The 131,334-nt window shown below is 43.0% G+C and overlaps 12 protein-coding genes across 19 annotated transcripts; 7 read left to right on the top strand and 5 right to left on the bottom strand.

The window, feature by feature from the left end:
• The first annotated feature begins 14,280 nt into the window (after positions 1-14,280).
• On the top strand, positions 14,281-28,370 carry LOC102519376 (cytochrome P450 4F3). 8 transcript variants are annotated; one of them, XM_014567658.2, is made up of 13 exons: positions 14,281-14,389; positions 14,733-14,931; positions 16,862-17,006; positions 19,836-19,889; positions 19,983-20,110; positions 21,727-21,848; positions 22,593-22,863; positions 23,929-23,995; positions 24,178-24,307; positions 27,126-27,259; positions 27,356-27,420; positions 27,608-27,690; positions 28,108-28,370. In XM_014567658.2, exons 2-13 carry the CDS (start codon positions 14,734-14,736, stop codon positions 28,283-28,285), a joined length of 1,575 nt encoding a protein of 524 aa, XP_014423144.1. In that variant the 5' UTR covers positions 14,281-14,389; position 14,733; the 3' UTR covers positions 28,286-28,370. The 8 variants fall into 8 exon arrangements, with proteins under 8 accessions (XP_014423144.1, XP_032321274.1, XP_014423143.1 ...); XM_032465383.1 differs by lacking the exon at positions 14,281-14,389 and adding an exon at positions 14,397-14,497; XM_014567657.2 differs by lacking the exons at positions 14,281-14,389; positions 16,862-17,006 and adding exons at positions 14,398-14,501; positions 18,627-18,771.
• An 11,399-nt stretch (positions 28,371-39,769) lies between these two features.
• Positions 39,770-41,080, top strand: LOC102520745 (olfactory receptor 24). Its single transcript, XM_006194604.2, has 2 exons — positions 39,770-39,775; positions 40,133-41,080. The coding sequence occupies exons 1-2, from the start codon at positions 39,770-39,772 to the stop codon at positions 41,078-41,080; spliced, it is 954 nt and encodes a 317-aa protein (XP_006194666.2).
• Positions 41,081-50,579: 9,499 nt separating this feature from the next.
• Positions 50,580-58,681, bottom strand: LOC116659023 (olfactory receptor 10H4-like). The gene is made up of 2 exons (XM_032465381.1): positions 57,770-58,681; positions 50,580-50,582 (listed from the first exon to the last, which is right to left on the bottom strand). Exons 1-2 carry the CDS (start codon positions 58,679-58,681, stop codon positions 50,580-50,582), a joined length of 915 nt encoding a protein of 304 aa, XP_032321272.1.
• LOC102520500 (olfactory receptor 10H1) lies at positions 54,337-55,317 on the top strand. The gene has a single exon (XM_006194603.2). It carries the CDS (start codon positions 54,370-54,372, stop codon positions 55,315-55,317), a length of 948 nt encoding a protein of 315 aa, XP_006194665.2. The 5' UTR covers positions 54,337-54,369.
• Positions 58,682-68,003: 9,322 nt separating the features above from the next.
• LOC116659135 (olfactory receptor 10H3-like) lies at positions 68,004-77,128 on the bottom strand. Its single transcript, XM_032466352.1, has 2 exons — positions 77,092-77,128; positions 68,004-69,294 (listed from the first exon to the last, which is right to left on the bottom strand). Exons 1-2 carry the CDS (start codon positions 77,126-77,128, stop codon positions 68,333-68,335), a joined length of 999 nt encoding a protein of 332 aa, XP_032322243.1. The 3' UTR covers positions 68,004-68,332.
• Positions 77,129-81,903: 4,775 nt separating this feature from the next.
• On the top strand, positions 81,904-82,900 carry LOC116659120 (olfactory receptor 10H1-like). Its single transcript, XM_032466332.1, has one exon. The coding sequence runs from the start codon at positions 81,923-81,925 to the stop codon at positions 82,898-82,900; it is 978 nt and encodes a 325-aa protein (XP_032322223.1). The 5' UTR covers positions 81,904-81,922.
• Positions 82,901-87,852: 4,952 nt separating this feature from the next.
• On the bottom strand, positions 87,853-88,910 carry LOC102519138 (olfactory receptor 10H1). The gene has a single exon (XM_006194597.2). The coding sequence runs from the start codon at positions 88,908-88,910 to the stop codon at positions 87,963-87,965; it is 948 nt and encodes a 315-aa protein (XP_006194659.2). The 3' UTR covers positions 87,853-87,962.
• Positions 88,911-92,761: 3,851 nt separating this feature from the next.
• On the bottom strand, positions 92,762-110,783 carry LOC102506339 (olfactory receptor 24). Its single transcript, XM_032466351.1, has 3 exons — positions 110,655-110,783; positions 96,823-97,741; positions 92,762-92,826 (listed from the first exon to the last, which is right to left on the bottom strand). The coding sequence occupies exons 1-3, from the start codon at positions 110,781-110,783 to the stop codon at positions 92,762-92,764; spliced, it is 1,113 nt and encodes a 370-aa protein (XP_032322242.1).
• Positions 110,784-110,922: 139 nt separating this feature from the next.
• Positions 110,923-111,924, top strand: LOC116659134 (olfactory receptor 10H3-like; the record flags this gene model as incomplete). The annotated part of the gene is made up of 1 exon (XM_032466350.1): positions 110,923-111,924. A coding segment is annotated over one exon (1,002 nt), but the record flags the coding sequence as incomplete, so codon positions are not given.
• Positions 111,925-119,110: 7,186 nt separating this feature from the next.
• Positions 119,111-120,112, top strand: LOC116659133 (olfactory receptor 10H3-like; the record flags this gene model as incomplete). Its single annotated transcript, XM_032466349.1, has 1 exon — positions 119,111-120,112. A coding segment is annotated over one exon (1,002 nt), but the record flags the coding sequence as incomplete, so codon positions are not given.
• Positions 120,113-124,429: 4,317 nt separating this feature from the next.
• On the top strand, positions 124,430-127,486 carry LOC116659132 (olfactory receptor 10H3-like). The gene is made up of 2 exons (XM_032466348.1): positions 124,430-124,441; positions 126,476-127,486. Exons 1-2 carry the CDS (start codon positions 124,430-124,432, stop codon positions 127,484-127,486), a joined length of 1,023 nt encoding a protein of 340 aa, XP_032322239.1.
• Positions 127,487-129,899: 2,413 nt separating this feature from the next.
• On the bottom strand, positions 129,900-130,896 carry LOC116659119 (olfactory receptor 10H1-like). The gene has a single exon (XM_032466331.1). It carries the CDS (start codon positions 130,875-130,877, stop codon positions 129,900-129,902), a length of 978 nt encoding a protein of 325 aa, XP_032322222.1. The 5' UTR covers positions 130,878-130,896.
• Positions 130,897-131,334: the final 438 nt, after the last annotated feature.

Here is a 131,334-nt window from a genome sequence, read left to right as displayed (position 1 = left end):
ATTACTCATAATACCTAATTAAAGGTAAATGTTATGTAAATAGTAGCTGGTGTGCAGAAAATCCAAGTTTTGCTTTTTGAAGTTTCCCTCCTTGTATATTCTTAATCCACAGTTGGTTGAATCTGTGGATGCAGAACCCACAGACATGGAGGGCTGCCTGTGTTTGTCTTTCTCTAGCTTGTTGCACTTAGCATAATGTCCTCAAGGTCCATCCACGTTGTCACAAATGAGCGGGTTTTCTTTCTTTCTCATGGCTGAATAACAGTCCATTGTACATGTTTACCACATCTTCATCCACTGAAGGACACTTAGGTTGTTTCCATATCTTGGCTGTTATGAATAATGTTTCAGTGAACATGGGAGGGCAGATATCTCTATGAGATCCTGGTTTCAGTTTTCCTGGATTATATGGTTATATGTTGTTTTATTTTTAATTTTTTGAGAGATCTCCATACTGTTTTCTGAAGGTGTCTGTGTCTTTTGAAATTTCTGTCATTAATGTATGAGAGTTCTATTTGATCCACATACTAACTGGCAGTGTCAGTTTTCCCCCAGCCATTCTTACAGGTGTGCAATGATATATGACTGTGATTTTAGTTTGCATTTCCTAATGACTACGATGTTGAACATTTTTTCTTGTGCCTTTTTGCCATTCATATATTTTCTTTGGTAAAGTACCTGTTCAAATCTTTCCCCCATTAATTTTCTTTGGATTATTTACCTTCTGATTGTTGGATTTTAAGAGTTCTTTATATATTTTGCATACAAGTCCTTTGTGATTTGCAAGTCTTTTTTCCTAGTGTGTGGCAGATCTTTACCTTATCTTAAATTTCTTTCACAGAGCAAAATTTTAAAATTTTTATAAAGTGTAATTTATCAAGTTTTCACAATCATGTTTATGGTGTTGTATATAAGAATTCTTTGTCTAACCTAAGGCCACAAAGATTCTCTTTCTTTTTTCTTCTTAAAGTTTTACATTTTTGCATCATTTAGTTCTATGATCCATATTAAGTAAAATTTTGTATATGGTGAGGTATGGGTTTGGCTTTTTGTTGTTGTTGTTGCATATAGATATCCAATTTTTCCAGTACCATTTATTGAAAAGACTATCCTTGTGCATTGACCTGCCCTGCATGTTTTGTTTTGTTTTTTAATACAGAATCTCTTCTGTTCCATTGATTTCTGTGTCTAGTCTTTGGCCAATACCACACTATTATGATTCCTATTGTTTTATAGCATGTCTTGAAAGGGGTATTGTAAATCCTTCAGCTACATTTTCCCCTTTCAGAAAAATTTTGACTATTCTAAGTCCTTTGCATTTTCATGTAAATTTTATAATCAGCTTATCTACTTCTACAAAAAGTCCTCCTCTGATTGTGATTTCTTAGAATTTGTAGATCAGTTTGAGGAGACTTAACATCTTAACAATATTGAGTCTTTTGGGGGGGATGGAGTAATTAGGTTTATTTTATTTTTATTTTTATTAATTTATTTTTAAAATGGAGGTACTTGGGATTGAGCCCAGAATCTCATGCATGCTAAGCATGTGCTCTATCACTGAGCTATACCCTCCCCTCCTTGAGTCTTCCACTCCATGAACATTGTATACCTCTACATTAATTTGGGTCTTCTTGGATTTCTTTCATTGGTGTCCTGAAGTTTCCATCATAGAAATCATGCATGTATTTTGTTAAGCCTATACCTGAGTATTTCACTTTTTGTGGTGTATGCTACTTGAAAAATGATATTTGAAAACATCTTCCAATTGTTTGTTGCTAGTGTACAGCAGGGTTGGCAGACTTTTTCTGCAAAGACCTATATAGTAAATATTTTAGGCCTTGCATACCATGTTCAGGATCTCTTCCTCCTCTTCTTCCCACTCCTTTATAATCCTTTAAAAATATAAAACAATTCTTTGCTTATGTATCTTACAAAGACAGGCAAGAGGCCATATCTAGTACATAGCCCAAATAGTTCGCTGACCCCTGGAATATAGAAATAAAATTAATCTTTTTATATTGACCATGTATCCTGAAGCCTATTGGGTCACTCCCACTGGAATACAAATAATGCTGTATTACTTCAATTAAAAAAAACCTACCCTTGTCCCCACTTTCCCCCCAGTTAATGCATCATTTCTTTCCCCCACCATGAAGAAAGTCCCTTCAAGAGTTATCTATACTTGGAGTGTCAAATGTCTCCTCTCCCACTACACACAGGCTTTGACTTTCCACTAAGGGATGTGATGGTGAATGAATGAGAGACAGGGAGGAGAAGAGGCGTGGGTCCAGTGGTTCCTGTGTTTAATTCTCAAGACATAATTCAGGTCTAGTCCAGTCACTAGATGCTGTAGGGTGCTCTTTCCTCTCCTGAGTATGTGTTGGAGGCTCCCTCTGCTGGAAGATTCTGAGACAACAAGCTCTAAGTCATCTGGTCTCCATTAGTTCAATGTTTGTGTGTGTATGTGGCTGTGTGACTCCATATGCGATTGTGTGTAAGTGTGCAACAGTGTGCACACATGCATAATAGTGTGTGTATGTGAGTGTATGCATGTAATTGTGTGCACGGGGAAATGCATGTGTGTATGTGTGCACGTGCATGTGTGTGTTTGCATGCACATGTGTGTGTATGTAATTGCAAGCACACATGGGTGTATGTAAGTGTGTTTGTGTGACTGTGTGCACACAGTGTATATGCGTATGTGATTGTGTATGCAGTTGTGTGCATGTGTGGATATATGTGTGTGGATGTGTGTAGGGGTGTGAGTGTCTGTTTTTTGAAGTCACTGAACCACTGTAACTGTCTGTACCAGGCTGTGTTCCTCACAACAATTGCTGTGGGAGGCCCCCTGCCCCTGTCCCCAGACCTCAGCATTGCAGTGCAGGAGGACATTCTGGAGAAATAACACTCTTGGATAAAGTCCTGACTAAGGACTGGTGAGTGCATGTTCTCTGCTGTCTCCCAGAGGGACTGAGCCCATGGTGCCCACAGTGTAAGCTTTCTTGCTAAAGCACACTTTACCTGTTGCCTTCCCTTCCCCATCTCACTGCCCCACTGCCCTACTGGAATTTCCTGGAATCACTTCTCCAGCAAACAGCTTGCAGTTGAATTCTTGCCTTCAAATAAATTATTTGCACTTGAATTCTTGCATTACAGTCTACTTCCAGAGAACCCAAACTAAGACACTCACATAGGCTTGCTACTCCAATCCCCAAGAGCCTGTTATTTTCCCCTTTTTACTGAGGAGAAATGTGAAGCTCAGCGAGGGCAAGCCTCTTGTCCAAGGTCACACAGCTGAAGAGTGGCAAAGCCCAGCTTTGACCATGAACCATCTGATCCCAAGTCTGGTGCTTGCTCTTTTCCTGGGAGCCTCTTTCCTGCTAAGAGCAGAGAGAATGAACGGGGAATGTTCTTAGCCTACCAGATCACTGATGTGTGTGCCAGCGGGACCTATGGCTCATGGCTGGTGCTCATGTCCTCATTCCGTCATAAAATAAGAGAAATAATGACAATTACTTATGCTTGGTGATGAGCCAGGGAGGGTTGTAAGCACTTAACTCATGTCAATTCATTTGATTTTCACAATCACTTTGTCCTTATCCTCAATTTTCAGACAAGAAAATTGAGGCACAGGGAGGTAGAGAGATCTGCCCAAATTCACACAACTGGTCCTGATTTGAACCCCGGCACCTGGAGTCCTTGTTCTTAACCACAATGCCCTCTGGCTTCTCACAGGTGTCTAGGCATGACACTAAGCATGCACTAAGCATTTTTCCTTTTAAAAATATAATTTATAATTATATAGATTAGTAATTATAATTAAAAATGCTTTGCAGGCTTCATATAAGAAAAGGAAACGGTTAAATGGATACATTTAACAGAAAAATTCCTTCTACTCTGCCCTCCCATTCCAGGTGTTGGTTGTAATTTTTCAGATATTTCTGTTCCTACATAAATGTTGACACTCACACAACTGGTTTGCTGAGGTATCCAGTCCCTTTGGGGAATGCAACAACAGTGGGGTCCTGGCAAGGACTTCTGGCTAAATAAGGGTGGATTTAACTAGGGGACATTTACAAATTACAGGCAGTGTAAAATAAGGAATGTTGTCTGCCATCTGGTTCTACAAGGATTAAGTCATTCGCCACTACAGTTGCTAATTCAGTACAAAGAACAGAATGAGGCACACTGTATATTGGGAAAACAGGCAGAACAAGACTTCAGATAGCTATATTTCAGAAAAAAATTTTATGAACCCAAATTCTAAGATTATTAACTGAAAAATCTGCTCCTTATGACTAGCAGTAATCTTCCACCAGATGTATCTTGAATCGTAAGTACCCTTTAGCCGAAATCACATATATTCTGACCCCATACTGGATCTATTCCTTTAGTTCTAACCTTTGTGCTCTGGTGCCTGAGCTTAGTCATGCTGGCTCTACATCTTTGTAAAAGAATGTTGCCTATAGCCTGAAATAGATAAGATAACCCATTCTCAAGGCTCTGCCTCCCAAGATTGACCTTTAAATCCAAAACAATTTTCATTCATATAGCAATAAAAAGTTGAAGAACAGAGAATAACATTTGTGTTGTTGGAGGTTTACAGAAACATCATGACCAGACCTGAGTGGACAGCTGAAAGAACAAAGGATTATCACTTCTCCTCCAGGGTCTGGCCAGCATCAAGAAATCTACAACAAGTAGCCACCTTCCTCTTTTAGTATAAATGATGCCTGAATTCTAACTTGGGTAAGATGGTTCTTTGGGACACTAGTCTGCCATCTTCTCAGTCTGCTGGCTTTCCAAATAAAGTCACTATTCCTTGCCCCAACACCTCACCTCTTGATTTATTGGCCTGTAGAAGGGGAAGCAGTACAAGCTTGGACTCAGTAACACTGTTGCAGCACAATGTCTCAACGTGGGTCAGTGATAGCTTCACATGTCTCTACGGACAGGCAATATGGCTCCTCTGTACCTCGGCAACCCCTTTGCCCACTGACTAAGCAGACACCTGAAGGGGGAGCAAAATTCTTTCTTTCCCCCTGCAGACTCCTTCCTCTCCTTTTGCGTGATGGTCTTGGAGCCTCCCTCCATTGGTTTTTGGATGAGAAACACCCTTTCCTCTTTCACAGGGATGTTCTCTGTTGACCTCTCTGTCCTGAGTTCCCCAGTTCTGGCTGGTGGTCAGGCTACTTTTTATAACTGGCATCACCCAATAAATCCCATCCGGGGCAAGTTGATGCCAACTATTGTGGGTTTTCTAGGCTTTCCTGAAGTTTTCTTTGTGCCTTATTTTTTACCAAACCAGCTAATTTGTTCACCTGGTACCTCTGTTAAAGCAGTCAGATAGCTAGATATGAGCAGGGAAAGGGGGACATGGGCCAAATGACAGGAATTGGGCAAATAAAGGAGAGGGGCACGGCGCCAAATGCAGGAAACCATACATCATGTAAACAACAGGGGTCCCTGGGCCGAGAAAGAAAAGCAGGAACCTCTGGGCTGATAAGCATTCACACATTTTGGGGTGACAAGTGGCCTGGAGGCCTACAAACAAAGGTGGGAAAAGACAGGAGTCTCCAGTGTCCTAATATAATGTTTTGCTCATTATGCCCTCATTATAATAAAATTAGCCTTGCAGATTAAAGTACCCATCATGCGCTGATGCCATGACACTTCTGATCCAGACAGTAAGGACAAAAATCCCTCCTCTCCTCAGGAAGGTGGAGCTGGGATGAAAGTCAGGGAGTACAACCCCCAACTCTTCCCTTTACGATTAATATTCTGCCCATTCATTTTTACAACCTATGTAACCAGCTTACCAAAGGAACTCAGGGCAGCTGCTCACCTGAGACTGCCCGCTAACCCATAGAGAGTGTACTATCCACCCCTTAATAAATCCTCACTTTGCTTTCTTAATCTCCGCATCTCATCTCTGAATTCTTTCTGCAATGAGAAACCTAATCACTAGCAACATCTCTGCCAAGAATTTGGCAGCCCCAGTTTACAGAACTGGCCTGGCTCAATGTGCCTTCAGGGGCTGGTCAGATTTCCTGATCTTTATTACAGTAAGTGAAATGCAGCAACCACTTTCTACCTGAGTGTCTGGCCAGATTGTATCATCAGTGTTGGTCTTCAGCACGGCTAGTTCCTGCTTCCCTCACTAGTTCCTGCTTTCCTCACTGACAGACTTCAAGTAAAATTGCCTCACTTTCTCTGTTTTTCTCAGCACCTTTGAGGAAGGAAGCAAGAATGACAACACATTTTTAGTCCATATGATTGCCCCACCTTGTGCTGGGTCTTTAGGCTTGGGGGGGTGGGGGTCATCTTTTTATTTTTTAATTGAAGTATATTATAGTTGATTTACAATGTGTTAATTTCTGGTGTACAGCATAGTGATTCATATATATATGAATATATATATATTCATTTATATATATATATAAATCCTTTTCATATGCTTTTTCTTTATAGGCCATTACTAGGTATTGAATATAGTTCCCTGTTCTGTAACATAGGACTTTGTTTTTTAATCCAGGGGTGATCTTTATTGACTACCTACTTCTCCATATCATTCAGGTTTCTGCTCAAAGGTTGTAACAGAGAAGAAAAAACCTGACTCCATATTGGATCTATTCCTTTAATTGTAACCTTTGTGCTCTGTTTTCTGTGCTTAGTCATGCCAGCTCTGCACCTTTGTAAAAGAATGCTGCCTATAGCCCGACATAGACAGGATATCCCATTCTTAAGGCTCTGCCTCCCAGAGTTGACTTTTAAAGGTATAACACTTCCCCATTCATACAGAGTTAAAAAATTGTGGAAGAGAATAACACTTGTGTTGTTGGAGGTTTACAGGAACGTTGTGACCTGACCTGTGTGGACAGCTGCAAGAACAAAGGATTCTGGCACTGAGAACCTTGCAACAACCAGCAACTCACCCTCCCTTTTTAGTACAAAAGAAGCCTGAATTCTAACTCGGGTTAGGACACTAGTCCACCATCTTCCTGGTCTGCTGGCTTTCCAAGTAAAGTTGCTATTCCTTGCCCCAACACCTCGTCTCTCTGTTTTTTGGCCTGTCTTGAGGCGAGCAGTACAAGCTTGGACTCAGTAACAAGGTCACCTCCTCAGGGAGACCCTCCCTGTTTGTCCTGTCCAGAACAGCCCCCTCAGTCACTTTCTAGTTTGTCTTACTCTGTGAATTTCCTTAATTACTGCCACCATTTGACTTGAGTTTCTTCCATCAGACATGAGCACCATGATCCAGACACCTTAACTGTCTTGCTTATCCCGTGTCCTGGGTTCTAGCAGTGTGCCTCATACAGAGTAGGTGGTCAAGTACAGTTTGTTATTGAGAAATGAACTACCTCAGAGGTATCAACCCACCTCTCCACTTACAAAGGTGGACATGTGGCTCAGAGAGGGCAATTGACTTTCCCAAGGTCACACAGCCAGTGAGTGGCAGAGCTGGGATTTGAACTCAGTTCTGTTGAATCCAGAACTTGATCCTTCCCAAGAGCTGAGGAGAGGAAAGGTGAAACTCCAACCATCAAGCAGACAGCATGCTTGTTTTAGAGAGACCCCAGGCCAATTCCTGGGAGATGTATCTTTATGGAGAGACAAATAAGAACTGCTCATCTGTTTTGTGTGCCAGCTATGTGCCCCTCACTGTGCTAAATCTTTCTTTTTAAAATTGTGTTTTAGTGATCGAAGTTGTAGCAGCTCAGTGCATGTGAAAAATGCATTAGAGACTCCAACTGTACTTTCTTCAATTCTGCTGTGATGCGTGGACTCTTCTGGGATTTTTTTCAATGCATAATACAGACATGCACATACACATATTCACCAGTTTTGTCTATAGATGGAACTCTTTACTCAGATATCATTCTGAAATGTATTTTCCCCTACTCTCTGCCTGTGTCTGCTAGACCGCTTGTAACTCTCCATGAGGTTTTATGGGGCCCATTTTACAGATGTGAAGACTGAACCTCAGAGAGGTGACGGGCCATGTCTGAGGCTGGTGACTCACAGAGTGACCGCCACGGCTGGTCTGGCACAGGCTTGCCAGCTGCCTGGCTCTGGGTGGGGGAGAAAGGACCCTGGAGAAGGAGGAGACTCTGTGTTTCCATGAGTGGCTCCCCTCCCTCCAACACTGGCAGGTGGACATTGCATGAGCCAGGCTTGTGTGACTTGGCAAGTGAGACATTCCTTGTTTGATGAGATACCATTGGAGATGCTTCAGCTTCCACAGGCTGTGAACAGATGTCTCCTGAGACTTCCTGCTTCTCACACTGGATCCCTTTCTTCTTCTACCACCTGATCCAGGAATCAGGGGAACCAGGCTGATGGACCCTGCCCTTGTGATGACTGCAGAGACCTGCTGGGGTTTGAATATTTGGTCATGGCTAGTGAAACCTTGACACCTGCTTATAGTTTCCATACGGGGCCAGAATTTGCTGCCCACATCGGCCTTCCCAAGGATCAATTGCATTATCTCGCATGTTAGCCCAAGTGTCAAAGGAAAAGAACCCCACTCACTTTTTTTGTGCGGCCTGAGAGTTCCACGCAGTTCCTGTTCTTGGAGACTCTCCTTCTTCATTCAGGTCTCTGTCTGCTCCTGCCTAAGGTAGGATCCCTCCACAGCACATCACTTAGCACTGTCTGACACGTGGTTGATCATTCATTCGATCTTTGCCCATCTCCACACAAGATGTGAGCCCCTTGACAGCAGGGACGATGTCTGCAGTGCTCACTGCTGCATCCTCAGTGCCTAAAATAGTGTCCAGCATGTAAGATGATCAGTAATCATATGTTGTAGGAAGAATTCTGGGAGGTATAGATTTTTGTCCTTATTTTATAACCTGAAAAAAAAAAAACCACTCAGAACCAGAGGGGTGAAGGCACTGTGCTCCTTGCATCCCTTGCAGAATCCAGACTCAAGAGTCTTAAAGCCACACTTCCTAAAACTTGAAGGAGTGTACACAGTTTCCCTGCGGATCTATTTAGCTGCAATTCTAAGTCAGTATTTCTGGGTGGCGGGGTGTGAGATTCTGCATTTCCTGCACACTCTCAAGTGATAGAGATGGTGGGATGGTGGAAGTTCGAGGGCCAGAATTTTAGCAGCTGAGCCTTAGAACTCGCTGCTGGAAACAGTTCTCTCTTCCCCAATATTTAATGAGCAGCTAGTGTGTGCCAGGCTTTGGTGTCACCTGTACTTTCATATTTACCTAATTTGCTAGAGGGCTGGAGAAAGTTGCTTCACTTCTCTGAATCTCCGCTCCTCTTCTGTAAAAAACGGGCCCTTGAATTTGATTTTCCGGGGCTGTTGGATGATGACACGAGGAGCAGCAACAGCAGTAACAGTGACTTGCATTTACTGAGACCTTCCTCTGTGCTATGTGTTTTACAACAAGCATTGTCTCTTTTAATGATTCCCACCATCATGGGAGGTGATGCTAATGAAATGACTGTTTATAGGTATGGAAGGAGCAGAGCCTAGTGGTTCATGGTACTCAGTGTGAAGCCTGGGACACAGCCTGGCTCCATCAACTGTGTGACTTTGGGTGGGTCACTCACATAGTTCTCAGTCTCAGTTTCCTCTTCCGGAAAATGGGGAAAAATGGTTAATGTACTTAAAGGACTTAAAACAGCTTAGTGGTTTATGTTGGCAAATGCTGATGTGGTGGCTGCCGCTCCTGCTCTAGGCTGCCTGCCTAATCCCGGCCCACAGTAGGTCTGCAGGGAGCTGAACCCCTCTGGGCACGGGGGGCTCTTTCTCCTGAGTGTGCCAGGTCTCCGCCTGGTTTATCGTATTCTGACCTTGCCCCACTGAACCTGATGTGGGTGGACCTGCCAGGAGGCAAAGTCTACTCCTGCGGAGGGGGAGGAGATTTCGAGGGGAGGATTCATGCCACCCCACTGAGGGCTTTAGGATCCTCCACCTGAATCCCCCAATCAGTGTTGTGGGGAGGAAGGTTTGGGTTCTCCCTAGTGTCCTACCAGTGTCAGGAGGGCTGTCTTTCCCCGACTCTCCTGCTCAGTAGTTCTGCCAGGAGCCCATCCTTCAAGTTCTCTGTCACCTGAGACCACTCCCCAGGGAAGTTCTGGACAGAATCAAGAGAGGGCCAGGAGAGGGGCTCTAGACCCACTGGGTGGTGCATTCTGCATGTAGGAGGATGGTCCATGTGGTGACACAAAGGCCTCCAGATATCTGCCCACTGGCATCACCATATTGCTAAGATTCCACCATTATAAATGTCCCTGGATTAATAGGACATTGTCCCCTATGAGTGGGGGAGAAGGAGCATGGCAGAGGGAAAGGCTTCAGCTTGGTGGCATGGCAGACCTGGGTGCCTTATGATACAGGAAAATTGGGGCGCTAGAGGATGGCCATGTCCCAGGTGTCAGGCACGTCCCTGGGACACACCGTGCCAAGTGAGGGTCCTTGGCTCTGCACAGGAAAGAATTCAAGAGCAAGCCATAGTTGAGTGAAGGTAGATTTATTCAGAAAAATACATTCTCCATAGACAGAGCGTGGGCCATTTCAGACGGGAAGAGAGAGAGACCAAGCCCTAGAAGACATCCCGTAGGCAGAATGCAGACCACCTTGAGAGGGAGAGGTGGCCCCAGAGCTCGCGGTGTCATTCAGGAAGGTGAGATCGGCCACAAGGAGTGAGGTTGTTAGCTTTTATGGGCTCATATGCTAACAAGTGGGGGGATTATTCCAACTTTGGGGAAGGGGCCAGCATTCCCAGGAAATGGGCCATCACCCACTTTTTGACATTTATGGTCAGCATTGAAACTATCATGGCGCCTGTGAGAGTGTCATTCAGCGTGCTCTTGTATTACAATGAGTGCACAACGAAGCGCAAGGCCTACTGGGAGTTGACTCTTCTGCCATCTTGGTGCTAGTGGCTGTGTCATTCTTTTAATGGTTGTGCCCTGCCCCCTTTCCTCCTGTCTCACGTCCAGCTCTTGCCCTCTTTGAGCCTCCATTTGCTCTTCTGTTATGTGGGTGTCTTCCCTCCTGCCATCACTTGGTTCTTTCTGCTTGATCCCAGGGCCCAGAGCACTGAGGGGAGGGTGCTGTGTTATCTTGCTGGCAGAACAAGTAGCATACAGTCGGTTTACTTTATGTAGAGCACCTGACACACAGAAAGAGTATTTTATGTACAGTACCTGGCATACAGTAGACATGCTTCATGTACAGGGGCCAGCACATAGTAGACACTCTGTGTAGTATGCCTGGCACTTAGTAGGCATGCTTTATTTAGAACACCTGGGATACAGTAGACAGGATTTGTGTAGGGTACCCAGTGTGTAATAGGTACAATTTCATATACAGTCCCTGTCACATAGTAGGCATGCTTTATGTAAAGTACTTTGCACAGAGTAGGTTCATTTTATGTAGAGCACCTGACACATAGTAGGTGTGATTTAGGTAGAGCACCTGGCACTTAGTGGGCATGCCTTCTGGAGAGTACCCAGTACACAGTAGGCATGCTTTATGTAGAATACCAGGCATGCAGTAGGATTTATACAGAGTACTTGGCACATAGTAGGTGCACTTTATGTAGAGTTCCTGACACAATGAGGGATGCGTTTTGAGGTACCTAGCATACAATAGGCACTCTTTACATACAGTTCTCTACACAGAGTAGATTTACTTCATTGGAGTATGGGCACACAGTCGGATGAGTACAAGTTGCCAGCCTCTTTCCTTCTCTCCACCTTTTTTAGGGGCTCCTGATCCTCCCCATTTCCTGTGGAGCCCTCCTTTGTCCCCCTCTAAGGCTGTCATCCAATATCCCATTTCCCAGGGAAGACTGAGCCCAGAGAGGTTTGGCACAGCCCACAGTCAGAGTGAGGGTGGAGCAGAACTGCACTCAGGATCTCCCAGCTCTGTCCTCCCCTGTCTGGACCCTGTTCTCTCATGGCCCCTCACAGACTTACCCATTACCCTTCCAGGTGCCCTGTTCTGCCTGGGCCCTTTATCCCCTGAATCTGATGTGAGTAATCCCCAGCCAGCTGGTTTCTCTGTTCCTGCTTCTGGCAGTCATGTCTCAACCCAGGCCCTGGGCTGCTTGGAGGCAGGACTTGGACTCCTACCAGGCTGTGTGCCCCAGAGGTCAGAGTCTTCATGTCTCTGAACTTCCTGATTCTGTGTCAAGAAATGGTGCACGACGCCAAGGCACAAAGACATCAGATTGACAAAAATTAAGGATGTGGAGAAAATATTAAAATTATCAAGAGAAAAGCAACAAATAACATACAAGGGAACTCCCATAAGGTTATCAGCTGATTTTCCAGCAGAAACTCTATAGGTTAGAAGGGAGTGGCACAGTATATTTAAAGTGATGAAAGGGAAAAACTTACAATGAAGAATACTCTATCCCGCAAGGTTCTTGGTCATATTTGATGCAGAAATCAAATCTTCACAGATGAACAGAAGCTAGAAGAATTCAGCACCACCAAACCAACTTTACAACAAATGTTAAAGGAACTTCTCTAGTCATCAAACCAAAAGAAAAGAGGATAAAAAGAAGAAAGAAAAAAAAGACCTACGAAAGATTGCTTTGGCATTTCAGGGTCTTTTACGGTTCCATATAAATTTTGGAATTTTTTGTTCTAGTTCTGTGAAAACTGTCTTGAGTATTTGGACAGAAGTTGCATTGGATCTGTAGATTGCTTTGGGTAGTATGGCCATTTTGATAATGTTGATTCTTCCAATCCAAGAGCACAAGAATCCTGCATTTCTTTGTATCATCTTCAATTTCCTTCATCAGTGTTTTACAGGTTTCAGAGTATATATATGTAGCCCCCTTGGCTAAGTTTATTTCTAGGCATTTTGTTGTTTTTGGTGCAATGGAAATGTTTATGCCAATTATAAAATTCTGGGTTTTGAAGTGAAAAAAAAGTGAATGAAAGGCTGCAAAAGGCAAAATATCTTTCTTTTTTATGGGTGAATTGTATTCCATTGTGTATATATGCTACATCTTCTTTATCCATTCATTTATTGATGTGCACTTAGGATGCTTCCATATCTTGGCAATTATAAATAATGTTGCTGTTAACAGTGGGGTGTATGTATCTTTTTGAATTAATGTTTTTGTTTTTCTTGGATACATGCCCAGGAGTGAAATTGCTGGACCATATGGTGGTTCTCCTTTTAGGTTTTTGAAAAATTTCCATATTGTTTTCCATAGTGGCTTTACCAATTTACATTCCCACAAACAGTGTACAAAGGTTCCCTTTTCTCCATATCCTTGTCAACATTTGTTATATGGGTTCTTTTTGATGATGGCCATGTTGACAGGTGTGAGATGGTGTCTCATTGTGATTTTGATTTGCATTTCCTTGATATTAGTGATGTTGAGCAACTTTTTATGTTCCTGTCGGCCATCTGCATTTCCTCTTTTGGAAAAATGTCTGTTCAGTTCTTTTGCCTATATTTTAAAGGGGTTGATTGGTTGGTTGTTTGCTTTTTAATTGAAGTACAGGCGATTTAAAATGTTGTGTTAGTTTCTGGCGTACAACATGGATGGACTTGGAGGGCATTATGCTAAGTGAAATAAGTCAGACAGAGAAAGACAAATACTGTAAGATACCACTTACATGTGGAACCTAAATAAATACAACAAACTAGTGAATATAACAGAAAAGAAACAGACTCACAAACGTAGAGAAGGAACTAGTGGTTACCAATGCGGAGAGGGAAAGGGGCAGGGCAAGATGGAGGTGGAGGATTAAGAGGCACAAACTATCAGGTGTAAAATAAGCTACAAGGATGTATATACAACATGGGGAATGTAGCCAATATTTAATAATAATTATAAATGGAGTATATAATAACTTTTAAAATTTTGTGAATCACTATATTGTATACCTATAAAGTATCATGTTGTATATCAACTATACTTCAATTAAATTATGATATTGTAAAATAAATACATTAAAAACAAAGAAATGGTGCATGACACCTTCCTGGACCGCGTGTGGAGAGGAGCCCCAGAGATGTTTGCCCTGCTCACCTGGCACCTGAACATTCACACATTTACCTGCCGCACCTTGGCCTTGGAAGGGCAGGGCCAGGTCTAAACTTAGTGACCCAGAGTCACATTAGCTCCAACTTGCCCCTGGCTGAGCCCTGAGGATCCACCTTCCACACTGCATGACCCTGGGCTGGTTCACAGGCCTCTCTCAGTAACACTACCCCCATCCCCGCCCCACCCATGGATTTGGGCAGCTGCCAGGTGGGGAGGAGGTAAGGAGGCTGTGGGGATTGGCTGGCTTAGTCTGGCCCCTGGCAGCTTCCCCTAGATCAGGGGCCAGGGGCAAGGACATCCCAGGAGGAGGGGAGAGGAAGTTGTGCAGGAAGAGCTGCTCCTGACAGAAGGTACCAGGCTGGGGGACAAGGGGCTGGGGGTCCTGGCCTGAGGTGGGGATTCTGCCCCAGGCAGGGTGGCTCCAGGGAATGAGCTGGCCTGGGAGATGAGAGATACCAGTGGGTAACTAACACTCTCTGTCTCTGTCTCTGTCTCTCTCCCTCGTCCTCTGGATTTCCCTGGGCCTCCCTCTGCTCTCTGAGTCCCTGTCTGCCCATCTCTGAGCTCTTCTTGTCCCATCCCCAGCACTCACCATCCCTGCCCCTCACTCCCTCCTTCCTCCCCTGCTATCTGTCTCTGCCTCACCCTCCCCACCCGCCCCTGTCCTCACCCCCAATCCTGTCCACCCCACAGAATGCTGCAGATGAGCCTGTCCTGGCTGGGTCTCGGGCCGGTGGCAGCCTCCCCATGGCTGCTGCTGCTGCTGGCCGCTGTCTCCTGGCTTCTGGCTCGAGTCCTGGCCTGGACCTATGCCTGCTATGACAATGCTCGCCGCCTCCGGTGTTTCCCACAGCCTCCGAAACGGAACTGGTTCTTGGGTCACCTGGGCCTGGTGAGTGTGGGCAGCAGAGCAGGTCTGGGGATCAGGGAGAGGTCAGGAATGGGGCTCAGGGGTTGGGCTGGGATCTAGGAGACCAGAGAAGCAAGGGAGGCCAAGGGGAGCCCCCTCTTTCGTCACTCCTTCATTCCTTTCTCACCTCCTGTCTTTCCACCTCTAGCTGCTTTGAGGTCCATTTCCTGCCTCTCTTCCACGCAGCAGTGCACCTCTGAGGCTGGGCTGCACAGAGGCCGGTCCCCTGGCCTTCCCAGTCTCCGTGCTGACCCTGGGGCCTCTTTGAGGGCTCTGTCCAGGGTCTGCTCTGCATGTGGCCCATTTCCTTGTGTCTTCTCCTTCTGGGCTACAGCTTCTCCAGAGGAATCAGCTATTACCTCTCCATACCCACTTACAGGGTCACAGCTTCTCATCCCCTCCCCTTCCCAGGGCATCTTCCTCTTATCTCCCCCAAAGATGTCCTAATGGGTCCGTTGCCCAATCTGGATAAAGTTGGCCACTCATTTCCCCTTTCAGAAGCCTTCTTAGACCCCCTCCCCCACCCACCCCCAGCCACATACCATAGATCTTGACCTTTGACTTGGCCCTGCTCATGGTTAATTAATTGTCCAATTACTTATTACCCATCATTCTAATTTGATGGAAGCTCTGGGGTAGAGATACTACAGTGCCCAGTCCAGGGCTGGTGTACAGGAGACACTCAAAATAAATGTTTGATGACCGAGGTGATGAACTTGCCATCACCGCTCAGGAAAGGTCACAGGGATGGGCATTCAGCTCCATCCATCTTTGAGACCAGCTGAGAGATGAGCACAGCTTTCCTATTCTGCCTGAGATGAGAATTGCAACTTGGGGGAGGACTCACTGCAATTTTAATGTTTATTATGGCAAAGTTCAGAATGGGGGTGTTCTGAAGCATGTTGAGAGGATTTTCTGAGATTCCAGGTCTTGAAATGGCCTCAGTCAGCCCTGGGGGCTGCGGGAAAGTCACACAGTTACTGCAGTTCTGCCTTCCCCTTCAAGGGCTTGGCCATGGGGGCTGGTCTTGGTCACTTTTCCTTCCTCCAGCCCCTCTTGCTGTGTGACCTCGGCTGAGTCACTTTCCCTCTCTGGACCAGTCTCATCAAGTGCTTTGAATCCTCACCTCAGGGGCCTTGGGGAGAGGGGAGCAAGTCACAGAGGTGAAAAGTGACTTATGTTCACCTGCTGAGAGCACCTGGGGGTATTTGGCAAGCTTGGACAGGGCATCCTGAGGGACTGGAGAGAATGCTTCCCCAAGAGGTAACCTGCCCTCCTTCCCCTATGGGGGGACCTGGCCTCAGTTCCCTCATCTGTAAATAGCACAGTTAAGGGGCATGTCCACAGGACGCAGAGAAATAGACAGGGTGCCCTGTGCAGAGAGCATGGCCAGCCGAGGGGGTTGGTAGGTCAGAGCTGCTCTCCTGATTGATGGGCAGAGTTCCCGTCTGTCCCTGGGAGTCTGTCAGGGCTGGAAGGTCCCAGGACTGGAGACCCTTTACTATGCAAGGAACTGGAGGCCATGTGGGCTAGCCAGAAAATTAAAGAATGTGGGACCAGAACCCAGGGACAATTCCTGAGGCCACCCCGCTACGCACAACCCTCCCCATAGAGATCTCCTCCTGTGGCCGCCCCTGGGGCTGTAACCACTCCCAGGATGAGAAAATTCTGTATTCTTGAGCCAAGTTAAGCCTTCCTCTGGGCAGAGTGCATGTCTTCTCCCAGCACCCTGGGATACACCCTTGGGAGTCGGAGAGGCCTCCAGGACCCTTCCTTTTCCAGAGGGAAGGAGCAGGAGGAAGCAGAGATTCCTTCCATCTGTGCAGAATCTGACACACCATTCACCACAGTGGCTGTGGGGGTACCTGCTGTGGCTTCTTCTGGGAAGTGATGGCCCTTGACTTGCTTCCAGGTACAACCCACAGAGGAAGGCTTGAGGGTCTTAACCCAGCTGGTGGTCAACAACCCCCAGGGATATATGATCTGGATGGGCCCCATCATCCCCCTGGTCATTTTCTGCCACCCTGACTTGGTTCGGAGTATCACCAATGCCTCAGGTACCCATGCACAGCTTGTGGTGGTGGGTGCAGGGGCACATCTGAGAGCTTCCAGCCCCTCTCTGCCAAATTCTGTGTGGCCCTACAGGGCCTCAGCCCCTCCTCCCTTTTTCTCTCAGCCACCTTCCTCTTTCCTTCACCAACCCCCTCCCACTACCTCCTCCCTCCTCCCACCCTGGTGTCCTGGGTGAAGGATGCCCCCAGTCTTGAGGAAACACATCTGGACAGAGAAGTCCCTGACCTAATGTGTGGTCAGGAATTGAGCAGAGGGAGACGGGCTGTGGCAACCCAGAGGAGAAGCAAGTTTCTCTGCTAGGGTGTGCTGGAAGGCTTCCTGGAGGAGGAGTTGCTGGAACTAGATTTGGAACGATGAACAGAATTTTTTTTAAAGAAGACAGTATAGTGATGCAGTAGGTATTGACAGACTCTCAGGTCCCCTACCTGCCTGCCTGCCCCAGTCCCATTTGTCCCCAGACGCACAGTAATGAAGGCTTGTGGCTGCTGGAGGATCTGGGCTGTTATTTCCATGACATCCACCTGTGGTGGGTTGGTTTCTTTTACTCTGTCCCATGGTTCAACCGGTTCTAGTTCAGTGCTTTCCTTCTGCAGACCCCAGGAATCTCCCTGAGGACGCTGCACCCAACCCTGACTCCCTTCCCTTGCCCTCTGCCCTTCCCAACTCTAGACAGACCAGGCAACAGGGAAATAGTCAGCATCTGACAGAAACCTTGGCTCTGAAGCCAAAATGCTGGGTGTCTCTGGGAAGGTCCCTAGCTCTCTCTGGCTGCTGAAATCTCTTTCAGCTAGTAGTGGTAGAAATCTAACCCTGTGTAGTCTAAGCAAAGAAAGGGAATAAATTGACTGCAAAATCCAAGAAGGGTTGTCTTCAGGCACAGCTGGATCCAGGTCTCAAACAATGTCATCAGAAATCTGTCTTTACCTTTTTGTTCTGTGTTCATCTGTGATGGCTTCACTCTCATCCTGGTGATGATGAATCCCCAAAGCTCAACCTTCATGGAAAAGTGACCTCATTCTAACAGTTCCAGGAAAAGCTGCAGGATTTCCTTTAATGTTTCCTCGCTTGGGTCATAGAACTGATTCCTGAGTCGCTGAGACTCTGGGTGCCCAGTCTTGGCAGGCATAAGTTCCTCAGAGCTAGTATTCTGGGGCTCAGAGTAGTTCGATGGTTAAGAACTTGGGCCCTGGATTCAGACAGAGCAGGGATCATGTCTCAGGCGTGGATGAGGAGGGCTGGGGCTGCCCGGGTGGGGAGCAAGGCAGCCGAGGACAACTACCTGTAGCCTGTGCCACCACCCATGCGGGCAAGTGACTTCGTCACTCAGAGCCTCAGTGTCCTTATCTGGAATAGGGGATGGAAGAGAGGTCAGGCGAACATGGTGTTTGGGATCTAAACAGGGAAAGACCTTTTCTATCCCTGTAACCGAAGGACCCCAGTGGTTTTGTATGGAGGGTGTGTGGAGGGAGCCCAGGAGGAGGCTGAGGACAGAAGATCAGCTGCCGGAGGGGACTCTGGGGCTCAGGTCTGGATCACTGTCCTGCAAGTCCTGCCCTCTGGCAGCCTTGAAGAGTATGAACTGAGTCCTTTCTGTTCCTCTCCAGATTCAGAGCTCGGAGGAAGGTCTCCTGTACATACAGGGCCTGGCCAGCACCTATGGGGATGTGTGCTGCTGGTGGGTGGGGCCCTGGCACGCGGTCATCCGCATCTTCCACCCCACCTGCGTCAAGCCTGTGCTCTTTGCTCCAGGTAGACACCCCCAGCCACAGCTTGCCCGCTGCCTGGTCCCTGTGCTGCCTGCAGCTGGGCGGGAGACCAGGGCGCAGACAGAGGGGCTGTGGTGGAGATGCCACCGCCTCTCTCTCACCTGGACTCCCACCTGCCCGACCTCTGGCCGTGTCCGTGTGACGTCTGCTGTGTGGCCATGTCTGGTCACGTCTACGTTTCTACCTGGATTCTGGTTACAGCGGGCATGTTGTACCTGATTACACCTGGGCTCAAACAGAGATGGTCTCAGTCACTTCTGGGGTTCAGCTGTGGCCAAGGACATTTGAGGCATGTCGGGGTCTGTCCGGTTCTTGTCTGAGATGCCACCAGAGATTGTCTAGTTCTGCCTCTTGTCATTTTTGGGCCACGTTTGGGGTTTGTCTGAGGTCTGGGACTCAGGGTCTCTTTGACAAATGCCTGAGACTTTATGTGAGTCTTGTCTGATGCAGTTCTTAGGCTGTCTTGGTTACGCCTGGCTCATGTCTGTGACATCAGTGGACTGTATTTAAGTCCTGTCTGGGTCCTGGCTGAGGTTTTTCTGGGTAATGTCACACTGTCTTCAGGTCCATGCCAGAGTGTGTTGTGTCATGTGAGGTTGTGTCATGCACGTTGGGACCTTGTCAGCATGTGCTGACCCTTGGAGTCTTGTTTGATGTCTCAGAGGTGTCAGAGAGCTGGGGCAGAGGTGGTGTCCTGGGTCCCATAAAGGTGTTGGTAGAGTGCTGGGCTATGCTTGGGTGATTAGAACATGTTGGGCCATGTAGGAGCCATGTCAAGGCACGCTGGGGCAGGTTGTGTCGTGTTGGGGGTGTCTAAGCACACAGGGTTGTGTCTATGGCTCCACATTTGCTCTGCTCTGTGTTGCAGCCTGGCCTGTCCCCTGTCCCTCGCCGCCTCCTCCCGGCTTCCTATGCTCATGTCCACATTCCTGCTATGCTGGGCTTGGAGTGGGAATGCAGACTCCTGGCTGGGAGCCTCTACCCTCTTCCTTCAAAGTCCCTCTCCTCCCCCTCTCCATGGTCCCTGATGGTCCTCATTCATGTCAGCCGCTGTTGCACCGAAGAACTCATTCTTCTACGAGTTTCTGAAGCCCTGGCTGGGTGAGTAACTGTGAGTGATGGGGGTTGAGGACAACCTCAGGGGCCCAGGGGTAGGGGCTGCCCTTGCTCACTCCCCGTGGCTGTCCATGCTAGGGGATGGGCTCCTGCTGAGTGCCGGTGACAAGTGGAGCAGACACCGTCGCATGCTGACACCTGCCTTCCACTTCAACATTCTGAAGTCCTATGTGAAGATTTTCAATGACAGCGCGAAGGTCATGCACGTGAGTCTCTTGAACACAGTCCTGGCTGGAGCCTCGGGGGTGACAAGGACTGAGACATCAATGCAGGAATTCTGGCCCTTCTTGGTGGCTTTAAGGCCATGTAGCTTCCCTTCTGAGCCTCAGTTTTCTTGGCTGTAAATGGATAATATGATCCCCGCCTTGCAGGATGGTTAAGATGATGTAATGGAGTCATGACCCTGGCACACAGGTGCTCGGTGTTAGTTTCTATGTTTCCGTCCCAGAAGCCTTCCAGTCTTGAGACACGGATCATGAGGATGATGGATATTGTGTATCAGTTATTCCGGAGTAACAGATCATTTCAAAACAACAACGGTTTAGTATTGACAAGAAGTCTGTGAGTCAGGTGGCTGGTTCTTCTGGATGTGGGTGGGGTCACTCACGTATCTGTTATCAGCTGTGGGTCTGATAGGAAGCTTTGCTGATCTGGGGTGAGTCCTCTCACATGTTTGGGGCTTGGCTGGCTGCAGGCTGATCTGGGATGGCCTCACCTGGGGCAACTGGACCTCCTTTCATGTGATTGTCTCCCTTTAGAAGGCATCTCAGTCTTGCTCACATGGCAGAGGCACGTTTCCAAGAGGCTGAGACGAAGCTGCAATGCCCTTTGAGGTCTAGCTTTGGGATAATGACCCCTTTATTTTCACCACAGTCTACTGGCCAAAGCAAGTCCAAGGCCAGCTTGGAAACAAAGGATAGTGAAATAGACTCCACTTCCTATATGAAGTTGCTGAAAAATCACATTGCAAAGGGTTTGGATATATACATAGGAAAGTGAAGAATTGGAGGTAAGGATTTTGTGAAGTGCCTGGGACTTTTCCATAGTTGCAAACTGACAAGAGAGCTTGTTACTCCATTGTTAATTCTACTGGAAACATGAGTCTCCTGGGTCAAAGACAAATGACAGTTTATTACTCTTGGCATAGCAAAGGGCACATGCTTTGTGTTGGTTTGCATTCTTTTTCAAAGTCACTAAGTTCCATGAGGATGACACAGGCAGGCTTTGATAGGTGCCTGCTCATGTAGTATACTGTATTACGGGATGGGGCAGGGGGCCTACCAGGTTTAGGGACTCTATGTATTTTATAGTGATTGGGGGCAAGCCTGATATTTGTCCAGGGGGAGACATAACCTTACTCCTCAAGGTTGTTTGCTGCAAACACAGCTCTGAGAAGCGGTTCAGGTGAAGAGCATCAGGGCCTCGCAATGGTTGGGCATACCCAGCAAGAAAGGGCAGTGCACTCAGGCCCCATGGAGGACTACCTCTCTCAGCATAGGGGACCTTTTCCTAATCAATTTATAACAATGATGGTGCTGAAAGCTAACATTTGTTGCATACTTACTTTGTGCAATAAGTTGACCAAGGGTACACAGTGTAGGAGGCAGAGCCAGAATTAAACCCAGATCTCCTGACTCCCAGGCATGGAGACTTGATGTCCTGATGACAGCAGCCTTGACTCCCACTCAAGCCTGGACTTCCCTGGGGATAGGTGCCTGGGGCCAGGAGGCAGGGTCTCGGGTGTCCATCTTAGTGGTTGGGGTTGGTGAGAGGCTCAAGGGAGGTAGTTCCCAGCCCGAGCTCTGTCCTGTTCTCTGTCCAGGCCAAGTGGCAGTGCCTGATCACAGAGGGCCACACCCGTCTGAACATGTTTGAACACATCAGTCTCATGACCCTGGACAGTCTGCAGAAATGCGTCTTCAGCTTCGACAGCAATTGCCAAGAGTGAGTCTTGACCCAGGGCCCGGGAACATGAGCCATTCACCCAAGGGAGTAGGTGGGGTAGGGAGGACTGACCAGGATGATCAGAAAGACCTTCCTGGAGGACGTGGGTCAGAGCTGGACATAGAAAGACAAGGAGAGGAAAGAGAGCGATATTTTCAGGTAGGTAGAAATGTTTGATAAGGGCCAGGAGGCTAGGGTGAGCAAGGTGTGTGGAACAGTGAGGAGACACCTTGGATGTGGGGTTTGAGGAGTGCCAGACAAAGAGGACATGAACTTTATCCTGAGGTTTTCAGGGAGCCATGGATGGTGTTGTGCAGATGAACATTGTGGTCAAATGTGAGCTCTGACTCAAGAGAAGACCAACTGTCATGTAGACACTGGATGGTATTGACAATGGATGTAAGGAGACTAGGAGAGGGGCTAGGCCCATTGGCCAGTTGGGAGAGGATAAGGTCTGAGCTGTGCTGACACTTCTGGGAAGGAGGGGGCGCAGATAGTGGGTAAGAGAGTGAGGAGAGAAGCGTGGTAACTAAGCTGTGCTCTGAGTGCCTGGGGCATGCAGGCAGCTCACAGAGATGGGATGTAGGGAGAGGAGAGTCTGGAGAGTCACAAACCCTGGCTCCTCTCCACTCTATCTGTGCACCATCTGTTCTTGGAGACTCGGTGTCCTGATGGAGGTAACTCCCGGCTTCCGGGCTTCAGGTGTTTTAAGTTGTTGCCTCCCTTCGTGCTCTCATCCTGCAGGAAACCCATTGGATATATTGCTGCCATCCTGGAGCTCAGTGCTCTTGTGGCAAAACGGCACCAGCAGCTGTTCCAGTACAAGGACTTCGTGTACTACCTCACCCCCGATGGGCAGCGCTTCCGCAGGGCCTGCCGCCAGGTACACGACTTCACAGATGCAGTCATCCGGGAGCGACGCCGCACCCTCCCTGATGAAGGCGCTGATGACTTCCTCAAGGCGAAGGCTAAAACCAAGACTTTGGACTTCATTGATGTGCTCCTGCTGACCAAGGTAGGCTGCTCTGGTTTCTGATTTCAAGAAGTAGAATGGACCTTGGTTTGTTCAGAGTGCTTGGACTTGATGCCTAGGGTACTGGGGAGCCACGGAAGGTACTTGAGGAAGAGAGGCATGGGTTAGGGATAAGGTTTAGAGATGACTTTGTGGAATGCAGCCTGCAGGGAATTACTATGGCTGAAGCTGCAAAGGGCCTGAGATTTTGCTCTACTTCCAAGTTATTAAGTTAATCTACCACGGAGGTAGATTCTGTGTGTAGACATAGAACCCTGGCTCAGAGCAGCCAATTTATTACTCACAGCAGTAACAGTAGCCAGAGTAGAATGGTGGCTCCCATTCCCCATTCCCAGACTCCTCTGAGGGCTCCATGGTGCTTTCACCTGTACCTGCAGCCATGTTTGCACCACAGGAGAAGTACCTCCAAATTTGAATTTTGGAACTTATGTAGGACAGCCGATATATCTGCCCCTTCTTTCCTGTGGAGGGGAAGGAGAAGGACAGAAGAGATAGATGAGATGGGGAAAAAGAGAGAGAGAGAGACAGACAGACAGAGAGACAGAGAGACAGAGAGACAGAGAGAGAGAGAGAGTCATGGTTCTAGGGCTTAAACAAATCCTCTTCAGTGAGAAGGCAATGTTTATAGGTTCTGCAGGTTTATAACGCATTCCTTATCTCCCGGACAGATAGGGAATCTCTGGATTTACTATCTCAGCATGTGGCATTGGGGCAATGTTCAATCTATAGCCTTTAAGGCAAGTTACTATTCAATCATCGTGTAATCCAGGTGGCAAGTAACTTTTTTCCTCAGAAATCCCTCATCCTGTAGAAATATGAACATATTTATGGATCATTGATTTTGTTCACTAGGGACAATTCAGGAGGCAAGAAGGCCAAGGAAGAGGCCTGGGGGTGGGGCCTCTAGTGATAGTGAGCAAGGGACGTCTAGGAGTTCAGGGTGGACTTGGGTTTCTGGGTGGATGTTGGTGCTTCAGAGAATGGCTCAGCTGAGATGCAGGGACCCTCAGAGCTAGTGTGATTCTGGGGATTTTGCTTTCTCTCCAGGATGAAGATGGGACGGGGTTGTCAGACGAAGATATCCGAGCTGAAGCTGACACCTTCATGTTTGCGGGTGAGGGTCCCAGTGTGGGACTACAGAAGGGGCAGGGGTCTCTCCATCCCAGGGGTTTGGTGGGTGGACCCTGGACCACCCCATCCCTCCCCATACTCCCCATAGGCCTTAATGTAAGGGTGCTGTCCATCCTCTGGTGCTGAATTAGTCCAGAGACCCAAGCCTGCCTGGCTACTCCTCAGGCCATGACACCACAGCCAGCGGCCTCTCCTGGGTCCTCTACAACCTTGCAAAGCACCCTGAATACCAGGAGCGCTGCCGGCAGGAGGTGGAAGAACTCCTGAAGGATCGTGAGCCTAAAGAGATTGAATGGTGAGTGGAAGTCCTCATGGCCTTTTTCTGAGCCACTCTCATGGGCTCCGCTCCCCGACTGGGGAAGAGGGAAAGCCTTTTTGCTGATTCTGTCATTATTGCTTAGTGGGAATAGGAGCAGAGCCCAGAGGCAGGGTCTGGTACCCAGCATGCATAGCAGGGGAAAGTTTGCAGGGTTTGGGACAGAAAGACTTGAACTTCTGAGAGAATTAGTTACAATGTGTGAAGGCAGATGATGCCATGTAGCCCATGTTCAGAAAAGCAACTTTACTCCACTGCCTTACTTTGCTTTCTGAAATCACACGTTTTTAAACATCTTCACTCCCTAAGTGTTTTCTCAGCTTCTGCCCCCTAATTCCTCATGTTATTTAGTCCAGGATTCACAGGGAACAGCTGGGGTTTAAAGGCATTCAACTCGAGCCCAGGAACACCTGCAGCTTCATCCATCCAGTCCCCATTCAGCAAACACTGCCACATTGCTTCCTCATCCCCAATTGTATGCCATCTCCAATTCTTCTCAGCTCTGTTCTGTGCCCTGGAGACTCAGAAAGGACCTAGACCCAGCCTTTGCCTTCTAGGAGCACCCAGCCTGGTGGAGTAATAGTCCAAGTTCCAGACAATCCCAGTCCACAAGGGCAAGGATGGGGTCGAGAGTAAGAGAGGTGACATAGAGGGTGGACAAAAGTGCCTCAGCTGGGACCCTAAAAAATAATCAGTAGATATTTCGGTGCAGTTGAGGTGCAGTTAGGTAAAAAAAAAAAAAAAAAAAAAAAAAAACAGCTGGGAAAAAATGAAGAGGTGGAGGAAGGCAAGAGAGTGACAGAAGAGGAGAGGAGGTTAGAGAGAAAGGGGGGTGAGAGAGGGAATGGAGAGAGAAGGGAGAGGAAGGGACAGAGATAGAGGGAGAGAGAAAGGGACAGAAGGAAGAAGGATGGAGGGAAGGAGGGAGAGGCTGACTCTTGGTGAGATGATGAGGCTGGAAGATAGATGGCAGCAGAGGTCGCTTGTGGAAGGCTCTGAAAGCAATGTCAGTGGCTTCAATTTTAACCCAAGGCCAAAGGGTAACCAAGGGCAGTGTTTGAGCAGGAGGACAGGACAGATCTGGCTACCGGAGAGATCTTTCTAGCACTAGTGTGGTGGACATACCGGAGAGGACAAGCTATGGAATGGGGGCCCAGGGAGGAGATTTTGAGGCCTGAGGCAGTCCAGGGACTGGAGGACGGTGAGGAGGCCTTGGACTGGACAGATATTTTGGAGGTAGTGTCCTCCACAGCAGTCCCGTGAGGTGGAGAAACATTTTCACTCTTTTTAAACCAGGACTTCAAACAAAATTTTGCACTTGGAAAAAAAAGTACCAAAATGCTTATAATAAAAGTGGACTGCTTTCTTAATCCCTTATATGTGGTCTCTCTCTCACTCCCCTCCCCTATTAAGAGTTAAAGTCTGCATATTAAAATATATCTTTGAGATCTTTGCTTCTTAAAATATGAGTTTGGGGAAATAATAATTTATGGATATAAATTTCTTGCCGAGTGCACATGGTAAGTGGTAAATATGGAGTCTCATATCAATAGGAAAAATAAAGACCATTTAATAAAAGCTCTTGGAACAACTGGGGAGCTACACGGAAAAAAGTTCATTCAACCTGCTTCTCATGTCTTATAAGAAAATAACACCCACATGAATCACATATTTAAAATAAAAAATAAAGGAGTGTTAAAGGCTCTGGAGGTGACCATAGGACATTATTTTACGGCTCCAGAGTAGGGAAGGCCCTTTTCTTGACACAAGTCCCAGGAGATGTGCAAGAAGAGTTTGATATACTATTACATGAAAAAGATAAAGCAGTGTGTATAGTATATAGTATGCTACCATATAATTTTAAAAATATATTATATGATTGTATTTATATTTAGCAATATTTAGAAAAGAAAAATCTATAAAAACAGAGGGTACATTAGCATTTGCCTAGGGATGGGAAGGGAGAGTGTTAAAGGGGGTGATAAATAAAGGTACGATGTTTACAATGTATAATTTTTTTTAATGCAAAAAAGTACCTCTGGAAAGATACATAAAAAATAATCACCAGGCAGACTGTGAGGAGGGGAAATGAGTGCTGTTGGGCCGTAGGGGTGGAGTTTTGTATTTTTCCAATTTTGAACTACTTAACTGTATCAGTTCTTAAGAATTTTAATCAGTATACAAAAAGAAGGGGATTAAAGAAAAAGAATCCAGGCCACTTACTAGATTTTATCTTCAGTGTTCATCAAACTTTTCCAGTGAATTCTCTTATTTTCTAAGTATAAAATTACTATCTGTCAAAAATGATACATTTACCCCCACATTTCAAATGGCATTACTCTCCTTTTTTCCCCTGTCTAATTGCATTAGCTAGTATCTCTAGTGCTGTAATACATAAGAATAAACATTGAATCTATTTCTTTTTTTTTCTTGGTCGTTTGCCTCTTGATTTTGCTTTCTTGCCATAAAGAATATTTTATTTTCATATAAATTTGTAAATGTTTTCATGGTTGGCTTTTGAGTGTTGTGTTTTGCTCAGAAAAACTTCTAAAATATGTGGCTAAATTTTGTCCTGGTACTTCTGTGATACCACTTTTGTTTCTTTTTTTAAAAACATTTTATTAAAGTACGATGGACAAAAAACCCTGTACATTTATATGTGACTTAATGAGTTTGGAGATATTAGATCCATCTGTGATTTTGTTATGGGGAGAGAGGATCTTATAGGGCATAGGGAAGGCTGGGGGGTGGGGTCTCTGTTTTTGCTCCCTGGATAATTTTCATGGGGGTTCCTTAGGGACGACCTGACCCAGTTGCCTTTCCTGACCATGTGCATCAAGGAGAGTCTGCGGTTGCATCCTCCAGCCCCAACCATCTCTCGCCGCTGTACCCAGGACATTGTACTCCCAGATGGTCGGGTCATCCCCAAAGGTTACCACAATGATTAGGGGAGGAGGTTCTTGCTCAGAAGGAGGGGCCAATCAGGCGGGGAGAACCTAGTCCTGACTGTTCCCTCCTCACCTACAGGTGTTATCTGCCTCATCAGTATTTTCGGGATCCACCACAACCCATCCGTGTGGCCAGACCCTGAGGTGCTGCCTCCTCCACCCACCACCTCCCTCATCCTTGTCCACTCCCCTAGTGGGACCCAGGGGAAGGCACAGGGCTCTGATTGGCGAATCAGACACCATCTCCCCCCATTCTACACATACCTGCCTCTTCAGGGCCAGATGTCCTGGGAGATCCCACCCATTAGCTTTGTCTTGTCCTTGCTCCTAGGTTTATGACCCCTTTCGCTTCGACCCGGAACACATCAAGGGGAGGTCACCTCTGGCATTTATTCCCTTCTCGGCGGGGCCCAGGTGAAGGCAGCGGGAAGAGGGGATGGGGTGATGGGGGCGAGGGGGTCTGGGACTGAGATGCCAGGCATGACTGTGGGGACAGAGAAGGGGGAAAATTATAGATGGTCAGAACTGGGGCTCTCCTTCCCTCCCCTACCACAGAGGTTATGGATAAGGGTCTGGGGAATGGTGGAGTGGGTCGAAGGAAGGGTCCATGGTATGTTGAGAACCCCATTCCCATCTGCTGGTCTGAGTTCAGGACTGGAGTCTGGGGTAGGATATGCAAGTACACATGGGGGTCTCACAGCTAACCCAGGCACGGTTAACCTCCTTCTCTACTCCTGTGGGCGGGGTTGTGGGTTGTGGGCCAGATTCCTGGCGCGATGGGGCCAGGATGAGGGTGCTGGGCGCAGTCAGAGCCCCGACTCCTGCCTGCAGGAACTGCATCGGGCAGTCGTTTGCCATGACTGAGATGAAGGTGGTCCTAGCGCTCACGCTGCTGCGCTTCCGCGTCCTGCCGGATAAGGAGGAGCCACGCAGGTCGCCGGAGCTGATCCTGCGCGCAGAAGGTGGACTTTGGCTGCGGGTGGAGCCACTGAGTGCAGGAGCTCAGTGACCCCACTGTCGCCAGACCAGGGATTCAGTCTGACCCACTCCCTTACCACTGCAGATTCCTTTGGATAAAACTGCTTTCACTTCTGCCTCAGCCTCACCGCGAGCCTGCAGGGGGCGCTGGGGCGGTGGTCTGAGAGGATCAGGCTCACCTGAGCCTGAGGGGCTGGGCGTGGTTAAGTGGAGGTGGGGCTGGTGGCTCTGAGCCCAAGACCTTACCTCTCCAGCTGACCACAGGCCCTATGCTGATCGCAGGTCTTCCCAGAGCCCGAGCAGGAGCAATAAGAAGCCACAGGAGGTGTTTGAGCAGGAGAGGGATCAGGGTTAAAGATGGACTTGAGGAGTAGGAGATGCTTTTCAACATATATTGGAGTCTGGGAGAAAAGTACTTCAAATCTGTGGTGCTCCAGATCTCCAATGAACAGAGAGGAAATAGAACAGAGACACCCATACTAAAACCCTAGCCTTCTCAGGTAAAGCCTCTAAAGTCAGCAATTGGAAAGGGGTTTTCATACTGCCTGCCAGTCCGCCATCCATATAACCCTCCCCCACCCCGCTGTCCTCCAGGTTCAGAGCCTTCCCTACTGTCAACATCTGGCATCAGAGTGGTACATTTGTAACAAATGATGAACCTACGTTGACACATCATTATCACCCAAAGTCCATAGTTTACATTAGAGTTCACTCTTGGTGTTATGCATTCTGTGAATCTTGACAAATAGATAATGGCATTCATCCATTAGTATAGTACCATACAGAATATTTCACTGCCCAAAAAATCCCCTGTGGCCTGCATATTCATCCATCCCTGTCCCCTAACCCCTGGCAACCACTGATATTTTTACTGTCTGCATAATTTTGCCTTTTCTGGAATGTTATAGAGTTGGAATCATATAGTATGTAGCCTATGCAGATTGGCTTCTTGCCCTTAGTAACATTGCATTTAAGTTTCTTCCATGTCTTTCCATGGCTTGATAGCTCATTTGTTTTTAGTGTTTAATAATCTTCTATTGTCCGGATGTACCACAGTTTATCTATCCATTCACCTACTCCAATTTCTACTTAATCAGGTTCATATATTACTAAAGAAAAATAAATATTTAACTGTAATAATATCAAATACAAAAATATGGAAAAGAGGAAGGAAATCAAATAAAAATAAAAGCCTAAAAACACCCAGAAGGCTAGTGAATCTAAATTATTTCTTAATGAAACAAAATTCTAAATGTAACTAACAGAGTGTAGTAATAGAATGACTAACGTTTCCTCCATGCTTTGGGACAGAGAGGAGAGGGACATTGATTCATCCAATAAAAGCCTTGTGTATAGAAAACTCACCTTTCTCTTATGATCATCTTTATTTGGAAGTCTAATAACCATCTCAGACTCAATATTATTAACTAAATTCTTGATTTTCAACCCCAACCTCTGGGGAATCCTCTGATGATTCCAAAAGTGGTTTCACTGACACGGTCTCCAGACATGTGCATTTAAAAAATTCATTTATGATTGTATTCTTTTAATTTTGGGGGAAGGAGGTAATGAGGTTTATTTGTTTTTAGAGGAGGTACTGGGGATTGAACCCAGGACCTCATGCACGCTAAGCATGCACTCTACACCTTGAGCTTTACCGTCCCCCCAGACGTGTGCATTTTTAGTTATTGTTTTGTGACTTAATTCTAGTGCAATGTAGTCAAACATATAGATAATAGATTGCTGTGAAGTTCATTCAGTTTTTTGTTGGGGGCAAATATATGATTAACTTTTTATCAATATTCCATGTGTGCTTGGAGAGTGAGTTGTATTTCTCTTGGGTGTACATTTCTCCCTCTACCTATCTCTCAATTTTTAAGATGTGGTATTTAGAGAATATATTCCTTAGCCTGAGTCTTGCCTGCTTTACTTACCGATTTTTAAGAGGGTTAGGATAAAATCTCCAAGTACTGGTGTTGATGTAGCTATGCATTTTCACTTACTGCTTTATGTATGTTGAGTTTGCATCTATTTACAATCTGTCTTGGCTGTTTAAAAATGTGTAACATCTTTATGTGTCATATAAGATCCTCTTTCCTTTCATTTTATCAGCTATTAATATTGAGATTGCTACCCCAGGGTTGTTTTCTAAAAATGTTTGTTGGCTATATCTTTTCTATCTTTTAAAAAATGAAGTGATATTCACATAACAAAAATTAGTAACTTTAAAGTGAATAATTGTCTGTGGCATTTAGTGCTTTTGCAATGTTGAACAACTGTCACCTCTGTCGAGTTCCAGAACATTTTCGTCACTCCAAAAAGAATACCTGAATCTATTAAGCAGTCATTCCCTCATTCCTTCTTTTCTAATTATGATTTTCTGTATTCTTGTTTTAAATGAGTGTCTTTATACACCATACTGAGACGTTTCTTTCTTATTTAATCGAATCTAAGAACTCTGTCTTTTAGTTGATTTTAACCCATTACATTCACTCGTATTAGGAGTAACTATTACATCAGAAGTTTGCTGTTGCCTAGTTTTCATATTTTTTTAAGTCACTGTAGTTAAATTTTTCTTTCTGTCTTCCATGTCTTTTGGATAGATCAGACCCCCTCTTCATCCCCGGCCTTGGGGGCACCTCATGTGATTCACCAGCTGAAGTTGGAGCAGAAACTGACAGGCATGAGATTTTCCCTAACAAACAACCAGGTGTGATCAGGATCAGGTCACTGGGGTGTTCTGGGGAGAGGGTAGCGTAGTGGTGAGTATTCAGGCCCTGGGGTCAGGCAGAGCTGATTCAAATCTTGGCTTTGCCCTTTATAAGGTGCATGTCCTTGGGTGACTAAAGTTCACGGAGATTCAGCTTCACCATTTGCACAATGGGGACTTTAACTGAACCCCCCTTCAGAACAGTTAATGAGATGACCCATGGACAGTGTTTAGCTCCAGGACTGGCACATGGTAATTTATTGGTGAATATCAGTGACATTTTTGTTCAAATTGCCATAGTCACATCCAGGAGAAGGGCATCAGATGTGCAGAATATGTACGGGTTGTGGGCTTGGGGAAGTGGCTGAAAGGGATGATGAGAGAGGATGAAGGGAGGAAAGGAGAACTTATAGAAGTAGAGGAAAGAAGTATTATAATGAGAGCCACCCACAGGCCCACAGAGCTGAACCTGGTCCAGGCACTGGCTGCAGTGCCTTCCCGTCCCTCTGAGGTTGGCCTGACACCCTTTCTTGCTGTGGGTTTCAATTCCCAGAGGCTGGAAATTGTCCAGGGGCACTTTCTATAGTGCTCAAAAAATGTTCGTTGGGTGAATGAATGGATGAGTTTCAAGGCATGGGGTAAGGTAAATGAAGTAGCTGATTGGCTCAAATACCTACAGGACTCTACTGATTGATGAAACAATGCTACCTAGCATTTACGGAGCATTTACTATGTGCTGCAAGTTTACATGCCATGAGGCATGCGCAGTCAGAGGCTTAGGGATGTCAGTGTGCTTTACCAAGGCTAACAGCCAGGAAGTGATGGGGCCAGGATTTGATCCCACATCTGCCTGCTGTGAGTCAGTGCCCTAAAGCAGGAAGCTATCCACTCTACTACATGTCTCCTCTTGCCTATTAGTCTGTGCTTAAGAACCTGAAGAGGAATGAACAAGTCACACTGGTGGCCAGCTGGTCTCTGTTCAAAAGATGAAAACGGTAAATTGAAAGAAAGCAAGTCTCAAGAGAATTCAGTTGAAATGATGTCACAGGATTCCTTAGCTGACAATTAGTAGAATTCAACTGAACTGCTGCCTCCAGCCCCACCCCATCGCTCTCCGTGCCCATCAGTCAAGGCCCCTGGGCATTCTTCCTTGAGAGCACAGATTAAAAATATTTTAGACATGATTGGCATTAAAGAGCCCGCTAGGACATGCACTCAGCACAGTCTGCCAAACCCTGTTGGCAGGTAATCCCTAGAAGCCAATTCCAAGTTTTGTTAGTGACCAAGTCATGGGATTTCAGTGCCACCTGGTGCTCATTAAAAGTTGACTTGCAATTCACTGCCTCCACTTCATTTGGGCAAATTAAAGAATCCCTAAGGATCAGCTTCAGAGCTGCAGGCAGATGAGGTCTGATGCACACCTTAGGGCTAAGGTGCAGACAGAGCCACAGGTTCACTCCACTCTGGAGGCATGGTCCCCAGATAGTTTCCCCACTGAGGCTCAAGCCCAAACTTGGGCATTTGATTAGCATCAAGAGACATAAATGGGAATTGGAGGTGGTGTTCTCTTCCTTTGAGCCATGAGATTCCCAGAGCTCCAAAGAGCCAAATGCTACAGCATGCACTGTGGTGTCCTGGACAGCAGAACTCAAAGCGTGACCACCACGAGTGCTCCAGGCTGCTGGGTATGCACAGAGTGAAGTCTCCAGAGCTCTGAGGGCTGCTGATGCTTCCACTTCCACCGTAATGCTCACTGAGCTGTGTTATGTAAATTAGTCGATCCACACGTCCCATCCTCCCCCACCAACATGGCAGCCCTGAGAGGGCAGGACCTCGCTGAACTTATTCACCAAGGTGTTCCCACAGGTTGGCACCTAGTAAGTGCTCATTAAATACTTGCTGAGAAAACAGACAGATGACTTATTACAACTTTGTGGAAAGTCTGTGAGCTGCAAGATCCTCCTGAAAGTGTGAGTGGCAGTGGCTATTCCCTTATCTGAAATTCACTTTTCAGGTGTGGTGGACATCACAGGAACCCACCTGCCCTTGTGTGTATATCATGGCTGTTATCCCCTGTATAAATGGAGTGTTATCTCATGCCTTTGGGATTATAGGGTAATATCCTTTGTAATCTGATCCCTGTCATCTTAGGCCATTTTGAGCCATTCATCTTACTCCTTTCTGCCCAGGTTCCCTGTCATATTGGCCTTCTTCCCTTCCTTGGATGGGCAGTCATCTTCCTACCTCAGGTCCTTTGCACATGCTGTCCCTTCTACCTGATGCTCCCTTCCCTCTCCCTCTGTCCTTGGAGCAGAATGCTCTCAATGCAGAGAGGCAGGTATTATAATTATTTCTATTTTACAAGTAGGGAAACTGAGGTGGACAGGTTAGGTGGCATATCTCAGGTTTTGTGAATGGCAGTGCATGTGTGGTGAGCCCAAGATGCTGTGTCCCATAGAGGAACCTATCCTGTGCCCAGCATGAATTAATCCAACTCCTTTAATAGCCCAGCCACACACTATGCGGTTTTGTGGTTGTATTTAATGTGATCTTCCTACGCCTACACACATCTAATGCACCCTATAGGCTGCTTCTTTAGTGTCCACAGGCATCCTACACATCTAGTGACTCCAGTTCCCAGTGCAAGGCTTGGGATACAGCAAGTGCACAACAAACCGTTTTGGAATAAATGAATGATGATTGTAAACATTTGAAGAAACATTTAGGAAGGAGGTATGGGATCATTTGACAGATGCACCATCTATTATATGCCAACACTCAAATGCCTCATGTGTTCAGACTTAACCTCAGAGACCCAGAGGTATTAAGTCATTAGTCCACTTAAGCTTCACTTATTTTATTTGTAATGCAAGATATTGCATCAGATGACTTTGATTTTACCCCTAGAGATATTTGGCAGTGTCTGGAATATTTTTGGTTGTCATGATGGAGACGGGGTGCCACTGGCACCCAGTGGGTAGAGGACAGGGACACTGCTCAGTACCGTACAGTGCACAAGACAGCCTCTCGCAGCAAGTAATATGGCTCCAATGTCAATAGTTCCCTGGTGTAGAAACTATACTGTAAAATATGGCTAGGATTTTTTATTTCCTGGGATTTCTCACATATCTCCAAGGGTAGACCCTCCCCTGGTGGCTTAATCCTTTCCTGCTACCTTGCCAGTGAGAATCCCAGCTGGGCACGGCTGAGAGTCCCTTTTCCCAGAGCTGTGGGTAAGGGCCTTGGTTGATGCTTGTGTGTGTTTTCACAGCAACTGGTCTTCTGATGAATCTTATCTCTATGACTGTGTCTACGTGGGGAAGTCCAAATCCTGGTTGTCTGATTGGTACTGTTATAGTGACTATAAATGGGTCTGCAAGAAGCCAATGGCCTGCTGAGCCTGCTCCCTTTCCTCTGTCTCCAGGCTTGTAAGAAACTGAATGAAGTGTAACCTCAAAACAATTGCCAAACTTCTCTGCACAAGAGGGAGCCCCAGTCCTCTTAGGAACGTCTCTCTCCTCACTTGCCTCTCCTCCTAAATCATGTTGAGGAACATGTAAAATGACACCACGATGAAACAATGAGCAAAAAATATCATGTAGGACTTTCTATAAGACAAAGAAACCAGTTTTTACCCTCCCCTGCAAATGACATAAATAAAGGATAAAGTAGGATTGTTAGAAATAAAAGAACCTTAAGGACATAACTAAATAAACAGGTGTACCATGTTTGGAATTTGATTTCAAACAGTCATTTTTGAGGAAATGACAATATTTGGGTATCATTTGTACCTGGAAATATATGGCATTTTTATTTGTTTATTTGGTGTGCTAATGGTGTGGTAGGTAGGTAGATAGATAGATTGTTATATGTTAGCATCTATAATAAGTATTTATGGGTAAAATTATGTACTGTGTGGGATTTTCTTTAAAATAAAAAATCAAATAAGTGAGAATCTTGACCAAGTGTTCATAATTATTGAAGCTGAGACATAGGAGCTCATTATATATTTCTTCCAATTTGTGTCTAGAGGAACATTCTACATAAAAATTTAAATTAATCAATGCAATCCATAATAACTCAAATAAAGTCAACACGATTAAAAAAGAAACTCAGCAAACTTATAGTAGAAGGAAAATTCCTTAACCTAAATGATATCTACACAGAATTAACCTATAGGTGTCATACTTAACAGTGTAGTGTTAGGAGTATTGCATTTTAGCTCAGGAGCAATATATGGGTTTCCTAGTTATGACTTTTCTTCAACATTATAATGGGTGTCCTAGAGAAGGCAATAAGACAAAACAAAACAAAACCCAAGAAATAAAAGTGTGAAAATGTGGAAAGGAAGATCCAAAACCATCATTTTCCACAGGTGATATTACTGTATTCACAGAGACACTAAAGAATCTACCCATGAGGGGAGGGTAGAGCTCAGTGGTAGAGTGCATGCTAAGCATGCATGAGGTCCTGGGTTCAACCTCCAGCACCTCCATTAATAACAGATAAATAAACCTTAAAAAAGAATTTACCCACACCTTTAGTGTTTATAAGTATGTATCAAGTGCATTAAAATCAGTATAATGATTAATTATATTTTTATAAACCAACAACAAACCGATAGACAAAGAAATATTTACAAAAGGTCACATTTACTATTGCAGCCGAACATTAAGTGACTTTAATAGCTACAGATATTCCAGCCTCTTTAAGTGAAAAATTTTATAGCTGTGTATGAAGATATCTAAGGGCAGATTAGGTTGTCTTGCAGGCTCTATCTTCCTCTTCTCACATTCTACACTCTTTGCTAAATTCAGTTATTCACCATCTGCCTTCTCCCCTCCACTGTAATATCCGTGAGGGCAGGTATCATGTCTATCCTGGTCACTGCGGTCTCCCCAGAAATGGGCTCAGATGTTCCATAGGCATCAGTTGAATGTGTGGTAGTTGGGGCTTGTCTTCCATGAGCTGGAGATAAATGTTTTCTCAAGGCTGGTCGTGTGTATCAAACCGACAAGCCAGTGTGACTGTTCTAACTTCTCCAAGTTATCAAAGAGCTGATCAAAATGTGAAATTTCCTTCCTCCAATGTCTGGCAACCACTGGTCTCATAAAGAGGGCATCTTTTCAGCAGGGAATGAAAGCACTCGTCCACTCAAGTTCACTTTCCAATCCCTGGTTGGAAACTCATCCTAGAAATATATACAGCACTCCTACTGTGTGCTAGAGAGGAAAGATGACTGGGGCCCAACTGCACCTCTAAAAGAGTTCGGACAAGAGCCGGAGACCAACCACAGCATAAGCCATTCAGGTACTGGGAGGTAAATGCAACGAAGATGAGACAGACTCCTGGGGCAGTTACAGCCCCTTTCCCTTCCCTGAAACCCTTCGAGGTAAAAAGATCCAAAAAGGAAATCCACCTACAATCAAATGGCCATCAACACTGATGAGTATCTGTCAGATTTCATATGTTTGTTAGTAAATTGAAAGGAGGAAAAATGCCATACTCTCCCTTACTCAAGGGCATGGTACAGAGGTGGAAGTAGGTGGAGGACATTATCTTTGAGGGAGGGATGGAGACGACCCATCTCTTGTCTGCCGCTGTGAGCACAGGCCTGGCACACAGCAGTAGGGGAGGAATGTTTGAGGGCGGGTGATGAAGCAACCTGAGTTAATAACTATTGATTATCCCCTGGGTTAAACCCAGTGTGGAAACCCAGAAATGCACATGTGCTGCCTGAAAGAAAAGCTTTGCAAACTACAAGGCTGTGGTTCAAGGAGATGCTGGTTATTCGTCATTGTCCCTCCAGTGCTCAGTATATGATAGGTGCTTCCTTAACTGACTGTATTACAGACACATTCCGATTGATGCTCAGGGTGGTCCCAGGATGAGCAAGCAAGGTGAGCTGGGGTCAGGACCTACAATGGCTCGCAAAGTGACTCCTCCCATTGTGGAGTTTGTCTGTGGAGACACGCAGCAAGAGGGGGCACTTATTTAAAAAAATTCTGGTCTGCTCTAGAATACATCAAGAACTCTTACAATGCAACAAGAAGACATAAAATCCGATTTTAAAAATGGGCAAAGACTCGAATCAACATTTCTCCAAAGAAGGTTTGTAAATGGCCAACAAGTGCATGAAAATAATGCATATATATATATATATATATATATATATATATATACACACACACATACCTAGGAACTGAAACCAGGTGGGCTTGACCCCAAAGTCTCTGCCCTTTGATGTCCACTGGGCTGCATGTGGCGTTCAGAGAACAAGAATGTTGGTTTCCAATTGAAGTTTGTTTTTGCAGGGTAGGTGGGCCTTTTCAGTGAGGCAGAACCTGGTGTGAAGTGATTGCAAGAGGGGAAGCGTGAAGACCTTGGGCAAAGGCTTGGAAGCAGGTCTGATGGCTAGTAGGAATTTAAGCTTTTATCATGTGCCTGGCCCATCTGGGTCTGTGCTAAGCAGCTGACATCTGTGGTCTCATGATATCCTCATAGGGACTGTATGAGCTTCCTGTGGCTGTCATAACAACCTGAGTGGCTCAGAACCACAGAAATTTATTCTCACTCTTCCAGAGACCAGTAGTCTGATATCTAAGTGTTGGCAGGGTGATGCCACCTCTGAAAGCTCCAGGGGAGGCTTCTTTCTGCCTCTTCAGGCTTCTGGTAGTTCCCTGCGATCCATAGCAACCTTTAGCTCGTGGGTGCATCATTCTAATCTTTGCCTCTGTCTTCGCATAGCCTTCTGCCATGAGTGTCTCTTCCTCCAAATTTCCCTCTTCTTCTAAAGATACCAGTGTCGGATTAGGGGCCCCTAAATGACCTCATCTTAACCTGATTATATCTGCAAAGACCCCATTTCCAAGTCAGGTCACTTTCACAGGCACCAGGTTATAGAACTTCAACGTATCTTTTTTTTTTTTTTTTTTGAGGGACACAAGTCAACTTACAACAGGTCCTAAAAACTAGTGGGTATTTTCACTTACCCCAAGTTCATTGTGGAGGTCATTGTGCACTACAGCTTTGCATCTGTAAATTATCTCAAGTCCAAGAGTAGTCAGGAAGGCAATACTCTGATGGCCACCACATATATGGTCCTCAAGCCCTTCCTCAGCTCCATCAGCAGCAGCCTCAAGAACAAAGATGAAGAATGCCCCAAAGAAGATCTTTCTATTTCAGCAAACTCTATCCCTTAAGCACCTGAGGGGCTGTTGTGAAGGTGGTGCAAAAGCATGACACACAGATGATGTTCTGTCTTCCCGTAATTTGTGGGTTAGTAATGCCACTTTGAGATTGTGTAAGGATGTAAACATGGGTAAACAAATTGAGATGTATGAATACAACACAATATTACTCAGCCATGTAAAGGAATGAATATCTCTGTATGTGTGCCCAGGGCCATTTGTATTCATCATTTTGTCCCTGGAGCCAGTCTACCTAGATGAAAATCTTAGATCTGCCACTTCAAGTTGTGTGATGATGGGCAAGTGAGATTCTCTGTTTCCTTCCTCACTAGGCTCTTGTGAGAGTCATAGGATGTTCTATGCTCTGTACAGCTCCAACCACATAACAAATACTTAATGCATTGTAACCATTTTTAGGAATAACATATTTAAAACTTCTTCTTGGAAAAAATTGAGTACCATGCTATCCCTCTGTCAATCAAGGAGATCTGAAGAAAGGCAATGCTCTTGGGACAAAAACTTTCCCACAAGTGTGCTAGACTCAAAGTCTCCACTAGGCAAGATGAGCTAATTGTATTTGCTCTAACAAGATTCTCTGGGGATCACACCTGGAGGCCAGAGAGTCTGATATAAACGTGGAGGTGTGGTTCTGCTGTGTGCTCACTGGCAAAGCATGATCCTCCTCTACAGCTGCAAGACACATTTGAGGCAACAGCCCCAAACCCCTGGAAACAGGACACCAGGGGGCTGAGAGGTCCTGGAATCCAACAGAGATACAGTAGCCATTGGTCTCCTAAGTGACTCTGAAAGACAAGCTGCAGTGGAGCTGGTCTCAGGGAAGACCCTCCCCACCGAACTTCCCCTCAGAGGTTGGGGGACTCTCTGCTCAGTTTCATTCACAAGGACTTAGGGTGCCTGGCATCAGAACCCCATGGGTGGGTAGGGTTATTGTGAGCTGATCAAGAGAGTGGACACTGGTTGGACCAGAGGCTCCTGCTGGATCCAAGTTCCATCCAGGTTTTAGGTTTGGAGCCTCAGCTGCCTGCTTATTGTTTGGCTGAGCATTAAATGGGATGATATGTGTCAAGTGGTTAGCTCAAATGTGGATTGCATGGGATAAATGTCTTTGTCCTGCTTAAAGTTAATCGATTAGTGCAGGTGCTCTGGGGGAGGAGAGAGTTCAGGGGAATTTAACCTAGATTAGTGATGTTCAACTGGGAGTGATTTCTGCCACTTCACAGGGTCCTTGCTCTCAACCACTAAGAGATGTCAACTCTCAGAAAAATAGAGAAGGTTCAGTGTTTTACATATTAGCCAATCACATCTTCACAATAACTCTATGGTGCAAGTACTATTATTATCCTCATTTTATTGATGAGAAAACTAAGGCACAGAGAGGTTAAGTAATTTGCCTAATGTCACACAGCTTGTAAGTGGCAGAGCTGGATTTGAAACCCAGGCAGTCTGGATTCAGAGCTGATGTTCTGAACTACATTTTATCATTTATTTTTATTTAAAAAATCAAATCCTAGAAATGTTTAGGCTGTTTTGGGGGGTTTATTTCTTTTTCCCTTAGCCTTAAGGAAGTATAATTGACAGAGAAAAATTGTACATAATGAAGGTATACAACTTGATGTTTTGATATATGTGTATGCTGTGAAGTAATTGCAATAATCAAGCTAATTAACACATCATTCTTTATTTTGATAGCATCACTAAGAATTCCCACTGATAGAAACAGTTGTCCATATTACATGTTGAGCATGGATTTAAGCCTCTTATACAAATTTTTCTCACTTAATCATTATAATGATCCTAAGAGGTTAGAATGATTAATTTCATGTAACAGATGAGAAAACTATGGTTCACAGAGATTAAGTGAGAAGCATCTTGAAAGATGGGTGTGAAAAAGCAATGAGGTGACTTGTTTTCACCCCAGGAATCCACCCACTGTTGACACCCCTGTTTCTACCCTTAGAACTGCCTGGCCATGGGCAGTCACACCCAAGTCTCTGAGTTCATCCTTCTCGGCCTCTCTGAGCAACCACTGCACAGGCAGATACTCTTTGGTTTATCCTTCGGCCTGTATCTAATTGGGTGCACAGGGAATCTGCTCACCATCCTGGCCATCGTCAGGGACCCTCACCTCCACAGCCCCATGTACTTCTTCCTCAGCAACTTGTCTCTTCTCGACATCTGCTTTACATCCACCACCATCCCCAAGATGCTGGTAAACCACCTGTGCAGGAACACCACCATCTCCTTCTCAGCTTGCCTGGCTCAAATGTATTTCTTCATTGCCTTTGGGGCAGCTGACAGCATCCTTCTATCAGCCATGGCTTATGACCGCTACCTGGCCATCTGCTGCCCACTGCACTACGTGACAATCATGAGCATCCTTCGGTGTGCCTCGCTGGTGCTGATACCCTGGATCTCAGCCAACCTCATCTCCATGGTCCACACTATCCTGATGACCTGCTTGTCCTTTTGCACCAATAGGATCCCACACTTCCTCTGTGACCTCAATGCCTTGATCAAGCTCTCCTGCTCAGATACTCAAGTCAATGAGATGCTGGTGTTGGTCCTTGGGGGCTCAGTAGTTCTGATCCCTTTTGTGTACATCATGGCCTCTTACACACCTATTGCTGTGGCTGTGTGGAAGGTGCCCTCTGCCCAGGGCAGGTGGAAAGCATTCTCCACCTGTGGCTCTCACCTTTGTGTTGTCTCTCTGTTCTATGGGACTATCATTGGAGTCTACTTCAACCCTGCATCCACACACACCACTCAGAAGGACGTGGCCACCACAGTGATGTACACCATGGTCACCCCCATGCTGAACCCCTTTATCTACAGCCTGCGGAACCGAGATCTGAAGGGTGCCCTCAGGAGACTTCTCAGTAGGAATTCCTTTGCTAAGCCTCTTTGAAGACTTTTTAGACACAATTGATTTTGAAAGAAACTAATGCTTCCCAATGTTAGAACTCACAGTGGGTTTTTTTTTTCTTTTAAAGGTAGAAACAAAACTGTTATTAAGTGCTTTTTTAAAATCAAATAGATATGACATATAACCTTGTGTAACTTTAAGGTGTACAAAGCATTAATTCAATACATTTATATATTGTAATATGATTTCATGATTACATATCACTAAATATGTAGCGATATTTAGCATCTCTATCACACTGATGCTTTTTTTTTTAGTTGTTGGAGTAAGTATTAGTATTTTAGCAAGTTTGAGGATTGTGATGCGATATTGGTGTCTATATTAATTACACTGTCCACTAGATCTCTATGGCTTACTTACTACTTGTTGCAAGTTTGTAGCCTTAAACAACATCAATCTTATCACCCCACTTCCAAACCCCCTGGTAACTATCATTTTTTTTTTAACCAGTTTGATTTTTTTAGATTCCACATATAAGTGATATCACATGGTACTTGTCTTTCTTTTTCTGACTTATCTCACTTAGCAAAAATGTATTCAAGGCTATCCATTTTGTCACAAATGGCAGGATCCTCATTTCTTATGATGGAATAATATTATATTGTGTGTGTGTCTGTGTGTGTGTGTATATATATATACATATAAAATATCTTTTTAATCCACTCATCCATTCATGGGCATTTAGGTTGTTTCTATATCTTGGCTATTGTGAATAATGTTGCAATAAACATTGGCATGTATATGCATCTTTGAAATCCTGTTTTCATTTCCTTTCGGTATATGCCCAGAAGTGGAATTGTTAGATTGTGTGGTAGACCTATTTACAATTTTTTGAGGAACCTCTATATTGCTTTCTATAGCAGTTGGACCAGTTTACATTCTTGTCGACAGTGTAAGGGTCCCTTACACCACATTCTTGCCAGTATCTGTTGTCTCTTGTTCTTGATGATAGCCATTCTAACAGATGTGAAGTAATAACTCATTGTGGTTTTGATTTTTCGTTTTTCTGTTGATTAGTGATACTGAGCATCTTTTCATGTTCCTATTGCTTATTTTGATGTTCTCTTTGGAAAAATGTCTACTTCTGCCTATTTTTAAATTGGATTGTTTGGGTTTTTTTTTTATTGAGTAGTATAAGTTCCTTATATATTTTGGATATTAACCCCTTATCTCATAGTTGCAAAATTTTTCTCCCATTCTGAGGGTGGCTTTTCATTTTGGTGATTTTTTTGTTTTGTTTTTGTTTTTTGCTGTGCAGAAGCTTTTAAATTTGATGTAGTTTTCAGTTGCTGATTTTTGCTTTTGTTGTTTGTGCTTTTGGTGTCATATCCAACAAATGATTGTCAATACCAATGTCAAGGAGCTTCTTCCCTAAGTTTTCTTCTAGGAGGATTATGATATCAGTCTTATATTTAAGTCTTTGACCCATTTTGAATTAATTTTTGTGAGTCCTATGAGATAGGTAGGGGTTCAGCTTCATTGTTCCTCATGTGTTTTTCCAGTTTTCCAAACACTATTTGTTGAAGAGATCATCCTTTTCCTTGTTGGCTTCCTTGCTGAATATTACTTGAAATTGAAAGAAGGGCACAACATTAAATAACACCAAAAAACCCCCCACTATTCCCTTTTTAATTCTTTTCATCTTTCTGATTATACCCCGAGAACATTCTGGTTCCATGCTACTACGTCTTTAACACTTCTCACATAACACCCCCTTAAAAAACAAGACGAGGGGTCTTGGGCTTAAAGACTTCAGCAGCCAACAGTCTCTTGCTAAAATTTAAACAATGTTCTTTCATTTTCTTGATATTCTGTCTTTTTTTCCCCTTGTGATGAGAATTCTTTTTTAAAAAATATATGATTTTCCCTTTGTACTCTACTGTATCAGCTGGGGTTCAGGTGGGAAAATGGAAAACAAGCTCTGGCTGGCTTATTTTTCTATGTCAAGTGGTTTTGGTTTTCTGTTTATGGTAAATCTCCTCACTTATAGTTAAATACATTGCAGGCTTATAAAACATTTAGTCGACATAAATCTACTAAGTAAATAATAGTATTGCTGTGCTCAGATGTGGCAAAATTCACCTCAAATAACTGAGGAATGTGGGGTACTGGATTAAACAGATTGCCTCGCTGAGTCAAGAGGAGAAAGCTTGGAATGTCATGATGGTTTTGGGGGCTGTGGACTTAAAATATGACAAACTTTGGTTCAAATTCTCCATTTGTCCATGAGTAGGCTGAGTGTTTCTTATCTATACTCCTTTCCCTTTGATTGTGCATTTTCTTCTTTATAAAGGGAAAGCTACTCAGTCTTCTAGCCTGTTGTTGCAAGTCAGCTAACCTCACGTCTCAGGGATACTGCTTTCTGACCTGTAACCTGGATTTAGTGATGGTCCCAGTCACCCCAGGTAGTTGTGAGAATTACATTAAGTATAAATAACATGAATCACTTATGAAAGGACTCAGTACATAGTAAGCACTGGATGAATCAGACTTCTGTGTCTCAGAAAAGCTAGACACCACATGTTCAAGAAGGTAAAGACCGTCCTTAACAATCTTTTTCAAAAAAAAGAAAAAAAAAAAAGAAAACACAAGAGTTGCAAAGTTATTTTAAAATGTTTTCAACACTTTTTTCTTTCAACGGAAATGCAAGGCACTGAAAAAGCTCTCAGAATTTGAGGTTTTGATAATTCATGAGCTGTAGCAGAACTCTGGACAGAAGAAAACATTAACACTGTGAAAACAAAGATTGTATAGTGCTTCTGAGAATTAATGCCTACCTCTGTGCCAAGCAGAGATGTAAAGTATTTACTTTTACAGAGAGGACTTAGAGAAAAATAATAAAGCCCAAACTCATTGAGTGTAACTTTTGCTACAAAAAACTTACCTGTTTTTGTTATTTCCCCACATTTACAGTTTTTACAAAACATTGGCTGTATTCCCTATGTTGTACTGTTCACCCTTGAGCCTGTCTTTCACTCAAGAGATTGTACTTTTTTTTTTTTTTTGAGGTAGTTCTTTCTACAAGTTCAACCTCATCTGTAGATATTCTGTTTTATTGTCTTACTGGACTTTGGAAAATGAATGATTTGCCAGAACTGAACTTTGGTGACCAAATTCTGTCCTACTTACCATCTAGATCTCTCCAAGGTAATGATGTTCCTTGTCTCTATTTCCAAGTCTCTCTCAATGAGCTCCTCCCTCTCCTCCTGCCTCTAGGCTCACCTCCATTGGTATGCTAGCACCTGCCAATTTCTGTGTTGTAAATACACTCTCTGTGGCTGAAGTACCTAAAGCACGTGTGGCAGCACAACATTATATACTATTTCCACAATATACATACATAATACTTGTGAAGACCCTCAAGAATACAGATAATAGTAAAACATAATAAAATAATTGAGGTGATAGATTTTGAGCCTTATTATTTTTAGGTTCTAGGTTTTATTACTTCCTCACCTGTTTCATCTTAAAAATAGAAATAAAATAATTGGAAAGAGATGGATTCTGATCATTTGTTATCTTTCTAGAGCTTAGTTTCTAGAATGTATTACTTTCTGACTTGCTGAATCTTTAAGCAAATTATTTGTCTCTAAAAACTTCTGAGAATTTCAGATAGAAGAATCAATCTCCTTGTAATTTGTATTTTTTATAAGACCTGTCATCCACTGGTTTCAGTGCTAAGAATATCACATTAGTCTTCTTGACAGTGAGAAAAAACATAATTAAGATGGGGCTCAGTACTAGATTATCCTAATATATTTAAATTTATGTTATATAATTTACTTATAATAGCAGCCGTGTTTAACAACCAGCTTGCAAAATTCTGGAAGATTTAACCATTGGCTCTTGTGAAGGGTTTTGACAGTCATTAACAACAAGAATGGTTAAGAACACCCACTCTTAATATAAGCATATATCAAATCATCATGTTACACATCTGTATGTGATATATATATATATATATCAGTGTTATATATCAATTATATCCCATTAAAAAAAAAAAAGAACACCCACTCTCGTTACTTCTCTTCTGCATTGTGTTGGAGGACCTAGACAATGCACTAAGAAAACAAAACAAAACAAAAAAAGAGGTGTAAGGATTAGACAGGAAGAGATGATATTGTCAATATTTGCCAATAAAGATTATCTAGGAAAGATCTGAGAATCAACTAAAAATATAACTTCTCTATATAATTAACCTCATGAATACAAAAAAATAGAAAAGAGTCCCATTCACAAAAACAACAAAACTTATGAGGCATTTAGGTATAATACAAGTAAGAAGTGTGTAAAAAATTTATAGGGGGAAACTATACCATTTTATTGATAGACATAAAAGAATTTCTAAATAAATAGTGAAAGGTACCAAAGACATAATAATGTAAAAAAAAAAAAAGCTCCCTAATTCATGAGTTGATAAAAACATAATAAAAATGTTAATATGAACATGAAATGACAGTTCAAAACTCACATGAACAAGTACATGGGCAAGAATATCTGATACAAATATGGAAAAGAAGCAAGAGGAAAGAATGATAAAACTAGAGACGAGAATAATATGGGGGGTTCAAATATCCACTTTTTGGGGTGATGTCAGCAATATGGTGGAGTAAAAAACTGCCTTTGTGTCTTATCTTCAATCTACAATCAGTAAAACATTCACAACTCAACAAAGGTGCCCCTGCCCAAGTTATCAGGACTCTGGAGAATTCCACACATCTTACATCTAAAGGTGGGTGGACTGGAACACATAAAGGAGGCAGAACAGAGGGATCAGCTGAGTTGATGTCTGAAATACTGTCCCTCCAGCCATGGAAGCTGAGCCCACAGCTCCAGAGAATCCAGCAGCATCAGAGGAGGCTATACACACAACTCCAGTCTACTGGCTAGAGCAGCACCTGTGGCCACAGGTAATGGGGCAGCAGTGGCATTAGATTCTGGGACCTCATCCCTCCAGCTGCTAAGGTGCCCACAGTTCTTGCCCCTGCCCTCCCACCCAGAGCAGTGGAGTCCTTGAGTCTTACAACACTGGACCCAGTGGCTCCCCTGCCCACACTCATACCCCTGCAGCAGTGGAGCCTGTAACTCAGGGGATCCTCAATGTAAAGAAAGAGCCCACCATCCCAGTACACCAGGCAGTGATGACAGCAGCATTGGCAGAAGCAAAGCAGCATGACCCCTGAGGCGTAAGAAGGGATAAGGAAGGCAGGAAGTCATGGAGCTCACCTCACATGGTGCCTTACCTCTTATGTAGTCACTGGAGGGTGGAAAGTGTCAACTCAAGTACAACCAGAGGCAGCTCAGGTAATAAAAATGAAAATATTTTGATATAATGCCTCCTACTTAAAAACAAACAAAAAAGTCCTCTAACTTCTAACCTATGACTACTTCAAATGCACCAGAAGAGGAACAATTCACCAAGCATCATGAATAGCCAGAGTAACACTATACTGCAAAAGGACAATGACAATTCTCCAGAGATCAGACTTAAAGTAAAAGAATATTGTGATCTAAATGATAGAAAATTCAAAATAATTGTCATGAAGAAACTCACAGAGATATAAGAAAACTAACAAAGGCAGTTCAATGAGCTCAGGAATAAAATTAATAAACATGGGAAATAATTTACCAAACAGCTTGAAACTAAAAAAGAACCAAGCAAAAATTCTGGAGCTGCAGAACTCAATAAACAAGATGATAAATGCATTAGAAAGCCTTGGAAATAGAGCAGACTATATAAAGAGAGAATTAGTGAGCTCAAAGATAGAAACATAGAAATGATACAAGTAAAAGAGAAAAGAAATAAGCTATTAAAAATGAGGAAATTCAATGAGAGCTATCCAATTCTTTTAGTAAGGGCAACATTACGATAATGAGTACCCCAGAAGGAAAAGAGAGGGAGGAGGGAGCAAAAAAATTATTTAAAGAAATTATAGTTGAGAACTTCCCAAACCTGGGGAAGGAACTGGATATATAAGTCCATAAAGCTAAGAGAACACTAATTCATAATGAGCTAATTATCTCAATGCAAAAAGACCTTCTATAGGACATACTACATTAAAATTGTCAAAAGTCAATGACAAAAAAATTTTAAAGTCAGCCAGAGATAAAATGATGGTAACACACAAAGGAACCCTTATTAGGCTATCAGCAAATTTCTCAGTAGAATCTCTGCAGTCCAGGAGGGAGTGGAATGACATACTCAAAATATGAATGAAAAAATACTCCTCCAAAAATACTCCATACAGCAAAGTCATTTTTCAGATATGAAGCACAAATAAAGACTCACCAGACAACAAACAAAAGCTGAGGGAGTTTATCAATCCTGGATCTGCCTTAGAAGAAATGCTAAAAGGAGATCTTCTGTTAGAAACAAAAAGGCAAAAGTACACAAAACTTTGAGCCAGGTGATAAATCGAATCAGAAAACCACAACTCTTATTACAGCATAAAGGCTAAAGGGAGGAAAAGCAAAAAATAACTATAGCTACTTCAATTCTGTTAACAAACTCACAACATCAAAAGGGATAATTTGGAACAACAAAAACACAAAAAGTGTACAAGAGAAGGTCAGAATCTGTGTAGGTAAAAGAATAGAAGATGCTATCACTAGAAACAGGACTACTTTATCTACAAGATGTTACATACAAACCTCAAGATAACCACAGCACAAAATCTAGAGGAGACATGAAATAAAAAAAAAAAGAAGAAATGAGAAAAATATCATAGAAAACCACCAATCCAAAATGGCAAACAGAAACACAAGGAAAAAGAAATAATGGAGATACAGAGCAACCAGAATACAAAAAATAAAATGGTAGTACTAAGTCATATCTATCAATAAGGAAACTAACCATAAATGGATTAAATTCACCAATCAAAAGGCACAGAGTAATTAGATGGATTAATAAATAAGACCCAACTACACGTTGTCTCCTGGAGACTCAACTCAGCCCTGAAGACAAACATGGGCTAAATGTGAAGGGATGGAATCTGATATTCCAAGCAAAAAGTAGCCTAAAGAAAGCAGTTGGATCCGTACTCATATCAGACAAAATAGACGTCAAGTCAAAAAAGATAACAAGAGACAAATATGGACAATATATATAATAAAGGAGATAATTCATTAAGAAGATATAACAGTGATTAATATATATGCACCTAACATAGGAGCAACAAACTATATAAAGGAATTATTAACAGACCTAAAATGAGAAATTGACAGCAATGCAATAATATTAAGGGTCTTTAACACCCCACTTACATTAATGGATAAATCATATACACATAAAGTAAACCAATAAACAGCAGCCCTAAATGAAATATTAGACCAGATGGATACATTGATGTGTACAGAACATTTCACCCAAATGCAGCAAAATACACATTCTTCTCAAGGGTACATGGAATTTTCTCAAGGATAGAGCATATGTTGGGAGACAAAACAAACATCAATACATTTAAGAAGATTGAAACCATATCAAGCATCTTTTCTGATCACAGTGGTATGAAACTAGAAATCAACTACAAGAAGAAAACTGGAAAAATCACAAATCTGTGGAGACTGAACAACGTGCTACTGAATAACTATTGGGTCAATGAAGAAATCAAAGTAGAACTTAAAAATACCTGAAGACAAAAGAAAATGAAAATACAACATAATTAAATTCCATGGGATGCAGAAAAAGCAGTACTAAGAGGGAGGTTTACAGCAATCAGGACTATCTCAAAAAACAAGGGAAAAAACCCTCAAAAATCCAGCATTGCACATACAGGAACAAGTAGAGGAAATGAAGTCCAATGTTAGTAGAAGGAAGGAAATAATACAGATCAGAGCGGAAATAGATGAATAGAGACTAAAAAGATAATAGAAGAGATTGGGTTAAGAGGTCAACAACATGGTGATAGAAACAGTTTTTGGTGGTAAGCACACTGTAAGTTACACAGAAGTAGAAATGATGTTACACACATGAAACTTATATACTGTTAGAAATCAATGTTACCTCAATAAAAATAAATTTAAAAAATAAAGGAGACATAAACGTTGTAAAAAAAAAAAAACTTAAATCCACTTGTTTATGGTCGAATAGCTTGGCCAAGTTATTTAACACCAAGTGACAACACTAAATGCTGGCAAGGATGTGGAACAACAACTCTCATTCATTGCTGGGAATGCAAAATGGTACAGTCACTTTGGAGGACAGTTTGGTGGTGTCTTACAAAACCAAACATTTCACCTCACAAATAAAACCAAAACAAAAAAACCAAAAGCACAACAAAACTCCACAATAGTATTCTTATTTTATGGCTTTGTATTGTACACTTGCCCCACCTGCAAGGACGCCCATCGAATTCATCGTTGTGATGGCATGCCCAGACATTACATGATTTTCAGTCTTATTTGTAGCATTTCAGTTATTTAATAGGAAGAAACATATCTGTGTGCTGATTTTAAAAAATTAAAATGACACTTGATTGGACAAATGATCTGAACTGGGAAGAATGAAGATTGAGAGGCAAGTCAGGCAGCCTCCTCAGCTCCAGTGGGCAAAGGCAGGGCTGCTTTCCTGCTGATGTCAGCAGTCAGGATCCCAAATCCCAAATTTGTGAAGCATTAGACTGTTCAAGCCTGTGAGAAGCTCAGGTAATTGGCTCACCCCTGGCAGGCAGGGAGGGAGGGAAAGTGATGACAGTTTCTCTGAGGTTGCCCAATGCCTCACAGGGTCCCCAGGGGTCCCAGCATATCCCTGTATCAGAGCCAGAGGCAGAGGGACCACGGCGAGAGAAGGCAGCAGGCAGGGAGCAGAGGCAGCATAAATAATGGAGATCAGGCTCAGGTAAACTCCCCATGCAGCCGGCATGCTCAAGGTGGCAGGCTCCTTGCCTTGCAGCCCTCACCTGTACAGCCTTCACCAGCAGGGAAATACCAAATTAGGACCTCTTGTTGGAGTGAGGCAGAATTAGGTGCAGAGCCTGCAGCCCCAGGTGAGTCATCTTCCCTTCCTTCCACTTGTCCAGGAAAGACTCAGGGCTAGCATCTGGAGAACTGGAGAAGACACCCTGTTTGTAAAACTCTTTGTGTAATGTGAATCTTTCAGGTGGGGCAGTAGGCAAAGCTCCACTTCCTAGCTTCAAGGTAATGTGATGATTGCTTTGCAGGACAGGTGAGGAAACTGAGGTGCAGAGAGAGAAGAGCTACCATTCTAAGTTAGCCAGCACACCTGTCTGAATTTTAACCTCTCTCCCCTCTGTGTCCTGGCCAAAAGCCAATGGTAAAAGGATTGCAGGGAGGCAGAGAAAAGAGACAGACAAGAGGATTCAGGATTAAGAGCCTCCAGTCACTCCCAAGGCTCTATCAGGAAAGTACCTGGGTGGACAGGTGTGATGATGGTAAGGAGTCAAGGATGAAAATAGGGAGAGAAAAGGGAAGCAGGAGGTGGCTGAGACAGGAGGGAGGATGCAAAGAGGGAACCTAAATAGCTTCACTGAGAAGACTGAGCCAGGACTGGGGGCAGACAGGAAAGACAAACACAGCAGCACAGACCTCGCTTGTGGTTCTTAACCAGGGGCAGTTCTGCTCCCCAGGGCACATGAGACAATGTGTGGGGATACTTTTGATTGTCACAATTGGGAGATGCTACTGGCATCTAGTGGGCAACAGGGATGCTTCTCAACATCTTATACTGCACAGGACAGTCCCCAACCACAAAAACCATCAGCCCCCACAGTCACTAAAGCTGAAGCTGGAAAACCCTGCTCCAGAGCTGTGTGTGGACATGGACAGCCTCCGCCCCTAGTTCCTTGGTGGGGAGCTGGCCCCACTGTGTTTTCCTCTAAGTGCCAGACAGCCAGATCACACTCTCTCTCTGAGGCAGTGCAGTTTACTTACAGAGGAACCCACTAGGTATTCTCCTGGTAGATCAGTGCCAGGAGGTTTCAGTCCACTTCTTTGCCATCCTGAATCCACACCCACCATGGTTCTAAGGCTCTTTTTTTTTAACTTTAAAAAGTTAACAGACTTTACTTCTTAGAGCAACTTTAAGTTTACAGAAAATTGAGCAGATAGCGCAGAGAATATCCACATACCCTCTCCCTCCCCAACCACAGCTTGCCCTATCATTAACATCCTGCATTAGAGAAGTAACTATGTTACACTTCCTGAAACCAATTTTGACACACTATTACTAACTAAAGCTCACAGTTTACATTAGGGTTCCCTCTTGGTGCTGTACATCCTATAAGTTTTGACAAATGCGGAATGTCATGTATCCACCACTATAGTATCATACAGAATAGTTTCAGCACCTTAAAAAATCCCTTGAGTTCCACCTATTCATCTCTCTCTCTCTCCCTGTGTGTCCCTGACAACCCCAATCTTTTTACTGTCTCTATAGTTTTGCCTTTTTCCAGAATGAACAGGCACCAATCTTAACTGCATTGTACATCCCCATCTTCCCAGAGGGTATACATGAAGTCCTAGGCCACCTCCCCCAGGACATGGTGAGCTCTTGTCTTCTTATAGTTCCTCTCTCTTTCTTTCTTCTGGATGTGATTTTTTTGTGTGTGATCTTAATTAGTATGGGCAGGGAGTGTGTGAATGGTCTGGTATGGTGAAGCTAAAGAATCCCTGGTCCTGGGAATGGCCATTCCTTAATAGCCAGCAATATGGTGAGTATAACAGAGAGGTTAGGAAAAGATAGGTTTGGGGAATGTTCAGATGTAGGTTCAGATTCAGGCTCCCCACCTCCAGAGCCATTGTCCTTTGGGCAAGTAAGGTGTCCTATGTGGGATTCATCTACCATATCTATAAAATGGGGATCATAGCAAGTGCTCATAATATTGGGGTACAAACTTAGTAGGAAACACAGGTACTGTATCCAGTAGTGTAACTATTCTCATCAAGAGATCATAATCCAGTGCCAGAGATGGTTGCATCTCCAGCCTGACACATTATAATGATGGTCATGACCAAGTTAGGAGCAAGGACTTTAAAGCTCATTCTAGAATTGTTTTGGAAGTTCACAGGAATGAGTGACTAAATATACTTTGGGAAGAAATGTCCAGGAAGGCTGCACAGAGTAGGTGAAGTCGACACTGAGTCTTAAAGATAAGTAGGTGTTTGCTGATTGGAGAAGGGAACGAACTGAGATCTGGGCAGGAAGAGCAGGTGAGGAATTACAACCATACTCTGTAGATCATTGGTTCTCAGTTGGGGATGACTTTGCCTGCCATGGGGACACTGGCAATGTCTGGAGACATTTTTATTTGTTACTACTGAGCAGGGGAGACTGGCATCCAGCTGGTAGAGGCCAGGGATGCTGCTAAACACTCTATAGTACACAGGACGACCCTCTATAGCAAAGAATGATCTGGCCCCAAACATTGAGAAACTTTGTACTAGGCATTTGAAAGCCTGGAAGATTGTGAGCACAGCCCACAGGATCCTGTTCTCACACATACAGCTTCTTACTGGAGATGCTTGTTTCCAGTCACTGACTTTGATTTGTCCCTCTAGGATCTCAGAGTCTCAGGGCTGTGTGGGGCTATTGGAACTATCATCCTGGGGACCTACAGGCAGGTGCTGACTCAGAAGTGAGGGAGAGATGTACATGACTACAAAGAAGAGAGGCCAAGAAACTCTGGAAATCGGTGATGTTTGGGGAATGCAGCCTCCAGTCACTAAAGTGTCTGGTCCCCTCTTCATGTCTTTATCAACCTGGGTTAGGGCTTGATCCGGGACCTGAACCCACTTAAAATGGTATATACTATTTTTCCCCTATTTCTTATTGAAGTAAAATAAATATAACATAAAAATTACCATTTTAGCCATTATATAGTATACGATTCAGTGGCATTAAGTACATTCACATGTTGTTCAACCACCACTTCTACCTAGCTTCAGAACTTTCCCATCACCACCAAAGGAGACCCGAAACCCATTACAGTTCTCCCCATTCTCTCCTTCCCCCACCCCCTGGCAATCACTTCTACACCTTAAACTCCTACATGAATGATCATAGCAGCATGATTCACAATAAATGGAAAAAGTGGAAACAGCTTAAATGTCCATCAGTGGGTGAATAGATCAACAAAATGTGGTCTGTCCACACAATGAATACATTCAGCCATGAAAGGGAATGAAATATTGACATAAGCTACAACATGGATGAACCTTGAAAACATGCTGAGTGAAAGAAGTCAGACCCCAAAGGCCACAGGGTATATGTGTCCACTTAGATGACTTGCCAGAGAAGGAAAATCCATACAGACAGAAAGCAGATTAGTGGTTTACTGCCTTTTAAACGTGACATAGCTTAATAAAAAAGATCACTTACTATAGTTATTTATAAAGAGAGGTTGAAATCTCATTGTATTGAAGTTACTGACTGAGCACAGACCATGTACATTTGCTCACATTGTGTACTGATTTAATTACCACAGGCCACACCTACTGTTTTCACAGTCCAAGAATAGCTCATTTAGTTCCCACAACAGTTCTTTGAGGGAGGTAGAGAGAAATGGAGGTGCAGAGAGGTGAAGAAATTTGCTCAGGTTTACACAGTGGGCAGAGCAGGGGTTTGCACCCAGTGGACTGACTCCCATATCCCTTGGTCTGATGGCTACATTGCATTGCCTCAGGAGGGGCAGGTGGGCCTCACGGGAGCTGGAAAATAACCAGAACATTATTTCTACACAGTGCCTTTCCTTGGATTTCTTGCATGGATAACTCCAGAGGAAGAATCTGCTTGATTCATATTAAGTTAGAGGTGCACACTGGTCCAAAGTGTTGTAGACCCTGAGTAGGGACATCTTGCAGTATCTGAAGCTCTGGGGGGATCAGGATTTATCAGAAGAGAGGAGAGGAGCAGAGTAGAAATGGCTGGAAACTCAGTGAAGGAACAATTTCATATTTGGAAGCAAAATCCCTAGAGGGATGAAGGATAGAGTCTTTGGGGACAGCCAGCCATGGGTTCAGGTTTTGGATCTGCCATTTTGACAGCTTCATCTTAAACAAGTTGCTTAGCTTCTCTGCACCCCAACATTCTCAGTGAGTATTCACAAGTTACTCAGAATGGGGTGATAAAAACAACACCTCCTACATTAATGAGAGGATTAATTAATAGGAAGCACAGAACAGGAACTCTACCAAAACCACCTGTCATTTACCAGGAGCACCACTTTGGGCAGGGCCAGCAGTGGTGGAAGCTGATGGCCGTCCTCCACCCAGGAGCTGACCTCTCCGTGTCACATCTCACTTCAGGCACAGCCTCCATGCAGGGAGCCAACCTCTCAGCAGTGACTGAATTCATCCTCATCGGCTTCTCCACCTTCCCCCACCTCCAGCTGATGTTCTTCCTGCTCTTCCTGCTCATGTACCTGTTCATGCTGCTGGGGAACGTGCTCATCATGGCCACCATCTGGAGCGAGCACAGCCTCCACACCCCCATGTACCTCTTCCTGTGCGCCCTCTCCATCTCCGAGATCCTCTACACCTTTGCCATCATCCCGCGCATGCTGGCTGACCTGCTCTCCACCCACCGCTCCATCTCCTTCATGGCCTGTGCCAGCCAGATGTTCTTCTCCTTCATGTTCGGCTTCACCCACTCCTTCCTGCTCACCGTCATGGGCTACGACCGCTACGTGGCCATCTGCCACCCCCTGCACTACAACGTGTTCATGAGTCCCCGTGGCTGTGCCTGTCTGGTGGCCTGGTCCTGGGTTGGAGGCTTGGTCATGGGGCTGGTGGTGACATCAGCCATTTTCCAGCTCACCTTCTGTGGACCCAATGGCATCCACCATTTTGCTTGTCATGTGCCTCCACTATTGAAGTTGGCCTGTGGAACTGATGCACAGGTAGTGGCCAAGGGTGTGGGCCTGATGTGTATCATGGCCCTGCTGGGCTGCTGTCTCCTCATCCTCCTCTCTTATGCCTTCATTGTGGCCACCATCTTGAGGATCCCCTCCGCTGAGGGCCGGCACAAGGCCTTCTCCACCTGTGCGTCCCACCTCACCGTGGTGGTTGTGCATTATGGCTTCGCCTCCGTCATCTACCTCAAGCCCAAGGGTCCCCAGTCTCTGGAAGGAGACACGCTGATGGGCATCACCTACACGGTCCTCACTCCCTTCCTCAGCCCCATCATCTTCAGTCTCAGGAACAAGGAGCTGAAGAATGCCATGAGGAAGACCTTCCTCAACAAGCTCTACCCAGAAAAAATGTGATTACTGGGAGGAATTCCTTGGACGTAGCTAAACTGGGTTACCAGATTCTACCATTAAAGATGGCCCCCTGTAAACATGTAATACCATATTTGTCTGATGCTTTAAGGCTTATAAGGACCCTTGTCTGCAACATCCAAAGGTGCCCACAATGGTTAAGCAGCATCATGCCTGTACTCAGAGTGGAAAGCTGTATGAGGTGATCGATCACTCAGAGAAAATACGATTCGATGATTCCTATCTGTTGCAGGACACTTTGCCAGGTAGCGGTAAAGCCAGAATCTGTTCTTCTTCTGCCGGAAACAGGGGTGGTGTGATTACTCCCATCACAGAATCTCACACTGCAAAGAGAAATGGAATACACCAGACCTTCCCCTTGTGCTAGGCAGCACTGGGTAGCTACAACACAGGTTTGGCAAGGCTGCAGGAGACTAACCCAGGTTACAGGGGAGGAGAGCAAAGCACCGTAAATCCTAACATTGCTCACTCATCTCTGTAATAATCAGCCTCAGAAAAAGTTGAGAAACCTCCACATTTTCAGTGTGAATTTTGAGCAGCTGCAGAGAGACTGGGAAGTCGCTATAGTTAGGTCAAGGAAAGAAGTCTCACCATGGAAATGGCCTGCTGTGTCAGACTGACTCGGCTCATGGGCCAGCAGTGAACTCTTTGGCCTCACTAATGAGTGCAGAACCCAGAATGAAGGTGTATCCCATGGTCACACTGATTCAATGCTCCCCCTTGGTACGAGGGGGGATTTAAGGTTCATCATATTTCATAGTGCTTATAATCTTTTGAAAATACGTGTACTTGAGACAATGACAAATATGGTGTGATATCCCTTAAAAGTGGGATCAGAGAAAGATAAACTCATAAAAACAGATTGCAATGGTAGTTACCAGAGACTGAGGGGTGGGGGAACTGGGGAGATTTTTTTTAAGGGCACAAACTTTTAACCGTAAGCTCAACCAGTAGATGAGTAGACCTGGAGGTCTGATGCACAGCCTATAGACAATAAGACTGTATTATAAACTTCAGAGTTGCTAAGAGACTAGATCTTAATTGTTCCGACCACAAGAAAGATGTGAAGGTTATGTGACATGATACAGGTGTTGGCTGATACTAACTGGTAGCTAACACTGTAGTGGTCATCAAACTGCAAATTATAAATGTATCACACCAGCATTTTATATATATTAAAGTTACACATTGGTATATGTCAGTTATAACTCAATTAAAAAGTTTTCTTGACAAATGTATATTGTTTCAGAATGTGGATTCATCCATTTATTTTAAAATAGCAATTTATAAAACTTAATGGGCACTAGTTGATGGTGGTACTGTTGTGTACAAAACGAACATAATTAAAACACACAAGCAATAAATTAATCACCCTAACTCTTTCACAGTGAGCCACAGTAATGAGAAAGTAATGTTTTACCTAATGTTGTGTGTAGGAGAGGGGGCAAGGGATTTGCAATCAGCTAGACACAGCCTTTAAGCATGCTTTGTGTTCTTACTTAAGCGATGATCCCTCTTCTTTTTTCTCTCCCTCTCCTGTCTCTCTCTTTCTCACTATCTTTCCTTTCTCTCACTCACTCTCTATTTCACTCCATCACCCTCTCCAGCCCCATTTCTAACTCCCTTACATTTCTTCTCTTTCCTCTTCCTCCTATGCAAATAGACCTATTATAGACAGCCTCCTTCTACTTTCCTTTCCCAGATGTTTCCCCATTTCTTACTTTATCCAATTTACTTTACAGATCAATTTTAAGGATTTCTGTCTCACTAGCTCATTATCTTTCAGTCTTTCTCTCTCCATTTGCATTCTAACATCCTTCACTCAACTCCACTCAGCATAGAACCTCGCTTTGGGTCTATCCCTTCCAGAGGCAGTTAGGAAACTGTAAATAGTAAACCATTATCTTGAAACAAATAATTTTCTTATTTTATATTTATTATAACTAAGATGATAATAATTAAAAAACATTCGACAGTGTTTCATACATAAAGCTACTCAGAGTTAGGGTGGTATTTATTATATTTTATATTATTCTTTTTATTCTTATATGGGGAAGAGGGAAATAAAATATACTCTTGCTTGTCTATTCGGAAAGAACTATGGGCATCAGTGCCTAGACACATCCATCTGGGGCTTCCCACCTGCCTATAGACAGATAGCAATTCTAAGGCACAAATAATAAGATGAAGTTCACCACACCAGGTATAAATAAGAGCTCATGATGGTTCAGGTCTATGCAAAAAAGAGATAAACAAGTTGAGGATAAAGGAATAGCTAGTATGCATCAAACTCCTATGGGGTGTGGATAGATTCACACACCTGAATCTTTACAACAGTTTTGAGACAGATTTATTATTGTAAGCTTTCTTTCATATTTCTTCATCACCAACCTGGCCATCAGGAGCTTAGAGGAGAGAATTTTCTGTGGAAATTTACCTTTATGGCATTCTTCAGCTCCTTGTTCCTGAGGCTGAAAATGATCGGGCTAAGAAAGGGGGTGAAGACTGTATAGGTGGTGGCCATCAGAGTGTTACTGTCCATGGAACGGGGGCCCTTGGGCTTCAGGTAGATGATGGAGGCAAAGCCGTAGTGCACAATCACTATGGTGAGGTGGGATACACATGTGGAGAAGGTCTTGTGCTGGCCCTCAGCTGAGGGGATCCTCAAGATAGCAGCCACGATGAAGACGTAGGAGAGGACGATGAGGAATAAACACCCCAGTAGGGCTGTGACACAAACCAGGATGACAACCATGGTGACAGATGATGTCTCCTTCCCACAGGCCAACTTCAAGAGGGCAAGCACATGACAACCAAAATGGTGGATCTCATTAGACCCACAGAAGGTGAGATGAAAAACTATCAATGTCAACATCATCCCCATGACTGAGCCACCAGCCCAGGACCAGGACACGAGACGGGCACAGTCACGTGTGCTCATGAGCACGTTGTAGCACAGGGGGTGGCAGATGGCCATGTAGCGGTCATAGCCCATGATCATGAGCAGGAAGGAGTGGGTGTAGCCAAACGTGAAGGAGAAGAACATCTGCCTGGCACAGGCCATGAAGGAGATAGAGTGGTGGGTGGAGAGCATGTCGACTAGCATTCGAGGGGTGACAGCAACAGTGAACAGAATCTCGGAGATGGAGAGGGCGCACAGGAAGAGGTACATGGGCGTGTGGAGGCTGTGCTCGCTCCAGATGGTGGCCATGATGAGCAGGTTTCCCAGGAGTGTGAACAGATACATCAGCAGGTATAGCAGGAAGAAGGTAGGCAGCAGCTTTGGCGGGAAGTTGGAGTAGCTGATGAGGATAAACTCAGACACTGTGCTATAGTTCTGACCGTTCATGGAATCTGCACCTGGTTAGATCAGAAACAGAATGAAGGCACAGTTGTTAAAGCAGAGGCTTTAACCTAGATTAAATGCCAATTGGAGACCTCTATATAACTATTAGAAGACTCTACAACCATTTGTTAAACTTATCTAGTTATCACAATCTTCATCAGTAAGATGGAGTCAATCATAATTGTTCTTATCATTCAGTAATGTGATAAAAATAAAATTAGATCAGTATTTTAAATGCTTAAGATACAGTTTGGCTAGTGGGTTTTTATTAATTACAGTGACTAAAAAATGAATATTTACCATTTTTGGAGGCACTGAAGACAAACATAGATGATCAGGGTTATATTCTCTTGAATAGTATTCTTGTTTTAGGAAAACTTTATGTGGATCTTGGGGCTCTAAAAATGTTTTCCTCTGAGAGTCTTTGTCTTTTAACTGATGATTTAACACATTTATATTTATTTTAATACTGTTTTAATGGTACCCTTTTTTCCCATGTTGTTTCATATTTATATTTACTATTCTAAATTAACTGAACAGAAAGTTTGAAAATAAAAGGGTGGAAGAATATATGCCAGGAAAATATAAATCAAGTGAAAACTGAGGCAGAACTCTTGAAAACAGACAAAAGTAAATGCAAGGAAAGAAGACTTATAACATCTCCATTAACATTTGTCACTCAAAAACATCAGGCTTCTTTGGAAAAATGGTCTAGGGAAGGAAGTAAGCTTAGGACATCTTGTACCAGCATTAAATGAAACTTTAAAGTGAGTAATGGGTTAATGCTAAGTGGATGCCAGGACCAGATTGCAGATATGCCCATTCACTAAAGCTGATTGCCAAAATGAAGGATTATGTTACAAAGGATGGAAGAGCAAGCTAAATGACACCATAAGGAAGTAATCAGACAAATCCAAAGATGGAACATGCTGCAGAACAACTGGTCTTGTCTCATGGATACCAGAGTGATTGAAAGAATAAGGAGAATTTCAGGGAATATAAAACCAGATGCAATATAGGGTACTAGCTTGGATACTGACTTAGATAAACCAGTGCAAACTAATTTTAAGGCAATAGAAAAAACTTTGATATGGTTTGAATGAATAAGTAAATATGAACAATATGAGATTATTATTAACTTAGTTATTAATTTTGAATGTTACCTTGTTATAAAAACAAATTTCTTCTGTATAGCACAGGGAACTATATTCAATATCTTGTAATAACCTTTAATGAAAAAGAATATGACAACAAATATATGTGTATATATATGTGACTAACACTATGTGGCACATCAGAAATTGACAGATTGTAAATGACTATACTTTAATTTTAAAAAAGTATCTTGTTATTTTGACTGTGAAGAAAAAAATTCTTAGTTTAAATGAATACTGAAATTAAATATTACACAAACACACACTCATACTCCAAGAGACAAGTAAGAATATTTTATTAAACACAGAAGAAATTGTAATGATTGCGTATCATTAATCTATGTAACAATATACCCTGGAATAGTAAGTAATAAATAATCAACACAACCTCAATGAAATGGCTATAAGTAGAAAGAGATAAATCAATACTAGATAGGTAGATGAAACTTGTAGTTAGATATTTTCACGTAGTTTAGAAAGGCAATTTATGAATTATTGTAATGCAATTTATAATATTTAGACATTAGCTATTGGACATATTCAGACTCTTCAGCAAAGAGAGATTAAACATTTTTTAAGCCTACAGGGGACTTTTTTTTCAAAAATTGACCTTATATAAGGACATAAAAACATTCTCCATTCCAAATATAAATATAATGTAAATTATAGTGTACTAAAAGTAGAAATTGATAGAGGAGTAACTTTTAAACCCCCTGTGTTTAAGAGCTAAATGTAGCATTAAATAATCTTTTGTTACAATAGTAAAACATAAGACTCTAAACAAAAATGAACATAAATACAAAACAGAAACAGACTCATAGACACAGAATACAAACTTGTGGTTGCCAAGGGGGCAGGGGGGTGGGAAGGGACAGACTGGGATTTCAAAATTTATAGATACTAACAGGCATATGCAGAATAGATAAACAAGATTATACTGTATAGCACAGGGAAATATATACAAGATCTTGTGGTAGCTCACAGCAAAAAAAAAGTGTGGCAATGAATATATGTATGTTCATGTGTAATTGAAAAATTGTGCTCTACACTGGAATTTGACACAACGTTGTAAAATGACTATAACTCAATAAAAAATGTTAAAAAATTTTAATACACTTATAATTAAATAATTCAAGCATCTAATGTCAAATATTATGCTAATGGTACTATGAAAGATCTACATTGCTTTATAATACATTTATCAAGAAACTTTATCAAGAAGGAAGTCATGCTTAATAAAACTAAAATCAGGTTGCTGGAAAAGATTAATAAGATAAAAACAAAGAGAAAATGCCAATAAGAAAATACAAAAAATTAAAATTGAGAAATAACTACAGAATTAATGGATATTTTTAAATTAATAAAAATTGTAAGTAAAATACAAGTTGGTAAATTTGAAACAGTAGATTAAGTAAGTTCTTAGAAAACTATAAAATTCCAAACCTGGTGCAAGAAAAAAATAGGAATCCTGGAGACTCAAGTAAATTTTAAAGAAATTAAAAATGTTAAAGAAAAGCTGTCCCTCCCCAATATCCTTGACCCCAGTGGGTTTACAGGTGATCTCTCTTAAACTTTTAAGGAACAGTTGATGAGTATCTTATACTTATTCTTAAAAACCAAAAGAAACATATGCTCACTTCATTTCATTGGGTTAATGCAATCTTGATTTTAAACCAGGTAAAATGTTAATAAGTAAAGAAAATTATAGGCCCACCATTTCATCTATCCATGCAGATTTTTAAAGTCATAAGAAGACATAACCTAGTAAAACCCAATGGTTTTTCAAAAATGGTATATTATAAGCAAGTGCTTTTGGTTTCTCTCATAAATGACAAGGATGGTTCAGCATCAGAAGACCTATCATGTGACTCATCAGGTGAATACATTAAAACAGAAAAACTATAAAATTATTTCAATTAAGGCAAGAATATCATTTTTAAAATTCAAGTCCTATTTATGATTTTAAACATTGGTGTGCAATACTGTTTTAGTTTTATACCTACAACATAATGATACGATAGATGTACATCTGCTATGCTTTTTAAAAAAGCCTCTTTGCAACATGTTACGGAAGGGGACTTTCTTAACTAGGTGAAGAATATATACTACAGATAGTGGCACAAAAACAGACACATAGATCAATGGAACAAAATAGAGAGCCCAGAAATAAACCCATGCACGTATATTCAATTAATCTACTACAAAAGAAGCAAGAATATACAATGGAGAAAAGACAATCTCTTCAACAAGTGGTGCTGGGAAAACTGGACAGCTGCAAGTAAAACAATGAGATTAGAACCTTTCCCCACAATATATTCAAAAATAAACTCTAAATGGATTAAAGAGTTAAATGTAAGACCTAAAACCATGAAACTCTTAGAAGAAAGCACAGGCAGAACAGTCCGACATAAATTGTAGCAATATTTTTTTGGATCTGCCTCTTAAAGCAAAAGAAATAAATGCAGAAATAAATGGAATCTAATTAATCTTAAAAACTTTTATGCAGCGAAAGAAACCATCAACAAAACAAAAAGAGAACCTATGGAATGAGAGAAGATGTTTGCAAAGATTATGACCAACAAGGAGTTAATATCCAAAATATATAAACAGCTCATACAACTCGATTTCAGAAAACAATCTATCAAAAATGTGCAAAAGACAAGAATACACATTTTTCCAAAGAAGACATACAAATGGCTAACAGGAACATGAAAAGATGCTCAACACTGTTAATTATTAGACAAATGCAAATCATAACAACAGTGAGATACCACCTCATATCTGTCAGAATGGCTATCAACAAAAAGTCTATAAATGAAAAATGGTGGAGATGATGTGGAGAAAAGGGAACACTTGTACAGTGCTGGTGGGAATGTAAATTGATGCAGCCACTATGGAAAACAGTATGGAAGTTCCTCAAAAAAATTCAAAATAGAGCTACCATATTATCCAACAGTTCCACTCCTGGGTACTTATTTGGTACAAACGAAAACACTAATTTGAAAAGATACATGCACCTCAGTGATCATAGCAGTACTATTTACAATAACCAAGATTTGAAAGCAACCCAAGTGCCCATCAGCAGAAGGATGATTGGTTTAAGAAGATGTGGTATATATAGTATTCAGCCATAAAAAAAGAATAGAATTCTTCAATTTGCAGCAACGTGGACGGACCTAGAGAATATTATGCTAGTGAAATAGACAATGATAAATACTGTTTGATATCACGCATATGTGGAAAATGTAAAACAGTGCAAATGAGTGTATATGCAAAACAGAAACAGACTCACGATATAGAAAACAACTAGCAGTTACCAAAGGGAAGGAAGATAGGGAACAGGAAAATTCAGGGTATGGGATTAAGAGATACAAACTACTATGTATAAAATAGATGAGCCGCAAAGATGTATTGTATAGCACAGGGAGTTACAGCTACTATCTTGTAATAACCTTGAATGGAGTATAATTTGTAAAAATACTGAATCACTATGCTGTACACCAGAAACTAATATAATATTGTAAATCAACCATACTTCAGTTTTAAAAAACCTTAAAAAAGAATATGTGCTACAAAACTAGCAGGTAGCTTACTAATGGGGAACTTTTGATGCATTATTTTAGGATCAAGACTCCAAGGTTACTTACTGTCTAGGCTGTTCTTTAAAACTGAACTGAAAGCCATGAGCAGTGCTCTAAGGAAAGGAAAAGAGAAGGTATATAAGGTTGGAAGGGAAGAAACATGGTCACGTACCTAGAGAGGGTGAAAGAATCAAGGTGTAATATGTTAGAACAAAAAGAAGCACAATGCAGTGGAAGGCAAACCGACTTCCCCAAAACATAGTGTTTCTCACGGTATTACACCAGCAATTATCTCTCAAAACATAGAACTGAAGTTAAGCAGGCGAAGACTCTTAAGAGCGACACAGACTATGAAGTAAAAGCCCTCAACCATTTGCTCTTAGGATCCTCTTACAATAAAACACTGAGTTCCCAAAGGGCTTTTGTTTGACGGGGGTCAGAACTATCAATCTTTCCCATTTTAGAAATCGAACCTGAGAATCTTTTAAAGGATTTGTATTAGTGTATCTAAAAGAACAACAATGAATCTATTACATTTTAATATAGTGACATTTTAAGGAAAGTAATCACATTTTCAAATAATAAGTAGTGATAATAGTGGTCCTGTTCTACATTTTCGCAAGTACGTTCCTCGTCTGGCCTGGTGGTAGACAACCTAATGCTGTGTCTGATTCTTTGTCAGTCTGTGGCAGTATGTCGTTTTATTTGATGCATGTGACAAAAACATATCCTCACGTGTACTGCCAAGGTAGGGACCTGGTGGACCCCCAGAAAGTGTATCAGGGAACCCCAGGGGTCCTCATATTATATTTTGAAAACCTTTGTTATAAAATATCTAGGATTCAACAACAAACATGCAATACCTCCAAAGACAAAAAGGTTAGCGAACAATAAAAATGTAGAGGATGATCTGAATACATGGAAGCTGTTTACTTTCCTGGATGGGATGATCTAATATGATAATGGTGTCACTTCTTCCCCCAAATTATACCATCAGTACAATTGCATTTAGGACTCCAGTGAGTGGACTGTAAATTTAGTAACTGTCCTAAATTTCCTCTGAAAAAAAGTCAGTGCACAATGATACTCATCTTATCATTATTATTGTGAGCAGGACAGATTTGTCTTCCCAGGGATTATGGCACATTCTAGAGTCGTAGTCATTTTTAAGAATGTGAACCAGGAACAGGCATAGACATCCATTAACTTGACTGGATATCTCAGAAAATATCCCGTTATTATTCATAATGTAATATATGATAAAGGTGGCAGCACAAATAAAGGAAAAGATGCATTGTTTCCCAGTTTGTGGAAGGAAAACTGTTCATTTTATGAAGCAAAGTAAATCCGAATTTCTGCCGAAGACCACATGCAAAGGTAGAATCCAGATGGATTCAAGACATAAATGTGAAACAAAGTATAAAGTTAACAGGAGAAAGTGAAAGAGAATTACTTTGTGGATCTTAGTAGTGGAGAAGGACTTCCTAAACCAAACTTCAAAAGCACAAACGTTAAGTTGACTTTTAAAAGACATGAAAACGTCAACGTTAAGAATTTCTGTTCCTGCTAACTACTATATGTAGGCTAGATAAACAAGTTGATCCTATATAGCACAGGGAACAATATTCAATATCTTGTAGTAATCTATAATGAAAAAGAATATGAAAAGGAATATATGTATGTATCTGTATGACTGAAACATGATGCTGTACACCAGAAACTGACACAACATTGTAAACTGACTATACTTCAATTAAAAATGGAACAAAAAGAGAATTTCTGCTCCCCAAAGATATCCTTAATAAAGTTAACAGGTAGATGGAAAACTGGGACAAGATCATTTGCAGTGTGTAAAACCGACAAGAGAACACTCTTGAAGAAGAACAAACAAGAAGAAATAGGACCCTCAATACAGATGTGAATGAAGGATATGAGCAGGAAAGTCACAGAAGGATTTACTCAGGCAAATAAAAGGATGCTCAAAAAAAAAAAAAAGTTGGGGAGATGAATAAAGCAATGAAATTTTACTGCATATGTATTCAATTCCCCAGGTTAGAATTGCCTTCTTGATGTGCCAATGGGGAGAAAGGAATCCTCTTGCATTGCTGGTGAGAATGCAAAATGGTGAAGATCCAAACTACACCAGCAAATTCATACCATATCATTAAAAATTGGTTAAAATCCATAGAAATTACAGCACAAACAGTGAGCCAGAAGGTAAGCTATGGACTTCAGTAATAATAATAATATATGTATTTTTTATATAGTAGTGTGTATCTATATAATAACAACAACAATAATAATAATGTCCATAATGGTTCATCAGTTGGAACAAATGTACCATGCTAACACATGTTTGTACAATATTTAACAGCATCCCTGGCATCAGCCACCAGATGTCTGTAGCATCCCCTCCCTCCCACAATCATGACATGGAAAACTGCCTCCAGACACGTCCAAACATCCACTGTGGGGCAGAATGACCCCAGGCTAAGAATCCCTGACGCACAAGCTGCAAAGGGCACCTAGGCTTGGTGAGAACCTGGAAGTCAGAAGGGGTAAACAGAGAAGACCCCCAGCAGCCTCCCAAGCCTGAGATCCTCTCTTCTGGCCCTTCTCCCCAGCCCTGACCCCATCCCCAGGCTTGGCGGTGCTGCCCACAACCGTATGGTACTTCCTTCCTACCCTCTCTGTCCTGGTTCCCCTCTCCCTGGCCTGCCTCTTCCATGAAGTGCCCAGCAGGAAAGGGCAGAAGAAGCTCTCCTGCTGGATGCTGTCAGCGGTACCCACAGGCAAGTGTGCGATTGGACCTAGGGGCTCCTAGAACTCATCCTGTGTGCTTTATCCCTGCTGCGGGCTTCCAGCAGGCTGCTCCCTAGGGCCTCTCCAAGACAGCAACCTAGAATATCTGTCCTCAGGGTCTGGAGAGGCTGGGAGGGACCTCAAGGGTCCTTTGGGAACTTGCAGCCTCTACTCCTTCCTCCAACTATCCACACACAACAAAGGTCTCTGGTGTCACCTCTTCCCAGAAAGAACCCAGCCCTTGCTGAAGTCTGAGGAGCTCCCAGTCTAGGGGGTGGGGTTGGAGGACAGGGCTTGAAATAGATGCCCTTAGTCCCTTGGGGTGTAGGGATAAGGTCAGAGGGAAGGCAGGAGCTGGAGGAGCCGAGAGTGAGATTCCAGGGCTGGATGGCTTTTCAGAATAAGAGTCATTTGGGACTGGGTCTTGGGGACTGGTTTCTTATGTGCAATATGTCTTCTGGCCAAACTAGACAGCCCCACCTCTCTTCCCAAATTCTGCTCTATTCCTATTGTCCTGGTGATCCAAGCAGACAGTCTGACATTCGCATATGCCTCCCTGTGATAAGATGTAACATAAAACAAACATAAAAAAATTTGGTCTTTTGGTGGTGTCTTTGGTTCCTGACCCTCTGAAAAGAGTGTCTTTTTATGCTAATGAGATGACTGATGACTATGGGTTTATCTTTATAAAATCACTTTTGCCTCCAACTCAAATATTTGGTCTCATCTTTGAGTTAATAGTTAACATGCCACAAAGGGTCCCCTTCCTGGATCCTCAGTGACATATATTCTCAAACACCAGTTGGGAGTCAGATAGACATAAACCTCCTTGTGACTCCCTTCATTCACATTTGTGTGACCTCTGCCAACGCTTCTCATCTTCATAATGAAGGGACCATCTCTGACCTCTCTCTGTTCCATATTGAGATAGCTCTCTGCTTTTCAACTCACTCCCCAAACAGCTGCAACTTTAACACAGTAATAAAAATGGATGTTTTATTGAAATTATGTGTGGGAAAAATGGAAAGGGATTTCAATAACATGTCAGCAGCAGTGGGGGGAGGGTATAGCTCAAGTGGTAGAGTGTGTGCTTAGCATGCATGAGGTCCTGGGTTCCTTCCCCAGTATTTCCTCTAGAATAAATAAATAAATAAGTAAACCTAATTATCGCCCCCCACAAACAAAACAAAAGAAAAAGATGTCAGCAGCACACTTTTACATGCCTGTGTTCTTACCTAAGCACTGACCCCCTCTTCCCTTTCTCTCTCCTCCCTTTTTTCTTCCCCCTTCCCCTTCTTACCTCCATCCTCTTCCCTTCTTCCCCATCCTCATATGCATATTGCCTTAGTACGAACCTCCTTCTCCTTCCTTCCATCTTGCCCAGATTCTGCTCCATATATTTTTTAAATGATCAATTAAATAATCAATTAAATGATCAGATCTCTTTAAAGGACTTTATTCCCCCTAGTCTAGCACTCTCAGTCACTCTCTTTCTGTCTCTCTCTCCCTCTTGCTCTCTCTTCACTTTGCCTTTCTAACTTCCTTCAACCAGTTCAGTGCAACAGAAAAACTTGCCTTACAGTCTATAGCTCCAAAACCTAGCAGAAATCTATAAAGAATAAACCATTTTCTCTAAGACAAGAACTTTTTTTTTGTACATTTGCTGTAATTAAGATATAATAATAATAAAACATTAGGCACAGTACTTTATACATAAAGACTCAATTCTGGTGGCATTTATTACTATCTTTGTTATTTTGTTTATTCTTATTTTGAGGGGTGGGGGAACGAAGCCTTCTTGTGCTAGTCCATTCAAGAAGAATCATGTGCATCAGGGGCCTGACACTTCCCTGTGATGCTCTCCACCTGCCTATAGATAGATAATGCATTCTAAGGCACAGATAATGTGATGGAATTCATCTCATTGGGTATAAATTAGAGACTTTGATGACTTGGGCCTATGCAAGAGGGGAAAGCAAGTTGGAGAAAAACAAATATCTAATACGCATCTAACTCCTATGGAGCGGAGGTATTTTCGGAGACCTGAATCACCACAAGAGCTCTATGGACACAGACATTATTAAACCCAAATCATCTGTCACATTTCCATGCCACCGTCAGGAGCTTGAGGGACAGAATGTTCTGTGGAAGGTTCTCTTTATGGCATTCTTCAGCTCCTTGTTCCTGAGGCTGAAAATGATCGGGCTGAGAAAGGGGGTGAAGACTGTATAGGTGGTGGCCATCAGAGTGTTACTGTCCATGGAACGGGGGCCCTTGGGCTTCAGGTAGATCATGGAGGCAAAGCCGTAGTGCACAATCACTATGGTGAGGTGGGATACACATGTGGAGAAGGTCTTGTGCCGGCCTTCGGCAGAGGGGATCCTCAAGATGGCAGCCACGATGAAGACATAGGAGAGGACGATGAGGAATAAGCACCCCATCAGGGCTGTGACACAAACCAGGATGACACCCATGGTGACAGATGATGTCTCCTTCCCACAGGCCAACTTCAAGAGAGAAAGCACATGGCAGAGAAAATGGTGGATCTTGTTAGAGCCACAGAAGGTGAGATGAAAAGCTATCAGTGTCAACATCATCCCCATGACTGAGCCACCAGCCCAGGACCAGGACACGAGACTGGCACAGTCACGTGTGCTCATGAGCACGTTGTAGTGCAGAGGGTGGCAGATGGCCATGTAGCGGTCATAGCCCATGATCATGAGCAGGAAGGAGTGGGTGAAGCCAAACGTGAAGGAGAAGAACATCTGGCTGGCACAGGCCACGAAGGAGATGGAGCGGTGGGTGGAGAGCATGTCGACCAGCATTCGAGGGGTGACAGCAACAGTGAACAGAATCTCGGAGGTGGAGAGGGCGCACAGGAAGAGGTACATGGGGGTGTGGAGGCTGCGCTCCCTCCAGATGGTGGCCATGATGAGCAGGTTGCCCAGGAGTGTGAACAGGTACATCAGCAGGTACAGCAGGAAGAAGGCAGGCAGGAGATGCTGAGGGAAGGTGGAGAAGCCGATGAGGATGAATTCAGACACTGTGCTATAGTTCTGACCAGAAAAGGATGCTGCATCTGGTGAGATCAGAAATAGGATGAAGTCACAGTGGCTAAAACATAGGCTTTAACATAGATTAAATGGCAATTAAATACCTCTATACTATATGATCTGGCTATATAAATGTGCCCATAGGCCACAGCTGAGCACCAAAGAGTGATAATATGCAGAGGACGGAGGAACAAGCTAAATGACACCATGAAGAATAATTAGAAAATCCAGAAGGTGAAATGTTCTATAGAACACCTGGTCTGGTCTCATCAAGTCAGGATGAAGAAGAGGGTGAAGAGGAATTCAAGGGACATAACAACCATGTGCAATATTGGGTATCAGATATTTAGATAAACTAGTTGTAAAGTAGTTTTAAGGAAATAGGTAAGATTTTGATTGTGGTATGAATGAATGATGAGTTAAAAATAGTATGAAGAGATTATTCTTAATCTAGTTGTTAATTTTAAGTGTGATCTTGTTACTTTGGCTTTGAAGGAAAATACTACTGGTTTAAATGCATATTGAAATTTAAAGTGTACACACACATGCACACAAGAGACAAAGAAGACCATTTTATGAAGATTATTGGAACATTGTAGCAACCTGCATGAATATAATTAACCTATAGAACAATATACCCTAGATTATTAGTAATAAATAAATAACACCACTTCCGTGAAACAGATATGAGGTAGAAATAGCTAAATCAATACTAGATAGACAGGCCAAAAAGTTGAAATTACAAATTTTAACAGAATTCAGAAATGTAATTTGGGAATTATCAGTTATAATGCAATTAATAATATTCAGAAATGAGTCAAATAAAATGCTGTCATAAAAATAGTAAATTATGATCAAGTGGTGTTGTTTTAGCCCATAAATGACAAGACGGTGCAGCATCAGATGACCTGTCATGTGATTCATCACATCAACAAACTAACCAAGAAAGATCATAGAGTTCTTTTGATCAAGGAAGGAAGATATTTTCCAAAATTCAACTAGCTTTAATATTTTTAAAGTTTTATATAGTTTGACATATAACACTGTGTCAGTTTTAGGTATACAAGACAATGATTTCATATAGGTACACCTATTTATGATTTTTTAAAAAGCGTTTTTGCAACATAAAATCAAAAGGGAATTTCTTAGCTACTCAAAGAATATATACTACAAAACCAGCACATAGTATCTGAGAGGGGAAGTGTACTCGCATTATTTTACGATTAGGAACAAACCAAAGTTACTCCCTGTCTCTGCTGTTCTTTGACATGGAGCTGAAAGTCATGAGCCGTGCTACAAGGAAAGAAAAGGAAGAAGCTATATAAGGATTGGAAGGGAGGAAACTGGAGCATCTGCCTAGAAAGATAAAAGAATCAAGATGTGATATGTCAGAACAACAAGAGGGCGCAGTGCTGCAGAAGGCGGGCTCAGCCTCCGAAACTCACAGTATTTCTCACAGTATTTCTCACACTATTACACCAGTAATAATCACTCAAAATACAGAATTTAAGTACAAGTAAGATAACATTTCCAATAATGGCCCAAACTATAAAGATATAGCTCTCAAGCATTTTGGCTTCAGGATCCTTTTACACTCAAAAACTTTTGAGCCCCCTACAGGGCTTTTGTTTGAGTGGGTTTGTAACTATCACTTTTTTTTTTTTTATCATATTAGAAATTAAAACTGAGGTTCTTTAAAAGTATTTAGTAATTGGTATAATTAAAAGAATAATAATAAACCTATTACATATTCATATTAGAAACACATTTATATGGGAGTAACTACATTTTCAGAAAACATTGAGTGAGAAGAGTGGCCTTGTCTTACATTTTCACAAATATGCCTAATGTTTGCCTCGATAGGAGATAAACTAAGCTCACACCTGCTTCTTCATTTAGTCAGTGGTGTTATGTTGCTTTAACTGAAGTGCATGATGAAAACACATCCACACGTGTAACCGGAAAAGTAAGGACCTGATGGACCCCCAAGAACGCATCTCCAGGACCCCGAGTGCCCTCATATCACACTTTGAAAACCCCTATTATAGAATACGAGGAGGTAACCAAACAATTCACGACCTCCAAAGACAACAATTTTAACCACTAATAAAAATGTAGAAGGTGATCTGAATGTATTAAAATAGTCTACGATTTCGGATGAGTTGAGCTCGCGGTGTAATGGTGTCAGCTCTTCTGCAAATTATACCAGCAGTGCAACTGCAGCTACGATTCCAGTGTATTGGCTATGAACTTGATACAATCTCCTTCTGAAAATAAAGTCAGTACAAAAGTATGCTAATCTTACAAAAATGAAGTAGACAGGAAAGCCGTGCACTCCCAGGTAGTGAGACATATTATAGAGTCATGGTCATTCTTTTAAAGTGTGAAAATGGAATAGACATAGACACTGATTAAAATTGACTGGCCGTCTCAGAGAGTATCCCTTCATTATTCAATGCCTAATATATGATAAAGGTGGCAGGGCAAGTCAAAGGGAGAAAATGGATTGTTTACCTCTTTGTGGTGGGAAAAGTGTTCATTTTATGAAGCAAGATCAATCTGAATTTCTGCCCAAGAGCACATGCAAAGGTGAAAACCATTTGTTCCAGGACATAAATAGGAAATATAAACTATAAAGCTAATAGGAGAAAGTGTAAGAAAATTATTCTGTGGATTTTTAAAAGCACAAAGGTTAAGGTGATTTTTAGAAGGCATGAAAACATCAGCACTAATTTTGTTCCACATTATCAGGTAGATAGAAAGTTGGGGGAAAATAATTTGCATTGTGTAAAAGTGACAAAGGAACACTGTCTAGAAGAATAAACAAGAAGCAGAAACCTTAATACAGATATGAGCAAACGATATGAGCAGAGAGTTGACAGAAGAAGTTACCCAGGCAAATGAAAAGATGCTCAGTAAAAAGGGCAAGGAAAGTGTGGGGGTAGAATAGAAAACAGTAATGGAATTTTATTGTATATGTATTCAATTCCAAAAATTAGAAAATGCCATCTTGATTGGACTATGGGCTGAAAGAATTTTCTTATACTGCTGTTGAGAATGTAGAATCGTGAGAATTCAGAATATGCATGCTCTGTACACCAGCAAATTGGGTCCTAAATATTATCTCGACTTAAACCTATTTATAGGGGAGAACAGAAGAGGATGTTCCACGTAGCATTGCTGTAGTGGGGAAACTGGAAAAGCCTGCTTGTCACGATCGGGGAGAGCATAGGTAAGAGGGGATGGATGCAACACTGGAGCCACAGACAAGTGTTAGATGTACACATAGCAGTGTAAATGAAGTTTTTCAATAATACTGGCTGAAAAAAGAAAAATACGGCACCTTAAAAATATGGCACATGAAACCAGCCTGTAAAAACCTGGAACGGCAGATATATGTCATTACACATTCATCAAAACCAATAGAATGTACCACAGAAAGAGTGGAGCTTAATGAAAACTTGGACTTCAGTTAATTACAATGCATCTGTATTGACTCATCAGTTATAACACATGTACCACACAATGCAACATATAAATCATAGAGGAAATTGTGTGCAGGGAGAAGACGTAAGTGGGAACCTTCTGTATTATCTGATCAGTTTTTCTAAATCTAAAACTTCTCTAATAAATTAATGCCCATTAATTTTAAAAACTAAAAATAAATTTTAAAACATATGCATATAGAAATAATACATAATGTGCAAAAACACATACAGATCTAAGAGTACACATGAAGTATTTTAAATGACTGTAAGAACAAAAAGGAAATGAGGTGAAAGAAACGGAATATATTTATGAAACAAGAGAAGGACCTTGTGCAAACCAATGATGAGCAAAAGTTGCAAACTGGAAATGTCATTGACTCAAACCTCTGCATCTGAAGTCCTTCATAAAATTAAAACTATATTCTTATGAATAACTTGAGCCAAACTGCTGCCCAGAGCTCCTGAACTCCTTGTCTCTGAAACAGGGCCCCCTCATAGTTGCACCCATTGCATTGCCTCTAAGTACTCTCCACAGTAGGGGGGTCAGCCTGGAACTTGGAGACACAAATCTCCAGGACAGTGAGGACATTTGCAGGACTGAGGATGCTCTTTGGAGAGAGGAAGGTTGCATTTATGACCTGAAAAACAAATCTTATGAACACCGAAACACCCCACCCAGAAACTAAGACACTGGCATCAACTGCTTTTTATGCCTCATCTCTCCCTCATCTCAGCATTTTTCTTCCCAAATTAACAGTTTCTGGCTTTTGCTTCTCGACATCCATATGGCTCCATCACCTCTCTCCTGGACCACTGCCCCAGGCTCCTCCCATGTCACCTTCTATGCCCCCTAACCACTCTGGCTTCCAGAGAGAATTTTCTGCAACTACATAAAGAATGCAGTCATCACACCCAAGGTTCAAATCCAAATGACTTGTAAGCACTTAGCCTCCTCACCCCAACTGAAAATGGGGTTACACAGAGAGCTGCCTTCAGTGGGTCCATGAGGATTCCTGTAAAGGGCTGAGAATTTACCGAATAAATATCACTGACATTGAGGTTATGCTCCTTGTTCTGATCTGATTTAGTGCCTTCCTTCTGTTCCAGATGACACCAGCTGGCCTCAGTTTAAACTCATGGTCTCTGACCGAGATGGGGCACATAGTACCTCTGGTAAGCACACAATGCAGTTTCCCCCCAGGAGGCTGATCCAACCTCCACTCTCTCCTCCAGCCCTTGCCTCACCCTTCCAGCCTGCCTTCCCACCTCCTGCTTGGTGGGATGTCCGTGATTCTTGAGGCAGCGCTCTCCCATCTCCCTAGCAAGTGGACAGAATTCTGTATCCTCTGGTCTCACGGAGGATGGCCCCACACACGTACTGAGCAAACATCCCACACATCACCAGAGTGCACCCAGTTCACACTCTGTCTTCCTCAGAGCCTCCGCTCCAGGTTAGCAGTGGCCACATTTGCCCCAGACCAGGACCCAGCGGCTAAGACGAGACGCACCTAGACCATGATTTCTCAAGCTCAGCACTGGTGACATATGGGGCAAGATCATTCTTTGGCTCTCTTTTTCATGGTATAATGTTTGGCAGAATCTCTGGTCTCAACCTACCAGATGCCTGTAGCATCCCTTCCCCGAAATGAGTCAGGGAAACCTAAAATGATCAAGACATGTCCGAAATGTCCACTGTGGTGCAGAATTGCCCTCGGCTGAGAACCACTGATATAGAAGCTGCAAAGGGCATTTTGGGGTGAGGGGTGGAGCGTGAAAACTATGGACCCAGAGTGAACAAACTAAGAAGACCCCAGGCAGCCTCCCAACAAAGCTGAGATCCACTCTTACTACCCCTTGCCCCAGCCCAGACCCCATCGCCAGGCTGGGCAGTGCTACCCACCCACAGCTGTACAACTCTGCCTTCCTACCCTCTCTCTCCTGGTGCTCCCCTGCCTGGGGTGCCTCTTCCATGAAACAGCCAGCAGCAGAGGGCAGAAGAATCTCTCCTGCTTGCTGCTGTCAGCATCGGCCACAGGCAGGTGTGGGGTCAGACCTAGTACTTCTTGGATCTGATACAGTGTCCTTTATCCCTGCTGCAGGCTCCAACAGGCTGATCCCAACAGCCTCTCTAGGAACCAACTGGAAAGTATGGTTTTCAGATTCTAGACAGTCTGGGAGGGACCTCAAGGGCCTTCTGGGATCTGCAGTCTACTTCTTCCTCTAACTATTCACATGCAACAATGACTCCCTGCTGCTTCTATCTGCCCAGAGAGACACCAGCCCCTGCTAAGGGCTAAGAAGCTCCCGGTCTTGTGGGACACAGGGCTGGATACAGATGCCCTCAACCCCTTGGGGTCAAGGTACTGTCAGAGCGAAGGCAGGAGCTGGCGGAGCCCAGAGTGGGAATCCAGGGCTGTGCCCTTGGGCAAGGGCAGTGGGAAGGCATCCTAGAATAAGGGTAATTTGCAGCTGAGTCTGGGAGAACGGTGTCTCTTGGGTAATGTAAGTGCTCAAATTCTTCTACCCAAACTGGGAAGCCTCACCTCTTCTTGATTAAGCTCTACCAGATCCCTGTTGTTGTGGGATACAAGCCAGAAAATTTGACATTACTATATGCTTCCCTGTGATAAAATATAAATATTTGCTAGCTCAGTCTTTGTCCCTAGCTCCTGACGCAGCTCCAGAAACTGAGCCTCCTATTCCAGGAGTGATAAGAGTGTCTTTATTATGCCGATGAGATGACTATTAACTGGGAGCTTCTAAGTAGCTTCAAGGCACAAGAAAGAGAAGGCAAAGCAAAAAGACTGGTAGGCTAAATTAGTATTTAGAACCTATAATAACATGCCTGCAAAGCAGTAAGAATAAAAGAATCTTTAAAAAGATGAGCAATGGCTTTAAATGGGCATATCAAAAAGGCAACCCATATGGCAAATGAACAATAGAGATTTTCCAATCCCACTAGTAATTAGGGAAATGCAACTTAAAGGACAGTGGGAAACCACTCGGCAACCATGTTGGCAAAATTAAGTTTCACACTGTCAAGTGCTCATGAGGGCGTGGGGAAACAGATCTCCTGATACACAAGTGCTGAGAGTGCCCAGCTACTTGGGGGTTGAATTTGACAATTCTCGTTATAGTTAAGATTCACATTTCTTACAACCTGTTCATCTCACTACTCATTTTGTGTTTGAATCAGATAGTGCCTGTTTGTAGTAGAAAACATACAAGGATATGTAGTGTATTATTCCTAATAATGGAGAAAAATTGGATGCAAACTGAGATGTCTAACAGTTAAATGTACACTATATATATTTATAAATTTGAATATTAAATTGATTTTATAACAATGAGATGTTTCTATGTGGTTAGAAACCTAGATGTGATTTTGCCCCAGAAGGGACATTTGGCTATGTCTGGAGACTTTGATGTCATGGCTGGTGTGGGGAGCCTACTGGCATCTAGTGGTTGAGATCTGGGATGCTGTTAGACATCCAGCAATGTTCAGACAGCCCCCACCTCAAAGGACGATCCAACCCCAAATGTCAACACCGCCAAGGCTGAGAACCTTTAGTCTGTATAAACCAACATGAATATCACTCCAAAATGATGAGTGAAAAAGCCAAGTTGCAGAAAGGTACCTACAGGACAATCAGATCTGTGTTAAAACACAAAGTATGGAAAACAGTTTGGTGGTTTATCAAAAAATTAAAGGTAGAATTACTATATGACTCAGCAATTTCACTCTTAGGTGAATTGAAAGGAATTCAATCAAATCTTTGTACATAAATATTCATTGCAGCACAATTCACATAGCCAAAAGATGAAAACAACCAAATGCCCATCAATGAGTGAACGAGTAAACATGAGGTGGTCTATCCATTCAGTGGAATATTACTCAGCTATCAAAAGGAATGAAGCACTGATGCATGCTACATGACAGACGAATCTCAAAAATATTATGCTGGGTGGAAAAAGCTGGACCCTATAGGCTACATTTTGCATGATTCCACTTATATGAGATGTCCAGATCAGGCGAATCCGTAGGAACAAAAAGCAGATTCGTGGTTGCCACTAATCTAAAGCTGGGGTTGGAGGGAGGACTGCTAATGAGATGGGATCTCCCATTTTGTGGGGGATGATTAAAATGTTCTAGACTTAGATAAAGATGGGGATTGAGCAAAATTGTGAAAGTGCTAAATGCCTCTGAACTTAAAGTGCTTAATTTTATGTTATATGAATTTCATCTCAAAAATAAAACAAACCCACAAAAAAGCACAACCAACCCCCAAAACAGTACTCTTATTTTATGTGTTTGTTCACTTGCCCCATGCGTACAATGGTCTGCAACGATGTCCATCAGATTCACCATCATGCTAGCATGGCTGGTCAACACATAGCTTTTATCCTGATTGGTAGAATTTCAATTATTTAATAAGAAAAAACAGATATATGTGTGCTGATTTTTAAAAACTTTAAAGATATTGAATTAGGCAAATGACCTGAACGGGGAAGAAAGAAGTTAGACAGGTAAGTCGGGCAGCCTCGTCAGCCCCAGTGGACAATGGCAGGACTGCTTTCCTGCTGATGTCAGGAACCAGGGCCCCAAATCCCAGATTCACTAAGCATCAGACTCTGCTCGAGTCCCTGAGAAGCTCAGGTAATTGACTCAGCCCTGGCAGGCAGGGAGGGAGGGAAAGTGAGGACAGATTCTCCCTGAGGTTGCCCAATGCCTTGAAGTGTCCCCAGGGGTCCCCGCATCCCTGTAGCAGAGGCAGAGGCAGAAGGACTGCAGTGAGAGAAGGCAGCAGGCAGGAAAGCAGAGGCAGCATAAATAATGGAGATCAAGCTCAGGCAAAGGCCCCCACGTGGCTGGCACACTCCTTGCCTTGCAGCCCTCACCTGCAAGGAAACATCAAACCAGGACCTCCAACTGGAGTGAGGCAGAAGGAGGTGCAGAGCCTGGAGCCCCAGGTGAGTCATCATCCCTCCCTCCCACTTGACCAGGAGAGACCTGGGGAACCAGCAACTGCCACAGACTCAGAGAAGCCACCCTGTCTATATAACTCCTTGGGCAATTCGAGTCTACGGGATGGGAGCAGAAGGCAGGGCTCCACTTCCTATCTTCAAGGTGATGGGATGATTGCTTCTCAGGACAGGTGAAGAAACTGAGGTGCAGAGAGGGGAGCTATTGCTCTTAGTTACCCAGAACACTGCTTGCGTTTTAACTTCTCTCCCCTCTCCGTCCTGGCCAGAAAAACAGTGGTAAAAGGATTGAGGGGAGGCAGAGAAAAGAGACAAGAGGATTTAGGACTGAGAGGCTCCAGTCACCCACCAAGGGTGTAATGCATCCGGGGGCACCAGGGCGGACAGGTGTGGTGACGGTAAGGAGTTAGGGTTGAAAATGGGGAGAGAAAAGGGAGGCGATGGTGGCAGAGATGGGAGGGAGGATGCAGAAGGGCATCCTAAAGAACTTCACTGAGAAGAGAGAGCCAGGATGGGGGCAGACAGGTAAGGCAAAATGGAGACAACACAGACCTCGCTTGTGGTTCTCAACTAGGGGCAGTTCTGCTTCCCAGGGTACATGAGACACTGTGTGAGGACACTTTTGATTGTCACAATTGGGAGAAGCTACTGGCATGTAGTGGGCAACAAGGATGCTTCTCAACATCTTATACTGCACAGGACAGCCCCCAACCACAAAAACTATCAGCTCCCAAAGTCCCTAAGGCTGAGGTTGGAAAACCCTGCTGCAGGGGTATACGAGAAGAAGATCTGTCCACAGGTGGCCTTGGCCCCTGTGTTCCTTGGTGGAGAGCTGGCCCCGCTGTGGATTCCTCTAAGTGCCAGACGGCCAGATCTCACTCTCTCTCTCTGGGGCTGTTCAAACGCTTGCAGAGGAAACCACTAGGTACACTCCTGGTGGATTAGTGCCAGGTTTCAGTCCATTTCATCCTGAACCCACACCCTCCATGTTCCAAAGGCTCTTTGTTTACTTTAAAAAATAGACAGACTTTACTTTAAGAGCTTTAGGTTTACTGAAAATTGAGCAGATAGCACAGAGGATTTCCACATATCCTCTCCCTCCCCGACCACAGCTTCCCCTGTTATCAACCTTCTGCATTCCAGAGGTAACTGTGCTACAGTTGCTGGACTTACATTGACATGTTCTTATTAACCACAGCCCACAGTTTACATGAGGGTTCACTTTTAGTGCTGTACATCCTATGAATTTTGACAAACGCACAATGTCATGTAGCCACCATTATAGTATCACACAGAATTGTTTCCACCCCTTAAAAAAACCCGAGTTCCACCTATTCATCTTTCCCTCTCTCTCTTCCCGAGGTCCTGACAACCACCAATCTTTTTACTGACTTTACAGTTTTGCCTTTTTCCAGAATGAACAGACACCAGTCTTAGCTGCCTCTGCATCCCCCTCATCCCAGAAGATGGATACGCAGCCCTGGACCACCTCCCCCAGACATGGTGAGCTCTTATCTCCTCACAGTGCCTCTCCCTTTCTTTATTCATGGCTGTGGAGTTTTGTGCTCTTAATTAATACAGGGAGGGAGTGTGTGGATGGTCTGGTGTGGTGAAGCTAACAGCTCTTTGGTCCTGGGAGTGGCTCTGACATTCATTAACAGCCACCAGTAAGTGGTGAGTGTAACAGAGAGGTTAGGAAAAGGTAGGCTTTTGGGTCATTCAGGTGCAGGTTCAGATCCTGGCTCCCCCACTCAGAAGCCACGGTCCTTTGGGCAAGTAATGTGTCTTGTGTGGGATGCAGCTGCCACTTCTGTAAAACAGGGATCAGAGTAGTGCCTCACAATATTGGGGTAAATACTTAACAGGAAACATATGAGCACAGGTGCCATGTCCAATAGAGGGTAGCTGTTCTCATCCAGAACTCAAAATCCAGTGCCAGAGATAGTTGCATCTCCAACATGATACATTATTACATTGGTCATGAAAAAGTTAAGATGCTAGGTCCTTCAAACTCACTCAGAAGTTTGGAAGAACACAGGAATGAGTAACTAAATCTATTTGGGGAAGAGATGTCCAGAAAGGCTGCACTGTGCAGGTGACATTTAAACTGAGTCTTAAAGATGAACAGGTGTTTGCCAGTTGGAGAAGGGAAGAACTGAGATCCTGTCAGACAGAGCATGCTGTCTGTACTCTCTAGACCATTTTTTCTAACTGGGAGCTTTGCTCCCCATGGGCCATTAGCAAAGTCTGGAGACATTTTTGGTTGTCACTACTGAGCAGCGGCGACTGGCGTCCAGCTGGTAGAGGCCAGGGATGCTGCTAAACACCTTTCAGTGCACGGGACGAACCCCCACCCCCACAGCAAAGAATGACCTGGCCCCAAATATTGAGAACCCTTGCACTAGATGTTGGAGAGCTATGGGAAGCTGAGAGCACAGCCAACAGGATCCTGCTCTCACCCATTCAACCTTTTCTTGGAGGTTCTTGTTTCCACATCATTGACTTTGACTTACCCTCTGCAATATCTCAGAGTATCTGGACTGAGTGGGGCTTTTGGAGCTATCACCCTGGAAACCTAGGGCAGGTACTGACCAAGAAGTGAGGGAAAGAAACAAGGGACTCCAAAGGAGGGAGGCCAAGGAACTCTGGAAACTGATGATATTTGGGGAATGCAGCTTCCAGTCACCAAACGTCTGGTTGTGTCTTGTTCTCAAAGTGTCAGGGCTTGATCTAGGACAAGAACCCACTTAATAGGGTATTCATTACATTTTCCTAATTTTTTCTTTACTGTGGTAAAATACACAGAACATAAAATTGACTATTTTCTCCTTCTTACAACAATTCAGTGACATTAAATACATTCAATGTTCTGCAACCACCACCTCCACCTAGTTCCAGAACTTTCTCAGCATGTCTAAAGGAAACCCAACACATATTAGCAATCACTCCCCATCTCCCCTTCCCCCGGCACCTGGAAACCACTGCTATGCTTTAAACTCCTGCATGAATGTTCATAGCAGCGCGATTCAGAAGAGTGAAAAATGAAAACAACCTCAATGTCTATCAGTGGGTGAATAGATAAAGAAAATGTGGTCTATCCATAAAGGAACATTGATTGGCTGTGAAAAGGAATGACGTTCTCATACACACTACGACATGGAAGAGCCTCGAAAACATCATGCTGAGTGAAAGAAGCCAGACCCCAAAGGCCACAGATTAGTGGTTTACTGCCTTTTAAAGTTACCTAATAAAAATCACTTAAAAACAGTTATTTATAAAGAAAGATTGAAATCTCATTAAACGAAAGTTACTGACTGAGCACAGACCATGTGCATCTGCTCACTTAGTGTATTGATTTCATTATCACAGGCCGCGCCTACTGTTTTCCAGGTCACAGTCCCAGAATAGTTCATTTAGTTCCCACAACAGTTCTCTGAGGCAGGTAGAGAGAAATGGAGGTGCAGAGAGGTGAAGGAAGTGGCTCAGGTTTACACAGTGGGCAGAGCAGGAATTTGCACCCAGTGGACTGACTCCCACATCCCTTTGTCTGATGGCTATGTTGCATTGCCTCAGGAGGGGCAGGTGGGCCTCATGGGAGCTGGAAAATAATCAGAACATTATTTCTACACAGCGTCCTTCCTTGAATTTCTTGCATGGATGACTCCAGAGGAAGAATCTACTTGATCACATTAAGTTAGAGGTACACACTGGTCCAAAGTGTTGTAGACCCCAGGTAGGGACGTCTAGCAGTATCTGAAGCTCTGAGAGGATCAGGATTTATCAGAAGGGAGGAGAGGAGCAGTGTAGCAACAGCTGGAAACTCAGTGAAGGAACATTTTCATGTTTGGAAGCAAAATCCCTAGAAGGATAGAAGGGTAGAGTCTTTGGGGACAGCCAGCCATGGGGTCAGGTTTTGGATCTGCCATTTTGACAACTTCACCTTGAACAAGCTGCTTGGCCTCTCTGCACCCCGACATTCTCAGTGAGTATTCTCAAAATACTCAAAACGGGGTGACAGAAACAGCACCTCCCCCACTACATTAGGAGAGGACTAACTCACAAGAAGCACAGAGTAAGAACTACAGCAATGCCACCTGTCATTTACCAGGAGCAGCAGCCCCTTGGGCAGAGACAGCAATGGTGGAAGCTGATGGCCGCCCTCCACCCAGGAGCTGAGCTCTCCATGTCACACCTCACTTCAGGCACAGCCTCCATGCAGGGAGCCAACCTCTCAGCAGTGACTGAATTCATCCTCATCGGCTTCTCCACCTTCCCCCACCTTCAGCTGATGTTCTTCCTGCTCTTCCTGCTCATGTACCTGTTCACGCTGCTGGGGAACGTGCTCATCATGACCACCATCTGGAGCGAGCGCAGCCTCCACACCCCCATGTACCTCTTCCTCTGCGCCCTCTCCATCTCTGAGGTCTTCTACACTTTTGCTGTCATCCCACGCATGCTGGCTGACCTGCTCTCCACTGATCGCTCCATCTCCTTCACCGCCTGTGCCAGCCAGATGTTCTTCTCCTTCATGTTTGGCTTCACCCACTCCTTCCTGCTCACCGTCATGGGCTATGACCGCTATGTGGCCATCTGCCACCCCCTGCGCTACAACGTGCTCATGAGTCCCCGTGGCTGTGCCTGTCTGGTGGCCTGGTCCTGGGTTGGAGGCTCAGTTATGGGGCTGGTGGTGACATCAGCCATTTTCCAGCTCACCTTCTGTGGCTCTAATGTGATCCATCATTTTGTCTGCCACGTGCTACCTCTCCTGAAGTTGGCCTGTGGGGACAATGTCTCCACAGTGGCCATGGGCGTGGTCCTAGTGTGTATTACGGCCCTGCTGGGCTGCTGTCTCCTCATCCTCCTCTCTTACGCCTTCATTGTGGCCACCATCTTGAGGATCCCCTCTGCTGAGGGCCGGCACAAGGCCTTCTCCACCTGTGCGTCCCACCTCACCGTGGTGGTCGTGCACTATAGCTTCGCCTCCGTCATCTACCTCAAGCCCAAGATTCCCCAGTCTCTGGAAGGAGACACGCTGATGGGCATCACCTACACGGTCCTCACTCCCTTCCTCAGCCCCATCATCTTCAGTCTCAGGAACAAGGAGCTGAAGAATGCCATGAAGAAGACCTTCCTCAGCATGCTTTACCCAGAAAAAATGTGATTACTGGGAGGAATTCCTTGGACATAGCTAAACTGGGTTACCAGGTGCTACCATTAAAGATGGCCCCCTGTAAACATGTAATACCATATTTGTCTGATGCTTTAAATTTTATAAGGACCCTTGTCTGCAACATCCAAAGGTGCCCACAATGGTTAAGCAGCATCATGCCTGTACTCAGGGTGGAAAGCTGTATGAGGTGATCGATCACTCAGAGAAAATACGATTCGATGATTCCTATCTGTTGCAGGACACTTTGTCAGGTAGCGGTAAAGCCAGAATCTGTTCTTCTTCTGCCGGAAGCAGGGGTGGTGTGATTACTCCCATCCCAGAAACCCACACTGCAAAGAGAAATGGAACACAGCAGACCTTCCCCCTGTGCTAGGCAGCACCGGGTAGCTACAACACAGGTTTGGCAAGGCTGCAGGAGACTACCCAGGTTACAGGGGAGGAGAGCAAAGCACCATAAACCCTAGCATTGCTCACTCATCTCTGTAATAATCAGCCTCAGAAAAAGTTGAGAAAACCTCCACATTTTCAGTGTGAATCTTGAGCAGCTGCAGAGAGTCACTGGGAAGTCACTATTGTTAGGTCAAGGAAAGAAGTCCCACCGTGGAAATGGCCTGCTGTGTCAGAGTGACTCGGCTCATGGGCCAGTGGTGAACTCTTTGGTCTCACTAATGAGTGCAGAACCCAGAATGAAGGTGTATCCCATGGTCACACTGATTCAATGCTCCCCCTTGGTACGAGGATGGATTTAAGATTCATCATACTTCATAGTGCTTATAATTTGTTGAAAATATGTGTACTCAAAACAATGACAAATATGGTGTGATATCCCTTAAAAGTGGGATCAAAGAAAGATAAACTCATAAAAACAGATTGCAATGGTTGTTGCCAGAGACTGAGAGGTGGGGGAACTGGGGAGATGTTGTTTAAGGGCACAAATTTTCAACCAGTAGATCAACCAGTAGATGAGTAGACCTGGAGGTCTGATGCACAGCCTATAGACAATAAGACTGTATTATAAACTTCAGAGTTGCTAAGAGACTAGATCTTAATTGTTCCCACCACAAGAAAGATGTGATGGTTATGTGACATGATAGAGGTGTTAGCTGCTACTAACAGTCAGCTAACACTTTAGTGGCAATTAAACTGCAAATTATAAATGTATCACATCAGCATTTTATTTATCTTAAAGTTACACATTGTTATATGTCAATTATAACTCAATTAAAAAGTTTTCTTGACAAATGTATATTGTTTCAGAGTGTGAATTCATCCATTTATTTTAAAATAGCAATTTATAAAACTTACTGGACACTAGTTGATGGTGATACTGTGGTGTACAACAACGAACATAATTAAAACACACAAGCAATAAATTAATCACACTAACTCACAGTGAGTCAAGATGCTCCCCTCCTCTGACAACAAATCCTGTCTGGACAAGAATACAAGCTAAACTCTTTCATTTTTTTTTATTAAAGGCAAACTTGGCCTCTGCTCCTACTAACATCCAAATGGAAAGAGAAGCTGGAGTATTACTGGGGATCCACAATAGGTCCGGCTTCCCATGTCTTATGCTAGCTTATTCCTTCAGCTGTCATTTTCCTGAGGTCAGGAAGTCTGTCCATTTTGCTCACCATCACACCCAGTGCCAACATGGCACTTGGAAGATATAATTGATTAACAGATATTTCTTGGGTGGATCAATATAATCCCAATCATACTGAACAAACCAGAATGTTGGCTTATAACGTTTACTGTGAGAAACCTTATTGTCCCCAGAGAAGTGGGAAACAGTGTGTGGGAGGCTGTGTTGAGGTCAGGCTAACCTGGGTTTAAATCTTGCCTCTTATTTTTCCACCTAATTAGATGGACATCTTAGAGATACATTCTGCATCTATGTAAATAATAAGATGTTCAGAGCTGTGACAATACATCACATTATTTATTTATTAATAAAGGACTGTTAAACAAATGTTGGTTCATTCATTCATGGATCACAAGGCAGCCATTAAAGCCATTCAATCCTTGGACTTCATCAGCGTCCTCTCTCTTTGGGGCTACCCTCAAATATCATAGCTTCATGTACCTTATGCACACAAGTGATCCCAAAATTCCTATCTTTATCCCTTTCGACTGCCTACTCAGTATCTCCAGGTAGGTATCTTGGAGGCACCTCAAACTGAATGTGCCCAAATCCTTGGATATTCATGTAGACATTATCATCCTTTCACTCTATTTCTCCCTCCCTTGGTCTGTCCCTCTTTCGCTCCTTCCCTTTGCCTTTCTCTTGCTCTTTTTCTCTTTTCCTCTTCCACTCTCTCTCTTCCCCTCTCCTGCTCCCCCCACCCTCACACATACACACGCAAACACACACACTTCATTCTCCTACGATCTTTCTTACCCTCGAGACGTTTCTACTCAAATGTCACAGAGCCTTTCCGTTGCCATACTACAGAAAGTAGAAACACCTCTGGCCATGTCTTTTCTCTCTTGATCTGCTTTCCCTTGTCTCCCATATGCTTATTACCACCTGCCATATCTGCTTGTTGGATACTGTCTGTCTCCGCCCACTGGAATGTTGCTTTGAGAAGGTCAGGGACTCTTGGTCCATTTTGTCCACTGCTGTATGTCTACAAAGCATATAGTGTGCTCTCAAATATTTGTTGAATAAATTAATTCAGAAGAATGAGGGTAAATGAAGGTAACTGCGAGGTGTTGTTTCTGCCCATCCAATAGGATGTGCAAAAAATTTTCATGTATGTTAACACTGTTGGAGTGGGTGTGAGGAAATTGGCTCTCATGTAATTCTGTGTGTCCTTAGGTAGGTCACATCCACTCTCTGAGCCTACCTTGTAGGAAAGAAAAAGCACAGAGCTTCTAACACAGTTAAGAGACTGAAGTAAAATAATGTTTGTGAAGGGCTTAGCATGGTGCCTGGCACATGGATACACTCAGTAATCAGTAGTTAGGATGATATTATAATTTCAATTTTTGTTTAATGAGTTTGGGAACAGAGAAAAGCATCAGTTGAGGAACTGTTCATTCGGAATCACCAACTTTGAAAGGTTCAGCCACTTTGGAAAACTGTCTAGCAGTTCCTCACATGATTAAACATAGAGTTACCATATGATCCAACCATTCTACTCCTGGGTATATACCCGCCAAAATGAAAATATTGGTTCACCCAAAAACTTGTACATGAATGTTTATAGCAAAATATTCATGAGAGCCAAAATGTGGAAACTACCAGAAAAAGTAGCAACAGATGAATGGATAAACAAAATGTGGTATATCCAAACAATGCAACATATTCAACCATAAAAAGGAATGAAATTAGTGATACATACTACAACACGGGTAAACCTTGAAAGCATGCTAAGATGAAAGAAGCCAGACACAAAAGGATGAATATCACAGGATTCCATGTACATGAAATTTCCAGATAAGGTAAATCTATAGAGACAGTCGATTAGTGGTGTCTTAGGACTGGAAGGAAGGGAGGAAAGAGAGGTGTTAAAGGGCACAGGTTTCTTTTGTAGGTGATGAAAATGTTCTAAATTGGCTGTGGTGATGATTACACATATCTTTATGTGGGTGTGTTATATGGTACGTGAAGTGCATTTCAATAAAATTATTTTTTAAAAAAAAAAAACCTAGCTGATGTTAAATGATCAAAAAATGGGAAACTGTTATCTTCATAACTATTAAAAAGAAAGGAAGGAGGGAGGGAGGGAGGAAGAGAGAGAGAGAGAGAATGTTACTTTTGTCTCTGACTCAAATATGTGGCTTCGTCTTTGAGTTAAGGATTCTTTAGAGCAGTGTTTCACAGAGTGTCATCCTCAGCTGTAGCATCACCTGGGAGCTTGCTAGAAATGCAGATTCTAGAGTCGTCCTGCCCCCAGACCTGCTGAATGAGACACTCTGAGGTGGGGCCGAGCATCCTGACTTAACCAGTTTTCCAGGTGATTCTGATGTGCCCTTAGGTTGGAGACCCATTGACACAGAGGACTCACTTGGCTGACTCCATTCTGCATCCCTGAACCTAGCTGACTTCTTGATTCTGGGCAAGCACCAAACCTCATTTAAAAATGGGGTGTAACCCAAAGGGGCTAGTGACTCTGCCTGAGCACCTTCCTTGAAGCAGGCCCAGCCCCCACTCCCCAAATCTGTCTGGCTCCACAACCCATGAAAGTGCAATGGATTTTTACTGAGGATTTCAAGGGAGTCAGGAAAGGCAATTTATATCAGGTACTTTACGGAAACCTTATTAACCTTATAAAACTACAGCTTATGTCCCTGCTTTTCCCCTAAATTTCTTCACCAGCCACCAAGCCCATCATCTCCCCTAGCTCCCTGTCAACTGCCAGCAATCTTGTTCTCTACCTGTTCCTCCTCATCCCTCAAACCTGCCACCACTTCCTCTTCCCTCTCTCACATCTTTGCCCCAACACTTTCCATATTTCTTATCTTAGAAGGAGAAGTTCAGATCCCCTTTCTCTTCTTTCTTTAATTTGTATCCTTCGACCCATCATTTGGTTCAGTCGCCAAAAGCAAATCATAGGAGACTTCCAAAAATGTGAAGACTCGAAATGGAAAACCATTTCTCCAACAATGCTTTCCTTCCCTCAATATGATAAAATGAGAGAGGTGAAGTGTCCAAAGCATGGAACTTGGTGCTTGGTGCACAGCAGGCTCCAAATCTCTGTTGCTGTTTACGTCGTCACTGGGGCAGAGCAAGCGTCCCTCCCTCACACGCTGAGGACAAACTATGCACGTAGGCTCCCCAACACGGAGAGGGGTCCCTTCCTTCGTGACACAGCATCAAATTGGGGGAGGCCATGACCCCACTGAACTCAGGAGGAATGAGGGCCAAGCAGATTGGGGGAGAGGAGAGAAAACAAACATCTAGAATTTATAGAGCAGTCGCTGAGAGGGAAGGATGGGAAATGCACAGACAGGAATCATCACCAGTGCATCATGATTGTTCCCATTTTACAGACAATGGACTGAAGTGCCTCTGCCTGCCACATCCCCTGTCACAAAACCAGCCACTTCAGGAGCTTCGGAGAAAGAGCTTGCTGAGGAAGGTCTTCCTCATGGCATTCGTCAGCTCCTTGCTCCTGAGACTGAAGATGATGGGGCTGAGGAAGGGAGTGAGGACCGTGTAGGTGATGCCCATCAGCGTGTCTCCTTCCAGAGACTGGGGAATCTTGGGCTTGAGGTAGATGACGGAGGCGAAGCCATAGTGCACAACCACCACAGTGAGGTGGGACGCACAGGTGGAGAAGGCCTTGTGCCGGCCCTCAGCGGAGGGGATCCTCAAGATGGTGGCCACAATGAAGGCGTAAGAGAGGAGGATGAGGAGACAGCAGCCCAGCAGGGCCATGATACACACCAGGCCCACGCTCATGGCCACTGTGGAGACATTGACTCCACAGGCCAATTTCAAGAGAGGTGGCACATGGCAGAAGAAATGGCGGACCTCATTGGGTCCACAGAAGGTGAGCTGGAAAATGGCTGATGTCACCACCAGCCCCATGACCGAGCCTCCAACCCAGGACCAGGCCACCAGACAGGCACAGCCATGGGGGCTCATGAGCACGTTGTAGCGCAGGGGGTGGCAGATGGCCACATAGCGGTCGTAGCCCATGACAGTGAGCAGGAAGGAGTGGGTGAAGCCGAACATGAAGGAGAAGAACATCTGGCTGGCACAGGCCATGAAGGAGATGGAGCGGTGGGTGGAGAACAGGTCGGCCAGCATGCGTGGGATGATGGTAAAAGTGTAGAGGATCTCAGAGATGGAGAGGGTGCAGAGGAAGAGGTACATGGGGGTGTGGAGGCTGCGCTCACTCCAGATGGTGGCCATGATGAGCACGTTCCCCAGCAGCATGAACAGGTACATGAGCAGGAAGAGCAGGAAGAACATCAGCTGGAGGTGGGGGAAGTTGGAGAAGCCGATGAGGATGAATTCAGTCACTGCTGAGAGGTTGGCTGCCTGCATGGAGGCTGTGCCTGAAGTGAGGTGTGACATGGAGAGCTCAGCTCCTGGGTGGAGGGCGGCCATCAGCTTCCACCACTGCTGGCCCTGCCCAAGGGGCTGCTGCTCCTGGTAAATGACAGGTGGCATTGCTGTAGTTCTTACTCTGTGCTTCTTGTGAGTTAGTCCTCTCCTAATGTAGTGGGGGAGGTGCTGTTTCTGTCACCTTGTCGTGAGTATTTTGAGAATACTCACTGAGAATGTCGGGGTGCAGAGAGGCCAAGCAGCTTGTTCAAGGTGAAGTTGTCAAAATGGCAGATCCAAAACCTGACCCCATGGCTGGCTGTCCCCAAAGACTCTACCCTTCTATCCCTCTAGGTTGCTTCCCCAAAATGAAATTTCCTTCACCAGAGCTTCCAGCCATTGCTCCTCTGCCCTCCTGCTCCCATCTGATATGTCCTGTTGTCCCCAGAGCTTCAGATACCACAATATGTCCTTATCCCAGGTCTGTAAATCCCTGGACCTGTGTGCATCGTTAACTTAACCTGCATCAACCGATTCTTCCTCTGGAGTTGTGCAATGAATCAGAGGCAGGAGACCGCGTAGCAGTAATGTCCTGGTTGTTTCCCAGCTATCCTGAGGTGCATCTGCACCTTCTGGGGCAATGCAACATAACTGTCCAACCAAAAGTTGTGAGGAGACAGATGATCTGAGTTAGAACCCCTGCTCTACCTGTGGTGTAAACTTGAGCAAGTTTCTTTGCCTCTGTGTACCTCCATTTCCCCCTACCTAGCCTAAATAGTTATTGTGATAATTAAGTGAGTTCTTCTTGGACTGTTACCTGGAAAACAGTAGGTGCTACCTGTGATAATTAAATCAACACGCGAGCAAATGTGCATGGTCTGTACTCAGTAAATAAGTTCAATTCAATGGGTGTCCAATGACTCTTTATGAATAACTTAAGCATTTTTAAATAGGCTATGTCAAGTTTAAAAGGCAGTAAACCACTAATCTGCTTTCTATCTGTATGGACTTGTCTGCTCTGGACAAGTCGTCTAAGTGGACTCAACACCGTGTGGCCTTTGGGATCTGGCTTCTTTCACTCAGCATCACATTTACGAGGTTCATCCATGTTGTAGCATATGTCAATATTTCATTCCTTTTTATAGCTGAACAGTATTCATTGTGTGGACAGACCACATTTTGTTGATCTGTTCACCCACTGATAGACATTTAGGTTGTTTTTCACTCTTGTGAATAGAGCTGCTGTGAACATATCATGTAGGAGTTTAAGGCATTTCAGTGGTTGCCAGGGGCTGGGGGTGAGGCAGAAGGGGTAGTAAACGTAATGGGTTTCGGGTCTCCTTTTGGGGTGGTGAGAACGTTCTGGAGCTAGATAGAAGTGGTGGTTGCACAACATGTGAAAGTACTTAATGCCACCAAATTGTATGCTATAAAATGGCTAAAATGGTAAATTTTATGTTATGTGTATTTTATCACAATAAAAAAACAGGAAAAGTAGTAAGTGCCCTCTTAAGTGAGCTCATGTCCTAGATCAATTCCTGACAGGCGGAGAAAAAGACACAGTGGGAGAACCAGACACTCGGAGAACCAGCGGCTGCATTCCCCAAATATCACCATTTCCCAGAGTTACTTGGCCTCCCTCCCTTGGCGTCACTTGTGTTTTCCCCTCACTTCTAGTCAGCATCTGCCCGTAGGTCCCAAGAATGATAGTGAATGATAGCTCCAAAAGCCCCACTCAGCCCCGGTACGCTGAGATCCTGGAGAATATGAGTCAAAGTCAATGACTTGGAAACAAGAGCCTCCAAGAAGAGGCTGAATGGGTAAGACCAGTATCCTGCGGGCTGTGCTCTCAGCTTCCACTAGCTCTCCAAAGTCTAGTGCAAAGTTTAGCAACTTTGGGGGCCACATCTTTTTTGTTGTTGTGTTTATAGGGAGTCAAGCTGTTCACTGTATCCCCCAACTGTGAGCCAATGATCTAGAGAGTAAAAGTTGCAATTCCTTAGCCATTCCTCTGCCTGAATATCAGTGCCTCCTTTCCTCCAACCAGCAAATGCCTGTTTATCTTTAAGACTCAGCCTTCTTGGACATCTTTTCCCAAAACAGATTTAGTCACTTGTTCCCATGTGCTCCAAAATAACAATGCCTGACTGGGTTTAAAAGTTCTTTATCTTACTTTTTCATGATCTTCATTATACTGGTCATGTTGGAGATGCAGCTGTCTCTGGCACTGGATTTTGAGTTCTTGATGAGAATAGCCACCCTCTATTGGACATGGCACCTGTGTTCACATGTTTCTTATTAAGTGTTTACCCCAATATTATGAGGCATCTGCTATGATATCCGTTTTACAGAAGTGGCAGCTGCTTCTGCCACAGAAGACACATTATTTGCCAAAGGGACCATGGCTTCTGGGTGCAATAACCAGGATCTGAACCTACATCTGAATGTTCTCAAACCCTGTCTTTACTTAATCTCTCTGTTACACTCACCACTTACTGGTGGCTGTTAATGAATGTCAGGGCCAATCCCAGGACCGGGGAGATGTCAGCTTCACCATAGCAGCCCATTCACACACTCCTCCTTGTATTAATTAAGATCACAAAAGCCATAGCCATCAAGAAAGAAAGAGGAACTGTAAGAAGACAAGAGCTCACCATGTCCTGGGGAAGTGGTCCAGGGCTGCATATATACCTTCTTGGGTGATCGGGATGCAGAATGCAGCTAAGAGGGGTGTCTGTTCATTCTGAAAGAAGCAAAGCTCTGTGACAGTAAAAGATTGGTGGTTGCCAGGGGCTCAGAGGGAGAGAGGAATGGATGAATAGGTGGACCTAGGCCTTTTTTTTTAAGTAGTGAAACTACTCTGTATGATGCTGTATGGCGAATATATGACATTCTGCATTTGTCAAAACTCATAGGAGATACAGCACCAAGAGTGAACCCTAATGTAAACTGTGGGCTTTAGTTAATAATAATGTGTCATTATTGGTTCAGCAACTGTAACACAGTTACCTCTCTAATGTAGGATGTTGACAATAGGGGAAGTTGAGGTCAAGGAGAGAGGGTATCAAATTTCTGTATTATCTGCTCAATTTTCTGTAAACCTAAAACTACTCTTAAAGATAAAATCTATTAATTTTTTTAAAAAGTAAGACAAAAAAAAAACGAAACAAAACATAGAACCATGGTGGGCATGGAACCAGGACAGCAGAAAGGTAGGCAGAAGTCTCCTGGCAATGTTCCGCCAGGTGAACACCTAGTGTGTTCCTCTGTAAAGAAACTGAACGGCCCTAGAGAGAGTGTGTGACCTGGTTATCTGGCACTTAGAGGAACCCACGGTGGGGCCAGCTCCCTACCCGGGAACTCAGGGCCCAAGCCATTCTGTGGATAGGTTATGTCTGCATATATTCCGAGTGGAGAGTTTCCCAGCGTCAGCATTAGGGACAATTGGGGATGGATCTTTCCTTGTGTTGGGGCTGTCTTGTGCATTGTAAGGTATAGAGCAGCATCCTGGCATCCCTTGATACCAGTTGCATTTTCTCAGTTGTGACAATCAAAAGTGTCCTCACACATTGTCTAATGTCCCCTAGGGAGCAGAACTGCCCCGGCTGAGAACCGCAGATGAGCTCTGTGTGGTCTCCATCTTGCCTTACCTGTCTGCCCCCATCCTGGCTCTCTCTCCTCAGTGAAGCTGGGTTAGTTTCCCTCTCTGCATCCTCCCTCTCATCTTGCCACTTACTCCCTCCCTTTTCTCTCCCTCTTTTGTCCTTGACTTCTTACCATCACCACACCTGTCGGTCTGGTGCCTTCCTGATATTTTCCATCCCCCTGGGGTGGGTGGGTGACTGAGCCTCTCAACCCTGAATCTGCTTGTCTATCTCTTTCCTCTGCCTCTCCACATCCTTTTCACCATTGGTTCCTGGCCAGAACAGAGAGGGGAAAGAGGTTAAAATTCAGGCAGGTGCTCTGGGTAACTTTAAGTGGCAGCTCTTTTCTCTCTGCATCTCAGTTTTCTCAGCTCTCCAATGAATCTACCTCTTAGGTAAAGCGAGTTCCAAAAAGGGTAATGCCAGCAAAGCAATCATCCCATTACCTTGAAGATAGGAAGTGGAGCCCTGCTTCCCTCACCCCCAGACTCAAATTGCACAAAGAGTTGTGTGAACAGGGTGGCTTCTCCTAGTCTGGCAAATGCTAGTTCCCCAGGACTCTCCTGGTCAAGTGGAAGAGAGGGATGATGACTCACCTGGGGCTCCAGGCTCTGCACCTCCTTCTGCCTCACTCCAGTTGGAGGTCCTGGTTTGATGTTTCCTTGCAGGTGGAGGCTGCAAGGCAATGAGCCTGCCACCCTGAGTGTGCCAGCCATGTGGGGGCCTTTGCCTGTGCTAGACCTCCATTATTTATGCTGCCTCTGCTTTCCTGCCTGCTGCCTTCTCTCACTGCAGTCCTTCTGCCTCTGCCTCTGCTACAGGGATGCGGGGACCCCTGGGGACACTTCAAGGCATTGGGCAACCTCAGGGAGAATCTGTCCTCACTTTCCCTCCCTCCCTGCCTGCCAGGGCTGAGTCAATTACCTGAGCTTCCCAGGGACTGGAGCAGAGTCTAATGCTTAGCAAATCTGGGATTTGGGGCCCTGGTTCCTGACATCAGCAGGAAAGCAGTCCTGCCATTGTCCACTGGGGCTGACAAGGCTGCGCAACTTGCCTGTCCACCTTCTTTCTTCCCCGTTCAGGTCATTTGCCTAATTCAATATCTTTAAACTTTTTTAAAATCAGCACACATATATTTGTTTTTTCTTATTAAATAATTGAAATTCTACCAATCAGGATAAAAGCTATGTGTTGACCAGCCATGCTAGCATGATGGTGAATCTGATGGACATCGTTGCAGACCATTGTACGCATGGGGCAAGTGAACAAACACATAAAATAAGAGTACTGTTTTGGGGGTTGGTTGTGCTTTTTTGTGGGTTTGTTTTATTTTTGAGATGAAATTCATGTAACATAAAATTAAGCACTTTAAAGTGAACGATTCAGAGGCATTTAGCACATTCACAATGTTGCTCAACCACCATCTTTATCTAAGTCTAGAACATTTTAATCATCCCCCACAAAATGGGAGATCTCATCTCATTAGCAGTCCTCCCTCCAACCCCAGCTTTAGATTAGTGGCAAGCATGAATCTGCTTTTTGTTCCTACAGATTCGCCTGATCTGGACATCTCATATAAATGGAATCATACAAAATGTAGCCTATGGGGTCTGGCTTTTTTCACTCAGCATAATATTTTTGAGATTCATCTGTCATATAGCATGCTTCCTTTTGATAGCTGAGAATATTCCACTGAATGGATAGACCACTTTTGTTTACTCGTTCACTCATTGATGAGCATTTAGATTGTTTTCATCTTTTGGCTATGTGAATAGTGCTGCTATGAATATTTGCATACAAAGATTGGATTGAATTCCTTTCAATCCTTTCAATTCACCTGAGTGAAATTGCTGGGTCATATAGTAATTCTATCTTCAATTTTTTGATGAACCACCAAACTGTTTTCCATACTTTGTGTTTTAACACAGATCTGATTGTCCTGTAGGTACCTTTCTGCAACTTGGCTTTTTCATTCATCATTTTGGAGTGATATTCATGTTGGTTTATACAGACTAAAGGTTCTCAGCCTTGGCGGTGTTGACTTTTGGGGTTGGATCGTCCTTTGTGGTGGGGGCTGTCTGAACATTGCTGGATGTCTAACAGCATCCCAGATCTCAACTACTAGATGCCAGTAGGCTCCCCACACCAGCCATGACATCAAAGTCTCCAGACATAGCCAAATGTCCCTTCTGGGGCAAAATCACATCTAGGTTTCTAACCACATAGAAACATCTCATTGTTATAAAATCAATTTAATATTCAAATTTATAAATATATATAGTGTACATTTAACTGTTAGACATCTCAGTTTGCATCCAATTTTTCTCCATTATTAGGAATAATACAATACATATCCTTGTATGTTTTCTACTACAAACAGGCACTATCTGATTCAAACACAAAATGAGTAGTGAGATGAACAGGTTGTAAGAAATGTGAATCTTAACTATAACGAGAATTGTCAAATTCAACCCCCAAGTAGCTGGGCACTCTCAGCACTTGTGTGTCAGGAGATCTGTTTCCCCACGCCCTCATGAGCACTTGACAGTGTGAAACTTAATTTTGCCAACATGGTTGCCGAGTGGTTTCCCACTGTCCTTTAAGTTGCATTTCCCTAATTACTAGTGGGATTGGAAAATCTCTATTGTTCATTTGCCATATGGGTTGCCTTTTTGATATGCCCATTTAAAGCCATTGCTCATTTTTTTAAGATTCTTTTGTTCTTACTGCTTTGCAGGCATGTTATTAGAGGTTCTAAATACTAATTTAGCCTACCAGTCTTTTTGCTTTGCCTTCTCTTTCTTGTGCCTTAATACTGTTTCTACCAGAAACATTCCTTTTGGTTTCTTCTAAAGAATTTATATTACAGGTTTAGTGGTGAAAACTAGAGCATATGGGTCCACTGCCTGTTTTTATGAATAAAGTTTTATTGGAACACAGTCATGCCTGTGTGACATATTGTCTATGGCTGTTTTTGTGCTACAATGGCGAGTTGCATAATTGCGGCAGAGATAGCGTGACCTGCAAATTTGAAAATATTTACCAGCTGGGCATTTACACAAGTTTGCCAAACTCTCAAATATTAATCTACAAAAAGCATTGTGCAAATATTTCAGGTTGGGTTTCAACTCATTTTTCTAAGACTTAATTTTTTTTAGAGAACATCAAAATAGCCAACAGGCACATAAGAAGATGCTCAGCATCACTAATCATCAGGGAAATGTAAATCAAAACCACAAGGTAATAACACCTCACATCTGTTAGAACTGCCATCATCAAGAAGACAAGAGGTAACAGACACTGGCAAGGATGCGGTGAAAGGGGCCCTTACACACTGTTGATGGGAATGTAAATTGGTCCAATCACTGTGGAAAACAACATGGAGATTCCTCAGAAGATTATAAATAGATCAGTACAATCCAGCAGTTCCACTTTTGGGTGTATACTCAGAGGAAATGAAAACAGAATTTCAATATATATATAAACTCCCATGTTTATTGCAGCATTATTCATTATAGCCAAGATACAGAAATAATCTAAGTGCACATCAATGGATGAATAGATTAAAAAGATGTGATATATATTTATAATTGCAGACATATATATATATATACATATATATATATAAAATGCTGTCATGATAAAGGTGGATAGCCTGTCATTTGCATCAACATGGATGCAACTTGAGCACATTTTGCTAAGTGGGATAAGTCAGAAAGAGAAAGGCAAGTACCATGTGATATCACTTGTATGTGGAATCTAAAAAAGTTAAACTGGTGAAATATAGAATGGTAGTTACCAGGGGATGGGGAGCAGGGTGACAAGATTGATTGATGTTGTTTAAGGGTACAAACTTGCATTGAGTGGTAAATAAGCCATGGAGAGCTAATGCACAGTTTAATTAACATAGACAACAATATTGTACTACAATCCTCCAACTTGCTGAAAGACTAAAACTGAATTATCCCATCCAGTAAAAAGAAAGAACAAGTATGTCATGTGATAGAGGTGCTAAATATCACTACAATGGAAATCATATTATACTGTATAAATGTATTGGATTAATGCTTGTACACCTTAAAGTTACTCAAGGTTATATGTAAATATATTCAATAAAAATAAATTACATGAATAATAACAGTTTTGTTTCTCCCTTTAAAATAAAAAAGAAAAACCAGTGTGAGTTCTAACTTTGGAAAGCATTAGTTTCTTACAAAATCAATTGGGTCTAAAAAGTCTTCAAAGAGGCTTAGCAAAGGAATTCCTACTGAGAAGTCTCCTGAGGGCACCCTTCAGATCTCGGTTCCGCAGGCTGTAGATGAAGGGGTTCAGCATGGGGGTGACCATGGTGTACATCACTGTGGCGGCCATGTCCTTCTGAGTGGTGTGTGTGGATGCAGGGTTGAAGTAGACTCCAATGATAGTCCCATAGAACAGAGAGACAACACAAAGGTGAGAGCCACAGGTGGAGAACGCTTTCCACCTGCCCTGGGCAGAGGGCACCTTCCACACAGCCACAGCAATAGGTGTGTAAGAGGCCATGATGTACACAAAAGGGATCAGAACTACTGAGCCCCCAAGGACCAACACCAGCATCTCATTGACTTGAGTATCTGAGCAGGAGAGCTTGATCAAGGCATTGAGGTCACAGAGGAAGTGTGGGATCCTATTGGTGCAAAAGGACAAGCGGGTCATCAGGATAGTGTGGACCATGGAGACGAGGTTGGCTGAGATCCAGGGTATCAGCACCAGCGAGGCACACCGAAGGATGCTCATGATTGTCACGTAGTGCAGTGGGCAGCAGATGGCCAGGTAGCGGTCATAAGCCATGGCTGATAGAAGGATGCTGTCAGCTGCCCCAAAGGCAATGAAGAAATACATCTGAGCCAGGCAAGCTGAGAAGGAGATGGTGGTGTTCCCGCACAGGTGGTTTACCAGCATCTTGGGGATGGTGGTGGATGTAAAGCAGATGTCGAGAAGAGACAAGTTGCTGAGGAAGAAGTACATGGGGCTGTGGAGGTGAGGGTCCCTGACGATGGCCAGGATGGTGAGCAGATTCCCTGTGCACCCAATTAGATACAGGCCGAAGGATAAACCAAAGAGTATCTGCCTGTGCAGTGGTTGCTCAGAGAGGCCGAGAAGGATGAATTCAGAGACTTGGGTGTGATTGCCCATGGCCAGGCCGTTCTAAGGGCAGAAACAGGGGTGTCAACAGTGGGTGGATTCCTGGGGTCAAAACAAGTCACTTCCTTGAAGATGCATCTCACATAACCATGCTGAGCCTCAGTTTCCTCATCTGTACATGGGGTTAATACTTCTAGGATTTGATTTTTTTAAATAAAAATAAATAATAAAAAGTGATTAAAGACAAGAACTCTGATGACAGACAGCCTGAGTTTAAATCCAGCTCTGCCACTTATTAATTAGCTGTGTGATTTGGCCAAGATACTTAACCTTCTGTGCCTTAGTTTACTTATCTATTAATTAAAAATAATAATAGTACCTGCTCCATAGAGTAGTTGTGAAGATGTGATGGATTAATATGTAAAAGGCTGAACCTTATGTATATTTCTGAGAGATTAAATCTCTTAGCAGTTGAGAACAAGGGCTGGTCAGACAGACCCTGTTTGAATGATATCTCTGACCTTTACTAGCTTTGTGAGCCACTGACCAAAACTCCCAAAGCCTCAGTTTCCTGGTACGATTAATTAGACAATAGTTTGGAGCTCTATAAAGGAAACTTTAAAAAAGGACTGTTTTTACAATGGCAGGTATCTTTTACATCAGTCCCCTTGTGGGGCTGTGGCAGCACGTACAGATTAAATACTGAGATCAACAATCTTAATACGTCCACAAATTCTGGCCCTATGTCTTAGCTGAGGCTTGTGTTATCCTGAGCCTGGCCTCCACTGGGCAGCCCACTGCCTCATATCCATCAATTTAGGCTAAATCATGGTGCAGTAATGTATACGCCCAAATCTCGGTGGCTGGCAGCAATGAAAGCTTGTTTCTCACTCAGGCTACATGTCCATCACAGGTTTGCTATGGCTGGGCTGCATAATGACCACACTCCAGGACTCAGGAAGTTCCATAAATCTTTGTCTGGGATATTGCCAGTTATTGCAGCAGCAGGAAAGGTGAATTGTATGCCGGCTCCTAAGGGCTGCCTCTCCCTCCACTCACAATTCAGCAGCCAAACCTGGTATCGAGGGGCTTGGACAGATAGAAATCTCTCCGAGCAGTAAATATCTGTGGAAAATAATAGACTCTCCAAAGTTTCCACTCACCTTTCTCGTCTACTGAAGGCTGAGGAGAAAGAGTGCATGTGTTTCTCTGTGAGACAATCTGCCTGTTTTTGTATCTCTGGACCCCCATGCTCAGAACCCAGGAATGCTGTTTACCCTACAGTCCACTCATGGTATGCCACCATTTGCTCAGTGTACACCTGAGGTGTGAAATATTAGATGGCAGGTGTCTTGAAGCATCTTTCATTCAATGGCTCTGAAATTCTGGCTCTAGCACCCACCCTCTCCAGTCTTCTACTTGACTATCTTGTTGCTTCCCAGACATCACTTCCAGAACCCGCCCCAGGCACTCCAGTCTCACGAAGTCCAAAAGAGGTGTCCTCCACCAGGGTTGCTGTTGTTGGTCATGGGAATCAAGCACTGCACAATTCCTTGGAGCACACAACTGGCACAACCCCAGCCAGCAGCCACCAAGACAAAGACTAGGCATTGCCCTCAACTCCTCCCTTACCTCTCATATCTCATCAATTCCTAATTCATGCATTTTCAGCATTGTCTTCACCTCTTGGACAGAAGGATCATTCATCTCCAGAATGAGTACACTAATCCAGGCCACCATCTAATCTCACCTGGATGGTCCACCTTCCCTGGTCTCCCCGTGGCGACTCTCGCCCCCTGCAGTCCATTCTACACACTGCAGCCAGAGCAACTTAATGAAAATGCCAATCTTGTCCAAGTTCACCATTTCATGGCTTACCACTGCTCTTCTTATTCCCAGGCGTCTTCAGTTTCCATCTTCCTGGTTTTGCATCCTGCCTTAGGTCCTTTACATCTGCTTTCACTCCTGCCTTGAAGCCACTAGACTCCAGCTCTACATGATTTATGTTGCCTTCGCTTCTGCAAGGATCACTTTCCTGGTTCCCCTCCCTACTGGGTGGAGCCCAGGGGTTCTAAACCTGGGTACTACTGACATTTGAGGCAAGATCATACTTCTGTGTGTGGTGGTGACTGCCTTGTATATTACTGTAGGATGTTGAACAGCATTCCTGGCCTTGACCCACTGAATGCCAGTGGTACCCTTCCTGTCCCCAGTTGCGATGATCAAAAACATCTTGAGACTCCTCGGGGAGGAGTAGAAATCACTCCCAGTTAAAGATTACTGATCTAGGTTAAACCCCACTGAACTCTCTCCTCTCCACAGCAACTGTACAGATCCGCTAACTTTGAGCAAGACAGTGACATTTACTCAGTGTAATTCACAATGAGCTAATCTCTTGACACATATCATCCCATTTAGCCCTCAACCACATCATAAGCAGACAGCAGAGGCTCCAAACCTAACTCCTGCATGGAACTAGGATCCAGCCCAAGCTCTGGTTCCAGCATCCACTCTCTTGACCAGCTCACTATAACCCTACCCACCCATGAGTCTCTGATGCCAAGCATCCTAAGTCCTTGTGGATAAACTGAGCAGAAGATCCCCAATCTCTGAGGAGAAGTTCAGGGATTGTTTCCTCTGAGACCAGCTCTGCTGCAGCTTGTCTTCCAGACTCACTTACTCAACCAATGGCTACTGTACCTCTGTTGGATTCCAGGACCTCTCAGTCCCCAGGTGTCCTGTTTCCAGGGCTTTGGGGCTGTTGCCTCAAATGTGTCTCTCAGCTGTGGAGGAGGATCATGCTTTCTCAGGGAGCACACAGCAGGAACACCATCAGCAGGTTTATACCAGACTCTCTGACTTCCAGGCGTGATCCCCAGAGAACCTTGTTAGAGCAAATACAATTAGCTCATCTTCCCTACTGGAGCCTTTGAGTCTAGCACCCTTGTGGGAAGTAGTTTTGTCCTAAGAGTATTGCCTTTCTTTAGATCTGTCCATCTTGGTTGATAGAAGAATAGCAAGATACTCAATATTTCCCATGAAGAAGCTTTTAAATGTTATTCCTAGTAATAGCTGCAATATATTAAGCATTTGTAATGTGACTGGAGCTGTGCTGAGTACGCAATATTCTGTAATTCTTAGAAAAGCCTGATGAGGAAGGTAATAGAGAATGTCACTGGTCCATTATTCACCCAGCTTGAAGTGGTAGATCTAGGATTCAAATCTATGTAGTTTGGCTCCAGGGATAAACTAATGAACACAAATGACTCTGAGCACACCTAAAGAGATATTTATCCCTTTAAAAGGCTGAAGAATATTGCATTGTATTTATACATCTTAATTTGTTTATCCATTCATCTGTTGATGGACATTTGTGTCATTTCCACCTTTTGGTTATTGTGGATAATGCTTCTGTGAATATTCATGTAGAAATGTTTGTCTGAGTCCCTGTTTTCAATTCTTTTTGTATATATCCAAAATGGAATTTCTGGGTCATATAGTAACTCTATTTCACTTTTGAGGAACTGCCTGTTTTTCGTAGTGGCTGCACTGTTTTGCATTCCTACCAGCAATGTATAATGTTCTGGTATAGCACTGAAATGTCCAGATAAGGCAAGCAACAACCCATCTCCCCTTCCTCCCAGCCCATGGTGATCACCCTTCTACTCTCTGCTTCTATGAATTTTACTATGTTAGATTCCTCATAGAAGGGAAACTAAATAGTGTATTTGGACTGTATTTGGACTGAGGGTCCACTTGGTCTGAATGGCATTCCTGTAAACAACTAGTGTCCTTCTGTGCCCAGCTTATTTCACTTAACATAATGTCCTCAAGGTTCATCCACATTCTCTCATATGGAAGGATTTCCTTCTTTTTAAAAAATTATTTATTTATGTATTTCTTTATTTAGTTTTTTGAGGGGGTAATTATTTTATTTATTTATTTATTTATTTATTTATTTATTTATTTATTTATTTATTTATCTTCCACCAATGAAATTAGGTGATGCTCAGCCATCTTCATATCTTGTATCCTGGGCCCCGTGCTGAGCTAGGAAGGGTAATGTGTGAGGCTTATGGAAGCAGGACAATGTAGTCTGTGTTTCCTTCCAAAGGTTAAGAAGAGTCTCCCAGAATACTGCTGTGGGGTTTGAGCAGCTCAGACTCCAGAACGAGCTGCTGCTATGGCTGAAAACAGGTCCAGTGTCCAGGAAGAGCTTGGAGAGATGCAGCCCAGTCTTCCAACAAGGCTTCATGAAGCTGGTGAGATGAAAGCCAGAGCCAGGAGCTCTTTCAAACACTCACAAAGGCTAATTCTGGTTTATGTCTCAGCTCTGAACAGGAGGAGAGGGTGGTGGAAACTGAGGGTCCACTTGGTCTGAATGGCATTCCTGTAAACAACTAGTACACGCCCTTTAGGGGACAATACCTATGTGGTGTTGGGCTGGGTCTGTACCTAGGAGTATAATTGCTGAGTCATAAGAGAAATCTATGTACATCTTGAATAGATACTGCCAAAACGTTTTCCAAAGCGGTTAAACCAAAGAGTTGGTTTCAAGCACAGGCAGCATGGTCAGATTCTTGTTTGTAGGGATCTCTTTCTGACTGCTGTGAGAGGAGCAGGCAGCTGAGGGTAGGGATGGGTGTGGGGAGACCCAGGAAGTCGTGGGGAGAGGTTGGGGGAGGTAGGTGAGGGCATCCAGGACTGAGATGAGTGGTCAGATTTGAGGCTGATTACAGAGGTGGAACAGACAGTGTTGCTGAATACATATGACATCAAATGTATGGTTTCTTTCTACACCAAGGATCAGTTCTCCAACTCTCTGGGCACCAACTCGGTGTCCTACAATTCAACTCTGACCCTAATTATCTGGAGGCGGTGTCAGATTGCACAAGTAAAGGGCTCAGGCCCACAAGACTGCCCCCACTTCAGACACCAGTCACAGGTATTGGGTGCCTGTGGTAGCTACATTTCTGTCCTAACTGGCTACCATTTGGAAGTTTCTACAACCCAACCTCCCCTCCTCCTGCCCCTTCAAGTTCTATGCTTTGCTAAAATGACTCATAGACTTCAGGGAAGTGCTTTAATTGTTATTGTTACCAAATCTGCTTCTCTATGCCCAGTAAAGCTAGTCTACTGACAGCAAGTTGTGGTGAAGAAAAGTGCAGCGTTAATTGCAGGGCACCAAGCAAGGAGTCCCAGAAGTTTGTGTTCAAAATATCTGAGCTCCCTGAAGGCTTTTAGTGAAAGGTTTTGAAGACAGGGTGAAGGAGGGGGGTTGTGGAGTGCATGATCATCTTCTGGACAGTCTTCTGATTCGTTGGTGTTGAGATAATCAGGAGTCAGCATCATCAGCCTTCTGATTCCAACTGGTCTGGGGTCTACCTGCTTGTGGGCAGCATACAGTTCACTTATTTCACCTGTGGGGGTTTCAGTATCTGCAAAACAGCTCAAAGGGTATGGCTCAGCATATTATCTACAGCCCTTGAGGAGGAACTAAAGGTCTTTGACTTTGTTTAATAGCAAACCTATTTTTTTTTCTTGCTTGATTGTTTCTCGTTCTGTATTTTCTCACTTCTCTGATTAAATTTACTCTTTGGAACTAGGGAAGCAAAAGTTTTTCTACAGACAAGAGGCAGGTGAAGACATGGCAGAGGGGAGGGGTCTGCTGCAGGAAGTCCCCACGAGGTCTTACTTGATTAGACTATTACCAACTTATTATAAAAGATACATTTCAGGAACAAATGGAAGGGATGCATAGGGCATGGGTTAGAGGAAGGAGTAAGGAGCTTACATGCCCTTTTGGGATGCATCACTCTCCAAACAACTTCATGTGTTCACCCACCTAGAAGTTCTCCAAATCCTGTTGTAATCCTGTTGTTTGGGGGAGTTTCTATAAAGATTCCATCACAAAGCCACGATTGATTAAATCATTGGCTATGGGTGATTAGCTCAATCTCCAACCTCTTTCCTTTACGTGGAGGTCTAGGGAGTGTGGCTGTAAGTTCCAAACCTTTATCATGCCTTGGTCTTTCTGTAGACCTGCCCCCATCCTGATGCTACCTAGAAGCTCCCAGCCAATAGTCAACTCATCAGCGTAATAGACACTTTTATCACTCCTGGAATACGAAGCTCAGTTTCTGGAGCTGCGTCAGGAGATAGGGACAAAGACTGAGCTATCAAATATTTATATTTTATCACAGGGAAGCATATGGTAATGTCAAACTTTCTGGCTTGCACCCCACAACAACAGGGATCTGGTAGAACTTAACCAAGAAGAGGTGAGGCTTTCCATTTGGGTAGAAGAATTTGAGCACTTACATTACCCAAGAGACACCATTCTTCCAGACTCAGCTGCAAATTACCCTTATTCTGGGATGCCTTCCCACTGCCCTTACCCAAGGGGTCAGCCCTGGACTCCCACTCTGGGCTCCTCCAGCTCCTGCCTTCCCTCTGACAATACCTTGAACCTAAGGGGTTGAGGGCATCTGTATCCAGCCCTGTGTCCCACAAGACTGGGAGCTTCTAAGCCCTTAACAGGGGCTGGTGTCTCTCTGGGCAGATAGAAGCAGCAGGGAGTCATTGTTGCATGTGAATAGTTAGAGGAAGAAGTAGAAACTGCAGATCCCAGAAGGCCCCCTGAGGTCCCTCCCAGCCTCTCTAGGATCTGAAAACCATACTTTCCAGTTGGTTCCTAGAGAGGCTGTTGGGATCAGCCTGTTGGAGCCTGCAGCAGGGATAAAGGACACTGTATCAGATCCAAGAAGCACTAGGTCTGACCCCACACCTGCCTGTGGCCGCTGCTGACAGCAGCAAGCAGGAGAGATTCTTCTGCCCTCTGCTGCTGGCTGTTTCATGGAAGAGGCACCCCAGGCAGGGGAGCACCAGGAGAGAGAGGGTAGGAAGGCAGAGTTGTACAGCTGTGGGTGGGTAGCACTGCCCAGCCTGGCGATGGGGTCTGGGCTGGGGCAAGGGGTAGTAAGAGTGGATCTCAGCTTTGTTGGGAGACTGCCTGGGGTCTTCTTAGGTTGCTCACTCTGGGTCCATAGTTTTCATACTCCACCCCTCACCCCAAAATGCTCTTTGCAGCTTCTATATCAGTGGTTCTCAGCCGAGGGCAATTCTGCACCACAGTGGACATTTGGACATGTCTTGATCATTTTAGGTTTCCCTGACTCATTTCGGGGAAGGGATGCTACAGGCATCCGGTAGGTTGAGACCAGAGATTCTGCCAAACATTATACCATGAAAAAGAGAGCCAAAGAATGATCTTGCCCCATATGTCACCAGTGCTGAGCTTGAGAAATCATGCTCTAGGTGTGTTTTGTCTTAGCCGCTGGGTCCTGGTCTGGGGCAAATGTGGCCACTGCTAACCTGGAGCGGAGGCTCTGAGGAAGACAGAGTGTGAACTGGGTGCACTCTGGTGATGTGTGGGATGTTTGTTCAGTACGTGTGTGGGGCCATCCTCCGTGAGACCAGAGGATACAGAATTCTGTCCACTTGCTAGGGAGATGGGAGAGCGCTGCCTCAAGAATCACGGACATCCCACCAAGCAGGAGGTGGGAAGGTAGGCTGGAAGGGTGAGGAGAGGGCTGGAGAAGAGAGTGGAGGTTGGATCAGCCTCCTGGGGGGAAGCTGCATTGTGTGCTTACCAGAGGTACTATGTGCCCCATCTCGGTCAGAGACCATGAGTTTAAACTGAGGCCAGCTGGTGTCATCTGGAACAGAAGGAAGGCACTAAATCAGATCAGAACAAGGAGCATAACCTCAATGTCAGAGATATTTATTTGGCAAACTCTCAGCCCTTTACAGGAATCCTCATGGATCCACTGAAGGCAGCTCTCTGTGTAACCCCATTTTCAGTTGGGGTGAGGAGGCTCAGCGCTTACAAGCCATTTGGATTTGAACCTTGGGTGTGATGACTGCATACTTTATGTATGTTGCAGAAAATTCTCTCTGGAAGCCAGAGTGGTTAGGGGGCATAGAAGGTGACATGGGAGGAGCCTGGGGCAGTGGTCCAGGAGAGAGGAGATGGAGCCATATGGATGTTGAGAAGCAAAAGCCAGAAACTGTTAATTTGGGAAGAAAAATGCTGAGATGAGGGAGAGATGAGGCATAAAAAGCAGTTGATGCCAGTGTCTTAGTTTCTGGGTGGGGTGTTTCGGTGTTCATAAGATTTGTTTTTCAGGTCATAAATGCAACCTTCCTCTCTCCAAAGAGCATCCTCAGTCCTGCAAATGTCCTCACTGTCCTGGAGATCTGTGTCCTCCAAGTTCCAGGCTGACCCCCCTACTGTGGAGAGTACTTAGAGGCAATGCAATGGGTGCAAGTATGAGGGGGCCCTGTTTCAGAGACAAGGAGTTCAGGAGCTCTGGGCAGCAGCTTGGCTCAAGTTATTCATAAGAATATAGTTTTAATTTTATGAAGGACTTCAGATGCAGAGGTTTGAGTCAATGACATTTCCAGTTTGCAGCTTTTGCTCATCATTGGTTTGCACAAGGTCCTTCTCTTGTTTCATAAATATATTCCGTTTCTTTCACCTCATTTCCTTTTTGTTCTTACAGTCATTTAAAATACTTCATGTGTACTCTTAGATCTGTATGTGTTTTTGCACATTATGTATTATTTCTATATGCATATGTTTTAAAATTTATTTTTAGTTTTTAAAATTAATGGGCATTAATTTATTAGAGAAGTTTTAGATTTAGAAAAACTGATCAGATAATACAGAAGGTTCCCACTTACGTCTTCTCCCTGCACACAATTTCCTCTATGATTTATATGTTGCATTGTGTGGTACATGTGTTATAACTGATGAGTCAATACAGATGCATTGTAATTAACTGAAGTCCAAGTTTTCATTAAGCTCCACTCTTTCTGTGGTACATTCTATTGGTTTTGATGAATGTGTAATGACATATATCTGCCGTTCCAGGTTTTTACAGGCTGGTTTCATGTGCCATATTTTTAAGGTGCCGTATTTTTCTTTTTTCAGCCAGTATTATTGAAAAACTTCATTTACACTGCTATGTGTACATCTAACACTTGTCTGTGGCTCCAGTGTTGCATCCATCCCCTCTTACCTATGCTCTCCCCTATCGTGACAAGCAGGCTTTTCCAGTTTCCCCACTACAGCAATGCTACGTGGAACATCCTCTTCTGTTCTCCCCTATAAATAGGTTTAAGTCGAGATAATATTTAGGACCCAATTTGCTGGTGTACAGAGCATGCATATTCTGAATTCTCACGATTCTACATTCTCAACAGCAGTATAAGAAAATTCTTTCAGCCCATAGTCCAATCAAGATGGCATTTTCTAATTTTTGGAATTGAATACATATACAATAAAATTCCATTACTGTTTTCTATTCTACCCCCACACTTTCCTTGCCCTTTTTACTGAGCATCTTTTCATTTGCCTGGGTAACTTCTTCTGTCAACTCTCTGCTCATATCGTTTGCTCATATCTGTATTAAGGTTTCTGCTTCTTGTTTATTCTTCTAGACAGTGTTCCTTTGTCACTTTTACACAATGCAAATTATTTTCCCCCAACTTTCTATCTACCTGATAATGTGGAACAAAATTAGTGCTGATGTTTTCATGCCTTCTAAAAATCACCTTAACCTTTGTGCTTTTAAAAATCCACAGAATAATTTTCTTACACTTTCTCCTATTAGCTTTATAGTTTATATTTCCTATTTATGTCCTGGAACAAATGGTTTTCACCTTTGCATGTGCTCTTGGGCAGAAATTCAGATTGATCTTGCTTCATAAAATGAACACTTTTCCCACCACAAAGAGGTAAACAATCCATTTTCTCCCTTTGACTTGCCCTGCCACCTTTATCATATATTAGGCATTGAATAATGAAGGGATACTCTCTGAGACGGCCAGTCAATTTTAATCAGTGTCTATGTCTATTCCATTTTCACACTTTAAAAGAATGACCATGACTCTATAATATGTCTCACTACCTGGGAGTGCACGGCTTTCCTGTCTACTTCATTTTTGTAAGATTAGCATACTTTTGTACTGACTTTATTTTCAGAAGGAGATTGTATCAAGTTCACAGCCAATACACTGGAATCGTAGCTGCAGTTGCACTGCTGGTATAATTCACAGAAGAGCTGACACCATTACACCGCGAGCTCAACTCATCCGAAATCGTAGACTATTTTAATATATTCAGGTCACCTTCTACATTTTTATTAGTGGTTAAAATTGTTGTCTTTGGAGGTCGTGAATTGTTTGGTTACCTCCTCGTATTCTATAATAGGGGTTTTCAAAGTGTGATATGAGGGCACTCGGGGTCCTGGAGATGCGTTCTTGGGGGTCCATCAGGTCCTTACTTTTCCGGTTACACGTGTGGATGTGTTTTCATCATGCACTTCAGTTAAAGCAACATAACACCACTGACTAAATGAAGAAGCAGGTATGAGCTTAGTTTATCTCCTATCGAGGCAAACATCAGGCATATTTGTGAAAATGTAAGACAAGGCCACTCTTCTCACTCAATGTTTTCTGAAAATGTAGTTACTCCCATATAAATGTGTTTCTAATATGAATATGTAATAGGTTTATTATTATTCTTTTAATTATACCAATTACTAAATACTTTTAAAGAACCTCAGTTTTAATTTCTAATATGATTTTAAAAAAGTGATAGTTACAAACCCGCTCAAACAAAAGCCCTGTAGGGGGCTCAAAAGTTTTTGAGTGTAAAATGATCCTGAAGCCAAAATGCTTGAGAGCTGTTTCTTTATAGTTTGGGCCATTATTGGAAATGTTATCTTACTTGTACTTAAATTCTGTATTTTGAGTGATTATTACTGGTGTAATAGTGTGAGAAATACTGTGAGAAATACTATGAGTTTCAGAGGCTGACCCTGCCTTCTACAGTACTGTGCCCTCTTGTTCTGACATATCACATCTTGATTCTTTTATCTTTCTAGGTAGATGCTCCAGTCTCTTCCCTTCCAATCCTTATATAACTTAGTCCTTTTCTTTCCTTGTAGCACCGCTCATGACTTCCAGCTCCATGTCAAAGAACAGCAGAGACAGTGAGTAACCTTGGTTTGTTCCTAATCGTAAAATAATGCGAGTACACTTCCCCTCTCAGATACTATGTGCTGGTTTTGTAGTATATATTCTTTGAGTATCTAAGAAAGTCCCCTTTGATTTCATGTTGCAAAAAGGCTTTTTTAAAAATCATAAATAGGTGTACCTATATGAAATCATTGTCTTGTATACCTAAAACTGACACAGTGTTATATGTCACATTACATAAAATTTAAAAAATCATAAAAAGTAGTTGAATTTTGGAAAATATCTTCTTTCCTTGATCAAAAGAATTCTATGATCTTTCTTGGTTAGTTTGTTGATGTGATGAATCACATGACAGGTTATCTGATGCTGCCCCGTCTTGTCACTCTTGGGCTAAACAAACACCACTTGATCATAAAATACTATTGTAACCATTTTATTTGACTAGACGATGCCTTTTAATGGATTTTAAAATCTGCATGGATAGGTAAAGCCCATAATTTGTCTTTTCTTACCTAGTTTTAATACCAAGACTGCATTACCTCAGTGAAATGAGTTGGGCAGTTTCAGATATTTTTCTGTTTTTTGTTTTTGAAGAACATGTGTAAGATATTCATCAACTGTTCGTTACAAATTTAGGAGCACTCACCACAAATTCACTGGGGCTGATGATTATAAAAGAGAAGGTCTTTAACCACTTCAATTTCTCTAAAACTTTTTAAAATATCCAGGGTTTCTATTTGTTCCTTTACCAGTTATGAAATTTTACATGTTTCTGATGATTTAGTCATTTCACTTAGTGTTTCATATTTCTTCATTTATATTTTTCTTACTCTTTTTAGTAATTTAAAAATATCATTTATTTCTCTAATTGTTTCCATGTTTTAATGTTATATTTTCTTGGCATCTTGTCCTTGTTTCTATCTTATTAATTTTTTATAATTGCTGATTTTTGTTGTATTAAGCACAATTTTTCTGGGTAAAATTTCTTGATATATATATTTAAAGCAGTATGTTCCCCAACATAGAACTGTTTTAGCTTAAAAACTTGACATTTGATGCTTAAATGATTTAATTATAAGTATTTCTTTATTCATTTTATGATTTAATCTTTTTTAAAACTTTTTTTAATGAGTAATACTCATTTTACAATGCTGTGTCAAAGATTTACTCTTGAAATAAAGTATTATTTAGCACTATATTGAGTTTCCAACTTATGGAATTTGGAATTCTTTCTCTATTGATTTCCAACTTTTGTATACTGTAATCTATATAATATATATATATTATATATATATTTATAAATATATATATATACACACACATACACTTCGAAGTGGATGGGGAATTTCTCTGAGTCCAAAACAAGGTCAAATTTTGTTAAACCCCTCTTTCTGGTTGAAAAAAAAAATGTTTGATCTCTGGAGAGGAGCCCAATTATATCCAGGAGCTAATGTCTGAATATTATTAATTGCATTATAACTGATAATTCCCAAATTACATTTCTGAATTCTGTTAAAATTTGTAATTTCAAGTTTTTAGCCAGTTTATCTAGTATTGATTTAGCTATTCCTATCTCATATCTGTTTCACAGAAGTGGTGTTCTTTATTTATTACTAATAATCTAGGGTATATTGTTCTATAGGTTAATTATATTCATACAGGTTCTACAATGTTCCAATAATCTTCATAAAATGGTCTTCTTTGTCTCTTGTTGTGTGCATGTGTGTGTACATTTTAAATTTCAATATGCATTTAAACTAGTAATATTTTCCTTCAAAGCCAAAATAATAAGATCACACTTAAAATTAACAACTAGATTAAGAATAATCTCTTCATATTATTTTAACTCATCATTCACTCATACCACAATCAAAATCTTATCTGTTTCCTTAAAACTACCTTACAACTAGCTTATCTAAATATCTGATACCCAATATTGCACATGGTTGTTATGTCCCTTGAATTCCTCTTCACCCTCTTCTTCATCCTGACTTGCTGAGACCAGACCAGTTGTTCTATAGAACATTTCGCCTTCTGGATTTTCTAATTGCTTCTTCATGGTGTCATTTAGCTTGTTCCTCCATCCTGCATATTATCACACTTTGGTGCTCAGCTGTGGCCTATGGGCACATTTGTATAGCCAGATCATATAGTATGGAGGTCTTTAATTGCCATTTAATCTATGTTAGAGCCTCTGATTTAACTGCAGTGACTTCATCCTATTTCTGATCTCACCAGATGCAGCATCCTTGTCTGGTCAGAACTATAGCACAGTGTCTGAATTCATCCTCATCGGCTTCTCCACCTTCCCTCAGCATCTCCTGCCTGCCTTCTTCCTGCTGTACCTGCTCATGTACCTGTTCACACTCCTGGGCAACCTGCTCATCATGGCCACCATCTGGAGGGAGCGCAGCCTCCACACGCCCATGTACCTCTTCCTGTGCGCCCTCTCCATCTCCGAGATTCTGTTCACTGTTGCTGTCACCCCTCGAATGCTGGTCGACATGCTCTCCACCCACCGCTCCATCTCCTTCGTGGCCTGTGCCAGCCAGATGTTCTTCTCCTTCACGTTTGGCTTCACCCACTCCTTCCTGCTCATGATCATGGGCTATGACCGCTACGTGGCCATCTGCCACCCTCTGCACTACAACGTGCTCATGAGCACACGTGACTGTGCCCGTCTCGTGTCCTGGTCCTGGGCTGGTGGCTCAGTCATGGGGATGATGTTGACACTGATAGTTTTTCATCTCACCTTCTGTGGGTCTAATGAGATCCACCACTTTGTCTGCCATGTGCTTTCTCTCTTGAAGTTGGCCTGTGAGAAGGAGACATTGTATGTCACCATGGGTGTCATCCTGGTTTGTGTCACAGCCCTGATGGGGTGCTTATTCCTCATCGTCCTCTCCTATGTCTTCATCGTGGCCGCCATCTTGAGGATCCCCTCAGCTGAGGGCCGGCACAAGACCTTCTCCACATGTGTGTCCCACCTCACCATAGTGATTGTGCACTACGGTTTTGCCTCCATCATCTACCTCAAGCCCAAGGGCTCCCGTTCCATGGACAGTAACACTCTGATGGCCACCACCTATACAGTCTTCACCCCCTTTCTTAGCCCGATCATCTTCAGCCTCAGGAATAAGGAGCTGAAGAATGCCATGAAGAGAACCTTCCACAGAACATTCTGTCCCTCAAGCTCCTGATGGTGGCATGGAAATGTGACAGATGATTTGGGTTTAATAATGTCTGTGTCCATAGAGCTCTTGTGGTGATTCAAGTATTTGAAAATACCTCCACTCCATAAGAGTTAGATGTGTACTAGATATTTGCTTTTCTCCAACTTGCTTTCCCCTCTTGCATAGGCCCAAGTCATCAAAGTCTCTAATTTATACCCAATGAGATGAATTCCATCACATTATCTGTGCCTTAGAATGCATTATCTATCTATAGGCAGGTGGAGAGCATCACAGGGAAGTGTCAGGCCCCTGATGCACATGATTCTTCTTGAATGGACTAGCACAAGAAGGCTTTGTTCCCCCACCCCTCAAAATAAAAATAAACAAAATAACAAGGATAGTAACAAGTGCCACTAGAATTGAGTCTTTATTTATAAAGTACTGTGCCTAATGTTTTATTATTATTATATTTTAATTACAACAAATGTGCAAAAGAAAATAAAGTACTTGTCTTAGAGAAAATGGTGTGTTCTTTATAGTTTTGTGCTAGGTTTTGGAGCTATAGACCGTAAGACATGTTTTTCTGTTGAGCTGAACTGGGTGAAGAATGTTAGAATGCAAAGTGTAGAGGGAGCAAGAGGGAGAGAGAGAGACAGAGAGAGAGAGACAGAGTGCTAGGTTAGTAGGAATAAAGTCCTATAGAGAGACCTGATCATTTAATTGATTATTTAATTGATCATTTAAAAAATATATGGGGCAGAATCTGGGCAAGATGGGAGGAAGGAGAAGGAGGTTGGTACTAAGGCAATATGCATATGAGGATGGGGAAGAAGGGAAGATGATGGAGGTAAGAAGGGGAAGAGGGAAGAAAAAAAGGGAGGAGAGAGAAAGGGAAGAGGGGGTCAGTGCTTAGGTAAGAACACAGGCATGTAAAAGTGTGCTGCTGACATCTTTTTCTTTTGTTTTGCTTGGGGGGGCGATAATTAGGTTTACTTATTTATTTATTTATTCTAGAGGAAATACTGGGGAAGGAACCCAGGACCTCATGCATGCTAAGCACACACTCTACCACTTGAGCTAAACCCTCCCCCGCTGCTGCTGACATCTTATTGAAATCCCTTTTCATTTTTCCCACACATAATTTTCAATAAAACATCCATTTTTATTACTGTGTTAAAGTTGCAGCTGTTTGGGGAGTGAGTTGAAAGGCAGAGTGCTATCTCAATATGGAACAGAGAGAGGTCAGAGATGGTCCCTTCATATGAAGATGAGAAGTGTTGGCAGAGGTCACACAAATGTGAATGGAGGGAGTCACAGGGAGGTTTATGTCTATCTGACTCCCACACTGGTGTTTGAGAATATATGTCACTGAGGATCCAGGAAGGGAGCCCTTTGTGGCATGTCAACTATTAACCCAAAGGTGAGGTCAAATATCTGAGTTGGAGGCAGAAGTGGTTTTATAAAGATAAACCCATAGTCACCAGTCATCTCATTAGCATAAAAAGACACTCTTTTCAGAGGGTCAGGAACCAAGGACACCACCGAAAGACCAAATTTTTTTATGTTTGTTTTATGTTACATCTTATCACAGGGAGGCATATGCAAATGTCAGACTGTCTCCTTGGATTACCAGGACCATACGAATAGAGCAGAATTTGGGAAGAGAGGTGGGGCTGTCTAGTTTGGCCAGAAGACATATTGCACATTAGAAACCAGTCCCCAAGACCCAGTCCCAAATGACTCTTATTCTGAAAAGCCATCCAGCCCTGGAATCTCACTCTAGGCTCCCCCAGCTCCTGCATTCCCTCTGACCTTATCCCTACACCCCAAGGGACTAAGGGCATCTATTTCAAGCCCTGTCCTCCAACCCCACCCCCTAGACTGGGAGCTCCTCAGACTTCAGCAAGGGCTGGGTTCTTTCTGGGAAGAGGTGACACCAGAGACCTTTGTTGTGTGTGGATAGTTGGAGGAAGGAGTAGAGGCTGCAAGTTCCCAAAGGACCCTTGAGGTCCCTCCCAGCCTCTCCAGACCCTGAGGACAGATATTCTAGGTTGCTGTCTTGGAGAGGCCCTAGGGAGCAGCCTGCTGGAAGCCCGCAGCAGGGATAAAGCACACAGGGTGAGTTCTAGGAGCCCCTAGGTCCAATCGCACACTTGCCTGTGGGTACCGCTGACAGCATCCAGCAGGAGAGCTTCTTCTGCCCTTTCCTGCTGGGCACTTCATGGAAGAGGCAGGCCAGGGAGAGGGGAACCAGGACAGAGAGGGTAGGAAGGAAGTACCATACGGTTGTGGGCAGCACCGCCAAGCCTGGGGATGGGGTCAGGGCTGGGGAGAAGGGCCAGAAGAGAGGATCTCAGGCTTGGGAGGCTGCTGGGGGTCTTCTCTGTTTACCCCTTCTGACTTCCAGGTTCTCACCAAGCCTAGGTGCCCTTTGCAGCTTGTGCGTCAGGGATTCTTAGCCTGGGGTCATTCTGCCCCACAGTGGATGTTTGGATGTGTCTGGAGGCAGTTTTCCATGTCATGATTGTGGGAGGGAGGGGATGCTACAGACATCTGGTGGCTGATGCCAGGGATGCTGTTAAATATTGTACAAACATGTGTTAGCATGGTACATTTGTTCCAACTGATGAACCATTATGGACATTATTATTATTGTTGTTGTTATTATATAGATACACACTACTATATAAAAAATACATATATTATTATTATTACTGAAGTCCATAGCTTACCTTCTGGCTCACTGTTTGTGCTGTAATTTCTATGGATTTTAACCAATTTTTAATGATATGGTATGAATTTGCTGGTGTAGTTTGGATCTTCACCATTTTGCATTCTCACCAGCAATGCAAGAGGATTCCTTTCTCCCCATTGGCACATCAAGAAGGCAATTCTAACCTGGGGAATTGAATACATATGCAGTAAAATTTCATTGCTTTATTCATCTCCCCAACTTTTTTTTTTTTTTTGAGCATCCTTTCATTTGCCTGAGTAAATCCTTCTGTGACTTTTCTGCTCATATCCTTCATTCACAACTGTATTGAGGGTCCTATTTCTCCTTGTTCATTCTCGAGAGTGTTCTCTTGTTGGTTTTACACACTGCAAATGATCTTGTCCCAGTTTTCCATCTGCCTGTTAACTTTATTAAGGATATCTTTGGGGAACAGAAATTCTCCTTTTCTTCCATTTTTAATTGAAGTATAGTCAGTTTACAATGTTGTGTCAGTTTCTGGTGTACAGCATCATGTTTCAGTCATACAGATACATACATATATTCCTTTTCATATTCTTTTTCATTATAGGTTACTACAGGATATTGAATATAGTTCCCTGAGCTATATAGGATCAACTTGTTTATCTAGCCTAAGTATAGTAGTTAGCAGGAACAGAAATTCTTAACGTTGACGTTTTCATGTCTTTTAAAAATCAGCTTAACGTTTATGCTTTAGAAGTTTGGTTTAGGAAGTCCTTCTCCACTACTAAGATCCACAAAGTAATTCTCTTTCACTTTCTCCTGTTAACTTTATACTTTGTTTCACATTTATGTCTTGAATCCATCTGGATTCCACCTTTGCATGTGGTCTTTGGCAGAAATTCGGATTTACTTTGCTTCATAAAATGAACAGTTTTCCTACCACAAACTGGGAAACAATGCGTCTTTTCCTTTATTTGTGCTGCCACCTTTATCATATATTACATTATGAATAATAATGGGATATTTTCGGAGATATCCAGTCAGTTTAATGGATGTGTATGTCTGTTCCTGGTTCACATTTTTAAAAATGACTATGACTCTAGAATGTGCCATAATCCCTGGGAAGACAAATCTGTCCTGCTCACAATAATAATGATAAGATGAGTATCATTGTGCACTGACTTTTTTTCAGAGGAAATTTAGGACAGTTACTAAATTTACAGTCCACTCACTGGAGTCCTAAATGCAATTGTACTGATGGTATAATTTGGGGGAAGAAGTGACACCATTATCATATTAGATCATCCCATCCAGGAAAGTAAACAGTTTCCACATGTATTCAGATCATCCTCTACATTTTTATCATTGGCTAACATTTTTGTCTTTGGAGGTATTACATGTTTGTTGTTGAATCCTAGATATTTTATAACAAAGGTTTTCAAAATATAATATGAGGACCCCTGGGATTCCCTGAGACCATTTCTGAGGGTCCACCAGGTCCCTACCTTGGCAGTACACGTGAGGATATATTTTTGTCACATGCGTTAAGTAAAACGACATACTGCCACGGACTGACAAAGAATCAGACACAGCATTAAGTTGTCTACCACCAGGCCAGACGAGGAACGTACTTGCGAAAATGTAGAACAGGACCACTATTATCACTACTTATTATTTGAAAATGTGATTACTTTCCTTAAAATGTCACTATATTAAAATGTAATAGATTCATTGTTGTTCTTTTAGATACACTAATACAAATCCTTTAAAAGATTCTCAGGTTCGATTTCTAAAATGGGAAAGATTGATAGTTCTGACCCCCGTCAAACAAAAGCCCTTTGGGAACTCAGTGTTTTATTGTAAGAGGATCCTAAGAGCAAATGGTTGAGGGCTTTTACTTCATAGTCTGTGTCACTCTTAAGAGTCTTCGCCTGCTTAACTTCAGTTCTATGTTTTGAGAGATAATTGCTGGTGTAATACCATGAGAAATACTATGTTTTGGGGAAGTCGGTTTGCCTTCCGCAGCTTTGTGCTTCTTTTTGTTCTAACATATTACATCTTGATTCTTTCACCCTCTCTAGGTACGTGACCATGTTTCTTCCCTTCCAACCTTATATACCTTCTCTTTTCCTTTCCTTAGAGCACTGCTCATGGCTTTCAGTTCAGTTTTAAAGAACAGCCTAGACAGTAAGTAACCTTGGAGTCTTGATCCTAAAATAATGCATCAAAAGTTCCCCATTAGTAAGCTACCTGCTAGTTTTGTAGCACATATTCTTTTTTAAGGTTTTTTAAAACTGAAGTATGGTTGATTTACAATATTATATTAGTTTCTGGTGTACAGCATAGTGATTCAGTATTTTTACAAATTATACTCCATTCAAGGTTATTACAAGATAGTAGCTGTAACTCCCTGTGCTATACAATACATCTTTGCTGCTCATCTATTTTATACATAGTAGTTTGTATCTCTTAATCCCATACCCTGAATTTTCCTGTTCCCTATCTTCCTTCCCTTTGGTAACTGCTAGTTGTTTTCTATATTGTGAGTCTGTTTCTGTTTTGCATATACACTCGTTTGCACTGTTTTACAGATTCCACATATGCGTGATATCATACAGTATTTATCTTTGTCTATTTCACTAGCATAATATTCTCTAGGTCCGTCCACGTTGCTGCAAATTGAAGAATTTTTATTCTTTTTTATGGCTGAATACTATATATACCACATCTTCTTAAGCCAATCATCCTTCTGCTGATGGGCACTTGGGTTGCTTTCAAATCTTGATTATTGTAAATAGTACTGCTATGATCACTGAGGTGCATGTATCTTTTCAAATTAGTGTTTTCATTTCTACCAAATAAGTACCCAGGAGTGGAACTGCTGGATGATATGGTAGCTCTATTTTGAATTTTTTTGAGGAACTTCCATACTGTTTTTCATAGTGGCTGCATCAATTTACATTCCCACCAGCACTGTACAAGTGTTCCCTTTTCTCCACATCATCTCCACCATTTTTCATTTATAGACTTTTTGATGATAGCCATTCTGACAGGTATGAGGTGGTGTCTCACTGTTGTTACTGATTTGCATTTCTCTAATAATTAACAGTGTTGAGCATCTTTTCATGTTCCTGTTAGCCATTTGTATGTCTTCTTTGGAAAAATGTCTATTCTTGTCTTCTGCACATTTTTGATAGATTGTTTTCTGAAATCGAGTTCTATGAGCTGTTTATATATTTTGGATATTAACTCCTTGTTGGTCATAATCTTTGCAAACATTTTCTCCCATTCCATAGGTTCTTTTTTTGTTTTGTTGATGGTTTCCTTCTCTATGTAAATGATTTTAAGATTAATTAGATTCCATTTATTTCTGTGTTTATTTCTTTTGCTTTAGGAGGCAGATCCAAAAAAATATTGCTACAATTTATGTCGGACTGTTCTGCCTGTGCTTTCTTCTAGGAGTTTCATGGTTTTAGGTCTTACATTTAACTCTTTAATCCATCTGGAGTTTATTTTTGAATATATTGTGAGGAAATGTACTAATCTCATTTTTTACATGCAGCTGTCCAGTTTTCCCAGCACCACTTGTTGAAGAGATTGTCTTTTCTCCATTGTATATTCTTGCTTCTTTTGTAGTAGATTATTTGAATATAGGTGCATGGGTTTATTTCTGCACTCTCTGTTCTGTTCCATTGATCTATGTGTCTGTTTTTGTGCCATAATCAATAGTATATATTCTTCACTTAGTTAAGAAAGTCCCCTTCCGTAACATGTTGCAAAGAGTTTTTTTTAGAAAGCGTAATAGTTGTACATCTATCATATCATTATGTTGCAGGTATAAAACTAAAATAATATTGCGCACCAATTTCTAAAATCATAAATAGGACGTGAATTTTAAAAATTATATTCTTGCCTTAATTGAAATAATTATATGGTTTCTCTGTTTTAGTGTATTCACTTGATGAGTCACGATAGGTTTTCTGATGCTGAACCATCCATGTCATTTATGAGAGAAACAAAAGCCACTTGCTTATAATATACCATTTTTGAAAAACCATTGGGTTTTACTAGGTTATGTCTTCTTATGACTTTAAAAATCTGCATGGATAGTGAGAAATATATACAAGATCTTGTGTTAGCTCACAGCGAAAAAAAATGTGACAATGAATATATGTATGTCATGTATAACTGAAAAATTGTGCTCTACACTGGAATTTGACACAACATTGTAAAATGACTATAACTCAATAAAAAAAATGTTAAAAAAAAATCTGCACGGACAGATGAAATGGTGGGCCCGTAATTTTCTTTTCTTATTAACAATTTACCTGGTTTAAAATCAAGATTGCATTAAGCTAATGAAATGAAGTGAGCAGATTTCATATGCTTATTCTGGTAAGAAGTATTATCATTTATTCCATCTCACTGATGAAGATTGTGAGACTCAGACAAGTTAAGCAAATAGTTATATAGTATGGAGGTCTTTAATTGCCATTTAATCTATGTTAGAGCCTCTGATTTAACTGCAGTGACTTCATCCTATTTCTGATCTCACCAGATGCAGCATCCTTGTCTGGTCAGAACTATAGCACAGTGTCTGAATTCATCCTCATCGGCTTCTCCACCTTCCCTCAGCATCTCCTGCCTGCCTTCTTCCTGCTGTACCTGCTCATGTACCTGTTCACACTCCTGGGCAACCTGCTCATCATGGCCACCATCTGGAGCGAGCACAGCCTCCACACCCCCATGTACCTCTTCCTGTGCGCCCTCTCCATCTCCGAGATTCTGTTCACTGTTGCCGTCACCCCTCGAATGCTGGTCGACATGCTCTCCATCCACCACTCCATCTCCTTCACTGCCTGTGCCAGCCAGATGTTCTTCTCCTTCACGTTTGGTTTCACCCACTCCTTCCTGCTCATGATCATGGGCTATGACCGCTACGTGGCCATCTGCCACCCTCTGCGCTACAACATGCTCATGAGCCCTGGTGGTTGTGCTCGTCTTGTGTCCTGGTCCTGGGCTGGTGGCTCAGTCGTGGGAATGATGTTGACATTGACAGTTTTTCATCTCACCTTCTGTGGGTCTAATGAGATCCACCATTTTGCCTGTCATGTGCTTGCCCTCTTGAAGTTGGCCTGTGGGAAGGAGACATCATCTGTCACCATGAGTGTGATCCTGGTTTGTGTCACAGCCCTACTGGGGTGTTTATTCCTCATCGTCCTCTCCTATGTCTTCATCGTGGCCGCCATCTTGAGGATCCCCTCAGCTGAGGGCCGGCACAAGACCTTCTCCACATGTGTATCCCACCTCACCATAGTGATTGTGCACTATGGTTTTGCCTCCATCATCTACCTCAAGCCCAAGGGCCCCCGTTCCATGGACAGTAACACTCTGATGGCCACCACCTATACAGTCTTCACCCCCTTTCTTAGCCCAATCATTTTCAGCCTCAGGAATAAGGAGCTGAAGAATTCCATAAAGAGAAGCTTCTACAGAACATTCTGTCCCCTAAGCTACTAATGGCCAGTTTGATGGTGGAGAAATATGATAGAAGGGCTGGAGATAATAACATTTGTCTCCATAGAACTATGGTAAGGCTTCAGTTGTGTTAAAATACCTACACTTCATAGGAGTTTGATGCATACTAGCTATTTGTTTTTCCTCAGTTTGTTTGCCACCCCTTTGCCATCATGATCTCTCACGTATGACCCAGTGTGATGAACTCCATCTTATTATCTATGCTCTAGAATTTACTTTATCTATGGGCAGGTAGGAGCATCATGTGAATGAGTTTTGGCCTTGATGCCCATGGTTCTTTCTGAATGGAGAAGCAAGAGAAGACTTCATTTTCCCCTCCCCTCACCAATATAAGATTAAAATGACATAAAATTATAATAAAACCCACCAAGAATTGAGAATTTTCTACATATCAAGCATTGTGTCCAGTGTTTTATAATTATCCTTTTAGTTATAACAAATGTAAAAAGTAATAAGCTATCTGTCTCCAAGGAAATCATTTGCTAATTATAAGGTTGTTTGCATATGAGATATGAGAAAGAAGAAGTAGAAAGGAAGATAAGGGAGGGGAAATAAAAGAGAAACAGAAAGAGTGATTTGAAGGAGAGAAAGAGAGACACCAAGAGAGATGAGGGACTGGGAGAAGGAAGAGGGACCAGTGCTTAGGTAAGAACATAGACATATTAAAGGGTGTTGTTATCTCACATCTTATGGAAATCTTTTCCCCTTTTCCCACATATAACTTTCAATGAAACATCAATTTCTCATTACTGTGTTAAAGCTGCACTAATTTGGGGAGTGTGTTGAAGGGCAGAGTGCTGTTTCAAGATGGCACAGAGAGAGATCAGAGGTTACCTACCTATGGGTACCTTCATTATGCAGATGGGAAATGTAGGTGGAGGTCACATAACATGTGAATAAATGGAGTCCCATGGACCTTTATGTCTGTCTGACTCCTATGCTGGTTTTTGGAATATATGAGTGAGGATCCAGGACGTGGGTCCTCTGTGGAGTGTAAATTGCTAACTCAAAGTTGAGGCCAAATAATTGAGCTGGAGGCAGAGATATTTTATAAGGATAAACTCACAGCCACCAGTCATCTCATTAGCCTACAAAAGGCCCTCTTATCAGGGAGTCAGGAACCAAGGGCAATACCAAAAGACCAAATACTTATGTTTTATTATATACCACAGGGAGGCATGTGTGCATGTCAGACTGTCTGGCTGGATCACCAGGACCATGGGAGTTAGGGTAGAATTTGATTGGGAATAGAGGTGAGGCTATCCAATTGGCCAGAAGACACTGAACACTTATATTGCCCAAAAGAAACCAGTCTCTAAGACCCAGCTCCAAATTATCCTTGTCTGGGAAGTCCTCCAGCTGCTCTCAACCCAGGGAAGAGCCCTCAGTTCCCACTTGGGACCCCTCCAGCTCTCACCTTCCCTCTGACCCTGCCTTGACCCCAAGGTGATGAGGGCATCTGTGTCCAACTCAGTCTCTCCAGTAACTGGGAGCTCTGCAGCCCTCAGCATGGGCTTGAGTCTCTCTGGGCGAAGAGCGACAGCAACAGTCTTTTTCTGTGTGGATAGCTGGGGGAGGGTTTAGAGGCAGCAGGTCCCTGAAAGCCCCTTGAGGTCCTTCCCAGCTTCTCTAGACCCTGAGGACGGATCTTTTAGGTTAGCATCTTGAAGATGCCCTTGGGAGCAGCCAGCAGGGAAGGATACAGCAGGGATAAAGCAGACTGTATCTGTTTTAGGAGGTTTCACCCCACACCCACCTGTGGGTACTGCTGACAGCATCAAGCAGGAGCGTTTCTTCTGCTCTCCTCTGCTGGCCACTTCATGGAAGAGCCAGGCCAGGGTGAGGGGGACCAGGAGGGAGAGGGTAGGAAGGAAGAATCCTGCAGCTGTGGGTAGTGCTGCCCAGCCTGGGAATGGGGTCAGGGCTGGGGAGAAGGGTAGTAAGAGAAGATCTCAACCTTCAATGCTGTCGGGGTCTTTTTAGTTTTCCCTTCTGGGTCTCTGGGTTCACCCAGCGTAGGTGCCCTTTGCTGCTTCTATGTCAGTTGTTCTCAGACCAGGGTCTCTGAAGGTATTTATGCTTCTAGTTAGTTCTCAGGTATTTTATAACAGGGGTTTTCAAAGTGTGATATGAGGACACTTGGGGGTCCCTGGGACCTTTTCTGGGGTGTCCACGAGGTCCTTACTCTTCCAATTACATATGAGGATATTTTTCATCATCCACGTCAACTACAACATGTAGCCACAGACTGAGTGAAGAAGCAGACATGAGCATCGTGTTGTCTTTACATTAGACGTATTTGCAAAAATGAAAAATGAAGCCACTCTTCTCAATAAAGGTTTTTTTGAAAATGTAGTTACTTTACTAAAAATGTTGCTTATATTAACGTATACTAGGTTTATTATTGTTCTTTTAAATGTACTAATGACTGAATATTTTCAAAGATTCTCAGTTTTAATTTCTAATATAGTAAAAAATTGATAGTTACAATCCACCCAGACAAAAACCTTTTAGGGACCTCAATAATGTTTGCGTGTAATGGGATCCCGAGGCCAAAATGCATGAGAGCTCTCTCTTTATAGTTTGTGTCGCTATTGGGGGTCCTAATTTTAACTCCAGTTATATACTCTGAATGATTATTACTGGTGCAATACTATGAGAAATACTGTGACTTTCAGAAGTTGATCTTACATTCGGCAGCCTTACGCTCTCTTATGGTTGTAGTTTATTCGTCTAATTCTTTTATCTTTTCTGGGTGGATGATCATTTTCTCTTCCCTTCCAATCTTTACACATGTTCTTTCTTTTTCTTTCCTTAGCACTGCTCATGACTTTCAGTTCCGTGTTAAAGAACAGCAGAGGCAGTGAGTATCCTTGGCTTGTTCCTGATCCTAAAATAATGCATCTAGTTTCCCAATTAGTATAATACTTGCCAGTTTTGTGGTATATGCTCTTTAACTAGCTAAGAAAGTTGCCTTCCCGGCATGTTACAAAGAGGCTTTTTTGAAAATCATGAGTAGGAGTTGAATTTTAGAAAATTATTCCTACCTTGGAGGAAATGCGTATATGATTTTTCTTTTTTAGTGTGTTCCTGTAAGGATTCACATGACAGGTTTTCTGATGCTAAACCATCCTTGTCATTCATGGGATAAACCAAAACTACGTGATCACAATGCACTGTTTTTAATTACCATAGAATTTTACTAGGTTATGTCTTATTACAGATTTTTAAAACCTGCATGTGTAGATCAAACGAACCCATAATTATTTTTTTCTTACAAATATTCTTACCTGGTGTTAGAATCAAGATTACATCAATTTAATGAAATGAGCTGGGCAACTTCATGTATTTTTCTGTTTGTTGAACAACATGTGTAAGATACTCAGCAGCTATTCCTTAGACGTTTAGGAGAGCTCACTTGCAAACTCACTGGGGCTGATGATTATAGAGAAGGAAGGTCTTTAACTAAAACTTTCAATTAAAAAATAACGTATTTGTGTATTTGGGACCCCTATTTTTTCTTGTGCCAGTTTTGGAATTTTATATTCTTCTAAGAATTCATTCATTTCATCTACAGTTTCATATTTGTCAATGTATTTTCTTACTATTTTTAAATTAATTTCAAATACCCATTATTGTTGCATTTATTCCCCAATTTTAATTTCATATTTGGTTATTGGTATCTTCTCCTTATTTCTCTCTATCTTATTAATCTTTTTCGATAACCTAATCTTAACTTTTTTTAAGCATGATTTTTTTCTGGATAAAATTGCTTGATAAATATATTTAAACTTGTGTATTTCCCTTCAATGTTATTTTAGCCTGATCTTCTAACATGAGATGCTTGAATTATTTAATTAGAAATATTTCTTAATTTATTTCATGATTAACCATTGAAAGAAAAGTTTATTTACTAAATTATTTTGCTTTTAAATATGTGGGGTTTGAAAAGCTATTCCTTATCCACTGAATTGTAATTTTAGTGCATTATAATATATATAATATTTATACTTTGGAATTGATGGAAGATTATTTTATATCTAATGTCAGGTCAGTTTTTATGAGAGTCTTCTGAGTGCTTAAAAAATATTTCTGTTGTTTGAGGAGTCTAAAAATATTTGTCAGTTAATGTTTGAATATTATTAATTGCATTGTAGTAATTACTATTACATAAGTTGAATTCTGAGCTCCACTAAAGTTCGTTTTTTCCCTTTTGGTTTTATTGAGATGTAGCCGACATACAACATTGTGTAAGTTTAAGGTGTACAGCATAATGTCTTGACTTACATATATTGCACAATGATTACCAATGTAAGTTCAGTTAATGCATTATCTCATATAGATATCAAAAAGAAAAAGAAAAAAGTTGTCTTTACTTGTGATGAGAAATCTTAGAATCTATTCTCTTAGCAGCTTTCAAATCTACAATGCAGCAGCGTTAACTATAGTCATCATGTTGTCCATCACATGCCCAGGACTTACTTCTCTTATAGCCGGAAGCCTGTACCTTTTGAACACCTTCATCCAGTTCCCCTACCAACCTCCAATCCACACCCCAACAAATATGATGTCTTTTTTTGATTTTGGGTTGGTTGGTTTGTTTCATATCCACTTTTTGTTTTTTCACGTGTCACTTTTTTCATTTAAGTGAGATCATATAGTCTTTGTCTCACTTACTTCACTTAGCAGGATGCCATCAAGGCCAATCTGAGTCATTGCAAATGCATGATCTCCTTCTTACTTATGGCCAAGGAGCATTCCATTATATATGTTCAATATATATGTCACATTTTCTTTTTTTCATTCATCTGTCAATAGGCATTTAGGCTGTTTTCATCTCTTGACTATTGTCCATAATGCTGCAATTAACAAAGGATACAGATACCTCTTCCACACAGTGATTTGGTTTCCTTTTTAATATATACCCAGAAGTGGAATTGCTGGATCATCTGATAGTTCTATTTTTAATTTTTTGAGGAATTTCCATACTGTTTTCCATAGCATGTATTTAAATTTCTAGCTAAATTTTTAATTCTGTCTATTATTCATTAACTATTTTTATTTTACATCTCTTTCACTAGAATTGTACCGATTACTTGTCACTTAATATGCCAGAGTATATTGTTACATTGATTAATCGTATTTATGATGGAAACTATGATGTTCTTCTAACCTGTATGAAATAATCCTCTTTGTCCCTTGGCACACGTACATGTGTGATTTGTACATTTCAGGGATGCACTTAAACTAAGAATATTTTCCTTCCCAGCCAAAATAACAAGATCACACATAAAACTAATAACTGAATAAATAAGAACCCCTTAATATTATTCATGCCTCATCATTCATTCATATCATAAACAATGTTGTCTCTATTCCTTTAACAATACTTTATAGCTGGTTTATCTAAATCAAGATTCAATCTGGTACCCTATATTGCATCCGGTTGTTATGTCGCTTGGAATTCTGGTCATTCTTTTCATGACGTTGTCTCATTGTTGAGACTAAACCAATTGTTCTGTGGAATGTTCCACCTTTGGATTTGTCTGGTTGCTTCCTTGTGGTGTCATTTACTTTTCTCCTCCATCATCCGTACAACGATCATTTGCTTTGATGATCAGCTTAAGCCAATGGACACGTTTTCAATCCGGTTGCTGCATGCTTTTAACATTAACCTTTCACAGTGAAAGTTTTATTTCACTCTGGCACAAGATGTACAAGGCGTGCTCCTTGCCCAGACCATCTCTCCAGGAACACTGGTCCTTTTAGTGGAATACGGCAATACAGTTATTGTAATTGTTGTTTTTTTCAATCTCATTTTTTTCTGTTTTGAAGATTGCTGCTTCAGCCTTCCTTTTGTACATATTTGCCTAGCATATATTTGTCCATCCTTTTACTTTGAAACTTTCTGTTCAGTTCCTTTACTATAAATAAATCAAATATGAAATAAGATGACATAAATGATTACCAATAAAATACATGTAATGGGTTCAACAATCACTTAAAACACAGGACACTGAAGGAATTTTTTAACCCCAAGATCCAAATACATTTTCTAGAACAGGCACACTGTTCAATAGCATGTGACCTTTATCTTGCATGTCTATCTTTAGTGGTTTCAAAAATGGGAGCATTTCTTTATTTTTGACACTGTTAATAAGAAACCAGTGGTCAAATTATGTTTTAAGCACTTAATATACTGATCCACTTTATCTTTATCACAATGCTGAATGGTAGGAACTGCTATGATTTAATCCATCTTACTGATGAAGATTTTGACTCAGACAAGTTAAGCAAATAGTTATATAGTATAGACTTCTTCAACTGCTGTTTAATCTATGTTAGAACCTCTGTTTTAACCACTCTGCCTTCATTCTGTTCCTGATCTCACCAGATGCAGCATCCTTGTCTGGTCAGAACTATAGCACAGTGTCTGAATTCATCCTCATCGGCTTCTCCACCTTCCCTCAGCATCTCCTGCCTGCCTTCTTCCTGCTGTACCTGCTCATGTACCTGTTCACACTCCTGGGCAACCTGCTCATCATGGCCACCATCTGGAGCGAGCACAGCCTCCACACCCCCATGTACCTCTTCCTGTGCGCCCTCTCCATCTCCGAGATTCTGTTCACTGTTGCCGTCACCCCTCAAATGCTGGTCGACATGCTCTCCACCCACCGCTCCATCTCCTTCGTGGCCTGTGCCAGCCAGATGTTCTTCTCCTTCACGTTTGGCTACACCCACTCCTTCCTGCTCATGATCATGGGCTATGACCGCTACGTGGCCATCTGCCACCCTCTGCACTACAACGTGCTCATGAGCACACGTGACTGTGCCCGTCTCGTGTCCTGGTCCTGGGCTGGTGGCTCAGTCATGGGGATGATGTTGACACTGATAGTTTTTCATCTCACCTTCTGTGGGTCTAATGAGATCCACCATTTTGGTTGTCATGTGCTTGCCCTCTTGAAGTTGGCCTGTGGGAAGGAGACATCATCTGTCACCATGGGTGTCATCCTGGTTTGTGTCACAGCCCTACTGGGGTGTTTATTCCTCATTGTCCTCTCCTATGTCTTCATCGTGGCTGCTATCTTGAGGATCCCCTCAGCTGAGGGCCGGCACAAGACCTTCTCCACATGTGTATCCCACCTCACCATAGTGATTGTGCACTACGGTTTTGCCTCCATCATCTACCTCAAGCCCAAGGGCCCCCGTTCCATGGACAGTAACACTCTGATGGCCACCACCTATACAGTCTTCACCCCCTTTCTCAGCCCAATCATTTTCAGCCTCAGGAATAAGGAGCTGAAGAATGCCATAAAGAGAAATTTCCACAGAAAATTCTCTCCTCTAAGCTCCTGATGGCCAGTATGGTGATGAAGAAATTTGAAAGAAAGCCTAGGATAATAAATCTGTCTCAAAACTGTTGTAAAGATTCAGGTGTGTGAATCTATCCACACCCCATAGGAGTTTGATGCATACTAGCTATTTCTTTATCCTCAACATGTTTATCTCTTTTTTGCATAGACCTGAACCATCATGAGCTCTTGTTTATACCTGGTGTGGTGAACTTCATCTTATTATTTGTGCCTTAGAATTGCTATCTGTCTATAGGCAGGTGGGAAGCCCCAGATGGATGTGTCTAGGCACTGATGCCCATGTTTCTTTCCAAATAAACAAGCAAGAGTATATTTTATTTCCCTCTTCCCCATATAAGAATAAAAAGAATAACATTAAAAATAATAAATACCACCCTAACACTGAGTAGCTTTATATATGAAACACAGTGTCCGATTTTTTTAATTATTATCATCTTAGTTATAATAAATGTAAAATAAGAAAATTATTTGTTTCAAGATAATGGTTTATTATTTACAGTTCCTAATTGCCTCTGGAAGGGATAGAACCAAAGCGGGGTTTTCTATGCTGAGTGGAGTTGAGTGAAGGATGTTAGAATGCAAATGGAGAGAGAAAGACTGAAAGATAATGAGCTAGTGAGACAGAAATCCTTAAAATTGATCTGTAAAGTAAATTGGATAAAGTAAGAAATGGGGAAACATCTGGGAAAGGAAAGTAGAAGGAGGCTGTCTATAATAGGTCTATTTGCATAGGAGGAAGAGGAAAGAGAAGAAATGTAAGGGAGTTAGAAATGGGGCTGGAGAGGGTGATGGAGTGAAATAGAGAGTGAGTGAGAGAAAGGAAAGATAGTGAGAAAGAGAGAGACAGGAGAGGGAGAGAAAAAAGAAGAGGGATCATCGCTTAAGTAAGAACACAAAGCATGCTTAAAGGCTGTGTCTAGCTGATTGCAAATCCCTTGCCCCCTCTCCTACACACAACATTAGGTAAAACATTACTTTCTCATTACTGTGGCTCACTGTGAAAGAGTTAGGGTGATTAATTTATTGCTTGTGTGTTTTAATTATGTTCGTTTTGTACACAACAGTACCACCATCAACTAGTGCCCATTAAGTTTTATAAATTGCTATTTTAAAATAAATGGATGAATCCACATTCTGAAACAATATACATTTGTCAAGAAAACTTTTTAATTGAGTTATAACTGACATATACCAATGTGTAACTTTAATATATATAAAATGCTGGTGTGATACATTTATAATTTGCAGTTTGATGACCACTACAGTGTTAGCTACCAGTTAGTATTAGCAACACCTCTATCATGTCACATAACCTTCACATCTTTCTTGTGGTGGGAACAATTAAGATCTAGTCTCTTAGCAACTCTGAAGTTTATAATACAGTCTTATTGTCTATAGGCTGTGCATCAGACCTCCAGGTCTACTCATCTACTGGTTGAGCTTACGGTTAAAAGTTTGTGCCCTTAAAAAAAATCTCCCCAGTTCCCCCACCCCTCAGTCTCTGGTAACTACCATTGCAATCTGTTTTTATGAGTTTATCTTTCTCTGATCCCACTTTTAAGGGATATCACACCATATTTGTCATTGTCTCAAGTACACGTATTTTCAAAAGATTATAAGCACTATGAAATATGATGAACCTTAAATCCCCCCTCGTACCAAGGGGGAGCATTGAATCAGTGTGACCATGGGATACACCTTCATTCTGGGTTCTGCACTCATTAGTGAGACCAAAGAGTTCACTGCTGGCCCATGAGCCGAGTCACTCTGACACAGCAGGCCATTTCCACGGTGGGACTTCTTTCCTTGACCTAACAATAGCGACTTCCCAGTGACTCTCTGCAGCTGCTCAAGATTCACACTGAAAATGTGGAGGTTTTCTCAACTTTTTCTGAGGCTGATTATTACAGAGATGAGCAATGCTAGGATTTACGGTGCTTTGCTCTCCTCCCCTGTAACCTGGGTTAGTCTCCTACAGCCTTGCCAAACCTGTGTTGTAGCTACCCGGTGCTGCCTAGCACAGGGGGAAGGTCTGCTGTGTTCCATTTCTCTTTGCAGTGTGGGTTTCTGGGATGGGAGTAATCACACCACCCCTGCTTCCGGCAGAAGAAGAACAGATTCTGGCTTTACCGCTACCTGACAAAGTGTCCTGCAACAGATAGGAATCATCGAATCGTATTTTCTCTGAGTGATCGATCACCTCATACAGCTTTCCACCCTGAGTACAGGCATGATGCTGCTTAACCATTGTGGGCACCTTTGGATGTTGCAGACAAGGGTCCTTATAAAATTTAAAGCATCAGACAAATATGGTATTACATGTTTACAGGGGGCCATCTTTAATGGTAGCACCTGGTAACCCAGTTTAGCTATGTCCAAGGAATTCCTCCCAGTAATCACATTTTTTCTGGGTAAAGCATGCTGAGAAAGGTCTTCTTCATGGCATTCTTCAGCTCCTTGTTCCTGAGACTGAAGATGATGGGGCTGAGGAAGGGAGTGAGGACCGTGTAGGTGATGCCCATGAGCGTGTCTCCTTCCAGAGACTGGGGAATCTTGGGCTTGAGGTAGATGATGGAGGCGAAGCTATAGTGCACGACCACCACGGTGAGGTGGGACGCACAGGTGGAGAAGGCCTTGTGCCGGCCCTCAGCAGAGGGGATCCTCAAGATGGTGGCCACAATGAAGGCGTAAGAGAGGAGGATGAGGAGACAGCAGCCCAGCAAGGCCGTGATACACACTAGGTCCACGCCCATGGCCACTGTGGAGACATTGTCCCCACAGGCCAACTTCAGGAGAGGTAGCACGTGGCAGCCAAAATAATGGATCACATTAGAGCCACAGAAGGTGAGCTGGAAAATGGCTGATGTCACCACCAGCCCCATGACTGAGCCTCCAACCCAGGACCAGGCCACCAGACAGGCACAGCCACGGGGACTCATGAGCACGTTGTAGCGCAGGGGGTGGCAGATGGCCACATAGCGGTCATAGCCCATGACGGTGAGCAGGAAGGAGTGGGTGAAGCCAAACATGAAGGAGAAGAACATCTGGCTGGCACAGGCGGTGAAGGAGATGTAGCGATCAGTGGAGAGCAGGTCGGCCAGCATGCGTGGGATGACAGCAAAAGTGTAGAAGACCTCAGAGATGGAGAGGGCGCAGAGGAAGAGGTACATGGGGGTGTGGAGGCTGCGCTCGCTCCAGATGGTGGCCATGATGAGCACGTTCCCCAGCAGCGTGAACAGGTACATGAGCAGGAAGAGCAGGAAGAACATCAGCTGGAGGTGGGGGAAGGTGGAGAAGCCGATGAGGATGAATTCAGTCACTGCTGAGAGGTTGGCTCCCTGCATGGAGGCTGTGCCTGAAGTGAGGTGTGACATGGAGAGCTCAGCTCCTGGGTGGAGGGCGGCCATCAGCTTCCACCACTGCTGGCCCTGCCCAAGGGGCTGCTCCTGGTAAATGACAGGTAACATCAGTTGAGTTCTTACTCTGTGCCTCCTATGATTTAATCCTCTCATCAATATAGTGGGGGAGGTGCTGTTTTTTTCACCTTGTTTTGAGAATTTTTAGAATACTTATTAAGAATATTGGGGTGCAGAGAGGCCAAGCAGCTTGTTCAAGGTGAAGTTGTCAAAATGGCAGATCCGAAACCTGAACCCATGGCTGGCTGTCCCCAAAGACTCTACCCTTCTATCCTTCTAGGGATTTTGCTTCCAAACATGAAAATGTTCCTTCACTGAGTTTCCAGCTATTGCTACTCTTCTCCTCTCCTCCCTTCTGATAAATCCTGATCCTCCCAGAGCTTCAGATACCACAAGACGTCCCTACCCGGGGTCT

This window comes from Camelus ferus, chromosome 22 (assembly GCF_009834535.1).
Source record: "Camelus ferus isolate YT-003-E chromosome 22, BCGSAC_Cfer_1.0, whole genome shotgun sequence".
Classification (NCBI taxonomy): domain Eukaryota; kingdom Metazoa; phylum Chordata; class Mammalia; order Artiodactyla; family Camelidae; genus Camelus; species Camelus ferus.
Note: the sequence above shows the minus strand (reverse complement) of the source record. Positions and strands in the feature narration are given on the sequence as shown.

What these genes read in the sequence shown, in the direction of transcription:
- LOC102519376 (XM_014567657.2), top strand. An exon ending in TTCGACAGCAATTGCCAAGA is followed by an intron (nt 21,849 to 22,592) that starts GTGAGTCTTGAC and finishes CTCATCCTGCAG; the next exon opens with GAAACCCATTGGATATATTG. An exon ending in TGGTCGGGTCATCCCCAAAG is followed by an intron (nt 27,260 to 27,355) that starts GTTACCACAATG and finishes CCTCACCTACAG; the next exon opens with GTGTTATCTGCCTCATCAGT.
- LOC102520500 (XM_006194603.2), top strand. Translation starts at nt 54,370, where the DNA reads ATGCAGGGAGCCAACCTCTCAGCAGTGACTGAATTCATCCTCATCGGC.
- LOC116659023 (XM_032465381.1), bottom strand. Translation starts at nt 58,681, where the DNA reads ATGAACGGTCAGAACTATAGCACAGTGTCTGAGTTTATCCTCATCAGC.
- LOC116659135 (XM_032466352.1), bottom strand. Translation starts at nt 77,128, where the DNA reads ATGATGGTGAATCTGATGGACATCGTTGCAGACCATT. An exon ending in GGACATCGTTGCAGACCATT is followed by an intron (nt 69,295 to 77,091) that starts GTACGCATGGGG and finishes TGATCTCACCAG; the next exon opens with ATGCAGCATCCTTTTCTGGT.
- LOC116659120 (XM_032466332.1), top strand. Translation starts at nt 81,923, where the DNA reads ATGTCACACCTCACTTCAGGCACAGCCTCCATGCAGGGAGCCAACCTC.
- LOC102519138 (XM_006194597.2), bottom strand. Translation starts at nt 88,910, where the DNA reads ATGCAGGCAGCCAACCTCTCAGCAGTGACTGAATTCATCCTCATCGGC.
- LOC102506339 (XM_032466351.1), bottom strand. Translation starts at nt 110,783, where the DNA reads ATGAAGAAGCAATTAGAAAATCCAGAAGGCGAAATGTTCTATAGAACA. An exon ending in ACAACCATGTGCAATATTGG is followed by an intron (nt 97,742 to 110,654) that starts GTATCAGATATT and finishes TTCTGCCCTTAG; the next exon opens with AACGGCCTGGCCATGGGCAA. An exon ending in TGCCCTCAGGAGACTTCTCA is followed by an intron (nt 92,827 to 96,822) that starts GTAGGAATTCCT and finishes TGTTCTGGCCAG; the next exon opens with GAACCAATGGTGAAAAGGAT.
- LOC116659119 (XM_032466331.1), bottom strand. Translation starts at nt 130,877, where the DNA reads ATGTCACACCTCACTTCAGGCACAGCCTCCATGCAGGGAGCCAACCTC.